The 139,403-nt window shown below is 51.7% G+C and overlaps 5 protein-coding genes across 5 annotated transcripts in view; 4 read left to right on the top strand and 1 right to left on the bottom strand.

Annotated features, from left to right (window-relative positions):
* LOC103198934 (cytochrome P450 2S1) overlaps positions 1 to 13,225 on the top strand; it is a 14,632-nt gene extending 1,407 nt beyond the window's left edge. The window contains exons 2-8 of the mRNA XM_007943141.1: positions 2,329 to 2,478; positions 4,317 to 4,477; positions 4,627 to 4,806; positions 5,910 to 6,051; positions 7,527 to 7,714; positions 12,732 to 12,873; positions 13,044 to 13,225. Coding sequence (XP_007941332.1) covers positions 2,329 to 2,478; positions 4,317 to 4,477; positions 4,627 to 4,806; positions 5,910 to 6,051; positions 7,527 to 7,714; positions 12,732 to 12,873; positions 13,044 to 13,225 — 1,145 coding nt within the window. The remainder of the gene's footprint in view (positions 1 to 2,328; positions 2,479 to 4,316; positions 4,478 to 4,626; positions 4,807 to 5,909; positions 6,052 to 7,526; positions 7,715 to 12,731; positions 12,874 to 13,043) is intronic.
* A 12,954-nt stretch (positions 13,226 to 26,179) lies between these two features.
* AXL (AXL receptor tyrosine kinase) lies at positions 26,180 to 61,457 on the top strand. The gene is made up of 20 exons (XM_007942966.2): positions 26,180 to 26,261; positions 27,318 to 27,540; positions 27,829 to 27,929; positions 28,555 to 28,731; positions 34,447 to 34,527; positions 34,647 to 34,762; positions 41,235 to 41,445; positions 41,766 to 41,905; positions 43,942 to 44,092; positions 44,309 to 44,335; positions 46,056 to 46,188; positions 46,476 to 46,567; positions 48,565 to 48,660; positions 48,746 to 48,823; positions 50,967 to 51,059; positions 51,438 to 51,559; positions 52,324 to 52,433; positions 57,959 to 58,118; positions 58,696 to 58,832; positions 61,106 to 61,457. Exons 1-20 carry the CDS (start codon positions 26,198 to 26,200, stop codon positions 61,455 to 61,457), a joined length of 2,664 nt encoding a protein of 887 aa, XP_007941157.1. The 5' UTR covers positions 26,180 to 26,197.
* A 4,509-nt stretch (positions 61,458 to 65,966) lies between these two features.
* HNRNPUL1 (heterogeneous nuclear ribonucleoprotein U like 1) lies at positions 65,967 to 99,804 on the top strand. Its single transcript, XM_042781225.1, has 15 exons — positions 65,967 to 66,264; positions 69,914 to 70,039; positions 73,090 to 73,246; positions 75,478 to 75,551; positions 76,893 to 77,032; positions 78,584 to 78,683; positions 80,443 to 80,555; positions 85,859 to 86,125; positions 87,279 to 87,401; positions 87,498 to 87,626; positions 94,171 to 94,339; positions 94,836 to 95,120; positions 96,148 to 96,437; positions 98,943 to 99,134; positions 99,688 to 99,804. The coding sequence occupies exons 1-15, from the start codon at positions 65,967 to 65,969 to the stop codon at positions 99,802 to 99,804; spliced, it is 2,580 nt and encodes an 859-aa protein (XP_042637159.1).
* A 5,102-nt stretch (positions 99,805 to 104,906) lies between these two features.
* CCDC97 (coiled-coil domain containing 97) lies at positions 104,907 to 113,990 on the top strand. The gene is made up of 5 exons (XM_007943140.1): positions 104,907 to 104,952; positions 108,196 to 108,639; positions 110,430 to 110,708; positions 111,847 to 111,976; positions 113,822 to 113,990. The coding sequence occupies exons 1-5, from the start codon at positions 104,907 to 104,909 to the stop codon at positions 113,988 to 113,990; spliced, it is 1,068 nt and encodes a 355-aa protein (XP_007941331.1).
* Positions 113,991 to 121,996: 8,006 nt separating this feature from the next.
* TGFB1 (transforming growth factor beta 1) lies at positions 121,997 to 138,579 on the bottom strand. Its single transcript, XM_007942960.2, has 7 exons — positions 138,225 to 138,579; positions 134,975 to 135,135; positions 133,033 to 133,150; positions 131,277 to 131,354; positions 130,522 to 130,672; positions 123,000 to 123,153; positions 121,997 to 122,155 (listed from the first exon to the last, which is right to left on the bottom strand). Exons 1-7 carry the CDS (start codon positions 138,577 to 138,579, stop codon positions 121,997 to 121,999), a joined length of 1,176 nt encoding a protein of 391 aa, XP_007941151.1.
* Positions 138,580 to 139,403: the final 824 nt, after the last annotated feature.

The raw sequence follows: 139,403 nt of genomic DNA, 5'->3' as shown, positions 1-139,403 counted from the left end.
TGGCACCTTTGAGGAAGTGAGAGAAGGTCACCAGCTCGCAGCAGGATGAGTAATAAGGCTGGAGAAGTCAAAGGATCCTGCAGGGTCCGTGAGTCACGCCAGATGGGGGAGGCCAGGCAGAGTGTTTAGGCTTTTTGTTTTCCTGGGAGCCATAGATTTTAAGCTGGAAAGGCTGTGATCAGATTAGAAAGATCCTCTGGCAGTTTTGTGAAGGCCAGGAGCCCAGGGGGAGGACAGGGCTGGGGCAGTCGGAGAGGAGAAGATGGTGAGAAAAGGGCTGCCAGGAGAGGTGACCAGGGTGAGACCAGGGCTCCGGCCAGGGACAGAGGTGTTTTGGATACTTCGTGCCACTCTAACAGAAATACCACAGGTGGATGGCTTTAACACACACGAGTTTATTCTCTTACAGTTTGGGAGGCTAGAAGTCTGAGTTCAAAGTTCCAGACTCTCGGGGCTGGGTGAAGCCTCCTCGACCTTGGGCTTCAGCTCTGCCTCTTGCTCCCGGCCCCCTGAAGCTGGAGGCTTTTCTTAACTCAGGCAGCTGCTGAGGCTGACAAACTCAAGGTCAACAAGTAAAATGGTACAGTCCCAATATTACCAAACAACATGGCAGGCCACTAGTTCAAGTTCAGAGACAGTCCCAAGATTGGCTAGAAACATGGCAGGCTGCTGAATGAAGATTCGGCTACATGCAGGGTCCAAGTGTGCCAAAAAGCTGCTGACCCTCCTCAACCAAAAAACCAAACTCATTGTCATCAAGTCAGATCCAACTCATAGCAACCCCTCCTTCGGTTTCTGAGGCAGTATCACTGTGGAAGTGGATTGCCCAACCTTCCTTCCGAGGAGTGGTTGGTGGGTTTGAACCGCCAGCCTTCTGTTTAGCAGTGAAATGCCTTTGGCACTACGCCACCAGAGCTCCCACCTTCCTCAAAGCTGCTGCTTGATACTAGAAGCAGATCACATCCCTAAGGCAGCTACTCAGCTCCTCCAATAGATTCCCCCACAGAGATGATTACCAGTCTCATCATGGGGAGTAACTATATCCAGCTGCCCAGCCACCCAACACCAGGCCCAGCCGAGTTGACACACAACCACTGCAGGAAGGTGGGCTCGAACAGGGACAATGAGGAGGAGCTGGCTTGGGAGAACCACTGAGGTCAATCTGGAACACAGAGAGGCAAAGGCAGGCGACACCAGGAGGCCGCTACAGGTGGGCATTCTACGGATGGGAACTCAGAGGCAACCAGGTCTGTCCAGAGCAAGTCTTTGGATAAAGGAACACAGTGCAGTTCCTTTTCTCTTCCTCTGTTGAAACTCCACTGTGACTCTAGCTGCCTGCAAGGGGCCTGGGGCATGGTAGATGCTCCATAAACGTCGGGATGGGTGGGTAAAAGGGAAGGAGGGAGGGTGGTGGCCGTTACTTGCCATGAAGTCAGTTCCAACTCATGGAGACCCTGTGCATTCAGAGTAGAGCTGCCCCAAAGGGTTTTCAAGGTCGTGACCTTTCTAGAAGCAGATTGCCAGGGCTGTCTTCCAAGGCACCTCTGGTTGGGTTTGAACCACCAACTTCTCAGTTACTAGTCTAGCACTATTTGCACTACCTAGAGACTCATGGGAAGATGGTGGTCGTGTGTGTGGATTGTAATGCAAAGCCAAGCAACACTATAGGACAGAGTAGAACTGTCTCATAGGGTTTCCTAGGCTGAAATCTATGGGAGCAGGTCACCAAGTGTTTTCACCCACGGAGTGGCTGGTGGGTTCAAACCAGTGGCCTTTCTGTCGGCAGCCATGCACGTAACCATTGCGCTACCAGGATTCCTTGGGAGATGATTTAAAAAAAAAAAAATTCACTGATGTCAAGTTGATGCCAACTCATAGCAACCCCTCCTTGGGTTTCTGAGGTGGTGTCTCTACAGAAGTAGAATCCCCAGGTTTCCTTCCAAGGAGTGGCTAGTGGGTTTGAACCACCAGCCTTCTGGTTAGCAGTCAGATGCCTTAGGTACTATGCCACCATAAGAAAGTAAAATGGATGGAAGGAAGAGATCTCCCTGGTTAATCACAAAGCAGGAGCTTGGACCATCCCCAGTTACTGACTTTTCAGGAGAATGTCACCCTCCAACCCATAGAGGAGGAAGATACCAGGTTTGGGTTCTGCATTTATTGGACACCTACTGCATGTTTGTCCCTGTGCTGGACTTGGTATGCACCCTGAGCACCAGGCATGAAGAGTCCCTCACGGGGTGCTCCTCACTGGGAGGCAGAAGAGGGATGTATGGAAATGGGAGTTGGGGGACACCAGACCTTCCTTGAGCCTAGTTTTCTGCACAGGGGTTTTCTTCTCCAACGGGGAGCGGTGGAAGCAGCTAAGGAAACTCACCGTGCTTGCTCTGCGTGATCTGGGCATGGGGAAGCGAGAAGGCGAGAAACTGATCCAGGCCGAGGCCCAGTGTCTGGTGGAGGCATTCCAGGAAATGGAAGGTCAGCCCAGGCCCTGGCATGAGCGGGAGGGGGTGCCTTGGACTCTAGCACCAGGCTGGGAGTTCTGTTCACCTCCAACTCTTCCTCCACCCTCCATCTCTCTCCTGCTGGGTCTCTGAGGGTCTCTACCTGGGTATCTTCTTCTGTGTCCCTGGTACTATCAGAGGAGCTCCGGTGGTACAGTGGTTAAAGCACCTGACTGCTAACCCACCCATTTGAACACACCAGCCATTCCATGAGAGAAAGATGTGACAGTCCTCTTCCGTAAAGATTTACAGTCTTGGAAACCCCATGGGGCAGTTCAATTATGTCCTATAGGGACGGTATGAGTCAGAACAACGTGGCAGCCTGGTTTCGGATACTGTCAACCCACTCTTCCTGTCTGTCTGTCTGTCTCTTTGCTCTCTCTGCCTATCTTTGTCTCTTTCTGCCTGTCTGTTGGAAATAAAGAGCTTAACTTCAGCTCTTTGCCTTTGTTCCCTGAGAGATAACTCTAAACCCTTGGAATTTTCTAAGTAATCGAGGTACCTCTGTTATTTAAACAACACTTGAGGATTTGTGCTAATGAGAAGGGGCGTTTGAGGCCACAAAGACCCTGTGTAGCCTGATAGCACTTGCTGGCCTCAGAGAGACTGGGGAGCTTGATTCAATCAGTGAAGCCAATGAAGGCTCTGGACATGGAAGCAACTTGAGCTTCCTGGTTGGTGAAAGACATCCATGCACATGAGAGGATAGTACATCCTTTGGGACATGGAAAATCTCCACTGGGCATCCTCCCAGACCTTGTCCTATACGTATCTCTGTTCATTTCCATTTTGCTATAATAAAGTGGTCCTCATAAGTACTGGAGGACTTTTTGTGAGTTGTTCAGCTGAATATCAAATCCAGAGGAGTGGTAGGAGCTAGCAGGTCAGAGGTTAGGGAGCTCAAGGGAAACTTCCAGGTTCACAGGTGGCCTCCTGAAGGGGTAGAAGGAAACCCTGAATCTGTGGCCAAAAATGAAAAACCAAACTCACTGCCATTGAATCAATGCCAACTCATAGTGACCCCCACTGGTTTCCGAGGTGGTAAATCTTTACAGAAGTAGATTGCCCCATCTTCCTTCCTTGGAGCGGCTGGTGGGTTTGAACTACCAACCTTCTGGTTAGCAGTCAAATGCCGTAGGCACTACATTACCAGGGCTCCTTGAATCTGTGGCCAGGGGACTCCCAAACTTGCACTTGGGAGGTCTGACCTAGCTCCAGGTGGTTCTAATCAGACCAAGAAGGGCTGTCTGGGTGGCTGATGCCAGAACTAAGCCAAGAAGAACCAAACCCACTGCCATCAAGTCGATTCCGTCTCGTGGCGACCCCCACTGGGTTTCCGAGGCAAATCTTTACAGAAGTAGATTGCCCCGTCTGCCTTCTGCGGAGTGGTGGGTGGGTTTGAACCTCCAACCTACCAATAAGCAGTCAAATGCTTTAGGCACTGTGCCACCAGAGCTCCTTTCAGAACTGAACAGAGAAGTAAAAAGTGAGGATATGCCCTGTCCTCAAAGTTGGTGTCAGGAAAAGGGATGTTTGATTTCATTCTGAGATTTCCACAGAACACACTCTGTCTTCTTGACTCTCTGCCTGTTTCTCCCTGTCTGTCTGTCTCTCTGCCCTCCCCCTTTTATTCTCCCCTCTCCCTTTCTGTTTCTGTCCTTGCCTGTCTTTCTCCCTGTCTGTCTCTGTCTCTCTCCAATGCCTATCTCTGGTCTTGCTCATCCCCACTTGGTATCTGTGGGTTCACTCTCACTTCCCAGTCAGCTCCCCTCTACCAGACTCTGTCACGGCCCCTCTTTGCCGCCCCCCCAGGACGGCCATTTGACCCCTCTCTGCTGCTGGCCCAGGCTACCTCCAACGTCATCTGCTCCTTCACCTTTGGCCTCCGCTTCCCCTATACGGACAAGGAGTTCCAGGCCGTGGTCCGAGCAGCTAGTGGCACTCTGCTGGGGATAAGCTCCCCATGGGGTCAGGTAAGTGGGTGGGACCCCCTGTCTGGCCCCCTTCCCCAAAGTTCCTGCCCCACCTCTTCCAGGTAGCCCTCAAAGTGCCCCTGCTGCCTGCCCCTCAGGCCCATGCAGGGCCAGGTCCCCATGAGAACCAACCGCCCTTCTCTCCACAGTCCTACGAGATGTTCTCCTGGTTCCTGCAGCCCCTGCCAGGCCCCCAGACACAGCTCCTCAGCCACGTGGGCACCCTGGCTGCCTTCGCCGTCCAGCAGGTGCAGCGGCACCGGGGGAGCCTGGACACCTCGGGCCCAGCCCGTGATGTCGTGGATGCCTTCCTGCTGAAGATCGCACAGGTTGGGGGTTCCTCCTGAATGGGGCTGGTGGCCTGGCTGGCCAGGTGTAGCTGGGGCTCTCTGTCGGGTCTCTGATTCTGCGTGTCTGCCTCCATCTGCCTGTTGGTATGCCTCCCTGTGTATGTCTGTCTGTGCATGCATGTCTCTTTGTGTGTGTGTGTGTGTGTGTGTTTATTTCTGTCTGCACTCTGGCTCTCTCTGCCTCTGCATGACTTTGTGTGTGTCTACGTGTGTGTGTGTGTGTGTCTCCTATATGTATGTGTGTATTTATATCTGGCTCGCTCTGCATACCTCCCTATGTATGTGTGTCTGCATATATGTGTGTGTCTCTTCTGTGTGTTTATCTGGTTCTCTCTGCATGCCTCTGTATGTCTGTGTCTACATGTGTGTGCGTGTTTCTTTTATGTGCATGTATGTTTATGTCTAGATGGCTTTCTAGCTCTCTCTGTCTGCTTCTTGGTGTGCCTGTCTCTTCTGTGTGTCTTTCTGTCTGTCTCTATCAGTGTGTTCTTGCTGCCTCTCCTCACCCCTCACCTCATGTGTGTTTGAGGGTCAGGGTCTCTGTCTCTCCCTGTTCTCCTCCCTCCATCCTTAGGCTCCTTGTCCCAGCACTAGAAATCCCCAGACCACCTCACCCCACCCCCTGCTCCTCCCACGCACCCCAGACATTCATATGAATTGCAATCATGTAATTACAAAACCATACAATATTGAATTACACGAATGAAATCCACTTGGTTAATTATATGAGAAAAAATAGAATTAAGGTGACTCCAACAGGAGGAAAAAGAAAATAACTTTAGAATTGTATAGATTTTGGAATTACGGGATTTAGGGCCACGTCCTTCAAATAAATATGGCCATAAACCCTGTTCATAGAGAAAGAGATTTTCCTTAACGCTATGGACTCATATCTTTCATTTTTAAAAAACATTTCAACCAGAGAGAACTAGTACCAGAAGCCCACTTCCCAACCTCCCAAACATTTATTTCGACATCCCAACGAAGCTTTAACTGGCTGTGCCATCCCCTAAGCCTGGCTGCTCCAGTCCTCTGCTCCCCACAGTCCAGCCTCCCTGAGCCCCTCTGCCTGGTTTCTCCAGGAGGAACAAGACCCAAACACAGAATTCACCGAGAAGAACCTGCTGATGACGGTCATTTATCTGCTGTTTGCTGGGACGGTGACAGTCAGTGCCACGGTCAGCTATGCCCTCCTGCTGCTTCTGAAGTATCCTCAGGTCCAAGGTAGGCGCCTTTTCCACCCACCAGAGCCTGGGAACAGAAATTAGGAGGCTGAGGGAAAGAATGTGAGGGACAGAACGTTCACACAGCAGGGCGGCCTGGGCCAGAGCTCAGAAGTGAGAATGAGCATGGTATTTGGGGTGTCTGAGGAACGAGAAGAACTTGGGGCTGCCCATTGTAGAGGCTAGGTCAGTCAGGGTCTTGTGTCTTGGTACTAAGTTTTCTGTCTTATCTGGAGGCATGGGGAACCATGGAAGGACTTTGAGTAGAGGAGGGCAGGATCAGAATTGCATTTCAGAAAAAAACCCTTGGGCTTCCCAGTGGAGGTGACTGCAAGGGAGGAGGAGAGAGCAGAGCTGGGCCAGGCTGTGGGAAGGGACGAGACCAGGTGGGGAGAGATGCTCAGGTGGCCGAGGGGGGTCAGATCGTGGAGAACGACCCGGGAGGGAGGCATGCCCGGGATGGGGACAGGAAGGAGGAGAAGTATATATAGGTTTTGTCAGAGACAGAGGCCAGTTTGGGACAATATGACTATGCGGGGTTTGGGGGACATCTGAAAGGAGACACTAGCTGGCCAGGAGACACTCAGGTTAGGACTGGAGGTTAAAGAGGTTGGGATACAAGTGTGGGAACTGATGCCACAATGGTGAGGGCAGGTGTGAGAGTGAGCAGGGGCGAGACCCAGGCCTGAAGAACTGGTTAGTCATTTAAACACCGTCCGAGCAGCAGCAGGATGGGCTGACGTGGAAGATGGGGCTCTGGTGCTGGTACCTGGTGGCCTTGGTGGCGTGGATGAAGTCAGCTATGACTTCAGCTCTCAGTTTCCTCATCTGGGCAATAAACCCAAACCAAACTCACTGCCGTGGAGTTGATCTGACTCATAGTGACCCCTCCTTGGGTTTCCGAGGCGGTATCACTGCAGAAGTAGATTGCCTAGTCTTCCTTCCTCGGAGTGGCTGGTAGGTTTGAACTACCAACCTTCTGGTTAGCAGTCAGATGCCTTGGCACTGCACCACCAGAGCTCTCTAGGGATGAATAATGACACCTAGTCACAGGTTTGGGAGCTCTGGTAGCATAGTGGATAAGGCACTTGACTGCTAGCCAGAAGGCTGGAGGTTCAAACCCACCAGCCACTTCTCAGAAGGAAGGTTAGGCAATCCTACTTCCGTAGTGATACTGCCTTGGAAACCCAAGGAGGGGACGCTATGAGTCAGGGCTGACTCGACGGCACATAACAACAACAACAACAACAAGTCACAGGTTTGCTGAGGGAATGAAGAGGTGATGGAAGTGAATGCCTGCACACAAGATGCTTGGGACCCTGGGCTCCTTAGGGCTGGGGGACTCCTCCTCCCAGCCTGCCAGGCTCGCCCCAACAACAGCTGTCCAGAAACCCAATTAGAACAGGGTCTTCCAAGGAGAGGACCATGGACCCCAGCTGACCACTGACCTCAAATCCTCTTCCTTTTGGTTTGTAGAGCGGGTGCATGAGGAGCTGACACGGGAGCTGGGGGCAGGCCGGACACCAGGCCTGGGGGACCGTGCCCGCCTCCCGTACACAGATGCAGTTCTGCATGAGGTGCAGCGGCTGCTGGCACTGGTGCCCATGGGTGTGCCCCGTGCTCTCACGCAGACCACCTGCTTCCGAGGATACACCCTGCCCCAGGTGGGTGTACGGGGTGGCCGCCAAGCCCCAGCCAGGTTGTCCGTCTCTGCCTCAGTCCACCACACTCTTTCTGAATCTTTGTTTTCTGTCATGTGCATGTGTGTGTGTCTGTCTCTGTCTGTCTCTCTCTCTCTTCTCCTCCGTGTTCAGACTCCACTGTGACATGCAAACTGGGTGTTACTCTCTGTTACTTTTTGCGTGCATTTCTCTTGCCTTTTGACTGTCTCTGGGCCGCAGTTTTGCCCAACCAGGATCCTAATCCTACCTCCTTCCAAGATAGTCGGGACAATCTGATGAGGTGACAGACAAGGAAGCAATTTGAGAACTGAGGACAGAGTCCGGGGCTAGCAGAGGCTCTCTCTGCAGCCCCTGATGCAGGCGCATGCACTCAATCACACTCGCCCACTCACAGTTACACACACACATTGCCATGTGCAAACGGCACTCACAACCATATTACACGCTCACCATCACACTCAGTCCCTGCCCCTTCATTTGGGGAGCAACTCAGATATATGACCACCAGGGGGCGATGTCTTTCTAGAAACTGAAGGCAGCTCCCTGGGAGCCAGCGCTCTCCTTGAACTTCATTGTGAAATCAAACCCATGGTTAGAATTCAGCTCTGCTGTTTTCTAACTGGGAGCTTTGGTGGCGTGGTGCCTAAGGCATTTGACTGATAATCAGAAGGCTGGTGGTTCAAACCCACCAGCCACTCCTTGAAAGGAAGGTTGGGCAATCTACTTCCTTGGAAACCCAAGGAAGGGTCACTATGAGTCAAATCCGACTCGATGGCCGTGAGTTTTGTTTTCTAACTGGGACCTTGGTAAATCACTTTACTCTCTAAGCTTCTATTTCTTCTTTCTAAATTGGGGGCAGTAATAGTGCAAAAAATGGTGTGACGGAGGTGTCTGACCTCCTCTAACTTCACAAGGAGGAGAGAGAATCAAAATGAACTGGCCCAGGGGTGATTCCTAGGAGGTGGAGGTCAGACACACCACCACGCATTAACCTTTTTACCAATTCTGACAGCAACCCTCCCTCCCACGGCACTCACTACTTCTCTGCTGGGTTCAATAATTCATTGCAGTGGCCACACAGAACTTACAGACAATACTCGTGATTATTGGGGTTTATTAGGGAAGTAACAGGTTATAATTCAGGTTCAAGAACACTCAGGATACAGTCCTTCGTTCAAGACAGCCTCAGTCATGCAGCAGGCAGACCTCTATCTGGTCCTCGGTCACTCCAAAGGACCTCTTGGGCCATTTCAGCCTCTGCCCAATTACTACTACAAATGAGTACTATCTACAGTGTAGTGAATGACTTTATATGGCCCTGCTAGCCATAGTCTTTGTAACGCCCACAAAATGACTGGGCGGAGCTATGCAAATGAGGTGCTTGTGGCCCACCAATGGGACTGATAGCTCTTAGCTCTTCCAACAAGTGCCTGGAGGCACCGCATCCTCCAGGAAATCTCTTGGCCAGAGGCACTCAGCTTTCAGTGGGCAGAAGCACCATCCCCTGGCAGCCTCCTGGTTCTGCTGCCAGTTTCCCTGCTGCCACTTCTCACTGTCTCTCCAGTTATAGTTCTCTCTGTCTCCTGGGTCCCAGCACAGGGACCACAGGTCCAATGGACTCACTCCACTCCTGGCTCTTCTTTCTTCGTGGTCATAAGGTACCCCTTTCCACCTCTGGCATGGCTCATTTTAAGCCTAACGGGATAACAAAACAAACCAATCCCCTCACTAGCATTCCATACACTTTATTTGCATGGCCATACCCCCATAAGGTTGCCATGCACTTTATTTACATTATTAGCAAAGCTATCAATCCCATTGGTGAGCCACAAGCACCTCATTTGCATAGCCCCACCCAGTCACTTGGTGAGAGTCACAAAGACTATGGCTAGCAGGGCCACATTAAGTCATTCACTACACCACAAATAGTATCCATTTGGAGTAGTAATTGTTTATACAACACCAATTCAGCTGTTAGGGAAGAGGGATCTGGGGAGGTCCTGTATTCAAGGCCGCATTGATGCTGGTGACAGTAACAATTGCAGACATGCCTGTGTTGAGTACCATTTTTAAATACTTCACGTAAGTGTTACTGTACAAATGTCAGTAGGGGCAGCAGCAGACCTCCTCTGACTTCATAAGGGAGGAGTTAGGACCAAGATCAACATCAACAGCCCAAGGCTGATTCCCATGGAGGCACCGCCCTCCGATCTCTTTACCAAGTCTGATACCAACCATTCCTCCCATGGCCATCACTGCTTCTGTGCTGTGTTCAACAGTCCATTGCAATGGCCATACAGAACTCAAGCAATACTGACAATTATGAGGTTTAGTGGGGTACAATCCAGGATCAGAAATTACTCGAGTTAGGGTACTTCAATCAGGACAGCCTCTTCTTAGCCGTGCCCATAGGCACCCCTCTCTCTGGTCCATGACCCCACAGCCTCTGCCTTGCTTGGGCAGTGTTACAACGCTTTCTTAGCTCTGCTGGTAAGTGCTTGGAGGCACCCCACTTCACCAGCAAGCCTCCTGTCTGAAGGCACTCAGCTTTCTCACTCCGTGGGCCAAGAAGACCCCTTCCCTGCATCCCGCCAGGTCTCCTGCCGCCATTTCTCTGCCACTGTGTCTCAGCAAAGTGTTAGCTCTCTGTCTCCTGGGTGGAGGAGGTTCAGTGCAGGGCTCTCAGGTCCAAAGGATGTGCTCAACTCCTGGCTCTTCTTTCTTGGTGGTTGTGAGACTCGCCCCTTTCCACCTCTGGAATGAGTCATTTTAAGCCTAGCGGTATGGCAACACTGACCAATTCCCACATTAGGGTTTGTATACTTACTTGCATGGTTGGGCAATTTACTGCCGGAGTGATACTGCCTCGGAAACCCAAGGAGGGGTCGACTTAATGGCACATAACAACAACAACCCTCACAGGAGTGTCATGCAACCCCTCTAATCCCCTTGGTGGGCACCTCACATTTGCACAGCCCCACCCAGTCATCTGGTGGGAGTCATAAACACCACAACTAGAAGAGCCACACCAACAATTCACTGCACTGCAATTCCCTTATTTAATCTTGAAAGCAATCCTGAACCATCATCATGCCCATTTTACAGATGACGAGACTGAGGCTTGGGGTGTGTAGAAAACTTGCCAAACTCACCCTGCATGCAATCAGGGGAGGGGGGGGCAAGATTTGAACCCTGAGCCTATCCTTTAACCACTGCACTATCTGCCCCTCTTTAACACCATTAGCATGGCCCTGTCTTATTCTGAATCCTCTTCCACTCCTCAACGTGGACCCCTGTTGGCAAGAGTCCCTAGCAGAGTGGCGTCTCCCCCTCTTCTCACGCACCCCCCTCCATTTCCCACCACAGTCCTGGGGACATGATCTTGGTTCATCCTTCCCAAATGCAGACAGGGACAGCCCTCACTCCCCTACTCTTGCCACCCCCAAAAGACCATAGTGGTAAAAAGCTAGACTCTGAGCCAGGTGGCTTAGGACAGCACTGCTGAGGCACACATACTCCAGAGTTTAAAGTCAAACCATAAAAATACCAAAATCTGCCCTATCCAAACTATTACTTTGGGCAAGTTGCTTAAATTCTCTGACCTCGGTTTTCCCATCTTTACAATGGGGATAATATTAACACCTACCTCTTAAGCTTGTTTCAATCAGGTGCGTGGCTGTAAAGTATGTAGCTGTTATATGTAAGGTAACATATGTAAAGTGGCTGGGCCGTTATGATATTAGATGCCATCAAGTCGATCCCAACTCGTAGCACCCCTGTGTACAACAGAATGAAACCCTGCCCAGTCCTGTGCCAGCCTCACAATTGTTGGCTATGCCATGGTTGCGGCCACTGTGTCAGTCCATCTCGTTGAGGACCTTCCCCTTTCTTTGCTGATCCTCCACCTTACCAAGCATGACATCCTTCTCCAGGGAATGGTCCCTTCTGACAACATGACCAAAGTAGGTGAAATGGAGTCTGGCCATTCTCACTTCCAAGGAGCATTCCAGCTGCACTTCTTCCAGGACAGATTTCATTCTTCTGGCAGTCCATGGGACTTTCAGTATTCTTCACCAAAACAACAACTCAAAAGCATCAACTCTTCTTCAGTCTTCTTTATTCATTGTCCAGCTCTCACATGCATATGAGGGTACTGAAAATACCACGGCTTGGGTCAGGTGCACCTTAGTCTTCAAAGTGACGTCTTTGCTCTTTAACATTTTAAAGAGGTCTTTTGCAGCAGATTTGCCCAATGCAATATCATGTCTGATTTCTTGACTGTTGCTTCTATGGGTGTTGATTATGGATCCAAGTAAAATGAAATCCTGACAACTTCAGTCTTTTCTCCATTTATCATGAGGTTGCTTATTGGTCCAGTTGTGAGGATTTTTGTTTTATGTTGAGGTATAATCCAAGGTGCAGACTGTAGTCTTTGATTTTTATCAGTAAGTGCCTCAAGTCGTCTTCACTTACAGCAAATAAGATAGTTAACAAGCCTTCCTCCTATCCTGATGCCACAGTCTTCATATAGTCTAGCTTGTCGGATTATTTGCTTAGCATGCACATCAAATAAATACGGTGAAAAGATACAACCCTGACACATACCTTTCCTGATGTTAAGTCATGCAATATCCCCTTGTTCTGTTTAAATAACTGCCCCTTGGTCTATGTACAGGTTCCTCATGGGCACAATTAAGTGTTCTGGAATTCCCATTCTTCTCAATGTTATCCATAATTTGTTATGATCCACACAGTCAAATGCCTTTGCATGGTCAATGAAACTCAGATAAACATCCTTCTGGTATTCTTTGCTTTCAGCCAGAATCCATCTGACACAGCCATGATATCCCTCGTTCCACACTCAATCGCTCTAAAATGGTGTGGCTGTTGATTTTGTGAAGTGGTATCCCTTACACTGCAGACTCTTCTGCTCCATACTCAGGAACCAGGTTCCCGGGGGTCTTAGGGACATTCATAGTTTTCCCTTCTTTCCTCTCAGGGCACTGAGGTCTTCCCTCTTCTTGGTTCCGTCCTGCATGACCCTGAGGTCTTCGAGCAGCCAGAAGAGTTCAACCCTGGCCGTTTCCTGGACGAGAACGGGCGGTTCAAAAAGCACGAGGCGTTCCTGCCCTTCTCCTTAGGTATCTGCTGGGCCCCATCCCTACTGTTGCCCACTGGCCGGTCCAGGCAGACTGGATGTCTGTTCCAGCGGGGGGTCCCCCTCCCCTCACCCCGGCTCACCCTTCATTCCTTCCCCCTGGGCTCGGGTGTGGGAAGGGCTGGCTCAATCCACTCTCCATCTTTTCACCAGGCAAGCGCGTCTGCCTCGGGGAGGGCCTGGCACGGGCAGAACTCTTCCTCCTCTTCACTACCATCCTGCAGACCTTCTCCCTGGAGAGCCCATGCCCACCGGGCAGCCTGAGCCTACAGCCGGCTGTCAGTGGATTTGCCAACATCCCCCCAGCCTTCCAGCTGCAGGTCCGGTCCCGCTGACCCCTCTCCACTAGAGAGGACCAGAGGAAGAAGAGAGCCTTGGGAGTTGGTGGCCCCCAGCTTCAATGGTAGACTTGGACACAGTTGTGTCTCCAGAACCACCGGTCCATACAGCAGGGAGCCCTACTCCCACACCTAGAGCTGTTTTTGCACACATACACAGCCTGCCTGTTCACAGGGCAGGCAGGGCCACATTACTCGGCTCACACAGCCATGCACTTGGCCTACACTCGACAGACACAAAGTTAGTCCATCTGGAATCACAACCATGTGCCCAGGTGACCCACCAACTCATATGCACATAACTAACTGCCCTGGACACACACCCTCATCATCCATCAAACCTGCAGAGTGCCCAGCGCCTGTGGGAGCCTGGCACAGGGAAGGACAATAAGCCCCCTCCGGGATCATGTCACTGCATAGACACTCCTGTCCATCATCCACCACTCTGCAGGCACGTGGGCGCGCTCACCCACCACCACCTCTGTCCATACTCCCCAACCTGGGAACCACACAGCAGGCACGTGCGTGCACGCACACCAGACTTACACGTGACACCCCCACAGCTCCCCTGACAATAACTCATCACTGCTCACAGGCAGCACTGTACCCAGCCATCAGCACATTTCACCTAGGGACACACTTTTTCAGGTAGCTTGACCCCTTGAATCTCCCAAGGACATCCCCAATGTGCTGGTTGTGCACACATACCTGGGCACCAAGTAACCTTGGGCACAGGAGGACGCCCAGACCAAAGGTACACACACACCCCATCCCCGCCCCTCCTTAGGCGACCTTGTTGAAAGCTTCCCTCCTAATCCACTCCCCCCAACCCAAGCTATGGGAGCTCTGAGGTTCTGCTGCGCTCCAGAATCCCATCAGACCCAGGGAAGGACTGCACGGACCCAGGAGGAGCCAGGTCCCAACCCACAGTCTGGTATTGTCAGGAGGAGGCCAGGTCTGGCATCCTTTGTGACTTAAAGGCCCTGTTTTGCAATAAAAGGTTTTTTTCTGGCCCGTGGCAGGGCCTGGAGTAAGTTTGTGACTGTCGTCACAGAGAGCTCTGGGTGTGGTAGGAGTCCACGCCTCCCAGCCCCCTCCCCCGAGGCTGGGCGGGAGCTAAAAAACATGGCCCCCGCCCACCCTGGCTGTTGACATCAGCACCAGATGTGGAGCTGAGTACCGGGCCAGGAGGGAGGGAAGGGGCTGGGCGGGGCTTTCAGTCTGTGGCAGGGTGGGGGGCAGGGCCCTGGGAGAGGCTCTCCTCCACGGAGGGTCATGGTCGGGCTGCCTGTGCAGCCAGGGATAGACAGCCCAAGGCCAGGAAGCCCTGGGAATTGTCCAGATCTGGAACTGAATACTTAACGCAGGCCCCACCTCACTGGCCTGTTTCATTCAGCCTTTTCCTCCCCACCTTCTCTGCAATAGGAAGGCAGAAGCATCGTTTTATTGGTCAGTTATTAAAAATGGAAGTTTGTAAATCCCCAAAAGAGGACGAAACAGTATAAAGAACCCATGCCCAGCCCAGGTACTCACCATCCAGCGTCAGTATCACCAACTTCCTTTTTTTTTTTTTTATTCTGGGTTTTTATTATTTTAAAACAAACCGCAGAAAATAATTGAATGTGTGTCTCCAATACTTCTGGGCATTTGTCCTCTGACACTGTATTGTGAATGTTTTCAAGCGTGCAGGGATATTGGAGGCACTGTGCAGGGGACCATCCCGGTGCCTGTCACCTGGATCATGACCACCCTACCCCCGACAGTTTGCTGCACTGTTAGCATGCTTCTGTTGACCTGTCCATCCATCTCGGTGTTTTCTGCACTTAAAAACTTGCAGCCATCAGTCTGTCTTCCCCCTCAATCCTTCAGCAGTGTGCATGTCATAAGCTAATATTTATTTTTAAAATAGACCATTTTCACACCCTTCATAGTGGACGGTGCTAGAAAGTCAAAGGCCGGTCGGTGTTCACATTTCCCTGATGCTCTCATCAGTGTGTTTTACACTTGGTTTGTTTATATCAGGTCCCTGGGTGGTGCAAGCTGTTTGCACCCAACTACTAACTGAAAGGCTGGCAGTTCGAACCCACCAGCGGTTCTTCCGGAAGGAAGGCTTGGCAATCTACTTCCACAAAGATCAAAAGCAAACCTGTTGCCATGGAGCTGATTGCAGCTCACGGTGACCCCACATGTTTCTGAGTACAACTGTGCGCTCCATGGGGTTTTTAGCAGCTGTGATCTTAAGGAAGTTGCCAGCTTTTTCTTCCGTGGTGCTGTTGGTAGAGTCAAACCACCAATCTGTCTGTTAGTTGAATGCAAACCCTTCATACCACCCAGGGGCCATCCACTTTTCCACCAAGATTACACCCAAGAAAACCATATGGAGCAATTCTCTGTAACACATCAGGTCTCCATGAGTCAGAACTGAATCCATGGCAGGGGGTTTGGTTTGCTGTCATTCAGGTTCCCAAGAAGGTCCCCCACACTCTGCCTTTGTCTGAAATGTCTGTCAATCTTTTAAAAATCTGCACCAGTGACCTTTTATATGCCATTTTTTTCCTTGAGACCAGGTCACTGCCCTGTACAATTTCATATTCCAGGTTCACTGGCAGCAACTTTATGATGGTGTTTAAGAGGGACTTAAGTTCCCAGAATCACCTGTAAACAGAATTAGATTGGATTTGGGCTCATTCAAGGCCTCACATGAGGGGCTGGTGCCTTTGTGTCCCATCACACTGCAGTAACTGTTCAGTGATGTTTACGATTGGGGTGTCCAAGCTGTGGCCCCTCCATTAGAAAGTTTCCCATCAACCTTTCACCTTCTGACTTTAACAGAGGAATCCTTTAAAAGCATAAAGTGGGTCTCCCCCCTGCTCAAGAACCCCCAGAAGCTCCCATCACATTTAGAATAAAGGCCAAAATCCTCCCCAGGCCAAGACTGTCTTGAGACCTCACCTCACCACCTCCACCTCGCCTCCAGCCACAAGGCCCTTTTTGAAATTCTTTGCCATATCCAGTACATGTCTCTGTCTGCCTCAGGGCCTTTGCACTGGCTGTTCCCCTGTGCCCAGAATGCCCTTCCTAACATGGCTCACCTGCTAATTCATTTCAGATTTCAGTCCTAACGCCTGAGAGGCCTTCCCCCAACCACGCTGGCTAAAGTGGCATTCCCACCTTGGGTGTCCCCTCCCCTGCCTTTTCCTTCACTCCCTGTCTTGCAGGCTGATGAACGTTTGATTTGGGAGTGGACTCTTCCCCTCAGAGTGTGTGTTTCCCAGAGGCAAGAATTTGTCCTACTCATTGTGGAATCCCAGACCCTACTGCAGGCAACATTTCTATCCCTGTCTATTTCTTTATGTTCCAAATAATTGTTTCAAATTCTCTCTATTTTGTTGAGAATTTACACAGCAAAACGTACACCAGCTCCACCGTTTCTACATGTATAATTCAGTGACGTTGATGACAGTCTTTGAGTGTACAACGTTCTCACCCTCCTTTTCTGAGTTGTCCCTCCCCCGTTAACATAAACTCACTGCCCCCTGAGGTTCCTATCGAATTTTTTGAGTTGCTGTTGTCACTTTGATCCCAATGTATTCAAACCAAACTCACTGAGATTCATAACAACTGCCATTGGGTATGCAAGGCTGTAAATCATTATAGAAGCAGACTGCCTCATCCTTCTTCCACAGAGTGGCTGGCGGGTTCGAACCCCAATTTTGACTAGCTTCCAGATGCCTTAACCACCACACCACCAGAGCTCCTTTGATCCAAATATAGATAATCCTTAAAAGAGTGCAGGACTCAAGGCCAATGTTGTTTACCAGCAAAGCTAAACGGCTGTTTGTTTTTAAGAAGACTTCAGGGGATATTTTTGGTTTAAGGCTTACAGAGTCTCGCAGGACAGTAGTTTCAGAGGTTCATCCAACGCCCCATTTCATCTCTTAAGACATTTCAGAGTATACCCCTGGCGCATGGTAGGTACTCAGCAAATATTTCTCAAGGGGATGTATGTAGAGATTCAAGCCAGCCCCGGGGACCCCCAGCACATTCATGCAAGTGGACAGACATTGTGTATGACTGCACCCCCAAAATGCCACAATTATTAATTATTCCCTTTGTGGAGGGCATGTTATGTTACAGGGTGGCAGTCACAGCAGTGATGAGATAATATCCCATCCCTGCCCTCCCAGAATCCACAGACCAGTGGGAGGAGAGCTAATCACACCAATAAACGCAATGACAAGCCAGGCAGAATGTTGCCAAAGGAAAGAAAACAAGATGGAGACCTAGATCAGAGTGAGAGACGGTCAGGCAGCATCTCACTGGGAGGTGGCAATTGAGAAGGGACTGAGGGGTGTGCAGTCGTCTGGGGTCTTAGGTCATCCTCTGGGTCATCTTCCGTTTTCAGGAAGAAGGTAACCTAAATTTGTAGCTGACAGTGGAGGAGTCAAGGAGCTTTGGTGGTGTAATGGTTAAAGCTATTGGCTGCTAACCGAAAGGTCAGTGGTTCAAACCCAACAGCTGCTCCACAGAAGAAAGATGAGGCACTGGGAGTCGCTGTGAGTTGGACTCGACTTGGTGGCAGTGAGTTTTTGTTGATGGAGAAGGCAGGGGTGACTTAGTGGTAGAATTGTGCCTTCCATGTGAGAGACCGGGGTTCACTTCCAGCCAGTGCAGCCACCAAGTGTATGTTGCTATGACGCTGACGAGATTTCAGCAGAGCTTCAAGGCTGAGAGTCCGGAGATAGGCCTGACAATCTAATGAGAATGAGCCAATGAAACCCTTTGGACCCCAACAGCTTGCGATTTGCCCCATGGTGCATGAGGTTGTCGGGAGTCAGCCAACCCCATGACAGCTTATCTCAACCTGCTTTCTGCCTGTGGATATGGGAAGGGAAGAGACTTCTTTTTCTTTTGTAGGATTTCCATGTCCTTCAGTCCAAGCTGATACAATTCTCTTAGAAACCTAGTGGCTTTCCTATGTGTGGGACCAAGAGTGGCAGGGAGGACACTCCAAGGGCTTGCAGGAAGTGAAAGAAGACTGGGGAGGCAAGGAGGGGAGTGTTACAAGGAGGTGGAGGGGGGAGCTTATCGGTCTTGGTGAAGAGTGTGGGTTTTTGGGAGGTTTGGGGCAAGGAGGGAAAACATTTGATTTGTGACGGAAATCCCCTGTGGCTGCTGAGTAGGTGACAGTTTAAAAGGAGTGAGACAAGGAAGCCTGGAGCCTGGGGCGGGGGCAGTTCAGGGACCCAGAGCAGAGACCCCAGGGGCAGAAGGCCAGGCTGGACCAGGGCACGGTTGTGAGGAGGAGAGGAAGGGTGGGTGGGAGAGAGGTTTGTCCATGGGAGTTGGTAACTGACTGCAGGGTGGGGGTGTCCAGGAAGACTCCAAGGGTCAGGCATGGGTGGCATTGCCATGGACCAAGAACTATATGCTTTGCTGTGTTATCTTCCCACTTCCCTGCTAAGTGTGTGCTATTCTTGTGTGTGTGTGTGTGTGTGTGTGTGTGATTTGGGTGAAAGTTTACAGAGCAAATTCATTTTCCATACAGCAGTTCATACACATTTTGTTTCATGACATTGACTGCAATTCCCCACAATGTAACAGCTCCCTCTGCACTTCTTCCCTGTGGTTACCTCTTCCCTGTGTCCTTTTCCATGCATTCCTGCCCCCTGAGCGATCTCCATGTACAAACACTGCCCTTCTGATCTCCCATGATTGATCCCTCTAAGGAGTGTATCTACCGGGTGTAAATGTTCACCCCATATGCCTGTCTATTGTTTGGCTGGAAGCCATAGGAATGAGTTCAATTCTAGGCCCAAAAGATGACTAGGGGCCATAGTCTTGGGAGTTTCACCAGTCTCTATCAGACCAGTAAGCCTAATCTTTTTTTTTTTTAATGCTTTTGAGTTTTGTTCCACATTGTTCTTCACTCTATCCAGGATCTCCTGCACGGTTCCCTTTCTGAATGGTTTGACAGTGGTAGCTGGGCACCATCTAGTTCTTGTGGTCTCAGGGTTATGTAGACTGAGGTTTGCATGGTCCACTAATCCCTTGGACTAATTGTTTCCATGCATCTTTGGGTGGGTTCTATTCTTGTTCCCATTTCACAGCCTCCCATTCAAGGCTCAGGGAGGCCAGTCACTTGCCCAAGATTACACAGTTAGTGGTAGAGCTGGGATCTACCCCAGTAGAATCAGCTAGCCTTCCCCATGTGTTACACTAACCTTTCGGTTAGCAGCCAATAGCTTTAACCATTACACCACCAAAGCTCCTTGACTTCTCCACTGTCAGCTACAAATTTAGGTGGCAGGATGGCTGCTGGGGCCATCCCTGAAACAGCACCATAATCTGACAGCTCAGCAAGCAGGATTATGAAGACCCGATCCATGCCTGGCTGAGGGCTGGGCTGACCCGGGGACAGTGGGGAGCCATGGGGAAGCAGGGAAGGGATGGGGTCTTTGAGTTCCAGAAACATCCCACTGCTGCTGAAAGGGAGATGGCATGGAGGTAGCACAGTAGAGGCCAGAATCCCAGGGAGGGGCCCCAGCAGGAGAGAGCAGAACTGGACTACATGGGGTGGTGAGAGGGGTGCAGGTGGCTGTAGGGATGCCTGTGTCCAAAAGAAGTGGCCAAGAGCAGAGAGATGGATGACCCCCGAGGCATCAGCTGCCTTCAGTGGACTCCCAGTGATCTTGTGCACAAGGACCGTTGGGACCAGATTTTCATGGGCTTATTTCTGCAAGTAGATCTCCAGGCCTTTCCTCCTCATCTTTCTTAGTCTGGAAGCTCTGCTGAAACCTGGTCGACATCACAGCCCCACACAAGCCTCCACTGACAAACGGGTTGTAGCTACACTTGACAAGACCAAAGAGGGGAAGGAGCTAGCCTGAAGCCAGACAGCAAATCTGGGACTTGGGGACCCTGCCCACAGCCCCGTTGGTCTAGGGTTCTCTGCTCATCACACTCCCTCGAGGACCAGGGAGGTCCCAGCACAAGGGGACAGAGGAAGGGATAGATGGAGCCCAGGAACCACCAGCCCCAGCAGGGTGGTGAAAACAAGGACTTTAAACTCGTCATTCCACTTCCCTGGCCTCTGCCTACTGGGACAGAGTGTAGGGGAAGGGGCAGATCAGGGGTGGGTGTAGGGCCTGTTTAGGGACTTAGGGGAAAAAGTGTAGGACCTAAGGCTGGGAGGTGGGGTCTCAGCAAGAGTTGAATAGCTTTTTGCCAATGTGTGTGTGTGTGTGTGTGTGTATGGATCTACATGGCTGATTCCCACATCTGACTCCAGGCACACCTGTGTGTGCTCTCCCCTGGATTCCCATGCTTGTGGTCCAGTATTTCTGTGTGTGAATCCCTGTGAGGGGATGACAGAGCAGAGCAGCAGCCAGGGATCCAGGTGAGGGGAGAGCGCAGGCCCCACCCTCACCAGCCAGGAAAGTAGGGTAAAAGCAAAGCCAGAGGGGACAACAGAGCAAAGCAGCAGCCACCCAGATAAGGGGAGGGACCCAGGCCCCACCCTCACCAGCCAGGAAAGTAGGGTAAAAGCAAAGCCAGAGGGGACAACAGAGCAAAGCAGCAGCCAGGGACCCAGATAAGGGGAGGGACCCAGGCCCCACCCTCACCAGCCAGGAAAGTAGGGTAAAAGCAAAGCCAAAAGGGATGACAGAGCCGAGCAGCAGCCAGGGATCCAGGTGAGGGGAGGGACCCAAGCCCTATCCCCACCAACCAGGAACCAAAACCAAACCAAACCCACTGCCATGGAGTTGGATACCTCCTTGGGTTTCCAAGGTGGTATCACTATGGAAGTAGATTGCCCAATCTTCCTTCCAAGGAGTGGGGTGGATTTGAACCTCTAGACTTCTGGTCAGCAATCAAATGCCTTAGGCACAATGCTACCAGAGCACCAGCCAAGAAAGCAGGAGAAAAGTGAAGCCAGAGGGGATGACAGAGCAGAGCAGCAGCCAGGGATCCAGGTGAGAGGAGGGACCCAGGCCCCACCCTCACCAGCCAGGAAACCAAGGGAAAAGAGAAGCCAGAGGGGACAACAGAGCAGAGCAGCACTAGGGATCCAGGTAATGGGAGTGTGTAGAGATTTCGAACAGCTAAGTGAGACAAACTTGTCTGTCAGTTTGTCGTACTATTGTGACTTGTGTGTTGCTGTGAGGTTTGAGGCTGTGCCACCGGTGTTTCAAGCGCAAGCATGGTTGCACGTGGCGCACAGGTTTCAATGCAGCTCACAGACTGAGACAGACTAGGAAGAAGGAAGAGGCCATTCACTTCTCAAAGAATCGGCCAAGGAAAATCTTATGAATAGTAGAGAAACACTGTCTGATACATTACCACACAACTTTATGAATAGCCCAGAAACGTTATCTGATCAGAGCAGAAGGATGTGCCCCTTTGGTCAGAAGCCTTTCAAAATATGACTAGGAAAGAGCTGCCTCATCAGAGTAGGACCAACCTTACTGATATGGATAAAGTAAAGCTTTTGAGACCTCCATTTGCTGACGTGGCATGACTCAAATTGAGGAGAAACAGCTGCAAATATCCATTAATAATAGGAACATGGACTGTACAAAGTATGATTCTAGGAAAATTGGAAGTTGTCAAAAATGAAATAGAACACATAAAGATTGTTGTCCTAGGCATTAGTGAGCTGAAATGGACCGGTTTTGGCCTTTTGAATCAGACAACCATATGAGCTACTATGCTAGGAATGACAATTTGAAGAGGAATGGCATAGCATTCATCATCACAAAGGATGTTTCAAGTTCTGTCCTGAAGTACAATGCTGTCAGTGATAGGATAATATCCATACACCTACAAGGAAGACCAGTTAATATGACTATTATTCAAATTTATGCACCAACAACCAAAGCCAAAGGTCAGGAAATTGAAGATTTTTATCAACTTCTGCAGTCTGAAATTGACCAAATGTGCAATCAAGATGTTTTAATTTTCACTGGCGACTGGAATGCAAAAATTGGAAACAAAGAAGAATCACTGGTAGTTGGAAACTTTGGCCTTGGTGACAGAAATAATGCTGCAATTTGCATGGTAGAATTTTGCAAGACCAACAACTTATTCACTACAAATACTTTTTTTAACAACACAGTCGATGGCTACGCACATGGATTTCGCCAGACAGAGTACACAGGATTCAGATGGACTACATCTGTGGCAAGAGGCAATGGAAAAGCTTAATATCTTCAGCCAAAGCAAGGCCAGGAGCTGATTGTGGAACAGACCATCAACTGCTCATATGCAAGTTCAACTTGAAGTTGAAAACAGTTAAAACAAGTCCACGAGAGCCAAAATATGATCTTGATTATGTCCATCCTGAATTTAGAGACCATCTAAAGAATAGATTTGATGCATTGAACACCAGTGAGTGAAAACTAGAAATATTGTGGGATATCATCAAGAACATCATCCATGAAGAAAGCAAGAGGTCATTAAAAAGACAAGAAAAGACCAAAATGGATGTCAGAAGAGACTCTGAAACTTGTCCTTGACTGGAAAGTAGCTAAAGCAAATGGAAGGGATGACAAGATAAAAGAGCTGAACAGATTTCAAAGAGCAGCTCAAGCAGACAAAGCCAATTACTATAATGAAATGTGCAAAACTTGGAGTTAGAAAACCAAAAGGGAAGCATTTCTCAAGCTGAAAGAAGTGAGGAAAAAATTTAAGCCTTGAGTTGCAATATTGAAAGATTCTATGGACAAAATATTGTATGATGCAGGAAGCATCAAAAGAAAAATAGAAGGAATACACAGAGTCACTGTACCAAAAATTGGTCATTGTTCAACCATTTCAGGAGGTGGCATATGATCAAGAATCAATGGTACTGAAGGAAGAAGTCAAAGCTGCATGGAAGGAATTGATGAAAAACAAGGCTCCAGGAATTGACAGAATACCCATTGAGATGTTTCAACAAACGGATGCCCTGCTGGAGGCACTCACTCGGTTATGCCGAGATTTGGAAGACAGCTACCTGGCCAACTGGCTACAAGAGATCTGTATTTGCACACAATGGAATACTATGCAACCCTAAAGAATAATGTAGAATCTGCAAAACACCGCATAACATGGATGAACTTGGAGATATTATGCTGAGTGAAATAAGTCAATCACAAAAGGACAAATATTGTATTAGTCCATTATTGTAAAAGTCAAAGAAACGTTTATCTATGGAAGGACATTTTCTTTGTCAGTTACCAGGGGTAGGAGGGGAGGGGAGGGAAAAAAAAAAAAGTGATCCGTATTTGTACCCATTCCAAAGAAAGATGATCCCACAGAATGTGGAAATTACCAAACAATATCATTAATATCACATGCAAGTAAAATCTTACCGAAGATAATTCAAAAATGGTTGTAACAGTATATTGACAGGGAACTTCCAGAGGTGCAGCCTGGATTCGGAAGAAGATGTGGAAAAAGGGATATCATCGCTGATGTCACATGGATCTTGGCTGAAAGCAAAGAATACCAGAAAGATGTTTACTTGTGTTTTATTGACTATGCAAAAGCATTTGATTGTGTGGACCTTAACAAATTGTGGGTAACATTGAGAAGAATGGGAATTCCAGAACACTTAATTGCATTCATGAGGAACCTGTACATAGACCAGGAGGCTGTCATTCAAACAAAACAAGGGGACATACTGCATGTTTTAAATCAAGAAGGTAGTGTGTCAGGGTTTGATCCTTTCACCGCACTTATTCAATCTAATCGCTGAGCAAATAATCAGGGACCTGGACTATAACGAAGAAGAACATGGCATCAGAATTAGAGGAAGGCTCATTAACAACCTGCAATACACTGATGACACAACTTTGCTTGCTGAAAGTGAGGATGACTTGAAGCACTTACTGATGAAGATTGAAGAATACAGTCTGCAGTATGTTTGCATCTCAATATAAAGAAAACAAAAATCCTCATAACTGGACCTATAAGAAGCATCACAATAAATGGAGAAAAGACTGAAGTTGTCAAAGACTTCACATTGCTTGGTTCTACAATTGACACCAATAGAAGCAGCAGTGAGGACCTCAGACGTATAGCAAGTCGGCTACAAAGGACCTCTTCAAGTGCTGAGGAGCAAGGATATCTCCTTGAGGACTAAGGTGTGCCTGACACAAGCCATGGTATTTTCAAATCACCTCATATGCATGTGAGAGCTGGACAATGAATAAAACCAAAGAAGAATTGATGCTTTTGAGTTGTGGTGCTGGTGAAGAATGCTGAAAGTACCATGGGCTGCTAAAAGAACTAACGAATCTGTCCTGGAGGAAGTGCAGCCAGCCAGGATGCTCCTTGGAAGCGAGGATGGCCAGACTTCGTCTCACCTACTTAGGTCATGTTGTCAGAAGGGACCATTCCCTGGAGAAGGATGTCATGCTTGGTAAGGTGGAGGGTTGATAAAAGAGGGGAAGGCCCTCAATGAGATGGACTGACACAGTGCCTACGACGATGGGCTCAAGTATAGCAAGGATGGATCGTGGAGCTGGCGCAGGACCAGGCTGTGTGTTGTTCTGCGGTGCATAGGGTCGCTGTGAGTCAGAGATGACTCGACGGCACCTAACAACAACACCCCTGTGCATCCACGACTCTGTTTCCATGTGTATGGGCCTATCTGTGCCTGGATTTCCATGCCCTCTGCATACATGTGTGCCTGCACGTTCCCGCGTCTGTTTGTAACTCCTGAGTTTCTGTGTTCGTCTGCCTGGGAGTATATCTGTTTCCTTGTGTGTCTGACTGTGTGTGTGTATGTGTGTGTATGTCTGAGGCTTTGTGTCTCCCCGTGCCCCCATGGGTGCCCACACACTGCTATCTCCACACCCTGCTATCCCCTCTCTGTGTCTGGGGGGGGTGGGTGTTTTGTATGTCTGAGGCTCTGTGTCTCCCTGCGTCCCCGTGGGCACCCACACACTGCTGTCCCCTATGTGTGTGTGTGGAGGGGGGTGTTTTGTGTGTCTGCGGCTTTGTGTCTCCCTACTTCCCTGTGGATGCCCACACACTGCTTGTCCCTCTCTGTGTCTGTGGGGGGTGTTTTGTGTGTCTGCGGCTTTGTGTCTCCCTACTTCCCTGTGGATGCCCACACACTGCTTGTCCCTCTCTGTGTCTGTGGGGGGTGTTTTGTGTGTCTGAGGCTCCATGTGTCCCCCATCCCCGTGGGTGCCCACACAGGCAGGCCCTCCTGTTTGAGGCTTCTTCAGAGAAAATTCCTGACCCGGCTTGTCTGAGTGTGTCTGTGGGCCAGCAGCATGCCACTGCTTGTCTCTGCCTGTCCCAACCCCTGAGTGTCAACGTCTGAGTACGTGTCTGCATGTGTGTGTGTGTGTGTGTGTGTCTATCCCAGGAGCTGTGAGTGTGAGGGGGAGTGAAGGGCCGAGGGAGGCCTGGTGGTGGCCAGGCAAGGGGTGGAAGCGCGGGAGGGGGGTCCTGGGCTGTAAGGGGAGTGGAGTTCTGGAGGGATGTTTACCAGACACAGAGAGAGCCCAGAGGGACAGCGCCCAGAGCCCTGACAAAGACTCCCGCCTCCTGGCCCAGAATTAGGGGCGCAGCCACCAGGGCCCCCTTCCCCTTCCCGTTCCCCAGTCTACCTCCAAGGCTCCTTTAAGGCCGAGTAGGTCCACTCCTCTCTGCGTTAACCCCTCACTGCCCAGGTGGCCCCTTGGGCTCCGGGGCTGGTGGGCGGAGGCAGTGGGGGACAGGGGCGGGGAAAGGGCTGCCTGAAGTCTGGGAGGGAGAGGAGGAGGCCGGGAAGCAGGCGAGGCGCCGCTGCGGAGCAGAACCGGCCAGGGGCCCCCTCCGCCTTGCCAGGCGGGCAGTGCCAAATCCGGGGAGCCCAGAGCTGGGGGGAGGGCTGGGGACAGCCCAGCCCTGCCCCCTCCCTCCCCCGCAAGGCGCCTGGGAACTTGTGAAGAAAGTTTGGCATCGCTGCCTGTGCGGTGTCTCCCGAGGATGGCCAGGGTCCCGCTGGCCTGCAGCTTGGTGCTGTGCTGCTGGGGCTGCGTGGCCCCCAAGGGTAAGTGACAGGGGCTTGCTGGGTCAAGGCCACCCACGGGGTGGGGGGCGCGGGGCCAGGGGGACCACAGGGAGGCGGGTGGCAGGTGTTGGGGTGGGTGGGGGGTAGTCCTGAGGCAGCTCAGGGAGTTTCCTTGAGATAACAGAGGGAGACGGGGAGATCCAGAGAGTCAGACGCCAACCCAAGAGGCAACGGGGAGAGAAACGGACTGGGAGAGAGGAACAGAGGACAAGAAATAGAAACTGAGAGGGCCGGAGAGGGGAAGGGATGGACACGCAGAGACAGACAGACAGACAAGATGAGAAGTGGGGACAGAGCCCGGGAGAGGTGGTTGGCTGGGGAGAGGGGCTGAGCTGGGGACAGGCAGAATCTTCCCTAAAGAAAAGAGCACTCAGCCGGGAGAGGAATGAAGGAATGAGGATTTGGGGGCCCTAGAGTAAACCCTTGGTCACCATTACCACCCCTCCACCCCCATTTGTGTCCCTGCCCCGCTGCAGTCTGTCTTTACTTTGTTTTTGTCTGTCTTTAGATTTCCATCTCTGGAGGTGGGAGCTCTCTCTCTCTCTGTCTGTCTCTCTCCAGTCTCCCTCTGGGGGAGTTTCTCTCTCTGTCTCTCTTTCTGTCTCCCTCTGTGTCTCTGGGCCTCTCTGTCTCCTCTTGCCTGCCTTTCTCTGGCTTCCCCTTCGTCTCTCTCCCTTATTCCTCCCCAGCCTGGCTTCCCCCTCATCCACCCAGCCCAAACCTTTTAAGTCTCCAGAGACCCTAAGGCAGGGCAGTGGGGACAGGGGTTGGCCCTGCCGGGCAGTCCAGGGCGTGGGAGGCTGCCAGATCCCGGGCTGGCCTTCCCAACGGACAGATAATGGACCCCAGTCCCCTGGGGAGGCCCCCATCCTCCCTCAAAGCCTCCACCCTCCACCCCTTCTGAGGTCACTCTAGAACTATGTGGGTCTGAGGGCCTGGCAGCCGTTGGGCAGGCGGGAAGTGGGGGCGAGAAATGGAGTGGCCAGAGGGAAGTGGGGGCCCCTAAGCCAACCCTTCCCTTTACCCCCTTTGCAGGAGCACAGGCTGAGGTGGACCCCTTTGTGGGGAGCCCAGGGAATATCACTGGTGCCCGGGGACTCACGGGGACCCTGCGGTGTGAGCTCCAGGTGCAAGGGGAGCCTCCTGAGGTGACCTGGCTCCGGGACGGGCAGGTCCTGGAGCTGGTGGACAGCACCCAGATCCAGGTACCCCTGGGAGAAGACGGACAGGACGACTGGAAGGTGGTCAGCCAGCTCAGGTGGTCAACCTCTCCCCACGTCCCTCCTGACGCCCGGCCTTCCCCAGACCCCCACCTCCATCACATGGTGATATGAACCAGACTACCTGGGTGGGAATCCCAGCCTTACCACTTCTGGCTGCACGGCTTTCAGCCCGTGATGTCACCCTCTGGGTTTCTCTTCTGTAAAATGGGATATGATAGTACCCACTTCGTGGGCTGATGGTTTTCTAGCCCAGACCCCTGTCTCAGTTCTGACCACCCCCTACCAGTGTCTGGCTCTGACTCCAAACCTCTGTGTTCTGTCAGAATCTCATCCCTGCAGCTCTCGGACGCGGGGCAGTACCAGTGTGCGGTGGTCCTGAAAGGAGAGACCGTCCTTTCTCATCCTGGCTATGTGGGGCTGGAGGGTGAGCCCTGGGAATCCGAGGCCCTGAGGGGTCTGAGGACATGGGGAGCTCATAGGTTGGGAGAGATCAAGAATCCCGAGGGGTCAGAGAGAGGGCCGGAGGATCCAGAGTGTTCTGGGGGTACCTACAGCCTGGGGATGTCAGAGATCTTTGGGGGGTCAAGATGCTGGGATTCCATAAATGATGGGGGCAGGCCTGGGAGTGTTATGTGGTGTGGAGGAGAGGACAGCCTAGGGTGGTCAGATGTCTTGGGAGTCATACCTAAAGATCAGATAAAGGGATCAGAGGCACACACGCACACACATTGTTGTTGTTATGTGCCGTCGAGTTGGACCAACTCATAGCAACCCTTCCTTGGGTTTCCGAGGCAGTATCACTACGGAAGTAGGTTGCCCCATCTTCCTTCCAAGGAGTGGCTGGTGGGTTTGAACCACCAGCCTTCTGGTTAGCAGTCAAGTGCCTGGGGGTCAGATATTAGGACCAGGTGTCCTCAGGGGCAGAGGCCTTGAGAGGTTGGAACGTGCAGGTGTCCTGGGGAGATATGGGGGGGTCGAAGCCCCTGAGGGTGAAACACAGGGTGGGCCAGAGGTGATCTGAAGCCTCCAGCCTCTGCCACTACCCCCAGGCCTGCCCTACTTCTTGGAGGAGCCTGAAGACAGGACTGTGGCTGCCAACATCCCCTTCAACCTGAGCTGTCGGGCCCAGGGGCCCCCAGAGCCGGTGAACCTACTCTGGCTCCAGGATGCTGCCCCCATGGCTCTGGCCACAGGCCACGGCCCCCAGCACACTCTGCAAGTTCAAGGTGAGAAAGGGTCAGCTCTGCCTGAGGACAGGGCACAGGGGAGTGAGGAGCTGAGAGCCTTCATTGCGTTGGTGTTGACCATCTACCAGTTCCTCTGTTTTTATCTCTGTCTCTGCTCAGTGTCTTTGTCTCTGTGTATCTCCGTGTTTCTGTCTGTATGCCTTTCTGTCTCTGTTCTCCATCTCTTTCCCTATCTCTCCATCTCTGTCTCACTGTCTCTCTGTGTCCTTCTCTCTCTCTCTCTCTCTCTCTCTCTTTCCATCTTTTCCTGTCTCTGTCTCTTTCTCTCTCCATCCCCCCGGCCCCACTCTGAATAGAATTCTTTGTTCTGGGTTTCCTCTGAGCTGTTCCATGGCCCAAGTATGTGTGGGCCTGGTGGCCCTTTGTCAGCCCCTGACCCCCAGCTGGGCACCGGAATCAACTGTGTCCTCCTCTTCTCCAGCCCCCACCTGCCTACCTCTGGCCCTAAAGGGTCCTTCTGGCCTCAGTCAAGGGAAGGACATCCAGCCCAGGCCTCACTAGGGAAACAGAGTCCAAAGCAGAAAGAAGGCAAGAAACAGGAAACAGAGTCATAAAGGGGGAAAGAGACAGAGGGAGGGACAGAGAGGGCAGTGAGGACAGGGAAGCCTGAGAGGTGGGAGAAGAGCGGCCATTCCTTCCACACCACACGGAGGGGGCAGGACCAAGCCTGGGGTCCCACCGTGGTCAGAGTCCGAGCTGGGGGACTCTGGACACAGGGGTTCCTCCTGACCAAGGAAAGAGAGATGGGGAGCTCATTCAGAGGGGAGCAGCTGGGCCCGGAGGGGTATCAGTTTCCTGCATCCCACCTGTGGCCCAGAATGGGAGGGGTCTGGGGCTGGGTGGAGAGAAGTGCCCACATTCCCAGCATTCCGGGGACCCTGAGTGTGCAAGGAAGCGGTGAGCATGTCAGCCCCCAGAGGGTGACTCAGGCCCATGGCTTGAGTGACCGGGTGGGGACGGGAATGAGGCCTGAGTCAGCCTGGCAGAAACCCCCTCAGAGGGGGCAGGGGGAGGGAAGCTTCCATCCCAGGAAGTAGAAATGGAGAGTGAAGGTGTGAGGGTCAGTGTGTGGGGGGGGCATCTGGCTGGGTGTCCATGTCCCTGTGTGTCTGCATCCACCATCCTCTTTGTATGAGCGTGTGCCTTAAAGAGGGTCAGCTCCATGGAAGTCTTAACGTGTGTGTGTCTTACTAAATGTGTCTCTGTCAGCTTGTGTGCCTGTCCCACTCCGTGTGTGGGTCTGTATAGGACTTCTCTGTATGTTTCCCAGGGGCTATCAGTAAGCCTGTGTGTGTGTATATATATGTGTATATGTGCGTGCACACACATCATTGAGTATACCTGTGTCAGCCAGCCTGTGTCTGTCCCACAAAGGTGTGTGTGTATGTTCATAGCTGTGGTTCATGATATGAGGATGGTGTGTGTGTGTAGTGGGAGTGGCAGTTCCCTTGGTGGCTGTTTTGCACACCTGCCTGTACAGAAGTAACAGGATCAGCTCACAGGTGTGTCCTGTTTCCTTGTGGCAAGTCAGGAGGTGTCCATGGATTACATGCTATGTTTCTCAGTGGTGTGGTGTGTATCTCCTAATGTGTGGCTTACCTGCACCCCTATGTGTGTTTTATGTCTGCGTGTGGCCCTGGTAGCCTGTTTCTCAGGCAGTCGGCAGGTGCATGTCTATTACTTGGGGTGTTTCTCATTGGCTGGCTATGCATCCGTGTGTGTCCATGGGTGTCCCTGTGGTGTCTGTGTATGTGTCCAGGATGAGCATGTTGGCCTGTGAAGCTGCCACCATGATCCCTGTATCTGTGTGGGTGTCCTTCATACCAGGGCAGCAACCACCTCTTGTGTGTCTGTCGGTCTCCCTGTGTGTGAGCTGGCCTCTGCTGCTTCCCACTGGAGGAGCCTACAGTGCTCACCTACCAGGGTGCATATGTGTCTCCATGCCAACCTCCGTGTACATGGCAGTGTCTCTGCATGCTTGTGTGTCTGCACGTGTGTGTGTAGCAATTGCTGATACAATCTCCACAAATGTGTCTGCAGCAACCTGAGTGTGGCTGGCTGTGTTCTGGCTGTGTGTGTGAGTGCCAACACGTTTGTGTGCAAGCAAGGCAATATGAACCTTCCGTGTGTGCTGGTGTGTACCTGTCTCTGTCCACTCCAGCCTCTACATATATTCTTCCTTGGGGTATGTATTTCACTATGCAGGTGTGCATTTGTTTGTCAGGATCAGTCAAACTAGATGAAGGTTGGGTAGGTAGGTGTTTGTGATCCACGTGCGTGTGATTGTGTGTCTGTATGTTTATGTGTTTATCCCAGCATCATTTGTGTATAGGTATGTGTGCGTCTCTTTGTGAATGCGTATATCAGACACTGTGTATACGTGTAAGTCACTGGACGTGTGTTTGTGTTACTGTGTTTTTATCTGTGGATAGTTTCATGAGTACCGTATTTTCTGCGTATTGGCGCCAATAACGGATCCTGTGTGTTTAAGTGTGATTCATTGTATGTGCGCTTGGAGGGGGGAGGTGTTGTGTCAGGAATCTTGTCAATTTGCATGCATCTGCTCCTCTCTGATTCCGGGCGTGGCCCCCCTCACCGTCCATCCTCCTCATTTCTTTGGAAAAGTGTGGGGGGCCCCCGCGAGGCGGCGGTGGGCAGTACATCTGGAAAACACATCTGGAGCTGGCCTGCTCCCGGCTTGGAGGGAGAGCGCAAGGAGGAGGGGGAGGCGGATCCCTGCCTCCTGCCCCTCCTCACCCCTCCGTCTAGATGCTGGGTGCCGAAGGGAGGTGGGACCAGGCTCCTTCTTTCCATCGCACCGCCCTCTCGTGGTGCCCAGCGGGCCCGGGAAGGGGGGATCCTGGGCCACGCGCCCCATTGGCCGGCCGGAAGTGCCCGGGGAGGGGGCGTCCCGGTGACTCACGCGGCAGCAGGAATGTTGCGGTCGGAACTGGACCGGGTTCCAGAACCCCCTCCCGCCCCTCGGGCTCCTCTGGCGGGCGGGGCCGGCTCTGGCGCGGTGACCCTGACGGGCCCCCACGTGCCAGGTGGCTGGACGCGACCCAGGCTCCCTGCCCCCTCTCCGTCCGGCCGCTGGGGCTGTCCCGTCCCTCCCCTGGGCAGCGGGGGCTGCGGGCCGGGCACCTGACCTTGGCTGGGAACGCGCTGCCTGCGCAGCCAGAGCGGAGGCGCTTCCCTGCCCACCCCCTTCCGGCCGCTGCCGCCGACGTCCCCCCCCTCCAGTTTCCACCCGCGGCTGACGGAGAAGGGAAACTTTGTGTCTGCGTAAAGGGCGCTCAGTGGTGGTGGGAACCCGGGCTGAGAGGCACGGAGCACAAGAACAACTCACAAGAGACACACCCAGATACCCACACATACAACACACACATACAACACCCGACGTACACACGGGGCCGCAAACACACCCACACGGAAATACCTATAAACAACCCATTGCCATGGAGTGGATTCTGTCTCAGTGACCCTATAGGACCGAGTAGAACTCCCCTTTACGGTTTCCAAGGAGATAAATCAATCGTTATGGAAGCAGTGCGCGCCATCTTTGCCCTGTGGAGCTGCTGGTAGGTTCCAACGGCTGACCTTCCAGTTAGCAGTTGAGCGCTTAACCACTGTGCCACCAGGCTCCTCCACAGAAACACAGGCAGACGCAAATGCATACACAGGTACAGAAACACGCACGAGAGAATTGCATTTACATACGCAGTCTTCTTAAAATCAATTATTTCTTTAGTTTTAAATTTTTATTGGGATTTGGGTGAAAGTTTACAGAGCAAACTCAATTTTCCATAGAGTTCTTACACATCTTGTTTCATGACATTGCCCACAATACCCCACAGTGTGACAGCTCTCTTCCCTACACATACAGTCTTGAAACTTGGTCCCCTTTCATCTTGTCACACAGATTGTGTGTGTGTGTGTGTCTGTGTGTGTCTGTGTATGTCACATAGCTGTGTGTGTTGTGTATCTGTGTACTCGGGTCTCGTGTTGCTCTCTGTGCTTGTATGTACTTGTGTGTGTGAGTGTGAATGTGTGTGCATGTCTGCCTGTGTTCTCATCATCACCAACACCACAGGGCAGGGAGGCAGTCTACCCACAGACACGCACCAACAGTTACATATATTAAGTCATGGAATTACATGGGCCCACATTGCTACATACACACCCACTCACTGCCATCAAGTTGATTCCGACTCCTAGTGACCCCCATTGAGTTTCCGAAGTGGTAAATCTTTATAGAAGTAGAATACCCAGTCTTCCTTCCGCAGAGTGGCTGGTGGGTTTGAACCGCCAACCTTCTAGTTAGCAGTCAAATGCCTTAGGCACTATGCCACCAGAGCTCAAAAACACAAAGCGCTGGACTAGTAACCAGAAGGCTAGCAGCTCAAACCCACCCAGAGGGACCTCGGAAGACAGGCCTGGAGATCAGCTTCCCAAAGGTCCCAGCCATAAGATCCCTATGCAGCAGTTCTACTCTGTACACATGGGGTCAGAACCGACTGATGGCAACTAACAACAGCACATATAAATGTGCTCATTCATTCAAAAACACTTATAGAGTGCCTACTGTGTGCCAGGCCCTGAGAGACAGTAGGGAACATAAGAGGAGGGGAAAAAAAAAAAGAAAAAAAATCCAGACTCTTGGAGCCAGCATTTTAGTGGAGGAAACAGACATGAACAAGTTACATAGGCAACGTGTTAAGTGTGTTGAGTGTTTTAAAGAGCTGATGAGAAAAAGCAAAATAAGGAGGGAAGGTTCCACTTTGAAACAGGGGGGTTGGGGCCAGGGTGACCAAGAAGGTAGCCTTTGAGTAACAAACCTGGAGGAGTTGAGGGAGGGAGCCCTGTAGACACCTGTGGGAAGAGGGCTCTGAGCCCAAGGAACGGAGTGCAAAGGGCCCCAGGTGGGAATGTGCTTGACTCTAGCTTCCAGAAGCTTCCAGGCGGAGGCCAGGGTGGCTGGAGCAGAGTGAGAGGACAGGGCTTGATGAGAGCTGAGGTCACAACCCAGCAAAGGCTTGTCCGCATGCACGGGACAGCCTGCCTCCTCAAGTGTGTGTCTCTTAAGTGTATATGCCTCGACATCTGTCTGGGTGGGTCAGTGCGTCTTTGTAAGTGTGTGTTTGTGTTTCTCTCTGTGTGTATATATGTACGTATGTATGTCTCTCTGTGTGTCCAAGTGTGCATGTATGTGTGTCTTTGTGTACATATGTGTGTCTATCTATGGGGAAATATGTATGAGTATGTGTGTATGCGAGTGTCTATTGATTCTATGTGTATATGTACAGCTGGGTGTGTGTGTGTGTGTCCTGTGTGTTTCTGTGTGTTTTATGATTATGTATGTCTCTGTATCTATATGTGTATGGGTGTGTCTCTGTCCACGTGTGTGTGTGCATGTGTGTCTGTGGCTACATGTATGTATGGCTGTGTGCCTGCATGGCTGTATGTCTGCATGGTGTGGGGTCAAGGCTGAGGCCATGGGCCTAGCTGTCTTTGCGGATGGAGGCTTATGTTCCTACTGTACTTTCTTTCCCTTCCCCCACTCCCCCTTCAAGCAAGAGCCCATGGGTATTGGACTGATCCCAATCAGGCTGGCATGGCAGGGGTGGGCCGGGTGGTCTTGGAGCCCCTGCCTTCCCCTCTCTTGACACTGGTTCCCCCCATATGACTCCCTAGGACTGAACAAGACGTCTTCCTTCTCCTGTGAAGCCCATAATGCCAAAGGAGTTACCACATCCCGCACAGCCACCATCACAGGTGACAGAAGAGGGAGTTGGGGGTTGGGAGGTCGCAGGTTAGAGGTCAGGGCTGGCAGCAGGGTAGAAGGCTTTGGGGAAAGAGCCCCAGGGTCAGTCCCTTTCTTCCTTTGCTCACAGTGCTGCCCCAGCGGCCCCGTGATCTCCACCTTGTCTCCAGCTGGCCCACAGAGCTAGAGGTGGCTTGGACCCCAGGGCTGAGTGGCATCTACCCCCTCACCCACTGCACCCTCCAGGTGAGACCCCAGTCTCAGCCCCCCTTCCAGCCTCACCCACATCCTCTCCCTGGGAAACCAGCCCTTCTTGCCCATTCGTTTGTTGAGGGGCAGTAGAGCCTGGGCTTAAGCCAAATGTCTTGGGTTCAATCCTGCTTCCACCAGTGATTGGCTGTGTGAGCTTGGACAGGTGACTAAGCCTCTCTGGGCCTCAGGTCCCTCATCTATGAAATGGAAGGAACAGTGGTACCTACCTGATAAGCCTGTTGTGAGAATTCAATGTGTGAACGCAGGTAATGAACTCAAATCACATATGGCACATAATATTTTCATTATTTTTAGTATTCTCACTGCCATCGAGTAGAATCTGACTCACAGCGGCCCTTCCTTGGGTTTCCAAGGCGGTGTCTCTACGGAAGTAGATTGCCCAATCTTCCTTCCAAGGAGTGGCTAGTGGGTTGAACCACCAGCCTTCTGGTTAGCAGCCAAATGCCGTAGGCACTGTGCCTCCAGAGCTCCTATTTTTGGTATTAGTAATATATAATTTTTAAATAATATTTCATTGTGTTTTTTGTGAAAATTTACACAGAAAATTACGTTTCCTTTTGACAATTTCTATGCAAATTCTCCCGTGACAGGAGTCACATTTTTCACAATGTGTCAGCGTTCTTTTTATTGTGTTCTGTCTTATTGTGTTCTGTCTGTTCCCTATTCAGTACCCAGCTTTTCCTGCTTCCTGATCCCATCTCTGCTTCGAATCAAATGTTGACCTTTTGGTCTTATATAGGTGGTTTTTTAATGGAGCACTCAACTTTCAGACGATGTTCTTTATTTTGTGTGCTAATCTGTTATTTCACTAAAAGGTGACCTCGGGGTAGTTTTGGTTCAAGGTTTAGGGAGTACTTCAGGTGACGTCTCAGGGAGTCCTCTGGTCTCGAGTGGTCCAGTCAGTCTGGGTTTTTTAAGAATTTGAATTTTGTTCTGCATACGCCTCCCATTCTGTCAGGGTCCAGCTATTGTGGCCCTGGGCAGAACCATCAGCAGTGGTGGCCGGGCACCATCTAGTTCTTCTGGTCTCAGGATGGACGAGGCCACGGCTTCATGTCTTGGTTTAGTGATATTACCTCTAGAATGGGAGCCTTGAGAAAGCAGGAGGCTGGGTTATCTCCGTCCTCACTGGGTCGTCTAGGTCCCCACTGGGTCCCCATGCCAACCTGACTCTTCTGCCCAAGCTTCCCTCTGCAAACCCCAGCCCTTCTGCCCATGCCTCTCCCATCCAGGCCCTGGCCCCTGGGTTGTCATTCTCTGGGGATGCGTCTGTCTCTCCCACTGGACAGTGAGCTCTGTGAGGACAGGCTGGGCTTGTTTCAGTCACCACTTGGTCCTCTGTATCACCGAGCATCGGGCTGGATATGAAATAGGCAATATTTACCAGAAGAATTTCTGACCACTAGGATGGTCATGTTATCAGAAGGGACCATTCCCTGGAGAAGGATGTCATGCTTGGTAAGGTGGAGGGTCGAAGAAAGAGGGGAAGGCCGTCAATGAGATGGATTGACACAGTAGCTGCGACGATGGGCAGGGAGCATGGAGCTGGCGCAGGACTGGGCGGTGTTTCGTTCTGCTGTGCATGGGGTCACTATGAGTTGGAGACAACTCAGTGGCACCTAACAACAACAATAACAGCATGAGCTAGACTCAGCTTTTTGCCCTGAAGTTGCTCCTGCTCCTATTGGGAAAACAAAGTGAAAGTGACAGATCTGTAAATACAAGGACTAGTTCTGTTCTGAAGTTCTCTGAGATTCGGAAGTTGGAGGTGAGGTTGGGACACAGCCTGCGATGGGAAATGATGGTAATTAATACTGACCAGCTTTACTTGAGGGTTAATTGCATGTACCGGGAGCTCTGGTGGCATAGTGCCTAAGGCATGTGACTGTTAACCAGAAGGCTGGCAGTTCAAATCCACTAGCCACTCCTCAGAAGGAAGCTTGGGCAATCTGGGCCCTGTACTATATAGCTTTGTGCACACTACCGTATGTGTTTTTTTGGGGTCGGATCTGTTGATATGCCCCTTTTCCAGATGTAGAAACTGAGGCTCGGAGCAGTTAAACAACTTGCCCAAGCTCATGGCCAGGAAGTGGCAGAGGTCAGATTTGAACCCTTATCTCAACACACCCGAACGGTGTTCCTAACCTCATTAGAAGACTTAGAAGCCAATTAAAGTCCATGCTTGATTAAACAGGAGCTGTCTTTATAATTCCCTGCTGTAGGCATAGCCTCATTCACCCTAAAAGGTATCAGCTATTGGTCTCTTGATTTTCAAGGCAAGGAACTGAGGCCCAGACAGGAAAAGGGGCTAGGAAGGAGGGAAGCTGAGATTCAATCCCAGAGGTCAGACCTGATGTGGGAAACCTCAGATGCCAGGGTCAGGCATCAGCTGTGCCCCACCCATATCCAGTGTCCCCAGGAAAGCAGAAGTGTGTCTTCTTCCTTTTCCAGGTCTCACTTCCTGCTGTGCATAGGCTGGGCCTAAAGAGTCCGGTCGGGAGGGTCACAGCCGTCCCAAGGAAAAGAGAAGTGGGAAAGAGCAGGAGGAGGCCAACTGTCTGTACCCATCTCCCCTCTGTCCCAGCACAGGTTCCCCTTTTCATCTGTCACTCTGGGTCAGAGAGCAGGGACAGGGACAGCCTCAGCCCACTCCTGCTGCCCACCGTCTTGCCTGCTTCCTCCAGAGGTCTCGTGCTGTGACGGCTTCCCTCATGGGGGCTGTGTGACTTTGGGCAAGGTGCTGAACCTCTCTGGGCCTTGGTTTCCTCCATGTAAAATGGGGATGAAAAAAGAAGTTGACTTCATAGAGTGGTGGTGAGAAGTGAATGAGTTAATCCAGAAATGTGCTTGATGTCATGCTTGACACATACATAGTTGGCACTCAAGAAATGCTAGCTGATAATATGACGTGCAAACCAGTTTACCTGCATTATGCCGTTAAACTTCAAGCCCTGCCAAGTAGAGAATCTTTGATCCCCATTTTCTAGAGACAGAAACTGAGACTCAGAGAAGTTAAGACACTCACACTAAGTCACACAGCAAATAAGTAGCCAAGCCAGGGCTCAGACCCAAGGGATCTGGTTTTAAAGCCCACATTCTTAGGCAGTAAACTCCTTCCCAACACACTGTGTGGCAGTGCAGTTGGGGTCTCCCAGGCGTGTGATGGTGCAGTTGGGGTCAGGCCCTGGGCAGCAGCACTCCTGAGCTGTGCACCTATAAGTTGTGTGGCCATGGTCATTTATGGTTCCATGTGGCAGGGTTGTATACCCTTGCACAACAGCGTACACATGTGAGATGTGTCCCCAGCCATGGCCCCCTCTGTCCTGGTAGTGCCACTTCTGGGGACTGAGAAAGGGTGCAAGCCTGTGCCCCTCTGCAGGGTTGCGCAGAGTTTGACAGTTGTTACCAGGCAACCTCACACACACACACAATAATACTGACAAACACTCAGTATGCACCCGCACTCTTAACACATGTGTCAATTCAGTCAACCCCGTGAAGTAGGGAGCTACTGCTATCATCTCATTTTATAGATGAGGAAACTGGGGCACAGGACTAGGGGGTAGCAGAGCCTGGATTTGAACCTGGGTCCCAGCATCCATGCTCTTCAGCGCCAAGCTAGTTCTGCATCTGCCTCTCTGGACAGGTGAGCATTACTGTTACCACTGTTGGCGTCTCATGTGAATGTTCATACCAGTCCAGCAGAGGCTTTGGAGATAGGACAGGGCTCAGGTCACAGCTTCGTCAGTGGCAAGCTGGGGACCTTGGGCACGTAATTCCATCTCACCAGGCCTCAGTGTCCTTCTCTGTAGAGTGGGGTAACCACAGTACCTACGTCACAGGGCTAACATGAGGGTCAAACATGTTCAGACTTAGAAAGGCTTAGAACTTCATCAGTGTTGCAGAGGTTTTATTTATTTATTTATTTATTTTGTGTGTGTAAACATTTTATTTTTTAATTTTATTTTAAAAGCTGTTTTACATTCAATGTTATACATACATTTAGTTTCACTCCCCATTTACCGTGTCCAACCCTAATTACAGTCTCCTTCCCTCCTTACCCTGTAACCCTCCGCCTGTGCCCCTCATATTTATGCAATCCTATTTGTCCTGCATTTCCTCAACCTGAATGTTGGTCCTCCGGTGCCCCATGGTCCATTGCTCTAAGGGGTATATTACCATGGAGTATGTGGGTGTATCATCCTGGGTTGAGTGGTCTGCGTGTACATCTTGTTAACTATTGGGCTGAAAGCCAGCCCCTGGGGGTGCGTTTTTTCCAGGCACAGAATGTATCCCAGGGCCACAGTATTGGGGGTCTCACCAGACTTCCTCTGACCAGTAATTCTGGTCATTATTGAGTTTTTGGCTTTTGTTCCACGTTTTTCCTCCCTCTCTATCCAGGATCTCCAGATTTGATCCTCCCCTGAGTGGTTGGCATTGGTAGCCAGGCACCATCTAGTTCTTCTGGTCTTGAGGGCCATCGTGTCCTATGGCTGATTGCTTCCAAGTGCCTCCCCCTTTTTTTTTTTTGCATTCTTCTTCACTTTTGATGCCAGGAGACCATTAGCTGCATCTTAGATGGCCGCTTGAAAGCTTTTAAGACCCCAGTCACTACTCACCAATGTAGGATGTGGAACAAGGCTTTTATGTATTTTGTTGTGCCAACTGAGTCTGGTGTCCCCCAGCACTAGTCCTGAGCTAGTAGATCTATTGGATCTCTCTCCCATAGTGTCTGGGTGTCTGTGACGAATTACTCTGTGTCTGTCTTCTATTGCTTCTGTAATGATTGCAGGTATTTTGTATCACTGGTGTCTGTGCAAGATTAGCCTCAGCTGAATCTATCCTTGGTCTAGAGTATACTCCTGTTCACTGACCTCCATCTGATCTTCTCAGGTGTTTATGTGTTTATCTGTAGCCTGGTGCTTGGTGTTAATGGTATTGCAGTATTGTGAACATAGTGGTTGGTATTAGCATCTGTCGTCTATCTCTTATGTGCACAATTCTATGTCCTCCCATTTCCTAATGTTATCCTGGTGGTCAAATTCCTTTCCGTATATCTCTCCCCTTACCCACGTCAGCGTGTGGGCCCCAACTAGCCCATTAAATGGGGAAGAGTCAGCCTCTTTAACAAATGGTGCTGGAGAAACTGGATATCCACCTGCAGAAAAATGAAACAGGACCCACACCTCACCCCATACACAAAAACCAACTCAAGCTGGATCAAAGACTTAAATGTGAAACCCAAAACCATAAAATTCATCAAAGATAAAACTGAGGCAAATCTGGAAGCCCTAATTTACAGCATAATAGACTATCAAGTATAACCCAGAATGCGCAGGAGATAGAAGAGAAGCTAGATGACTGGGACCTTTTAAAAATTAAATTCTTATGCGCATCGAAAGACTTTATCAAAAGGTTTTTATTTTTTTAATTGAGATAAAACATACATAACCAAAAAAACAAACTCACTGCTGTTGAGTCAGATCCAACACATAGCGACTCCTCCTTGGGTTTCTGAGGAGGTACCTCTACAGAAGTAGATTGCCCAATCATCCTTCCAAAGAGTAGCTAGTGGGTTTGAACACCCAGCCTTCTGGTTAGCAGTCAGATGCGTTGGGCACTATGCCACCAGAGCTCTTACATGTGTGTTCACTCAGTTGGGAGCCGTAGCGGTTCACTCGGCTGCTAGCTGAAAGGTCAGTGGTTTGAACCCACCAGCCGCTCTGTGGGAGAAAGATGCATAGTTGCGTCAGTAAAGAGACAGCCTTAGAAACCCTGTGGGGAAGTTCTACTTCATCCTATAGATAAGAGTTGCTGTGAGTTAGAATTCAACTCTGAGGGCAATGGTAGGTTTTTTGTTGTTGTTCTTGTTGTTATTTTAATTCACCCAGGCAATGAACCACCCTCCAAAGCAAGACACAGAACCACCAGGCTCCCAGAGATGACCAGTCTTCTGGTTTCTGTTGTTAGACACGGCTTTTGCCTGGGGTTGGATGTCATATATATGGGATCTCACCGTGTGTGCTTTTACTTCTGGTCATCACTGTGATTGTCATCACTGTTACTGTTATTATTGGTGCTGGCCACCTGCCCCGTACTCAGCCAGACTCCTGGCATAACTACGTACCTGTAATGTGTAAGCCACCCAGTGAGGCATTTGTTCCTCTAAATCCCCATTTTCCAGATGAGGAAACTGATGCTCGGGGATGGAAAGAGTCTTGACAGAGGTGGCTTTTGTAAGTGGTGATGGGGCCACGCTTGTGCAGCTGTGAGTCAGTCCTCTCTCTTTGCAAACTGTGCGCCCGTGTCGCTCTTGAGAGGAGCTAGGACACACACACAGCCTTGCAGAGTCGTGGAGTCACAGTGGATGCCACGGTCGAGCGTGTGTGGCCACCATACGTGACTATGTGGCCGTCCTGCCCTCACGCCCCTCCCCTCTCCCTAGGCTGTGCTTTCGGACGATGGGGTAGGCGTCTGGCTGGGAGGCCCAGACCCTCCGGAGGAGCCCCTGACCTTGCAAGCCTCCGTGCCCCCCCACCGACTTCGCCTGGGCGGCCTCCATCCTCACACCTCCTATCATATCCGGGTGGCGTGTGCCAGCAGCCAGGGCTCCTCTCCCTGGACCCACTGGGTCCCCGTGGAGACCCCAGAAGGAGGTAAGAAGGGGCTGCAGGGACTGGCGCTCACTGCTCTGCTGGACCCTGCTCTCTCGGTGACCACCTGCTCCCCATGCCTGCAGCGTCTTCTCTAATCCGTTTCCCCATGTGAGCTCAGTCTCCTTCCCCTCTAGGCCCCAACCCCCAGCACTGCCCCCTGGCATCTCTCCCAGGCCTTTCTCCCGTGCTTCCGCCCCTGGGAGGCCTGCATGAGTTTGCCCACGCGCATGTCCTTTGCACCCTGCCCTCCACTTCCTGGGAACTTGGAAGGGGGTCAGAAGGAGGTGGGGTACCAGCTTCCCCTCTCCCCTGTCCTCCAGTGCCCCTGGGCCCTCCCGAGAACGTTAGCGCCGTGCGGAACGGGAGCCAGGCCCTCGTCCGTTGGCAGGAGCCAAGGGCGCCCCTGCAGGGCACCCTGTTAGGGTACCGGCTGGCGTATCGAGGCCAGGACACCCCCGAGGTGGGTGCTGCTGGCTGGGTTGGGGCGGAGTGACTGGGGGAGGTGGGAGACAGGGAAGAGAAATTGTCAGGGAAGCCATGGATCGTGGTGCAGGTTGGGTAGTCTGCAATCACCCTAATGTCAAAGAAGCTTATTTTGGGGGAGGTTCCCATTCAAACGCTGGAGAAGCTAAGGGGGCCCAGAGGAGGGGCTAGGGAGAGGCCACTTGGGAACCATTATGAAAGCATTTTTTCAGTATACTTATATATCTCGAAAGGAGTCCTGCTGGTGTGGTGGTTAAGTGCTCAGCCACTAAATAAAAGACCCACAGTTCTAACCCACCACTGGTAGCTCTGCTGGGGAAGACGTGGAGATCTGCTTCCATAAAGATTTCAGCCTTGGAAACCCTCTGAGCCTCTTCTAGTCTGTCCTATAGGGTCTCTGCAAGTTGGAATCGGCTCAATGGCATACAACAACAACACACAGTTGGAGTCTCTGAGTGGCACCAACAATTAAAGCACTTGGCTGCTAACTGAAAGGTCAGTGGTTGAAGTCCACCCAGACACACCTCAGAAGACAAACTTGGCGATCTACTTGTGAATAGTCAAGTCATTGGACACCCTATGGGGCACAGTTCTACTCTGACACACATGGGGTCACCATGAGTCAGAAGTGACTTAAAACCCACTGCCATTCATAACATACTACACAAAATATTATTCCACCTCCTACTTTGGCGAGTAGCAACTGGGATCTTAAAAGCTTGCATGCATCCATCTAGATGCAACAATGGGTCTCTCCTCATCCAAAGCAAAGAAAAATGAAGAAAACCAAAGATTCACAGAAACAATTAGTCCTAGCGACTGATAAACCATGTGATCCTCGGCCTATACACCTATGACACCAGAAGTAGATGGTGCTCACTGTCAACCACTCAGAGGGGGATCTATGTAGGAGATCCTGGATAGAGAGAGAGAACAATGTGGAACAAAACTCAAAATTATTTTTGGGGAAAAAAAAATGGGACCAGGTTTGCTGCTCTGATAGAGCCTGGTGGAACCACTAAGACTGTGGCCCCTAGCTGCCCTTCAGGTCTGGAACTGAACCCACACCTGTGGCTTCCAGACAAACAAAAGACAGGCATATGAGTTAAACATGTACCTGAGGTAGATATACTCCTTGGAGAGAATAATCATGGGAGAAAGAAGGGCTGTTTATGCACAGGGAGACAGCTCAGGGGGCAGGAGTGCATGGAGGGATGGACACGGGGAAGAGGTAACTATCAGGAGGAAGTGGGAGGGGAGCTGTTGCATTGAGGTAAATTGTAGTCAATGTCATGAGACAAAGTGTATATGAACTGCTGTATGGAAAGTGAATTTGCTTTGTAAACTTTCACCCAAATCACAATTTAAAAAAAAAAACAAACCCACTGCCATTGGTTGAGTCGATTCCAAGTCATAGCAACCCCCACTGGGCTTCCAAGGAACTAAATCTTTACGGAAGTAGATTGTCCCATCTTCCTTGCATGGAACAGCTGGTGAGTTTGAACTGCCAACCTTTTGGTTAGGAGTCAAATGCCTTAGGCACTGCATCACCAGAGCGCCTTCAAATTGAGTTAGATATTGACTGTTTTATAGCAGTTTAATAGCTTCAAGAAAGGGTGCCTTTTAATTTAAACAAAGATATTGTCTGGGCTACCCACAATCCTGAGGGTGGAGTTTAGGAAGTTGAAAGGGGTCGGAGGGATGAAGGGGAAATGTTACTCCACAAACATTGCCAGAGCAGTACTGTGTGCCAAGCACTGTCTGGGACCTGGAGACCCAGCAATGAAGGAAACAGATAAAGTCCTGCCTTTAGCTGATATTTGAGTGGGCGTAGTGATGGAGAAAGAGATAAAAGGATATGAGAGGAGAGATGAAGGGTAGGAAGAGTAGGGGATGAGAACTGGGGGTTGAGGAGAGGGCCTGAAGAAAGAGATGGCTCACTAAGGCAGAAGATGAAGGCTCAAGGGTTAAGGGTCTGGGGTTCTACCCTGATGCCACTTCTGGACCTCCTAGGTGCTCATGGACATAGGGCTAAAGCAGGAGGTGATCCTGGAGCTGCGGGGGGAAGGGACGGTGCCCAACCTGATGGTGTCGGTGGCAGCCTACACCGCTGCTGGGGATGGGCCCTGGAGCCTCCCCGTACCCCTGGAGCCCTGGCGCCCAGGTAACTCCAAAGCCATTGTCAGCCCCCTTCGATTTACCCGCAGGGACCTGGTCTCTCCTAGCTACCCGACTTGCTCCCTGTACCTTGTAGTGTTACTCCAGCCTAGGCTCTATCCCCACCCTGAACCTGACTGAGAGCATCCTTCACTCCCTCAGCTGGGTCCCACCAGTCTCTTCCTCTCTGAGCATGTCTCCTGTCTGTCCTTTCTCCTCACAGGGCAAGGACAGCCAATACACCAGCTGGGTAAGGGTTTTTGTACCTCTTTTCCTTCCTCCTTCCCCTTAGCACCTAGTGAGGGCCTCATAAGCACACATATACTCTTTGCATATCCTTTACAGTTCTCAAAGTCATCACTCTAAACCTTTACGTCTTGGATGTCTGTGGTCCTTGATGGATGTGCCCAGAAGATCCAGCATATTGTAGACAGTCAGTGAATAGTAGATGGATGGGTGGATGAATGGATGGATAAATGGGTGGGTAAGTGGATGAATGGATGGTTGGATGGGTACAAGGATGGATGGATGGGTAGATAGATGGACAGATGGACAGACAGATGGGTGGATGAGTAGATGATGGATGGATGGGTGGGTGGGTGGATGGATGGATGGATCAATCGATAGGATATCCTCACCCACACATCCATCCCTCTCAAATATTTCTCCAATTCTCAAACATTCCTCCTACATCCATCCAACCTTCCTAGCACTGTCATGGCCCATTCCTTGTAAATCCATCCACTGTTCTTAACAATTCCTCACGTTTTCCCACATTTCTTTGCACACCTTTCCACACTCATCCCACCCTTCCATATTCATCCCATTATAATAATCCCTCATTCCTCACACATGCCTCCCAACACCATCACACATCCACAATTCTCTCTCCCATATTCACAAACTCTGCACTTATTACATACTCACCATACATTCCACACTGCAAATACATTGCCCAATTTTCAGTCCACACTATCCATACCCTAAACTTTCCTTGCACACTCATCTCACACTCCTTAAACACTGATCATCTGCCCCTCCTCAATTCTCATCCAGTCTTTTTACACACTCATGACAACTCATACACTCAGTGCATACCCATTATTTATTCCTTACACATCTTTTTTTGCATGCCCCTCCATTCATCCCATACCCCTCCCCTGCCCTTCCCACATATCTTTCCCAGGCCCACTGCATGTTCCTCTCACACCAGTTCCATCCTCACAATCTCACTCCTAATCTGTAAAGCCCTTTGAATACTCCTCACTCACCTATCCCAAACTCCTCCAACACCTGTCCCACATTCTGTGCATACTCACTACATCCTTTCACATGCTTATTTTACACGCAACCCATGGTATAGGAGAATCCTTCCATAGTCACTGCACACTCCTTAAAGATATTCCTTCCCCATTTGTTCCACGAGTCTCACACCTTGCACACTCATTGCACATGCCTAATGCTTCCATCTTCTGCTGCACGCATTTCTCTCCACTACTCACCTCAATTTTTCTGCACCCAAGACCACCCTCTTTGCACAATCATGATACATATCACACCCACCTGTACATATGTGCTTACACACATACTGTGTTAAATTAACTCACACCCATTCCATGCTCATCCAGCCCTCCTTGCAAAGGCATAACCCATTCCACGCATGTCTCTCATCCCATTCCATACTGTTTCCACACTCACTGCACACTCCTCAAATGTCCACTCCACTCTTAACTCATCCACCCTGGAAGTTTCACATTCCTTCACTTTCACGCACACTTACATCAGATCCGTTGCCTACACTGCCTAGCCAATCACAGTTCCCTCAAATACACAAACGCACCCATCCTGTAACCCATTAAATATGTCCACTCCCTTTCCATGCCTCCCGTCCCTCCAACACCACCCCTTTGGGTCTCAGGGACCTGGATCCAGGACCTCAGCCATGACCTGTCCCCCATGCCCCCTGACAGTGAGTGAACCCCCAGCCCCTGCCTTCTCATGGCCCTGGTGGTATGTACTACTGGGAGCAGTTGTGGCCGCTGCCTGTGTCCTCATCTTGGCTCTGTTCCTCATCCACCACCGGAAGAAGGAGACCCGCTATGGGTGAGTTGGAACCACATGGGATGACTTACATGCACTGAGATGGAGAGGCTGAGAAACCAGTGAGGAGGGTGGTGTAGGAGAGATGACCAAGAGCCCAGTCAGGGAAAGGGCCTGGAAGATGAATGGAAGGTAGAAAATAGCAGCCTAAGACCTATTCAGCAGATGCCAGAAGAGAGACCAGGCAGGGCTGAGGGTTGGAATGGCGCTCAGTTTCACTGCTGGTGGAAAGTGAAGGAGTCCACATGGCTCTTCTCTACCCTCACCTTCTCTCCATCCCCCCCCCCCAGGGAGGTGTTTGAGCCAACAGTGGAGAGGGGTGAACTGGTTGTCAGGTACCACGTCCGCAAGTCCTACAGTCGCCGGACTACTGAAGCCACCTGTAAGTGCACCCATGACTCCCTGCCTAGGTCTGCAGCTAAAGAGTGTAGAGACCTGGGCCTTGTGGGCCTCCGCAGAAGCAGGGCCAAAAGACCCTGAAAGCCTTGGAACACTAGAATCTTAGAACCACAGATCCTCAGAATACTGGAATTGCAGACCACATAGAACCTTCGAATAATAGAATCTTAAACATAGTAAGTCTTAGAAACACTAAACCACAGAGTCGTAGAATCTTAGAACAATGTAATGATGATGATGAATTAATGATAATGATGTTGATGATGATAATGAGATGATGATGTCATTGATGGTAACACTGAGATTACGATGATGAGGTGATGATGATGATGCCAAGATGATGATGATGATGATAATGGAATCTTCAGAAAATTACAGAATCTTAGAGAATTGTAGGATGAGGGAGCCTCTCAGCTAATGAGAACCTCAGAGCCTACTGAGTCAAATTGCATCTTTCCTGAGAAGGGAACTGAAATCTAGAAAGAAGAGCCAGAGTCAGGTCTCTCTGTAGCACACAGGGAGAAGGTTGCCAGGGCCCCAGGGGGATGTTTGGAAGGGGCTGGAAAAGACATTTATTCAGGACAAGGAAGAGGTCACAGTGATCTAATGGACTGATACACAACAGTAGTTCTCAAAGTGTGATCTGGGTTCCCTGGGGACCCTGCGTCCTCTGCAGTGCATCCACAAGGTCACAAGTATTTTCACAATACTACTAAGATGTGATTTGCCCTTTTCACATGAGTGTTCAGTGGAGTTCTCCCAAGGCTCCCTGATGTAAGATGATGTCACCACTCTGACAGTCAGTGGAATGTGTGCTTGTCTATTCTTGTAATTAAAACAGTTGTCTGTTTTAATTTTGAAGATAATCAATAACCATCTCTCTAGCTCACACACACAAAAGCTCTCTGTGGTCCTCAACAATCTGATGGATGTAAAGGTGTCCCGAGAACAGTCAGTTTCAGAACTGTAGCTGTACGGCAGTGAGAGTGGATGCATTACCACTACACACAAACACTGCACTCGTAGACATGATGCTAAGAATCTAGAAATGAAAAGGACGTACGACGTGATTCCATTCTTACAACATTCCAAAACAGAGGAAGCAGTGGAAAGGGAAGCCAGGAGAGTTGATGAGGCCTGAGAGAGCACAGTCTGTTCATGGCCTGGGTGCTGGCTAGACAGCTGTGTATGTTTGTGAAAACCCACTGAGCTGCTCACTTACGATGAGGCAAATTAGTCCTATCTGTGTTTCCAGGCAGGAAGCAGAGCCCATGCCAGGTACTTCAGTAGAAGGAATTTAATGTAGGAGCTTGACCAGTGCGTATTATCTGCGAGACAAAGTTAACTCACTGCCATCGAGTTGGATCCAACTCAAAGTGACCCCTCCTTGGGTTTCCGAGGCAGTATCACTACAGAGGGAACTCTGGTGGCATAGTGCCTAAGGCATTTGACTGCTAACCAGAAGGCTGGTGGTTCAAACTCACCAGCCACTCCTCGGAAGGAAGGTTAGGCAATCTACTTCTGCAGTGATACTGCCTTGGAAACCCAAGGAGGAGTCGCTATGAGTCGGATCCGACTCGATGGCAGTGAGATCACTATCACAATATTCCTTCCAACAAGTGGCTGGTGGGTTTGAACCACCAGCCTTCTGGTTAGCAGTCAAGTGCCTTAGGCACTATGCTACCAGAGCTCCTTAGTTACCTCAAAAAGTTAAGAAGTATTTTTAACAACTGGTACAGCAGGTGCTGACCAAACATGGTATCCACTGAAGCAAGAGCTTATGTGTGATTCTAGCTGCTGCTTCAGGGGGACATTTCAGAGGACCCAGAGAAGGAGCCAGGGTGCTTAGGACAGTAGCAATTTTTTGAACCAATGCATAAGTACTTAAGTATTTTAACAATGGGTGTATTCCCTACTGGTGAGTGTCACCTGAATGTCAACCGTGCTCCATGGCTCTGTTCACTGCCACCTTCCCTGCAGTGAACAGCCTGGGCATCAGTGAAGAGCTAAAGGAGAAGTTGCGGGACGTGATGGTGGACCGGCATAAGGTGGCCCTGGGGAAGACCCTGGGAGAAGGTCAGTACCCCCAGCACTCTTCCCCCCAAGACACACGCAACAGTCAGGACCCCTGAGATCATTGTCTCTCTCCTACCCTCCACAGGCGAGTTTGGAGCTGTTATGGAGGGCCAGCTCAACCAGGACGACTCCATCCTCAAGGTGGCCGTGAAGACAATGAAGAGTGAGTCTGTGTGCACATGTACTCACATGTGGAAGCCCCACCCCATAACCCTAGTCCTCTTCCCTATGCCCCTAAGGAGGCAGGAGAACGGAAGTGTTAATGCAAATTAGTCCCATCAGTGTTTTCAGATAGGAAGCAGAGACCATGCCAGGTACTTCAAATAGAAGGAATTTAATATAGGAAGCTTACAGAAAGGCGTAGGGAGTAGAAAGGGCAGAGGGAAGAGGGAGTGTTACCAGAGCACATGAGCCAGGGATGCCTGGTGGAACTGGAGACCACAGAGGTCAGAGTACCCTGTGGGAGTGAAAACACAGAGACACAGCCACTGCCAAGGAAATACCAAAGTGGAAAGACAAAAGGTGAAATACCCTGGTTTCTCCTTTCACCCATTTGCCAGTTTCCCTTCAGTGCCTATCATTGGCAAACTCCAGTAAGAACAGTAGGAAGGGAGTCTGGGAAATGTAGTTTTCATGGGTAGGCCCCCTGTGAGACACAGCTGTTGTTGTTATGTGCCCTCCAGTCGACCCCGACTCATAGTGACCCCTCCTTGGGTTTCTGAGGCAGTATCACTACGGAAGTAGGATTGCCCAACCTTCCTTCCGAGGAGTGGCTGGTGGGTTGAACCGCCAGCCTTCTGGTTAGCAGTCAAGTGCTTTAGCCACTATGCTACCAGAGCTCCAGAGCAGGCAAAGGCCCGGAATGAGGTACACTTGGCTTCATCACTTACTGGCTGTGTGATCTTAGGCAAGTGACTTTCTCTCTCTGAGCCTCCGTTTCCTCTTCCAGAAAAAGGGTTCCTAATGTTCCAACCTTCTAGGGCTATTGTGAGGCAAAGTACTTAATGCTGGAGATGGCATATGCTGTTAAAGTGGACTACAACTATATTACTTACATCATCAGAGAGGGCAGGAGGCAGTCCAGGGCCACACAGCACAGGAAGCTCAGAGCTAAGTCCTGTCCACAGGAAGAAGAAACAGGTAGGGTCAGGGTGGGATTAGAGGTGAGAGAGGAATGATCCCTTCTGAATTACAGGGGTTAAAAGCATGGGCTATGGAATCATCACCCCCTCATTCATTCATTCATTCATTCTTGACCACCTCCTATTACCAGGCAATGTTTTCCACCTGGGTTTGAATCCAGCCGTGTGACCCTAGGCAAGTCACTTTGCCTTTATGAGCCACAGTGTCCTGATACGTCAGAAAATAAATCAAAACCCACTGCCATCAAGCCCATTCTGACTCACAGCAACCCCCATTGGGTTTCAAAGGCTGTAAATAAATCTTCGCAGAAATAGATTGCCTCATCTTCCTCCTGCAAAGCAGCTGGTGGGTTTGAACCTCTGACCTTCTGGTTATCAACCAAATGTCTTACTGACTATGCCACCAGATCTGTTAAAGGGGATGATAATTATCCTATGGAACCCCAGAAAGGAGTTCTAGTGGTGTAGCGGGTAAGGCATTTGGCTGCTAACCGGAAGATCGGCTGTTCAAACCCACCAACTGCTCCACGGGAGGAAGATGAGGCAATCCATAAAGAATGACAGCCTTGGAAACCCAATGGGAGTTGCTACAAGTTGGAATCCACTTGAGGGCAGTGGGATGGACCTCCAGGGTGGCTGGGAATGTGCTGAGGAGCAGCCTAGCCTGGTGGTTAGCAAGACCTGAGAGCCAGAGGGACTGGGTTTGAATCCCACCTCTTTCAAGCTGTGTGGGCCCTTAGGCAGTTTCCTTAACCTTTCTGTGCTTTGGTTTCCCAGTCTTTAAATGGGGACAATAACAGTAGCAGCTCGGAGAATGAAATAATACATATAAAGCCCTGCCCACAGCACCTGGTAGGAGCTCTGGTAGCATAGTGCCTAAGGCACTTGACTGCTTAACCTGAAGTCTGGCAGTTCAAACCCACCAGCCACTCCTCCTTGGAGGGAAGATGGGGCAATCTACTTCCGTAGTGATACTGCCTTGGAAACCCAAGGAGGGGTTACTATGAGTCCCTCGACTCAACCAGCAGATAACAACAGCAGCACCTGGTACTTAGTAAGTCCTCCATGGTATTTGATGAAGATGATGATAATGAAGGTGAGGAGGAGGGCGGATTCTTTGCCCCCTCAGCTCCCTCCTCTCACCTGCCCTCCTCCCCCCTCCAGTTGCCATCTGCACGAGGTCGGAGCTGGAGGATTTCCTGAGTGAAGCCGTCTGCATGAAGGAATTTGACCACCCCAACGTCATGAGGCTCATCGGTGAGGGAGGGGCTCCTGGCCCCACGCAGGCAAGACCCGAGCACCCATCCCTCAGGCACTAGGAGCCCCAAACCTCCAGGTTCCCTGCCCCTCTCCCCAGCATCACCAAGCTTCCCCCTCCTCCCACTCTCTCCCAGCCTGGAATGTGACCTCTGAACTTTCCCAGAAATAGCTGAGGTCCCCAGGAGGGCTCCGGAAACATCCCTGGGAACCGCGCTGGAAACGGTTTCTCTGAAGCTCCGTCCTTACCAACTCCCCCACCCCAATTTGGAGGCCAGATTTTAGAGGCAGGGGCAGAGGGAGCTGGAGTCTGGCTGGGGGAGGGGGCCGGGCTGCTCCTTCTGCCTAATGGAGTGACAGCGCCACTGGGGGGCTCAGGCGTTTGTTTCCAGGGCTCTGAACGCGAGGGCTTCCCGGCACCTGTGGTCATCCTGCCTTTCATGAAACACGGAGACCTCCACAGTTTCCTGCTCTACTCGCGACTCGGGGACCAGCCAGTGGTGAGGGGCCCCTCTCACAGCATTCCGCCCCCAAGCACCTACTCAGACACTTGGCAGGCCACTGTCACAAGGAGCTGGGTCTCATGCAGCTTACCTTCCAGCAGGGCCCAGGCAATTAACAAATACATAAACGAGATGATTTAAGTGCTAGGAAGGACACACAAAGTAGTAGGGATGACAGAGGCTGATTTGGGTGGACAGGGACGACCTCACCGAGGAGGAGGTGACCTTGAAGACAGAGCAGTTGGGGAGGAGGGGAGATCTGGGCGAGAAGCAGTCCTGGCAGAGGGGACCTCGAGAACAAAGGCTCTGAGGTTTAGACAAGTGTGGCTTGTTTGAACAGCAGAAAGAAGCCTGCTGGCTGGTATGACTGGGGTGTATGCCAAGGGCAAGAACGGTAGGAGATCAAGTCAGAGAAGGAAGCAAAGGGTTTGGCTGCTAACCAAAAGGTTGGCGGTTCATGTCCCCCAAGAGGCACCTCAGAAGGAAGGCCTGGTGATCTATTTCTGAAAATCAGCCACTGAGAACCCTGTGGAGCCCAGACCTACTCTGGGTGACACACGGGGTCACCATGAGGCTGAGACTGGGCAGCATCTGGTCGGTTTTTCTTGCTTTTCAAGGACACGGAAGGGGCTGCATTGAATTCTCAGAGCCTTGGGAAACCACTGTATGACAGAGCTAGGCACACAGGAAGAGAAGGTGGGAGAGGCCCGGGATGTATCTCAGGGACTATGGTGACCACCACCCATGTCCTGGCCCCACAGTTCCTGCCCACCCAGATGCTGGTGAAGTTCATGGCAGACATCGCCAGCGGTATGGAGTATCTGAGCACCAAGAGATTCATACACAGGGACCTGGCCGCCAGGAACTGCATGTGAGTGTCTGAGCCTGCCGAGACCCCTCCCTGCGGGACTCCCTCTCTCCTTCCTGGGATGGGAGGGCCAGAGTCTGGACAGGGAAAGCATGTCAACAACGGGAGGGTCAGGGAAGTCTTCCTGGAGGAGGTGGGCTCCAAAGTGAAATCCTAAAGAAACAGTTGGATGTTGTCTTCATTTCCTAGTGCTGCTGTAACAGAAATACCACAAGGGGGCAGCTTTATCAAACAGAAATTGTCTCACACGTTAGGGGGCTACATGTCTGAATTCAGGGCTCAAGGGGAAGCTTTCTCTCTGTTGGCTCTGGGGAAGAGACTTGTTTTTGAAAGAACAAGTTTCTTGGTGCCTTGGCCATCTTCATGTGGCATCTCTCTTCCCCTGTTTGCCTTGGTGGTGCTGTGGTGAAAGCCTGACTGCTAACCTAAGGTTGGTGGTTTGAACCCACCAGCTGCTCCATGGGAAAAAGTTGCGGCAGTCTGCTTCCATAAAATACTACAACTGCCCTACAGGGCAGTTCTACTCTCTCCTTTAGGGTCACTATGAGTAGGAATTGACTCCGCGGCAGTGGGGGGGTTCTGTGTGTCTAGGCTGAAATTCTTTTAAGCTGTTTTGGGTCAAAGTTTACAGAACACATTAGCTTTCCATTCAGCAGTTTATCCACACTTTGTTCTGTAACATTAGTTGCAATTCCTTTAATATAAAGACATTGTTCCTGCTTCTTCCCTGGGTTCCTTCTTTTCTGTCCTTACTGCCCTCTAAGCTTTGTTTTGGGGCAAATGCCACCCTTGGGTCTCGTGTGGTTGATTATTTGGAGAAGCACGTTCCTCATGGATGTTATTGTTCACTTTATAGGCCTGACTGTTGTTTGGCTGCAAGGTGATCTCCCCAGGCAATAGGTTCAGTTCCAGGTTTGAAGGGTGTCTAAGGCCCATAGTCTCAGGGGTCCCACAAGTCTCTATCAGACCAGTAAGTCTGCTCTTGTTCATGCTTTTGAATTTTCTTTTACATTTTTCTTCCATTCCACCCAGAACCTTCTGTGGTCCTGATCAGAGCAGTTTGGAAGTGGTAGCTGGGCACCATCTAAGTTCTTCTGGTCTCAGAATAGTAGAGACTGTAGTTCATGTGGTCCCTGAGTCCTCTGGACTAATTGTGTCCTTGCGTCTTGGATTTTCTTCACTCTGCTCTCCTCCACATGGGGGAGAGACTGATAGTTGCATCGTAAACGGCCCCTCCCTAGCTTGTAAGACCCCAGTCACTCTATTTACCATTGTAGGGTGTAGACCATTGTCTTTGTCAACTCTAGGTTGCTCTGTATGTCACTCAGAAATGATTAGGGTTAGGACACACTTTATAGTGATATGGACTAATGAACATTACAAAAACTCTATTCCCACACAGGCTTACATCCTCAGCTATAGGAGGGGCTTACATCCACAGGTACACTCCGGTTAATCACAGGTTAGGATTCCAATACCTATTTTGGGGGACATAATTGAATCCATAACATCTGTGGAGAGGGTACAGGTGAGAGGGTGCACTCAGAAGCCAGCATGAAGTAAGCAAAGGGGCAAGTGGGGGGTGAAGACTTGTGATATTGAGGGTGGTACCACAGAGCCTCACCTCTGCCCCCTCCCTGCTGAGTATCTTACCTGGGGGAGCTGTTGGGAGCGTACACTTGGTAGGGAGACCAGACCCCCCACTGATGGACAAGCAGGAAACAGGCCAGACCAGGGTGAAGGTTGGGGGAAGGTGCAAAACCACCAGCTTAGAATATTAGTCTCATTCCAACGTGGGGTTCATAGAAGTTGGAGCTAGAGACTCAGAGACTCTTTTTACAAGACATTTTTCACAACTCTCAGGAGATGGAAATGGACATTTGTTTCCCTCTCAACGTTTGATTTTGAAAGATTCCAATCTTACAGAAAAGTTGAAAGAACTATATAGTGAAGACCCATGACCCCTCCTTGTTGACATGTCGCTGTGTGCTTCCTCACTCCTCTTCCTCTCTCTCCCCTCAACCACTTGAAAGTAAGTTGCCTATGGCCCTGCCTCGCTAAAGCTTCTGCAGGCATCACGGAAGAATGAGGACTTTCTCCTTCACAACCACAGTTCTGTCACTGCACCTAAGAGCATTAACAATAATCCCAGAACCTTACCTAATGTCCAATCCATATTCAAGTTCTTCCAGTTATCCCCCAAAATGTCTTTGTTTCCCTCTCAACCCATTGCCCTGGAGTGGATTCTGACTCACAGCGCCCCTAGAGGACAGAGTGGAACTGCCCCACAGGGTTTCCAAGGCCATAATCTTTATGCAAGCCTACCACTTACATCTTTCTCCTGTGGAGCAGCTGGTGGGTTCGAACCACCAAACTTCTGGTTGGCAGCCGAGTGCTTTAACCACTGTGCTGCCAGGGCTCCTTTCCCCACACACACACAAAGCCTTTTTATTTCTTTAATTTTTAAAATTTTTATACTGGCAAAACATATGTAGCAAAACATCTCAACCACTTCTGTGTGTGCAATGAAGTCACGTTACTACATGCACCACGTTGTGCAATAATCACCTTATCCATTTGCACAAGTTTTCATCACTTCATCTGTGCCACTTAAGCAAAACCCTCCCACTCACCCCAGGTCCACTGGTGAACTTCGGTTTCTATGCATCTGCCTGTTCTGGATATCTGGGGAATCCATGCTACAATATGGATGAACCTTGAAAACAAAAGGTTCAAAGGTATTGTATGGTCCCACTTCTAGGGACTCTCCAGATCCTGTCAGCAGGACCTCATTTGGCTGTTACGTCCCTTTCAAAGAAACAAAACCAAACTCACTGCCATCGAGTTAATTCTGACTCACAATGACCTCCACTGGGTTTCTAAGACAGTCAATCTTTACAGAAAAAGACTGCCTCATCTTTCTTCCATGGAGTGGTTGCTGGGTTCGAACCACTAACCTTCTGGTTAGCAGCCAATTGCCTTAATCACTACAACACCAGAGCTCCCTGTTATACCCCCTTTAATTTCTTTTATTCTACAACAGGCCTGACCACCACCTTTTTGTGTTTTTAATGCATTTTCTTTTGAAGCAGCCAGGCCAATTTTCTTGCAGGGTATCACGTATTCAAGATCTATTGGTCTCCTTGTGGTGGCATTTGCTTGTTCCTCTGTTCCCTGTATTCCTGTAAGCTAAAATATAGGTCTAAAAGCTTGAATAGATGCAATCAAAATGGAAATTCCTTTGTTTCTATAACTTGGGCCAATCCCTGCCAAGCCCCCAATGGAACAATGATACTGAGAACCAGAGTGGATGATCAGTCGCTATGCAGCTGTAGAGCTTTTCTTGGTAAAATATTGAAATACTTGCTTACCGCTTGGCAATTGGCCAGTACCCCAAGCCTCCCATGTGCTCTACCCTACATCCCTGGAACCAGTGGACCTCCCCTGGACCCAGCAGTGAAAGAAAGAACAAACCTCCTCCCACCCTGGGCTGGGGTCAGGGCTGGGGAGACAGATCCCCAGCCCCAGTTACCAGAATCAGTTGCTGCAGAGTCAGTTCTGACTCCGGGTGACCCTTGTGTGCCTCCGTGGAACAGCGTCCCACAGGGTTCTCAGTGGCTGATTTTTGGAAGTAACTGTCAGGCCTTTCTTCCCAGTGCCTCTGGGGCACTCCAACCTGTAACCTTTCCGTTAACAGCTGATCACGTTAACCACTGCATCACCAGGGACTCATCAGAGGATGCCTCCTGGCATATCAAGGGTCTCCAGCACTGTTCTGATTGGTCATTGCCCTAGCCTATCACTCAGCTAGAAACCATCAATTCTTTTTGTGTGTGTGTGTGTGATTTGGGTGAAAATTTACAGAGCAAATTCACTTTCCATACAGCAGTTCACATACACTTTGTCTCATGACATTGACTGCAATTTCCCACAATGCAACAGTTCCCCTCCCACTTCCTCCGGATAGTTACCTCTTCCCTGTGTCCATCCCTCCCTGCACTCCTGCCCCCTGAGCTGTCTCCCTGTGAATACACAGCCCTTCTTTCTCCCATAACTGTTCTCTCCAAGGAGTGTATCTACCTCAGGTAAATGTTCAACTCATATGTCTGTCTTTTGTTTGGCTGGAAGCCACAGGTGTAGGTTTAATTCCAGACCTAAAGGGCAGCTATGGGCCATAGTCTAGAAACCATCAATTCTTAGAAAAATAAAATCCTAGGAACCACTCAAAAATAGGGGACTCTTCTGCTTCTACACAGCACAAAAACCAAGCAGAGGTAACTGGAGCTGTTAGAAGTAAAGACAATGGTTATTCTTGGAGGGGTCGTTACTGGAAGACAGCACTGGGGTGCTCCTGGTACATTCTTTTGTTCTGGTACTTTAAAAGATGGAAGTAGATTTAACATACACTGAAGTACACCACCACCACCTACCTGTCAGTCTGCAGTACTGGGGTGGCTTCCGTGATGTTATGATGCCCAAAGCTGTGCCACTGGAATACTAGCAGAGCCACCTGGCCATTCTTCCTCTTGTTGTTGTTGTTGTTAGGTGCCGTCGAGTCAGCTCTGACCCACAGCGACCCTTTGTACAACAGAAGGAAACACTACCCCGTCCAGCACCATCCTTACAGTCTTTGCTCTGTGTGAGCCCATCATCGCAGCTACTGCGTCCATCCATCTCGCTGAGGGCCTTCCCCTTTCTCATTGACCCTCCATCTTACCGAGCATGGTATCCTTCTCCAGGGAATGGTCCCGTCTGACAATAAATATGACCAAAGTAGGTGAGACGGAGTCTGGCCACTCTCGCTTCCAAGGAGCATTCCGGATGCACTTCTTCCAGGACAGGACAAATCTGTTCTTTCTTCCCAGTCTGTCTTAATAGGGAACTTCCGTTGAAACCTGTTCATTATCACAACCAAAAAACAAACCCATTGCTGTCGAGTAGATTCCAACTCATAGCGACCCCCACTGGGTTTCCAAGGCTGTAAATATTTATGAAAGTAGATTGCCCCAACTTGCTTCTGCTTCTGCCTCATCTTCCTTCCACAGAGTGGCTGGTGGGTTTGAACCAGCACCCTTCTGGTTAGCAGTCAAAGGCCTTAGGCATTGTGCCACCAGAGCTCCTGCATCATAGCAACTGGCAATCCGCCACTGGCAGGCAGGGGGTGGTTACACATCACATTGGCTGGGAATCAAACCCAGGTCTTCCACATGGAAGGCGAGAATTCTACCACTGAACAGTCCCCTCCAGTATCACCTACAGGCAATCACACTGTTTGTACTCTGCGGTGCCCTGCTGCCTTTGAAGCCCTTGGTCTCACCCTTGTTTTACACAAAAAGGATCAAGAAAGAAGTAAAGCAGATTCCTTCTCCCACCCTGGACTGGGGTGAGAGTTGGGGAGAGAGATTCCCACCTCTAAGCAGGACAGCCAAGGCTGGAGGTGGAGGAGGTCTGAGAGCCCAGGCGGGCTTCCTGGTGGTGGTGGCCGCCTCTGTGACCTGTGACCCTGTTCTTTCTCTCCATCCGGACAGGCTGAACGAGAACATGTCCGTGTGTGTGGCGGACTTTGGGCTCTCCAAGAAGATCTACAATGGGGACTACTACCGCCAGGGACGCATCGCCAAGATGCCAGTCAAATGGATCGCAATTGAGAGCCTGGCTGACCGCGTCTACACCAGCAAGAGCGACGTGGTGCGTGTTCCTCTACCGGGAGCGCATAATCCATGGGGGTGGGGGCGTGGCTGGCTCGGCTCACAGTGCGCCTGCGCAACTGTGGCTGCCACTCAGCCGTGGCTACCCGCTCAGGTCTCCCGGGTAGGGGTGGGCTCCCAGGGGCGATGGCTTGTCTATGTTAGCTACACATGTCTGGGGACATGGTGGACGTCTGTGAACGGTGATGTGTACGCACTGGAGCTATGTACAGACCCATGTGCGCGTGAAGGCAGATTCCTTGCTGCCCTGCATGTGGGCAGGATAGGAGAAGCAGTGGCGAGCACCGACATGTGTCTGCGCTCATATAGTGTGTACAGTGGGTGTGGAAGGTACCACCTGAGGCCACGTGTCTGTGAGATGTGTCAGTGTGTGCATATGTGAGCAAAACACCTATGTGCACAAAAATTACCTACATGTGTGTACCTGTGCCCAAGTGTTCCCATGAAGAACTGTGATAGCTGTGTACACACGTGCAGGTGCACCTCTGAACGGGTGTGTTGAGGGTGACTTTGTCCAGGAGAGGCCCTCTAATCGCCTATGCTCTGCCCCCCCGCAGTGGTCCTTTGGAGTGACAATGTGGGAGATTGCCACGCGGGGCCAAACCCCATACCCAGGTGTGGAGAACAGTGAGATTTACGACTACCTGCGCCAAGGAAACCGTCTGAAGCAGCCTGTGGACTGTCTGGATGGCCTGTGAGGACTTTTTCCTAAATCCCAGAATTCCCTCCAAACTGGGGTCCTCTCAAACCTGCACCAGTCCCTCAGACTTGAGTAATCACTCACCCCTCACCAGTGCTCTGAGCAGAACTGTGGGGTGTGAGTTAACAAAAGTTTCATCTCCTTTGCCCGCTTGCGTGGGATGCAGGCTGGGGCAGCTGGTCTCAGCCAGGTAACCTTGTGCACAACTCCACAGCCTTCCCTGCCTCTGAGACTTGCTCCCAGAGCCTTTTATCTCGTCCCAGAACCCCCCAGCTCCCCCAGATGCTCCCACACACCCAGAGCCTTCTGGGAACCCTCCAACTCACTCTGTTGACCTTCTCCAGACTCCCAGGCCTCCTCTGAGATGGTCTCAGGATCCTTTAGGGCAATACTTGTCAACCTTTGCCATGTCATGGCATGTGGAGGACAGCGTAACGTCTATCCAGCACTCTGGGGGAAAGAGAGGACATTGCCTGGGTCAGGAGGAACATGCGTGTTTCAGCCTCCCAGGACCCTCGGATACTTCAAAAGCTGAGGAGAGTGAGAATAACAGCAAACACTTCTCTAACACTTACCAGAAGACACTGTTTTAGGCACTTTATATGTATTAACTCATGTGGTCCTCACCACGCCCTCAGGAGGTAGGTAAAACCCAGCAACCAGTTTCTATTGAGTTGATTCCAACTCAGGGTGACCCCATGAATATCAGAGTAGAACTGGGCTCCACAGGGTTTTCAGTGGCTCGTTTCTCAGAAGTTGATTACCAGGTCTTTCTTCTGAGGCACCTCTGGGTGGATGAACCACCAGCTCTTTCAGTTAGCAGCTAGGCAGGGAGGTACCATTATTGTCCCACTTTGCAGATGATGAAAACGCAGCCCACAGTGTTGGCAAGTGAGTCACTTGGTAAAGGTTGCACAGCTGACGTATAAGTTACCCGGACCTCAAATTTAACAGCTTGAAACAACAAGCATTTATCACCTCAAGTTTCTGAAGGTCAGGAGTCTGGGAACAGCTTAGCAGGGTGACTCCAGCTCAGGGTCCTTAAGGAGGTTCAGTCAAGGTGTCACCGGGGCTGCAGTCACCTGAAGCTGGATCTGGAAGATCCATTTTCAAGGTGGCTCACGCCATGGCTGAGGCAAGAGGCCCCCAGTTCCTCACCGTGTGGATCTTTCCATAGCACTGCTTGAGCTTCCTCACAACATGGCAGCTGGCTCCCCCATGAGTGAGCCAAGGAGGAAGCCGCAGTGTTTTTTTTTTATCACCTAGTCTCATTAGTCGCACGCACTGCCACATCGCCTTATTCCATCTGTTAGGAGAGAGTCAGTAAGCCCTGCCCACACTCCAGGTGAAGAGTTAGGCTCCATCTTAGGGAGGAAGGGGTGTCAAAGAATTTGCAAGGCAACGCCATGCCACACACTGCCATCGAGTTAGATCTGACTCATAGCAACCCCTCTGTGGGTTTCTGAGGTGTTGTCACTACAGAAATAGATTGCCCAACCTTCCTTCCTAGGAGTGGCTGGTGGGTTTGAACTGCCAGCCTTCTGGTTAGCAGTCAAATGCCTTAGGCACTGCACCACCAGGGCTCCTTTTGACACCCCCCACACACACACTCCAGGAAATGCCCCCATTGCCCTGCCCTTCCCCTCCTATGACGGCTGTGACACCCCCCACTCCCATAATCCAGGATGTGCCCACTCTGCGGATAGCGCTGTCCCTCCCCATCCTCATAAGATGGCTGTAAGCCCTCCCTACCCCCTGGGCACACCCCCTTCCTCGCTCCTCATGGCCCTGTCACAGCCTTGACATAGCGGGTCCCCCCAGTGCTGTCTAGTCAGGATGCTACCAAGGACCTGGATGGCACTGGGGCCCTGGGGATGCCCAAGACGTGTTGGGCCCTCTAGCCCAGAGCTGGTGCACACATACTTTAAGATAACACAGCTTGCAAGTGACAGAGCCAGGCTTTAATGCCAGAGCATCTTCTGGACAACCATATTGGGAAGCTCTCTTTTGGCAAACCCCCACTAGAACACTGCTCTATACCTGAAAAAGTCCCCCAAGACCCTTCCCAGCAACTCAGTCTCCCAGGACCCCGTCAGAAACTCTCAAGAATTCTCAAATGCCCATAGCTTCCCCCAAACTGCTGAGGGTCTCTCTCAAACCCCCAGAATGCCTCCTAGTCTCCTGAGCGTGCTAAGATGCCCCCAGAGTCCTAGAATGTGCCCCCTCCAAACCCCTGCCGTCTTCCAGCCCTCACTTTGTTGCCCTAGGTATGCCCTGATGTCCCGTTGCTGGGAGCTGAATCCCCAGGATCGGCCAAGTTTTGCAGAACTTCGAGAGAACCTGGAGAACACGCTGAAGGCCTTGCCTCCTGCCCAGGAGCCGGATGAAATCCTCTACGTCAACATGGATGAGGGTGGGGGTCATCCTGAACCCCCCGGAGCTGCTGGAGGCGCTGACCCCCCGACCCAGCCTGACCCTAAGGATTCCTGCAGCTGTCTCACTGCGGTTGAAGTCCATCCCGCTGGACGTTATGTCCTCTGCCCTTCCACGGCCCCCGGCTCCACTCTGCCTGCCGACAGGGGCTCCCCAGCACTCCCAGGGCAGGAGGATGGAGCCTGAGACAACCCTTCACCTGGGACTCCCTCTCAGGACCCAAGCTAGGCACTGCCACTGGGGGACCCGCTCCCCCTGCCACTTTCCCATCCCAGGCCTTTCCTCCAACAGAAGTCCTTTTCCCTCCCACTTCACCTCCATCCCAGACACATCCTCCTCCTTCTCTGGGTTTTGGCATCCCCATCTGTAGAAGGACGTAGTTGGACTGCAGTCCCTAAGGGTCCTCCAAGGTCTGGCATTCCAAGATTCTAGATTCTAAGATCCAGAGTCTAGATTCAAAGGTTCTAGATTTCAAAGATGCTATGACTCTTCAGTTCTAAGGACGTGAAATTCCAGACTCCAATTGTAAAGTTCTAGATGTTGAGATCTGAAAGTCTAATATTCTAAGGCTCTGACATTCTATGGCTCTAGATTTTCTGGTTTTAAGATTCTTGATAAGGCCCCAAGATTCTAGGTTCTAAAGTTCTGAGACTCTAGTTCTAAGATCTAAAGTTGTGGTTTAAATTTTATTTTTCTAGAATTCTGGGTTCTTAGGGTATATAATCCTAAAGATTCTACAATCCTAGACATGGAGGTTCTAAGGCCTAATATTCTAAGACTTGATGTTCTGAGGCTCTTAGAGTCTAGATCTTCTGGGTGCAAGACTCTAGACCAAAGGCTTCAGGATATTCTCCTCTCCATTTCTAATATTCTAATGGTTATCAATTCTAGGTTCTAAGGCTTTATGATCCTGGATTCTCTTGTTATGAGATTCTGGATCCTAAGTGTCTAGGATTCTAGAATCTGCAGTTCAAAAGTTCTAAGAGTCTAAACAAGGAGGTTCTCAGAGCTAATATGCTAAGATGTGATGTTCTTAGATCCTAGATTCTGTGTCTAAGGTTCTAGATCATAAGTTTCAAGATTCTAGATTATTAAATTCTAAGACTCTGTTGTATCCCAAGGTACTCTAGATTCTACTGTTGTAAAATCCTGGATTCTAAGCATCCAAATTTTCTAAGACTGTCACAGTTGTACATTTCTAAGATTCTAGGACCAAAATTCTAATCATTTCTGGTGTTGGACACATCTAGGTTCCATGCTACATTTTATCTTTTAAGGATTTTAGTTCTTAAGGGTGCAAGAAGCTATATTTCTAATTTTTTAATTGGTATTATTCCCTAAGTCAAGGCCAGGGAGCTCTGGTAGCATAGTGCCTAAGGCACTTGGCTGCTAACCAGAAGGCTGGTGCTTCAAACCCACCAGCCACCCCTTGGAAGGAAGGTTGGGCAATCTACTTCTGTGGTGATACCGCCTCGGAAACCCAAGGAGGGGTTGCTATGAGTTGGGTCCCACTCGACGGCACATAACAACAACAACAAGAAGTCAACGCCGAGGAGCTCTGGTGGTACGGGGTCTAAGGCATTTGATGGCTAACGAGAGGGTTATCAGTTCAAACCTACCAGCTGCTCTGCAGAAGGAGATGGAGCAGTCTACTTACATAAAGATTTGCCACCTCAGAAACCCAAAGCGGGTTTCTATGAGTCAGAATCGATTCGATGGCAGTGAGGTTTTTTTTTTTTTTTTTTTTTAAGTCAAGCCCACATTGGATACTATAATAGTTTTACATTATTTCATTTTTAAAATTTTAAGATTCTGAAGAACTCTGGTAGCATAGTGCCTAAGGCATTTGACTGCTAACCAGAAGGTTGGTGGGTTCAAACCCACCAGCCACTCTGCAGAATGAAGACTGGTCAATATATACTTCTGTAAAGATTTACTGCCTCGGAAACCCAAAGGTGGTAGCTATGAGTTGAAATCGACTTGGTGGCAGTGAGTTTGGTTTTTTGCTTTAGGCACATCAGTTCTAAGACACAAATGTTATAAGTTTCTAAGATCCTAAAGGTACACACATCTAGAATATTAGTACAATTCCAAAGTTCTAATCTTTTTCTTCTGGGTGCCCTCCCTTTGTTCACCATTTCTGTTCCCTCCTCCCCTCGTGTGGGGGTGTGCCACCCTCAAGCCTGTGCAATGCATTAGGGATGCCTCTTGTTCCCCAGGGGACGATCTCCCCCCTTTTGGGCCATGCTGCCCCCCTGAGCCAGTCCCTCATCCCCACCGTAGTGTGGACTCGGGTGCCTCCAGAGTTCAGGTCACATAAAACTTTGTAACCACGCTTCCGCCTCCTCGTCTCCATTCAGCTGTGATGTGGACCCTCTCCCTGCCAATTCAGTTTCCTTATCAATAAAAAGAAGGGGCAGGTGGGGTCCCAGAGGTCTCCCCTCACTAAGGAGCTACTAAGGGGGCTGATATGAACATACGCATAGACAAAAAGACACAGAAACACAGACTCTCTGAAATTCCCAGTGAGGTACAGGTGCATAAACTCAGGGTCACACAGACACTGCCAGTGTAACAGACGAATGCATTAATGGACATAGTGAGGCACACTTGGTCACAAATACACTGAAATCCAGAGGCACACAGGATAACAGACACAAAATTAACACAGGTACAAACATATTTACAAGCATATGCTCAGGCAGCTACTCGGCAGGGATAAGGAAAAATTTAACAGATACACATCAGTAGCACAAAGACTCAGACACATTGAGTACAACACGAACTCACAGACCCAAATGTTCAGACTCACAAAGAAAATTAGGCACGGAGCGCCTTCCATAACCATGAGTCCAAATAGGGACTCCTGCCAAGACAAGCCCACTGTGTCTTGCAACACATTCTCCGGCACTTGTTCCTGGGTGTGCCCTACAGTTGATGGAATTGTTGGCAGCGCCCGGATGCCCCCCAGTGGCGGCTCCTGAGAACCGGGAACAGTTCAATCCGGGCCACAAACTTTTAGAACACATCATTGTGGAAAGCTGGGAGGAGAGAGGAAGTCGAACGTGGGCGAGGGGCGGGGTGTCTGGACTGGAACCACCGGGCCCACGTGAGTGTCTGTCCCGCTTCTGAGTGGGTGCTGTGTCTAGGTTGCTGAAAGTTTGTAGTGTAACTGCCATATATGTCTTTACCGTTTGATGCCGCCTGCCTGTGCAGACGTTAACTGGGCACATAGGCACTGCAGTTTGGTGTATTCTTCCCTGAAGTAATGCATACGATACTGTAACTCACTTCTATTTGACGTCTTTGTCCAAATTGAGGTTGTGTGCTGCTTTTGCGTGCTTCAGTGGAGACTGGGCGGTTGCATTGTGTATCTCGATCGTGTATCTTATTGACGTTTTGTGTCAATTTTGAGACAGAGGCGACAGGTGGTGCAGCGGAGTAGACATTGTGAAACTCTGTAGCGTTTGTTTACTAATGTGAGGCTTAATTATGGATCTATGTGTTTGAGCTTGTCAGTATAATCGCCGAACAGCCAGATTTACTGATCAAGAGTTCATAGGCTTTGGGATAAAAGAGACGAGAATTGCTGGAGGTCTTTCCGGAGGGAGAGAGGCTCTATGGTCGCGTGCAGAGCGCCCATTCCACGTAAGGTACCAACCATAGAGAAGAGGGCCTTGACGCTGTGTAGGAAAGAGGCACCCTGTGAGATGTACTATCAAAGGAGAGGGGAGAGCAATTTCTTTTACATCCCGTTAGTCTAGCCTGTCCTTTCAAACCTTCAGGACTCTCTGAAGTCAAAATGTTGTTTTTTTATAGAGGCAACTGAGTTTATTCCAAATTAAGAAATAATTTATCTACTTAATCTTTTTTGTATGTGCCTCCCTCTACAGCGAGACTCTTGCAGGCGTCCTCTGAAGAGCGCAGCCAATCTGGTTAGATGTTCCTGAAGCGCTCCATTTATACATTACAGGTTTTAGTGAAGTAAAACAGTAACTGCTATTGGTGGACAGATTGTTTTGAAACCGCCCTAACGGCAAGGGGCGGGACCTTCATTATTTAATCTCGTTCCGGTTCCTTAAAGGCAATAGAGGAAGGCATCTGCTAAATCCCCCGTTTGATTGGTTCTAGTGGTTTTATCCGCTTCGTCTCCTCAAGGGGCGGGAGATTTACACCAATCAGAATGTATTTTACAGAGACATTCGTTTAATGAAAGGACTACACAGGAAAGGCCGTGGGACGCTCATTCTGACATGTCACCGCTGATTGGTCTAAGTCTTTACTCCCTTTCCATCATTTGACCCTACGGGAGCTGGCGCGCGAGGGCTACCCAATCACCGTGCGCTCCGCCTCCCGCCTTTTCCCGCCCTCTGCTTCAGTCGCGGCCTAGACGTAGGCCAACGCTTCCTCCCCGGCAGCTCCTGGCCCCTTTCCTTGCCGTTCTTTTGAAAGCCAGGCTCTGATTGGCTACATCTCCAGGCCCGCGCCCGTTGTCCCAGTATGGTGGCCAATTAGCACCTGTGTTGCATCGCACGGAGCTACGGGTAAGGAGGAGGTGGCGGCCATTTTGAGCCGCCGCCGCCATTGGAGTGGGCCCCCCCCTTTCCCCCTTTGCCTCCTGACAGGAAAGGTTTAAGGGGGACAGAGCCCCGGGAGGCCGGGCCGGGCTCGGGGGCCGCCCCGGGGGCCCGGGCCATGGATGTGCGCCGTCTGAAGGTGAACGAACTTCGCGAGGAGCTGCAGCGCCGCGGCCTGGACACTCGCGGCCTCAAGGCCGACCTAGCTGAGCGGCTGCAGGCGGCGCTGGAGGCCGAGGAGCCCGACGACGAGCGGGAGCTCGAGGCCGACGACGAACCGGGGCGACCCGGACACAACGAGGAGGTCGAGACCGAGGGGGGCTCCAAGCTGGAGGGGACCGCGCAACCACCGCCGCCCGGGCTGCAGCCGCACCCGAAGCCCGGCGGCTACTCGGGGCCGGACGGACATTGTGAGAGTGCGCGGGGCAGGGGCCGGGAAACCCGGAGTCCGGGCCAAGGAAGGGCTGTGGGACGCGAGACTTCGGCGCCTGAGGCCGGGGAGACGGTCTAGAGATGGGGGGATTCGGCCACCCGTCGCTGAGGAGGATCTAGGGATTAGGGCCTGGGGCTGACGGGAGAGTAGATCTTGGCATTCGGCAGAGGGGAGATACTGGACGTGGGTGACTGGATTTCGGAGAAGGTCGGGGGTGTAGCGGATTCCGGAGCACAGGTCTTGGAGACCGGAAACCGTGGTTTCTGGAGTCGAGAAGAGTCCGAAGAATTTTGTGGGGGGTGGGTAGGGTCGTGGAAACGGTGATCCCAGGGTTTGGAGCCGGGGAGGCTTGGGGACGGTGCTAACCCAGCGTGTGGCACTGGGGATTGGGAGCCATGTTTCTAGGATCGAGGAAGAATTGATGGGTATCAGGTCCTGCAAGAGTTTGAGGATGGAAGCTCCTGGAGTTTGTGACAGGATGGGATCCTGGGGATTCTTTTTGGTGCTGGGGTGGGGTGGTGTCTGATGAACTGAGGACTCTGGTGGTTGGTGGTGGTTGACTGCAAACGTTTAGGGGATATGGGAGGTCAGCATGTTAATAGAAGTATGGGGACACATCTCTCTGATGGTGGCATTGGGGACTCTAAAGACCAGGGTTAGAATGCGAGCCCTGAGCCAGGGCATCTTGGGCGTTTGCTACCCTGACATCAGGGACCTTCAGGTTGCCTGCTAGAGGAGGCGTAGGGAATTTTGGTGCCCAGCCAATGGGGAAGGGGTGGTGCTTGTTGGACAGAGGACCTGAGGATCTGGAGGTGGAAGGCTCTGAGGACAAGAGAACTCTGATTACTGCTGCATGGCGTGGGGTCACCAGGATGGAGTGGGGAACAAGCGTGGCCCAAGGTGGAGCTCTAAGTCAGTGGAGAGTCTTGAGGACAGGGTTCTTGTCTAGCACAAAATGAATGTGTAGCCCGCCAAGCAGATCCATGTAGATGGAGATGGTTGTAGGATGTGAAAGGAAAAGGAAAACTTGTTGACGTGACTCTTGGGGGGGGAGGGAGTTCAGAGTAGAATAGGGGGTGTTTCTCGGGTTGAGCACTTACCTTGGAGAGAGGGCACTTCGGTCCCCTCAAGTAGCATCAGCCAGGAGGTGTGTGACTCTGGGAATGAGAGGAGATAGGACAGTTCTTGGTGCCAGGACTGGGTTTGTCTTAGGAGAGGCAACTCTGTTGTGGGAGAGAATCTGAAGTTAGAAAAGGGCAGCTTTCTAGCAGGACCTGGGGGTGGGAGGGGTGTTGTGGAGCTTAAAGTGTGAGTAGAAAGGACTCTGGTGTCCAGGGTTTGTGGGGTTTTTTTTTTAAAAGAGGGCACCCTGGGTCTAAGGGAGCAAGGAGAGAATAAACTGATCATGGGGAGATGGGATTTGAGGTTAGCCTTGAGTGCTTATTTGTTTGTGAGAGATGGGACCACGTGGAGTGGGGAGACCCTAGTGGAAAGTCTTGGGATTGGGCAGGACTCAGGGTGCTAGGATGAGGACCTGTGAAGGAAAGAGGAGTGGCCTGGTGTACGTGTGTGGAGACTACCTAGAAAGAAGGGGTGAAGGGCAGTCCTGACGTGGGTGTCAGGCCAGAGGTGGCTCTGGGAGGCAAATGAGTTCAGGTGAGTCAAGTCGAATGAGATTTGAGACTCTGACAGACTTAGCCCCAAACGTAGACAAGTCAGTCCACCGCTGTGAGCCCTGATTTCCTTCTGTGTAAGATGGAGGTAATAATAGTGCCCCATCAGTATTATGAATATCATCACATGTATGGGGGCTGGGGAGAAGGATACCAGAGTCGTAAGGGCTTCTTCTGGCAAGGCTGCCTCTGAGCAGGAGAGGTGCTTGGGAAGAGGGACACAGGCTTTGTAGGGAGAAGAGTGCTATGTTTGCAATCTGAAGAGACAGAATGGTTTGAAACCGCCCCGTGTTCCACTTTAAAAAAAAAACTAATTCACCGCTGTTGACTCGATTCTGACTCAGTGACTCCTATTGAGTTTCCAAGGCTGTAAATCTTTACAGAAACAGCTCTCCCATCTTTCTTCCATAGAGTGGCTGGTGTGTTCAAACCACCGACCTTTTGCTTAGCAGCCAAATGCCTTAACCACTACGCCACCAGAGCTCCTTGTATTCTTTCCACTTAAGGAGATTCTATTTCGTCCTCTCTCCCCAACAGCAAAGTCTGCTGAGCCCCTTCATGTTCCCTACAAACCCTTTCTTCAGCCCTGGAAAACAGACCTGTAGCGAACCTCGTGACTTATGACTTTCCTCCCTTTGGGCTGCACCTGTTCTGGGCCCAGATGTATTTGTCCTCTGAGGAAGGATCCAATCAGTTAGCGGGTGCCAGGATAGTCTCTCCCAGCACAGCCACTAGCAGGACCCTGGAGGCACCCAGCAGAGAGCTTGCCCCTGGGGTTCACAGCCTGGTGCTGCCCCTCCTAGGCTTCTGAAATTCTCTCTGGATTTGCCTGTGATGTTCTCCTCCTTGAGAGAGTTTCCTCCTTGGTGCTCTGGATTTAGTTCTGCCCCAGGAGGGCTTTCACCTGGGTGATCCCAACCCCAGGAATATTGTTCTCCATCCTCACCGCTGCACTGTTTTCTATGTACCCTTTAAGTCGGTGCTATTGGCCCCTTTCTTGATCCCTGTCATAACATCAGTGCTTCTCCATCATAGCCCATAACACAATCGTAGTTCATTTTTTATGTGTGATTATTGGTTAGGTCTGTCAAGTGTTTATCTTATTAAACTGAAAGCTTCAGTGGGCCAGGGGTTCAGCTCAGTTTACTCTCAGCTGGACCTCAAGATCTGGTGCATAGTTAATGCACTCCTAGAATAGGTAATATTATTGTTCTTACCACCTTCAGCTGAGTTTCTCCTGGAACTCTCAAGTCTCCTTACCCAAATCCTTCCAATCTAATTCCAAATAATTTAGGACTTATCCTTAATGAGTCTGAAGGAATTGTTATCATAATCCCTGTTTTCATAACAGCTCTTTCCTTCCTCCCCCAGTTACCTTTCATCAACTGAGTATGGTTACCCTTTATCTTTGGCAACTAATGCAGAATGGAAACGATTCTTAAAGCGGGTTGGCTGTCCCAGAGGAATAGTGAATGGGGCTGGACAGAGGGCTGGACTGGACTCCAGTTGTTAAGGTCGTGTTCCGAAGGTAACTCCCTAAGCATTTGGTCATCTTACAGAACAGCTAGGCTGGTGGTTCTTACACTGTGCTCCATGGAGTCCCGAGTGTGTGTAGAGTTACCTTCATCCAGAGTGAGGATTACAGGAGTGGTTAAGCAGAAGCCCTCTCTTGACCCTCCCATCACCGTGCTTCAGCCAGAGTGGTCTGCTCCATCAGTTTTGTATATCAGGGTTCTGTAAAAACCCATTTCAGGTAGCATCTGCACCCTTTTGAGGGACAAGAGGACATGTTCAAGCCCTTGACTGCCCAGATAAAATTTCCATGTGAAGGTGTTGTCAGACCTTGGCCTCTGACAGACTCACTGTCCCTAGAGAGAATGGTGTCGTGTGATATCAGAGCCACCTCTGGTTCTAAAAACACCCTTCTAACTGGCTTTTTTTGTTCTTGTTTTTTAAAAGATGTCATGGACAATATTACCAGGCAGAACCAATTCTACGAGAGCCAGATCATCAAGCAAGAGAACGAGTCAGGCTACGAGAGAAGGCCTCTGGAAATGGAGCCGCTGCAGCAGGCCTACCGCCCAGGTGGGAAGGCACATAAGGGAAACAGAGTCTACGTGTGGCCCTTGCCCTCCACCAGAGCCAGTCTTCCCAGAGAGGCTTTATACCATGTTTTTGGCTAATTCATCCAGGCTTGTTACTGTGGCGAGTTGTTTTTGAGAGAAAGAACTCACTTGCACTCCCAGGTGTTGAGAAAGGGGAGTCTTCATGGTATCCATGTTCAGATGCTTGTACTAACACCCTTGAGAAGTTTGGGCCTGGAGGCTAATATCCGAGTCTTACTTAGAATCTTAGAACGTGGCAGCCAGAGAGGACCGTCTAAATCTAGTCTAGTATTTTCCCACACCATGTTCTGAAGAGTGTTGTTCTAAGAGATATTATCATAGTATTCACAGAGAAGGTTCCTTAGCCAAGTTGTGTTGCAGCCTAGGGACTCACCTATATTCCTCAAGGATAATCAGGATCAACACAAAGCTGGTTCCTCTGAGGTGGAGGTCAGACACAGCTCCACTCTCCAACTTCTTCACCACTTCTGACAGCAGCCCCCCTGCCCACACCTCCCCACCCCCCACCGGGGCTCATCCTACTTCTCTGGTAGATTCAGTCATTTCATTGCAGTGACCACACAGCACTTACAGACCATACTCACAGTTCAGTGGTTTATTAAGGAAGTACCAGGCTACAGTTTAGGCTTGGGATCAACTTGGAAATAACAGGAGCTAGTCAGGATTGGGAAGCACATAGTAAGGTCTGGAAGGCTCTCCCAAGGTGGAGAGCACATCCATCCCTCCCTCCCTCCACTCTGGGCCAGCTCTCCCAGCTCCCCTCAGCCATACGTGCCCCCTCTTGGCTGAGCTCTGCCTTCGCTTCCCTGCCGTCAGCCTCCCCTCTGCCCACTGGCCAGCTCAGAGCCAGTACAGCAGCTTGCTCAGCTCCCTTAGCCACTTTCCTAGCAGCAGCTTTCTTTTGTCACCACTGGCTCTGCCACAAAGCTTTTTCTGGGCATCTTTTTATCTTCAGTGTTAGCAGCCTTTGATCCAAATTACAGAAGTTCTCTACTTCCCCTCTCTCTCTTCTTGTCTTTGAAAACTTCTGTGGGCTTCACTGCTTATATATCAGCACACATCTTATAAATTTCAGTCCTGGCCCTCCCAGCAAGACCATCCCTTCAGTGAATCAGAGTCACTTAATTCGTATAGTAAACAGACCAGTCCCTGCAAGGCATGTAAAATAGACCAATCATAAGACAGACTACAGCTCAGGGCCAAACAAAAGTACCAAACCATCAAGCTATTTACAGCTTACCCAGGAAGTGTCAATCAACCCAGAAGAAAGTGACAAACTCTGGCCTAGGAAACAACCTAGGAGTCCCCTCCCCTCCAAGTTGCTTCTTTAGAGAATTGGGGTAAATGTGAACTCCTCAGGCCTCGGGGTCAATCTCTCTCAAGATGTTTTTCTGAAGAACCAAGGCAAAAGGCCACAGAAAGGAACTGATTTTCCTCCATAAGTGAATCTAGAGAGTGCAGCATATGCTGTGCCACCTCTCACAGAGTCAGGTGCTCATCAGAACATTAAAGACACTGAGAAGTCCCTCATTGGAAAAATATCCTGTATCAGATCGTTTTAACCGAGGGTTTCCCAAACATTTAAATATGTCTTTGCAGAACACTAGTCCCCATAATGCTAATTTAGGAAACAAAGCTGTACTCAGCTTTCCTCCTCATTTCACAGATGGGAAGGTGACTTATCTAATGGACGGGTGGTGTAAGAATCCAGGACCTCGTTTCCCAGACCAGTGCTCCTTGTTAATAGGTAGCACCCCGTACAGTTGTATTTTACTGTTTGGAAAGTCGGGTTACACGGTTGAGTAATGGTGAAGCCAGGACTGTGTCATGGTCCCCGTGCCTTTTCTTGGTAAATGTAGTTGGCGCCATGGAGTTCCATGCTGGTTTAGCTACAGAGAGAAGTTGCTGGGCATTTCTTGTGGCTGGCTCAGGACTTTAATAAATGTAGCTTAACATGCAGGTTTATGTCAGGCTCTGTGAGACGTGTGGAATCTTTTGCCCCAAGGAAGGCATTTTTTGTGCTGTTATCAGACATTTATCAAGTGCTTCCTGTGAGCCCAGCCCTGTGCTGGGACCATGGAAGCTGTATTCAAGCTGGTTGAGCACCATTCCTGCCCTGGAGAACCAGGGGCCTTATCTGGGGGCCAAAACTAGTGAGTGATCCCATACAGTCTTCAATCGAGTAGATAGAAGTGATCCATGGCCTTGTAGATAGACGCTGTGGAAGAAACCAGGTTAGGTGGTAGTGCATGGTTTGCTCTCGGTGAGCTACTGATTCTTGGAGTTGGCCTGAGACCAGGACTTTGCCAGCCATCCACGCATTCCCATTCCACCTTGTCTGTGGTATGACTCGATGAGGTTCTCACACACTAGGGGGTAGCTTAACTGAAGAGACTCCTTCCCAGGGGATTCTGGGCTTTGGGATGGGATTATCTAAGCCATGAGAGTTAGCTGCAGGACCAGAAATCTCTCTACTCTTGAACTGACCCTCGTCCCCTTCTTGCTAGACTGAAGAATCTTTGCAGGAACGGAGATGTGAGAATTTAGGGAAGAGAAATTGGAGAATGTAGGATCGTGTCACCTCAGGGCTTAGCAGGATCTTAGAAATCTTCTAGGGCTCCCTCCCCCTCCGTGCAGGCAAAGGTGATTGCCGACCATCACGGGGCCTTTATGCAGAGTAACCAGAGGCAGCTGTCCCACCTTTGTTGGGCCTTTGAAGAGTGTCCTGGTTGAGTGCTGACATACCCCCCCATCTGACATCTGTCACCCTACCAAATGCCAGCTCTGAATTGCCTGGCTGCCATCCCCGGCCTCCCCTTCATCCCTGCCCTGTTCTCCAGTGCAGCTTTCTTTGCTCAGTCAACAGGCTTGCATTCAACCCGGGTCTGTGCCCAGCCCTTCACCACTGTGGGCAAGACCCTGTCAGCATCTCCTGAGGTCAGGGGGACTGACCAGCCTTGACAGCTGGCAGTTTCTGAGTGTCTTGACCATCTCTACTTGTCCTGACAGTAGAAATGAAGACGGAGATGAAGCAAGAAGCACCCACCAGCTTCCTCCCCCCTGAAGCATCTCAACCCAAGCCAGACAGACAACAATTCCAGAGTCGCAAGAGGCCTTATGAAGAAAACCGGGGACGGGGTTACTTCGAGCACCGAGAGGATAGGAGGTGCGTGTGTGATGCAACAGTTGCCCTGGTTCTGGTAGTTGTCTATGTGCATAGTCCCACACCCCCAGGCACCTCTGTAGTCTTAACGGGGGCTGAGATCCCCCTACACTCAATACCACAGTCTCCTCTCCTAAACTTTTGGCCCCTCACTTCTTCCCATTACCTGCAGGGTAGGGTCCACACCCCTTAGCCCTTCCCATGTAATATGCCAGCCTGCCTTTTCAGACCCCCATCCTGCCACCCCTGCAGACCCACGCAGTGTCTGATCCTTAACAGCTGCTCACTGTCCCTCAAACGAAAGAAAGCCCTGTTTTCCCCCTTCCTCCAGACATACTTAGTGCATCTATCACTCATTCATTCAGATAGTACTCAGTACTTTCAGCAGGGGCTGAGTCCTGGGCTGGACACTGGGGGTACAGAGATGATTGGTCAGTAGGTTTCACCCTTGCTTGTTCCTGATAAAGGGGTGACACAGTCACGAGGAAGCCACAGCCTAGCAGAGCAAGTAGTTAAGGTGCATGTGTCAGAAGTTCATGAGAGAGGAGCCTGTGCTCTGGTCATGTCTTTTTTCCCTTTCCTAACGAGCGCTCCACTTTCCTCCCCCTGAGACCATCCTTCGCCTCGTCCCCTCCTTCAGCTCCTGTGTGAGCCTCTTCTCTCCTATCTTCGAAACTGTTGTTGTTGTTGTTATGTGCCGTCGAGTCAAACACGACTCATAGCAACCCCTCCTTGGATTTCCGAGGCAATATCACTACGGAAGTAGGATTGCCCAACCTTCCTTCCGAGGAGTAGCTGGTGGGTTTGAACCGCCAGCTGTCTGGTTAGCAGGCAAGTGTCTTAGCCACTATGCTACCAGAGCTCCCATCTTCGAAACTAGGAATGCTCATTCTCCCTCCACTCATCTGGGCTGCTCATCTGACATTTTATTCCCTGCCTGGTGGACTTTATTCTCCAAGTAGCTTGTGACTCTCTAAGACGGGGCCTGCTTCTCACAGGCTGGGACATGGTTAGGACCTGGACCCCACCTCATGTGGGTTTCTCCCACTGCCTCCCTCAGAGCAGAGGTCAGGGAGCTACTAGCCCACATGGAGCAAAGGAGGGATGATTGCTGTGAGCTGAGGCTGGCAGGGAAGGCCTCCGGGGATAGATTATCACGGGGTGAGCTCCTCCTGTGTACCAGGCCCTGTCTAGCTGTGGACTGTGGGGCAGAACTCTCCCCCAAAGAGAAGCCTGCTGTTGGGGAGTGCCAGCAGCATGCTGGGGGTGATACACTTGGTCTGTACACGGTGGACTGGAGGCCTCCAGACCGTCCCAGCCATGTTCTTCACTGCCATGCAGGACCCCCTTGCCCTTCTACCCCTCCCCTTTATTCCTGTAGATCAGATACCAGGAGTGTTTTAACACAGGCCCCTTTTTAAAAGGTTTTGGTAGCAAGATGAGTCTCAGTTCATAATTTAGGGACACTTTGAAAAGAGAGACTGAAAAAAATGGGTCATTTCAAATCCTGTGCTATGCGGGGTCTTAAGACCTGGTGTATGGACAGATTTTAATTACTGGGGTTTACTTCAGACACTCTCCTTGGGTTCTTCAGGCTCTTGCACATTCCCCTTCCTGGCCCACCACCGTCCGGGCCACCACAGCCTCCATCAGTGAGAGCGAGCAGTGTGGAGGCGGATCTCAGTACAGAGGGCGTGGCCCAGCTCCGAGAGAGGAGTCATCCTGAAAGAGCTCCCTGGCTGGTTGTGACGGCCCCTCTCTGCCAGAGCATGCCTTCTGGTCCCTGTCCCTACCCCAGTAGCTACTCATCCTCACTCTTGACACAAGGGCACAGGGTTCTGGAGTCTTAGCTAACCTCTGTGGGAAGAAATTGACATCCAGGAACTGTTTCCCCCTTTTTTTTTTTTTTTTTTTTTGACTTTAACAAACAAACTTACTTTCTCACAGTTTAGGAGGCTAGAAGTGCAAATTCAGGGTGTTGGCTCTAGGGGAAGGTCCTTGTCTCCTTTCAGCATCTGTGACCTAGCATTCTTTGGAGACTACCGTGTGTCTTGGTCTCGGTCTTTCCCTGGGTCTGGGAGGTTCTCAGCATAGAAACCCTGGGTCTAACGAACATGCTCCTCTCCCAGCTCTTCTTTCTTGGTAATAGTGACGGCCTGCTCTCCCCTCCATATTCCTTTCCCTGTGCCTGGTGAGTTATCTTCTGTGTGATTTAACCCCTCTTTCCACCACAGGGGCCGCTCTCCTCAGCCTCCAGCTGAAGAAGATGAAGACGACTTTGATGACACCCTTGTCGCCATCGACACATGTGAGTCCTGGGAGTGCCCTTCTGATTCTGCACTGGGAAATGGTGCCCTGAGCTTTACCAGACCCTCTGCCCAGAACCACCCAGGGCCAGCTGTGAGAAGCAGTGTGGTCCTGCACCAAAGGCCCTGGTCTGGAGATAGAAGACCAGAAGCCAGCTTGAGCTGTGGGACCCTGGGCAAATTGTTTTCCTCTAAACCTCTCTTCAGGGAGGAACAGTCCTGCTCAGATACCCCAGGGGGGTTTCAGTGAGATTCAGAATGGACACGAGCAGTTTAGGAAAGCCAGAACGCCCCGTACACACCTGGGCTTGGCATCTAATCAGGAATGGAATCTGAGTGCTTCTGGGAAACTTAACTCTTTGACCACCAGCTCCCCAGTTTCCATCATCTGCTCACGTTCCTCATGAAACCAAGACTGCTTTGTCCTCTGAGTCACTAACTCACCTACCCTTCACCCTCCAGTTCAGTTTTCTCTCCACTGGATTAGCGGCTTTCACTCTGACTGTGTGCCTAAATGCTCAGGGGAGTGATCGTAAAGGGCCTGTCCCTCAGACCTCGTGAATCCAAATCTAAGCAATGAGGCCTGTGGAGCTGAGTGTTAACATATCCAGCTATGCAGCCAGGTCTGAGAACGCTGCACTGCTTGGCAGAGCAGAGCTTAGCCGAACTCGGCCAGCTGTTTCTTTATGTAGCTCATGTTTATAGAGCCCTGCTTTGGAAGAGATAAAGACATGAAAGTGTCAGGTGGCAGTGGTCCCTGAGGCAGCATCTCAGCAGATGCTGTGTGTGCAGGCCGTGGCACTCGACCTAGAGAGAAAAGAGAGTCTAGCAGGCTGGTTAGTGGTGGGAGCTTCCTTGGAGAAGTGGCCATGTTCCAAGTAGGAGAGGCTTGGGCCCACAAGACAGGCCTGGGACCTGTGTGACTGGGGGGTCAGGTGCTTGTACAGTGCTGCAGGAGTGCAGCCCTGGGAAGTGGTTGGGGTGTAGGGCAATGTATTTTAAAATCCCCTGAAACTGGTGCCAGTGTGGCTTTTCTCCCTACAAACAAACACACTCATGAAAGGCGTTTGTGTCCAGTTTCCAGGTTCCCCCTTGAAGCCCACTCTTGGGCCCCAGCCAGGTAAAGAACCTCTACTCCTGTGTAGGGTAATGGCTTTGATCCTGTGCAGGCCAGTTTGCACTACTACAGACCTGTGTGCACAAAGGAGAGACTCCTCGTGAAGCTGTCCCTGTGATGGGGCAGCTTATGTACTCCCAGTCAGCACTCTTGGGGACCTTCTCCTTTCCTGTTCCTCTTTTGGGACCTTTAAAGCATCAGCCAACCTAGCCTTTGTCTTCCACAGATAACTGCGATCTCCACTTCAAAGTCGCCCGAGACCGGAGTAGTGGGTACCCACTCACAATTGAGGGTTTTGCATATCTGTGGTCAGGAGCCCGGGCTAGCTATGGGGTCAGAAGGGGCCGCGTGTGCTTCGAGATGAAGGTGAGTGGGAGCAGCACCAAGCAGATGAGTGTAGAAGATGGGTCCATCCACTAGAACTAGAATAGCCTTATTGCCAGCTGCAATCAGAGCCACAGCTACAAGTGAGATGTGACTGAGGGTAGACTTTGTGTCCAAGCCAACGAAAGCACAGGAGCTCAGGAGAACTGATCCATTGCTAATATGTCAGAAAAGCGGACCAACCATACATTTCTTGGCAGGATTTGGCCCAGCTATTATGCTGCTAACCAGTCTAGAAGGATGTGTTTGATGAGAACTAGGAAAAAGAGTTGTCTGGAAAAGTGAACTAACAAGAGTGGACTCAGACATCACCAACTGAAGGGAGGCCAGTGGGAGAGCAGGGCAGGGAAAGGTGGTCTCACCAGGTCAGGCCATCCTCCACCATTGTCCTCTTGGCAAGTTCATGCCAAGTCATGTTTATGGAAATAATGCATGTTAATGTTTGTCAAAAGTTCAGACAGCACAGAAGAGTATAAGGTGAAAAAGCAGAAGTTATTTTCATGTTCTGATCCCTGTCTTTCTCCTCTCCCCAGAGGCAACTTGCATGTTAATAATAAATAGCTTGTGTATCGTATCCCTTATATAGCCAGACTTATTTACAGCAGCTAATATTTATGGAGCACTTGGTCAGGTACTAGGTGCTCTGTCCAGCTCTGTGCAAGGGTTGTTTTTAATCCTCACAATGCTACTGTGAAATAAATACCTTTATTCCCAATTTTTGAAGGTGGGAACTGAGAACAGAGGTTATCACATTTTACCCACTAAGACACAATTAGTTTTAAGTTGCATATTATTTTAGGTGCCATCCATGGAGAGACACACTGCCAGTTAAACTGATAGAGTGTGAGAAATGTGCATCTTAAAGTCTACGAACTACGGTACCACGCCAGAAGCTATCAAGCAGTACAGAGAAATACGGATGTTAAGCATCAGAAGATTGAGGCAGAAGTCTTTTTTAAAAACTCTCTATCTCGTGCAGTTTTTTTGTACCAGTGTGTTAGCTCGGACTCATTCTTTCTAACTGCTGCATTGTATTATGCAGGAATCTACCTTGACTTGGCCCAGTGCCTTGTGGTGGTTTCTGATTTTCTTTATATATATAATGTTATCCTGAATAGTTTTGCACACATATACTTGAACACTTCAGAACATATCCATAGGCTAAATAGAACTGCTGGGTTACATGGCATGTGCATTTGCAGTTTTTAGTTTTGATGGAGACTGCTAGATCGCCTTTTAAAAACCCTGCACCAATTTCTCCTTCCATCTGCCTGTTTCCCCTGCAGCAAGTCTAAGACTAAGGAAGTATTTTGAAGTTCCTGTCTCAGTGGGCCTGCACTCTCCTGAGCCCTTTGGAGGCCCTGGTTTCGGAGCAGCAGGCCCTTCAGAGCACCTGGAACGCTTGTAGCCTCTTCCTCAGCTGCAGGGCTGCAGCTCCATTGTAACCCCTGTTGTGCTTTCCTCCTGTATTGCAGCATCTAACCCATCAGCCACCAGACTCAGCCCTGAGCCCTCTTTGTTTTCTGTCCCCAGATCAATGAGGAAATCTCTGTGAAGCACCTTCCGTCCACAGAGCCCGACCCCCACGTTGTCCGCATTGGCTGGTCCCTGGACTCCTGCAGCACCCAGCTAGGTAAGGGAAGTTCTGCTAAGCACTCCAGAGAGCAGAGCGACTGCCCCTACCGTGGATTCTCAGGGCCCCTCAGCTTCCCTTCCCAGTGTGGGAACAGAAGCAGCCTGAGTGCAGCAGGCACACGGATCAGGTGTGTGCTAGTGCACATCTTCATGCAGACAGGATCCAATGGGAGGGCCATGGTCCTTTCACAGCCTTCATGGGAAGAACTGATTGTTATCCAAAATTCTCTTTAGGAAACTGTTTCCTATTTTTAAAAAAAGTCAGTTGTCTCCTGTCCTTCAACCATGCTGAAATAAATTCCTCGCTATTTGCCATTAAGTTCTGTCTGAGTAGCAGAGATTGCTGGTTCCAGGGCTGTGCCCTCAAGGGAAGCCCAGGATCCTTCCTTGGTGGAGGGGGGCTGCCCGTTGAGAGATTTTTATTCATCTTAGGACCCCAGGCCTCAGTGACTTTCTGACCCCAAATGACTGATCTCGATGACCAGTGTTGGAACTTTCTGCCTTGATGATAGAAACATCTTGATTATGAAAGTATGTAGTCTTTGTAAAAACGCAGGCCATACAGAAAGGGAAGAATGAAAATTACCTCTCAACCTGCAGCCCAGAGATAACGTAACCAGCGTTAACGTTCTCCTCCATTGTCTGCTGGACATTCCTTGTTTCGGTTTTTACACCCAAACTGAGTCACGATGCATACTATTGTGTAGCTTTTTTCCCCCTACATAACATATTGTGTGTATGTTTTGGTAAATAAGCATAACTTTTTAACCATTGCATAATTTTCCCTTTTGTAACTGTATCATTTATTTAACAAGTCCCTTTCTGTAAGGAAGTTGATTGCTGTTTTTCACACTAAAACATTTCAGCCACTCTCCTTGTGTGTAATGATCTGTTGACTTATGACTAATTTTTTTTTTTTTTTTCCAATTAACACTAATTCTTTAAAGCAGAATTGCTGGGTCAAAAGGCATGCAGTTTTCATTTTGATATGTACTAACATTTTTTACTTTAAGGCTTAAATGTATCATTCATTTAATCTTGGTCTCACTTTTGAGATGGAGGTGGTGGGCAACAGGCACAGATGGGAATGCAAAGCCCAGAAAAGTAAAGCAGCCGGGCCAGGGTCACACGGGGGGTTCACAGCAGAACCAGGCCTGGGCTCCATGCTGCAGGCTCCTGCTTTTCTGGTAGGATGCTCCTTGGGTTCCTGGCCATGGATTTCTACATAACTTAGGTGTCAGCCAGGTCCCTTGGGCTCTCAGTCAGACTGCTCCAGCCCCTAGTTCTAAAGCCTAGAGAGTCCAGTTCCTTTCCGAGGGGTCAGGCCTCATGGCCTCCAGAAGCCAAATCCAACCCCTTTACTAGTTCATCACACAGTCCACTGGCACCAAAAATCGATGGCTTTAGGAGACCTCCCTAAAGATTGGGTGTCACAGGGTGGGCTTGCGTCTCTCAGCATACAGCCTTCCTCCACCCTACAGCTCTTCTTTCCCCTCCTCCCTTTCTCCAGATTCTCACTTTCTGTACAGAGCAGTTCAGCTGCTCCCAGACCAAATGCAGCCAGCACTCAGGAGTTCTATATAATGAAGGATTTCTTTTCAATAAAGCCTTCCCTAACCCTCTGCCCCTCTCAAAAGCACCTGATTTTTAGAACTAGCCAAGAATCTAGTTGTTTTCTTTAAAATATGTGGCAGCCGAAGAGGCTATTGTGACCATCGCAGGTTTAACCTGCCTTGTGACTATATTTCTTCCGTCAGGCGAAGAGCCTTTCTCCTATGGCTATGGAGGCACTGGGAAGAAATCCACCAATAGCCGCTTTGAAAACTACGGAGACAAGTTTGCTGAGAATGATGTGATTGGCTGCTTTGCGGTGAGTGCTGGCAGCCTGTGGGAGTCGGCAGAACCAAGCACTGGTTCTGCCAAATGTGGCCTGCAGGCCTCTTTTTTTCAGAAACCTACTACCTTTTCCTTTGTCTTCCCCAAGTCCAGCCACTCTAGTTCTTTGTCTCTCTTTGACAGACAGGAATGTTTGCTTAGTCATTTTGTGCAAAATTCCACCAGTCTACTCTCTTTGCTCTTTTGGGCGAAGCTGTCAGATGGCCCCCTTGAAAAGGTGGGGGGCATCGATGTGTACAGCCTACTTCTTCTTAGATACCAGAGTGGGTTTTCTAAACCAACCCAAGCAGTTCTTATCTTTATCTGCCAGGGACTCGCCTATCTGCTCTCGAAGTCGTGCTGTTGACTTTTGCCAACAGTGGCGTCATCTCATCCCAGACCTTCTCTCGTCCTTCACCTGACGTTGGTTGAATGAGGCTTCCTGCGGTGCATGGCCTTCTGGGAGGTCAGGGCCGGATGCAAGAGCAGCAAGAACTGCTGCCTTATTTCCCTTACTTGGAAGCAGTGACTGACAACAGGGCTGAGGCATATGGCTGTTGTTGGCTCTGGAGCTAGAGTCCCCAGATCCAGCCCCTGCTCTTCCACTCACTTCACACACACACACACACAAGACAGTTTCCTTGACAGAGATTCCGTAAATGCGACCCATGTGTTTCAGAGTAGAGCTGTGCTCGGTAAGGGTTCAGTGGCCATGATCGCCAGGCCTTTCCTGGGAGGTGTCTCTGGGTGGATTCAAAGCACCAGCCCTTCAGTTAGTAGCCAAGCACTTCACAGCTTGGACCATCCAGGGACTGCCCTAGGCACGTGCCTCCCTATATTTCATTCTTCTGTAAAACGATATCTTTGTGCACAACTCGGGGTTTTGTGTGACGTCATTAAATTAATCCGTTAAAAACAGTTAGACTAATACCTGACACGTAGTAAGTGCTCAGGAAATACGTTAGTGCTGTTATCATTCTGAGTTATAAGAGAGGTTTGTAAAATGTGCCCTGTGGCCCTACCTAGGCCCCTGCTTCCTCTTGTTCTTATTCTCTCTTCCCCTGCATCTTTATACACCAGAAAACCAAACATGTTGCTATCAAGTCAAGGCTGACAGCAACTCTGTAGGACAGAGTAGAACTGCCCCATAGGGTTTCCAAAGCTATACACTTTACAGAAGCAGACTACCACATCTTTTTCCCATGAGGCAGCTGGTAGGCTTGAACCACTGACCTTCTGGTTACCCGCTGAGGGCTTAACTTTTGTGCCACTGGGGCTCCTTATATTTGTACTCCAAATCCACTGCCATCGAGTTGATTCCAACTCATAGCAACCACCCTATGCTTCCAAGGCTATACATCTTTACAGAAGCAGACTGCCTCATGTTTCTCCCACAGAGTGATTAGTAGGTTCAAATCGCCGACCTTTTGGTTAGCAGCCAAATGCTTTTAACTACTGCCCTATCAGAGCTCCTTACATCTGTATATGCACCCTGTTTTTCTACTTTCATTTTGAAATAATTTCAAACTTAGAGAAATACTGTAAAAGTAATTTAGAGACAAACTAAAAGTAGAAAAGAAGAATTCTCGTAGACATCAGATCTTAGCATTTGCCATTATTATTTTAGATTTTTATCTGACCAGTTGCGAGTAGGTTGTATGCATGTCTCTTACTCCAGTGTATAACATTCCCGTGTGTTTTCAGTTGCTTGTCCCAACAATATCCTTCCGGACAAATTTGGTCTCAGGATCACATACTGTGTTCTCTTGCCACGTCTTTCGTCTCCTTTACTCTGGGATCATTTTTCAGCCTTCCTTGGCCTTTCATGACCTCATTATCTTTTTGATGATATGTTTTTTGTCTTTTAAGAAATTCTATTTGTACTCTACAAACTGTTACGATATGTTTTTTTCCATTTTGACAGTACATCTTGGCCATCTTATCCTGTCTGCACAAATTTAGTTATAAAAATAAGTTTAGTTCAGTTAAATAAATCTTTTAAATAGTTAATAAATTTACACGTAGTTTCAAGAGAAATACAAAGGGACACGGAAAAGTCTACTTCAGACCTGTCCCCTCTATCTATTTTTCACACATTCTCTTCCCCAAACATGAAGCCCAGGTACTGGTTTCTTAGTTCCTACCAGGAGTTCTTCGTTCAAATACAGGAAAAATGGTTGTTTTTCTTCTTTACACAGTAGTGGCATTTACACGTGTCGTCCCAAGCTGCTTCCTTTTTTGATTAACTGTGTGTCTTGGAGATGTTTGGCAGGACTTTGCTCTTTTACATCATCTGTGGTCACTGCATGGGTGTGCCATAACTTACCTAACCAGTTTCTGTCAGCGGACGTTTAATCATTTCTTGCCATTTATTTAGTGGCTTCCTGGTATCCTGATTTGGGAGTCAGCACACCCTGATTTATTCAGTCTTCTGCTGTGGGCCTGAACGTTGAGTACTGCAGTAACAGCCTGTCTTTATTCTTACCACTTATCAGAGTATCTTAGTTCTTCATGTGTCTGTCCCTGGGTAGACACCCTGCAGTTTAGCCCCTCCCGCCCCCGTGCTGGAACACACGTAGTAGTGCTCGAGTGAGCGTTTTGGATGTGCATCTCTGCATTCTTGTGGAAACATAACTGTAGTGTTTGTTCCTAGTGTATGATTTCTGGGTCAGATAGGTATTTTTATTGATCCATTTTTTGTTGTTAGGTGGCACCCATGCAGGTGTGTCAGTAAAACTGTACTCTGTAGGGCTTCTTTCTTTTCCTGTCAGTATTATTTTATTGTGCTTTCAGTGAAGGCTCACACAACAGCTCAGGTTCCCATTAAATAATTTCTGCACGGATTGTCCAATGACATTGACTACGTCCTTCACAGTGCGTGAACGTTCTCATTCCGTTCTGGTTGTCCATTTCCGTTCATCTAGTTTCCCTGCCCCCTTACATTCTCATCTTGGTTTTACATTTTGACAGCTTCTGTCAAGACTGCTCCAAAAAGGCTGCAGCAGTTTAACGTGTCACTGGCGTGGTGGTAATTTCCCCACTGGGCCCTGTCAGTGCCTGAAGGTGTGTGGTACATGGTGGTATAGAATTCCAGGCCTTGACTCCTGCTGTAGCCAGATCATCTCTGTTCTGCTCTTAAGATTTTACAGTTTCCTTTGTTTAAAGGATACCACATCTTACAAAGAGTCAGGAGTGGGATTTGGGGGAGGGGGGTGAAAATCAGTGCCCTGGGGGAACCAGAGGAGTGACATTCCTGTCCATCTTGAACTCTCCCAGGAGGGACACAACAGTCTTACAGGCAGGGCGAACTGTATAATCCACTCAGTATAGTCCTTGGAGCCTAGGGGGCCATGAAGAGGTGTGAGAGGTGCAGCTACGAGAGCGAGTGGGAGCCAGGCTTCAGGAGGTTGGATCTTCTTTGGGCCCCAGCCTAGCACAGGAGTGTGGAGCAGGATGCATGACCACTCTCACCTCTTTGATGGCTCTGTCAGTGGTGGGTTTGTTAGTTTATGGTGTATCTGCAGTGTGCTGAGATCGTGTGGTGAAGCTGGTGGCCACGAGCTCATTGCCCTGTAAGAGCAGTGATTGGACGGGAGGGCATGGCAGGGCTGTGCTGCAGAGTCTGGAACAGGATTTGGTCCAGCAGTGTCTGCATGTCTGCCATGCATGGTCTTGGCCTGTGTGGGTGCTCAGCCATGAGCAGGTGGACATGGAGCAGCATCCAGTGAGCACCAAGAACAGTGAGGCTCCTTGGGGAAGCCGATTTTTAAAGGGCGAATCTCAGAGTGGTCTCTCAGTTCCAGGGGAAAAGGCTGCCACATGTTGCACTTTATAACAGAAGCCGGCCCTGCACATTGCTTCAGTCCACTGTCTGATCTCAAGCATTAAGTCTCTCTCTACCCTGTAGCCAGTGAACTTCCTGAAACATAATTATAGCCAGGCTGCTTCTCTGTTCAGAACAAATCAGGGCTCTGCTCTGCAGCAGCACTTAGCCCTTCACGTGCAAGAGCAGGCACCACGCCTTCCCCATCTTTTCATGTGCAGCCCCTCTTCCCTAGCACAGGGCCTGGCATCAGGGAGTGATGGTTGACATTGAGTGCTTGTTGCTACGTGCATCGAGTCAGTGCCGGCTCATAGTAGCCACATATGACAGAGTGCAACTGCTTCATAGGGTTTCCTAGGCTATAATTTTTAGGGAGCAGTTCACCAGGTCTTTTCTTCAGTGGAGCCACTGGTGGGTTTGAACCTGACCTTTCGGTTAGTAGCTGAATACTTCACTACCAGAGCTTCTTGCTGAGTGCTTACTGTGTACTCAACATACTAGTCCACCTAATCCGTAGAACACCCCTGTGCGGTGCAAAATATTATCATCTCCCCTTTTTTATGAGAACACTGAACATGAAATCGCCCAAGGCCACTCAGCTGATGAATGATATCCAGAACCAGTCACACATACCCAGATTCCACCCCCGAAACAGGATCTTAACTACTAAATGTTAGCAGCCCAATAGGATTTCAGTAATCAGTTGTTGAATGAATGAATAAATCTCCTGCCTGGCTCTCCAGCTGTAACTGAAATTACAGTATGCTCCCCCCAGCCAGGTGCTTCAGCCAGTCAGACCCTGTGTTCCCACCTCCAGGTTTGTATCCACACAACACCCCTCTTGATGTAGGACACTCCCCTCCTGCCTAAACTTGGCTTGTTCCCATTTACTTTGCAGGCCTTAGCTTAGGGGTCCCCTTCTCAGGAAACGTGCTTGTGTGTAGCTGCTCTTATCAGTTAGGGTAAAGAGTGTCCTTGTGTGGTTCCCCACTGGTCCCTGGGCTCTGTTAGGCCTAGATCACCACTGACATGTGTACCGGGAAAATAGGAACCAAGGGAGCATGGGTGGACTGAATGCATTTGTATCCTTGAACTTCTGAAATTCAAGACTTGAGAAGGCCCTGCAGTGGCTGCCCTTATGCTCACAGACAGCCCTTGCCCAATCTGAGGCCAGGGCAGGATTGCCTTTTCCTTCATCTTTGTCTCAGGCTCCACTGTTTGGAGCTTCTTAGATGACTTGTTTCACGTCCACCCTTCCTGAGTCACCAGCATCTAGGCTCTTAAACAAGGAGGGCTTTGGACTGGACATTCTCTGAGCCTGTCCCTGGTGCTGGCCACCCCACTGTACACTGGGGAGCCCTGAACGTAAATCAGTTGGCTGTATTTCTGCCCCCTGCCATCCCTTCTCTCCCCACAGTGGCCCCTGTGCCTTACGTCAGGCGTTGCCAGTGATCTTCCTCTGGCTTTTCTCCTAGGACTTTGAATGTGGGAATGATGTGGAGCTTTCCTTCACCAAGAATGGAAAGTGGATGGGTATCGCCTTCCGGATCCAGAAGGAAGCCTTGGGGGGTCAGGCCCTTTACCCTCATGTCCTGGTGAAGAACTGTGCAGTGGAGTTCAACTTTGGCCAGAGGGCTGAGCCCTACTGTTCTGTCCTCCCGGGCTTCACCTTCATCCAGCACCTTCCCCTTGGTGAGCGGATCCGGGGTACTGTTGGACCAAAGAGCAAGGCAGAGTGTGAGGTGAGTGGGACCAGAAGACTGATTTGGTGGCCGCCTCCCCAGAGGCACCTTGCTGCCGGCGCACAGTGGGGACCCAAGATCGCCAGGTGTGGGGCAAGGAGTGCAGACACAGGCTTACTGCATGGCAGATTACTCCGGGGGCCGCACTCTCAGTGTGAGGGGTTGGTGTGGCTGGAGAGGGAGGGGCTCAGGTGAGATGCCAGAATCTTAGAGAGGTTCCAGGAGGAAGTAGCCACACTGCTGCTTCTGTGGAGGCCAGAATATGGGAGGGGAGGCAAAGGCACATCCTGCTGAGTGTGCTCTGCCAGCCCGTGTGGCTGTGCCTCCCTCCCACCCACACCCCCCCCCCCGGGGTTGTCCAGGAACAAAAAAGAACTGGCCTGAGAGTGACCGGGCTCCAGGATCTGTAGGGGAAGTCCTTTTTCTTTAAGTAATGTGTTTCTAATATAGTAGTGATTGGTGTTTATTCTAGAAAATTAAGAAACATGAAGCTGGTTTAAAATTGTCATAATTCTACCACCTGCACATAAGCTTTCTTCCAGAGTTTTGGTATTTATTCTGTTCTTTTTCTCACAGTTGTGTGTGTGTTTTATACACATGTATTTATAATTGAGATCTTATAATGGAAACGTCCTTAGATCCTGTCCTTGCCACTGAACCTTATATTGGAGCTTCAATCCATGTGTGAAAACTTCTTTTTGAACATCATTTTTAATGGCCTCCCAAAGCCCAGCCATTCCTTTGTTGGGCATGTAGGTTGTCTCTAGCATTTGCCTGTTGTAATGGTACCTATTGGTTATGCTGCATGGACTTGTGTGTACATCTCTGTTCATTTCTCAGGCTCCAGGAAGCTTGTACACGTCTCATTCCCACCCCTGGAGTGGGCAAGTGCCAGTGCATAACCTGCCCTGGGCCTTTCCCTCTCAGAGACCACGTAATCCTGAACTAAGATTTGGTTGAGTGCTCCCTTGTGCCGGGCCCTCTGGTAAGGCTCTGATGAGCTTCATCTCTCTGCAGCAGTGCTGTGAGATAGATGCTGTTACTGCGTCCATTTTCCAGAGGTTACCCTCATGGTCACCAGTGAGCCAGGTGGTACCAGCTAGCCACACTACCTCTGCTGCTTCATAGCACCCCTTCCTGCCTGTTGTTGTAGATTCTGATGATGGTGGGCCTGCCTGCTGCAGGCAAGACCACGTGGGCCATCAAACATGCAGCCTCTAACCCCTCCAAGAAGTACAACATCCTGGGTACCAATGCCATCATGGATAAGATGAGGGTAAGGACAGCCCCTGATCTCCCCATGACCATCCCCGCCCCCTGCATGCTGCCCTGAAGCCAGGATCACCCACCCCTCACCACCTCCTGCCCACAGGTGATGGGCCTACGCCGGCAGCGCAACTACGCCGGCCGCTGGGACGTCCTGATCCAGCAGGCCACCCAGTGCCTCAACCGCCTTATCCAGATTGCCGCCCGCAAGAAACGCAACTATATTCTAGATCAGGTACTTACTAGTGACCACCTGGCCTCATGCTGAGAGAGGGGAGGGAGCCTGTTAGGTACCTGGGGATTCCTTTTCTTTTTTTGCCCATAATGCTCTTGGATTGAATGCTGTGGGCGGCGGGGGGGGGGGTTGGGGCTGGGGTTCCAGTGACCTATCAGCAGCCCCAAAGACCATCATCAGGCAAGAGCGGCTTAGCAAGATGGAAAGACTATGGATTTTGGAGACAGACAGAGTTGAACTTGAACCCCAGATCTCCCACTTCCTAGCTGTGGGCAACTGACTGGGGTCCTCTAATCCTCAGTCTTCTAGTCTGTAAAGTGAGGATCATGATGGCATCCATATACCTAACACAAGGCCTGGCATGGTAGCTGGTAGTCATCATCAATCGCAGAACAGGTGTGATCCCAGCTTCTCTTCATATTTATTTAGGACTACCAACTATGTAGCTACGTTGGGTATTTCCTGCCTGCAGTTCAGTTAAGGACAGAGGTTCTTCACATCAGGGAGTCTGGATCCCTGTCTCAGAGTAATGACTTCCACATGGTTCCCGCCTGTGTGACGCCATACTTGACTTTTGTTCTGAAAAGGGCTTTTCTCAACTAGCAAGGATATCTCCTTACTTCTTGCATTTTAGCATCTGTGGACAAGCCTCTGTGGCCTTCAGCCTTGCCATTTGTGCTTTCTTAAGAACCTGTGAGTGAACAAAGTCCTAAATTGAGTAGCAGCACTCCCCCCTACAGGCTGACTGAAGTGCCTTCCATACATGCAGCCCTGGGTACCTGGGGTTGAAACGGTTCCTGGTCAGGGCAGCCTGGTAGTGGCTTGTCAGGAAGGTGATTATGGTTGGAGGGTCCTAGTTGACAACAGGCACCCTCAGGGGTCTAAGTTGCCTTAGCAGAGGAGCGAGCATCCTACACAGAGCAATTGGGCCCAGGACAGTCAAGTGTTTGAGGTCATCCCCCGGTTCGGCCCATCAGTCATGCCTGCAGCAGCCTGTTCCCTCTCTGAAGACCTTTTTGGGGGTGATGTGGGTTATGGCTGTTGTTTTTTAACTCCTGGCCTCACTTGGCCCTATGCTCCTTGCGGGGTAGTTTTGGAATTTTAGCCTGGCTTGGCCCCAGTGGACTCCTGAAAGCAGTGGTGTTTAGCATCCCAAAGCTACCTCTTGTATACCTCTCAGCACGTCCTCCCTGCCGGCCTTTTTCTGAGTTTGCTGATAAAATCCATTTCAAATAGGTGACCCAGTAGCATAGTCAGAGGTGGGGCTCTCAGCTCAGGACACCTAAGCATGTGGGTTTGCTCTGAGGCCAGGACCCCACACCTCAGCTGAGCATGTTGCAGCAAGGAACTGGAAATGCTCACTGGCAGCCTCCTCCCCTGACACAGGCTGGTCCGGGTTGCGCCAGGTGCCCCTGGGGTCTTCTGTTCGGGCAGAGTGATCCAGGCCAAGAGTGAGGTAAAGAAAAAGAGCCTTAGCCATGAAGGTGGGAGAACAAGGTACTCTGGTTAACCACAGGCTGAAGGATAGACTTGGGGCCTGAAACTGTCAGTTACTCAGGCCTGGGAAGGGAGTCTAGAGCCAGGTTCCTGAAGGTGGATCCCAGAAAACTCTGAATTTGTGAGTTGAAGTGTGTATATGACTAGGTAGAAGGTTCAGTGCAGACCCTGGCCAGTTTCCCACCGTTCACACACCACCAGCTTTGGCAGTGAGGTGTCAGTAGATGAATGGCTGTCTTCTAAGTGAGATGATGCCTCCAGAGCTGTGATCATCAGGCCCCCGGTCTCAACCCAAGGCAATCTTTTCCCTTCACTGGTTTTTTAGAACAGTTAGTTCTCCTCACATTTGGCTCTTGTGTGTCACCTGTTAAGTCGACTGCCCTCAGAAATGCCAAACCTTGAGAAGCAAGGAAGACTGGCTACAAAGCTGTGTGAGGACCCCAGCTCCTCCCGCAAGGACGTGTGTCTTTGGGCACAGGGTCTCAGGTGTATTACGGCTTTGGCCTAAACTCCACCAGGACACAGCAGCCTCGTCAGACCCTGTGGGCAGTTCAGCTGTGGAATGTCAGAGGAGAGGAAGGAAGACAGTGAGGAGATAGGCCAGAGGGGAGGGAACCTGTGAGACTCACTGGTAGAACACGGGGCTGCTGTGGGAGTTTGGGGCAGCTCTCTGGGGATGGGCCGTCTAAGCCAGGACACAAAAGATGATAAAAAGACAAGTTGAGGCTTAGTGCTAAGGGCACTGGGGGCCTGTGTTCACGTCTGAAATCAGGGTAGAGAGATGGCTAACTTTGCCTGGCTAGTGAAGAGCTGGAGAGAGAAGGAAAGGAGTAGAGGATCCTGTTGCTTCAGGTGGCTCTTTGGCATCCTCTAAGTAGACAACCACTAGAATGAGAGGCTGCCTGGCCTGTGCCTCAGCTGCAGGGGGACCTGATACTACCTATAGGACAGGAGCTGGCCAAACAGGTTGCCCAGTTCTGGAGTGGAAGGCTGCTGGCTGGGATTTCCCTTCGAGGCCTCTAACAGCCTAGAACTAGGCCAGACACAGGTCAGAGGCAGGGCTGGGTGTGACCACACCACCAAACTGGTCTCAGCCTTCAGAACACGGGAGTCTAGTCCTCCTTTTTGCCCCTGTTGGCAGTTGCTACACCTAGATCTGAAACAGAAACCCCGGCTTGAGGAGAGGCCCATCGTAAACCATCTGTGGGTAGGCAGTGGAGAACGGGCTGATCCTTCTGCTTCCTCCGTTCCCAGAGTCTCCAGCCACTTCTCTTTGTACTAGTGTGGTTCCACTGGGGTGCACCTCCCTGTGAGTGCAGGATGCCACCTTTCCTCACCAGCCTTAAGTTTGTTCTTCTAGGGCCCAACCAGGCTTCCCGCTGCCGTCCTGACCCTGCTGAGACCTTGACAGTAGGTGGGGAATGTGGGCTGTTACAACCTCAGGGGAGCCCTTCCTCCCACCCAGACCGTCACACCCACAACTACCTCCACAGCTTCTTGCTAAGAAACCAACTCCCATCCCCTGACCCACGTTGCTGGGGGTTTGGAGGCCAGGGAACACAGCACTCAAGCCTTCTGTTAGGGTCAGCGTCTTTAAGCAGGGTGGGGTAAGGAGAAGCAGGAATTAGACAGAGAGAATCCACACAGCTGCAAAAGCTGACCTGCCTGTTGTGCCAGTCTCCTAGCAACAGCCACCAGCAGCCCCCAGTGACCACAGCAGTGTGGGCTGGCCCAGGGCTCTGACCTCACTGTGTTTGCTGTGGCAACAGCCACCGGCAGCTACTCCCTGTCTAAGTCATCCAGTGCTGCTGTAACAGAAATCCTGCAAGTGGGGGCCTTTAGCAAATAAATTCATTTTCTCAAGTTTAGGCTAGAAGTCTGAAGCCAGGGTGCTGGCTCTGGGGGAAGGCCTTTGTCTCTTCAGCTTGTACTTCCTGGTTTTTTAGAGATCTCCACACGGCTTGGCCTCTGTCTTACACCATCTCTGCCGCTCTCCCGTGCTTGTTTAACCTCTTGTGTGTCTCAAAAGAGATTGATTTAAAACACATCTTCATCCCACCTCATTAATACAACAAAGACAGCCCTTCCCAAAAGCAGTTGTAACCAGAAGAGTAGATGTTAGGATTTACAACACATGTGTTTGGAGGGCACAATTGAATTTGTAACACTCCCTTTCCTCCGGGAAGACAAGGGCGTGCATCTCTGGAGGGGTGGATTGGGATACTCTTCCCCAAGCCAAGGAGGAAAGGGGAGGGATGTGTGGTCTTGAGTGCCATTGCCAAGAGCGTTCTCACCGCCTCAGTGCCAGATCCTCTGACAAGCCACCCTGCGTGTAGCCGCTTCCCAGGGCAGGTCTGCCCTGCCCTCATTGTCCCTTCCTGTGGATCTGCAGGACCAGCCCTCTCGGCAGCGTGATTTTGCCCTTTGTCCCCTCGTCAGAACAGTGATAGGGCGGATCTGCTGTGTAAGAACCCCTAAGCCCTTGGGTTCAAAGGCAGGTAGAATCGCTTTTTCTAGGCGAGCAAACCAAGTGCAGTGGGTTGTCAGTGGAGTGCTTAGGGCCACACTCGGCCTGACACTTGCCCATTTTGGGTTTGTGCCAGTAACCCCTGCTTGTTTGGCTAAAAAAAAAAAACTCACTGCCATCAAGAGGAAGCCAAGTTCTGTCTTCCTGTGCCCACATGTCACCTTGTGCTTTGCTTTCAGAAATGAGGTCCAGGAAGAACAGTGAGGGGACAGGGCTTTTTCTTTGTAACCTGATGTGCTTTTTAAAGCTATTTGTGGCCTTAGGAGCGAGCCTTGGGCCTGCACTCAGGGCTCAATAACGGCATGTATGCCCACCACACACTCCCTGTACCCTCCTGGTTCCCCTTTGTGAGGTTTGAGGCCCTTTCCTTGGGGAATAGGAAGGTGTTATCTTTTCCTGCTTTGTGTGTCAGGCTGAGGGGCTGGTTGGTTTCAAGAACAGCTCCACCCACAACCCACATCTCCCATAGGGCTTGCACTGGGGTCCCTGGCCCCAGGAAGCCACCACCCAGCTTCCTGTTCTTGTGTCTTAGAAGAGAATCCTGCCCCTCCTCCTTCACTCCAGTTTCCTTTGCCTTGAGCCTTTCCATTGAGAAGCTGCTCATGAGAATGGCAGTCCTGTTTGCCATCTTTTCACATCTGCTGTGTGTGTTGAGTCCCTTCTTTCCTGCCACACGGCCAAAGCTTTCCCCATCTCTAAGTCCCTGCCAGCCCTGCCTTTCAGCTGAGGAAATACGGGACTCAGACTTAATTAGTGACTTGTTCACGGTCTCACAAATAGCAAGTGACACGGCTAGGCTGTCAAGCAGGGTGGCCTCTAAAGGCCTGTGTCCCTCCCGCCCATCCTCCTCTGCCTGGCTTCCTACTTGGGAGACCAGCAAAGCCTAACCTAGCTCTCAATCTGAGAGTTGCTTCAAGTTGGTGTTACAATAAAAATATTGTACAGCCCCCACCCGGGACGATCCTTTCAGTGGTAGCTACAGTCCAGGCCCTGGGCCAAGCCACAGGCACTTAACTCGTGAACCCATGCAGTCTTTCCTGACTGGCATTCACACTGCTTCCCTTTCTCGGGGCTTGAGCCTCAATAAACAGGCAGTAAGTTGATTTTACAGAAGGCAGGGTGGGCCTGTGAAGGAAGGTCACTTGCCCAGGGCTACACAGGTGTGAATGATCAGGTGAGGTTAGCGCTGAGGTGCCTCCTTCCCTGTGAAGCTGGCCAGGTGGCTCCAGGACAGCTGTTGCCTGTGCATACGTACACACACACACACACACACACACACCCTGTTGTTCTGCAGCTTTGTCAGGTGCTATTGGGGTCATCTTCTCACTCTGTCCTTGACAGCCCCAGAAGGGAGGCTTTTCATCCCCATTTCACACGTGAAGGTCCAAAGACTAGCCCTGAGTGGCCAAACCAGGACTTGCTTCTGGACTCTTTCCATCTTGCCAGACTGCATCTTCAAAACAAGACTTGTTTTTGTCCATTTCTCCGGGCCCCTTTACAAACTATTCTTCTCTTGGGTCCCTGTCAGATCCACTGAAACATTGTTTAAGTAACAGGCCTTCCTCACCCCCTAGTTGCTATGGAGATGCCTGGGTCCCACTCCAGAGGCTCTGGTTTGAGAAGACTCCAATGGAAGTTGATTGCTGTCTTTCTCAGTAGTGGCCAGGTGATTCAGATACACAGGCTCAGTCCATGGAGCCCTGGGCCTGGGCCCAGAGGCCTGGCACGCCTGAGCTGCTGCTCTTAGTGCTTTCCCTTAAGGAGGTCCTGGAACATTGCTGTGTGCCAGCACTGCCCATGATGCACCTGCCTGTCACACAGAGGGACAGAACATTAGTAGCACAACTGTATGGACCTGTCAAGCTCTCTGGTTGGTTAAGACTTTGTGGGTAAGACTGATGTTTCAGACAAGGACTGAAGGAATAAAAGAACCACAGTGTTTGAAAACAATATATACAGCCAGGAAAGGGGGGCCTGGGTGATAGGTGGCACATCCATTCCGTAGATATTAATGCAGCCAAGAGAAAATGCTGGCACAGAAGGATGTCAGAGAAACCTTGTGAAGTGAACAACGCTATAGAAGACATGGTAGTGCAGTTCCATTGGTATTAAAAGTAACGTAGGTAGGGCTGGGAGTGGGCACATGAAACTCAGGACAGAAGGTCTCCAGGGAGCAAGACTGGTGAGACGCAGTGGGAGGACTCTTGCTCTAAACTTTATCTTGTGCCTGGAATATTCTTTACAAACAGCGTGCATTTCTTTTAGTACGGGTGTGGGAAGGGAGGGATGCAATTCCAAGAACAAGTAGAATTGAAAAGTCAGGCCCAACCATTACTAACCAAGTCAGTGCCGTTTCTGAGGGTGGACTTCAGGGAGAAGAGGTCAGTGTCCTGAGTCCCTGTGCTTTGGAGAACCAGCATCTTTTCTCAGTCCTTGGCCTGCCTGCCCCCTTAGAAGGAAAATCCAGCTCACAATGTGCTTCATGGACCACATCTTGCCTCTTGTGTTACCTGCTCTTAGACAAATGTTTATGGCTCAGCCCAGAGACGAAAAATGAGACCATTCGAAGGCTTCCAGCGCAAAGCTATTGTGATTTGTCCCACTGATGAGGACCTAAAAGATCGAACAATAAAGCGAACCGATGAGGAAGGGAAGGACGTCCCAGACCATGCTGTGTTAGAAATGAAAGGTAGGGATGGTGGGCCCAGCAGGATCTTTACGAGAACAGGCTCCCACCCCCGTCCTCCTCGGACCCTGCAGCAGTCCTCTCTGACCTTGCTCGTTACTTGCTTCTGCTTTCTCCCTTGTCTGTCCACCACAGCAGGGGATGGAGACATGACCCGTGTACATCCTGTGACGATTTTCAGATGGAATAGGGGAAGGGTGTGGGAGCAGAAAGAGACATCTAGGGGGCTTCCCTGCCTCTGCTCCACCATGGCTGACTGAGGGCCTGCTGGCTCCTAGTAAAAATAGTGTGTTGATTCCACCTGCAAACCCCCATGGTTTGGGGCTTAGCTCTGTCTTAGGGAAGACAGTTGTCAGAGAGGCCAACGGGTTGGAACCTTATCTTAGTTCTTCTCACCTTCTCCTTTCTGGCTTGCCGGGGTCCTGGGAGTGGAGGCCATGGGCCTCCAGAGATACTTACCTCCTGTCTTTGTTCCCCGCGGGGCCCTCCCCTCCTCTAGCCAACTTCACATTGCCAGACGTGGGAGATTTCCTGGACGAGGTTCTGTTCATCGAGCTGCAGCGGGAGGAGGCAGACAAGCTGGTGAGGCAGTATAACGAGGAAGGCCGCAAGGCCGGGCCACCCCCCGAAAAGCGCTTTGACAACCGAGGCGGCGGCGGGTTCCGGGGCCGAGGAGGTGGTGGCGGGTTCCAGCGCTACGACAACCGAGGTCCTCCCGGGGGCAACCGAGGGGGCTTTCAGAACCGAGGGGGAAGCAGCGGTGGAGGCGGCAACTACCGCGGAGGTGAGACAGCCCCTCGAGGTCTTCGGGCTTTTCATTCCCAGGGCAGAGTCAGGCTTCTGACCGCTGCCTCAGTCCACTGGTGAGCTTCCTCGGCGCCAGTCACGCCGGGAAACTCCCGCTGCCCAACCCGACCTGGCAGCACTGTGCCCACTAAAGCCCATCGTCCATTTGGTTGGCATGTACCCTGTCACATTGCCATCATGGAGAAGGGCCAGATCTGGTTTCCTGCCATCCTGGGTCCCAGCTCAGCACTAGGCAAATGTTAGGAGGGTTTTCTGTTTTTAAAGCACATAGAGAAGCCAGCTAAGAAAGGGTGAATTGCCCAAGATCACCCAGCTAGATCCAGAGCTAGGAGTTAGTGAGCCAAAGCCCAGGCTTTCAGTCACCTCTGTGGTACTGCTGGAGGTAAAGTGTTCATTGACTGAACAAGACTGTTTGAGTCTATTCTGCTTCAGCCTTGTGTTGGACAGTTCTGGGACCATGACACAGACATCACCCTATAGTGACAGCACAGAAAGATTATGGGCTTAAAGGGAAAGCCTAGAGATGCTGTGAGCAGAGGTGACCCCTGGGCCAGCCTACAGGGCCAGCAGCACTAAGAAAAGATCTCGGGGGGGGGGGGGGGGCTGATGTCTAAGCGCGGTAAGCTTTGGATAGAGTGAAGGGATGGGGTTCCAGGGCTGAAAAATTGCTGTGCAAATGGCAGAGCCTGATGAGGCCCCTGGGTCTGCTTTGTTCATGACTGCCCCCAGTGCTTAGCATCCCTCTGCCTTGGCAACCATTGAGACATGAGCCGCACTGAAGAAACCAGGACAGCTTCAGCCCAGTGAGGGAGACGAGCCTGGCAATAGCAGTAATGACCCAGAGCTGCCCCAGGGTCTGGGGATGCCCAGTGGGGCTGTTTCATTTGTTCACAGTAATGTGCCCCTGCCTTGTGCCTGGCTGTGCTTGTGTCTTGTGCACAGCAGTCGCCAGGGCCGCCCAGTGCTGAGCCCGAGGTGAGGATGACGGCATCTCTCCCGTGCAGGTTTCAATCGCGGTGGAGGTGGTGGCTACAACCAAAACCGCTGGGGTAACAACAACCGGGATAACAACAACTCTAACAACCGAGGCAGCTACAACCGGACCCCCCAGCAACAGCCACCACCACAGCAGCCGCCGCCGCCACAACCACCGCCACAGCAGCCGCCGCCACCACCCAGCTACAGCCCTGCTCGGAACCCCCCAGGGGTGAGCAGCTACAGCAAGAACAGCAGCATCCCTGGCTCCGGCGCCAATACCAGCACCCCCACTGTCAGCAGCTACAGCCCTCCACAGGTAAGGGAGTGAGCGTGTGCGTGCGCTCAGGCCCAAGTAGGTGATGGGGTGGGGCCAGGGGAAGAAAGCACGTGCTCCAGCCTTGGGGCCCCACTTTCCGGCTTCAGCCCTGCCTTTCTTTCTCCTGGCAGTGCTTTTGACAGGGCCCTGGGCAGGCCCAGATGCCCTCCAGTTCCTGGAGACTGGGACCTTCCCAGAAAAACTATCCATTCTCCCCCCACTATGGGGGGCGCAAACCAAGGGCACTTGTAACTGTGGCTCAGGGGCTGCTGACCACCTGGAACTTCCCAACGTAAGAGGAGGACCAATATGAACACCCCAAGGCTGATTCCTGGGAGGTGGATTCCCTCCAACCTTTTCACCAGTTCTGACACTGCTCTCCCTCCCACTGCACTCTTGACTTCTCTGCTGGATTTGATAATTTGTTTCAATGGCTACCCAGAAGTCACAATACCCACACAGTGGGATTTGTTAGGGTAGGAACAGGTTACAACTCAGGATCAGAAACAACTCAGGATATAGTTCTTCGGTCAGGACAGCCTCTTAGCCGTGCCTGCAGACACCTCTCCCTGGTCCCTTGGCCTCAACCATGCAACTCCTTAGCCTTTGCCTTACTTGGACAAGTGTTCAGTGCTCAGAGGTACTCCGCTCTTCTGGTAAGCCTCCTGTGTGAAGACACTCAGCTTCTCACTCTGTGGATTGGGAAGCCCACCTGGCTCCTGCCAGGTCTCCTGGTTCTGCTGCTGCCGTTTCTCTGCCGCTGCTTCTTGGCGCCTCAGCAAAGTGGTGACAGCTCCTGCTCTCTCTGTCTCCTGTGTTGTTGAGGCTCAGCACAGGGATCTTGGGTCCAAAGGATGTGCTCACTCCTGGCTCTTCTTTCTTTGTAGTAGTGAGACCCCCACCCTGTGCTCTAGAATTGGCTGTCTTTGAAAGCTAGAACTCAAAACTCACTGTCATCGAGCCGATTCTGACTCATAGTGACCCTCCTCTGGGTGTACAAGGCGGTAAATCTTTACGGAAGTAGATCGCCAGTCTTCCTTCCACAGGGTGGCTGGTGGGTTTGAACTGCCAACCTTCCGGTTGGCAGTCAGATGCATTAGGCACTACACCACCAGAGCTCCTTTGAAGCCTAGTGAGATGGCACAATTGACCAATCCCCTCATTAGGGTTCCAACATCGTATTTGCATAATCCTACCTGAGGGTGCCATGCACCTTGTTTACATTATGAGCAAGCTGTCTAGTCTCCTTGCTGGGCTATGAGCACCTCATTTGCATAGTCCCACCCATTCATTTGGTGGGAGTTAGAAAGACTTTGGCTAAAAGGACTATACCCAGCAATTCCCTGCACCACACATTTCTCCTGGCTTGGGTCACTGGCTTATGGATCCCCCAAGCAAGCACTCATTTGGAGTCACCCCTTGCCCAGGCTGGAAAAGGCAGCCTTTGTCTTCAGGAAGCTCATGGAAAGGGTGGGGCACCTCAGCCCCAAAAGTTGGGTAGCAGCCTGTAGGTGAGACCTTGTGTCCTACGCTGAGGTTGGCACCTGAGCCAAGCAGGCTGTGCAGTGATGGTCCCTGGGACACACAGGCTCTGGGTAAACAGCAGGCCTTCGTTTGTTGAGCATCCGTTTCCGGAGCTTTCCCCACGGGCCAGGCCTGGGTGCAGCTACCAGGATACAGAGATGAATGGTGCCCAGTCCTGTTTGAACTAGACCGTTTCCTGGAACAAGAGTCAAGCCAGCATGTATTTTAAGCCCCAGTACTACCATGTTCCTGGTCTGATGACGTTAAGCAAACAGCTTCACTTCTAAACCTCCTGTTCTCAGCAGAAGGACTAGCATTGTTAAGAGCTTCTGTCTGAGTCTGTTGTGTGGGATGGGCAGCAGTGGAGCTTAGTGGTGAGCATGCAGGCCCCAGGGCTAGGCAGGCCTGAGGGCTGCTCCTGGCTCTGCCACCTTACAGCTGGGTGACCATGGCCAGTGACTTACCTCCCTGAGCTTCAGGTTTCTTCTCTGTAAAACGGGGTTAATAACAGAACCTGCATCACAGAAGCGACAAGAGCTTGTTAGTGACACGTCCTGGGCTCAGGAAGCACTTAGGAAACGGCCACAGAAGACCTTTCTCAGGAGATCTGCCTAAACAGCTGCCATGTTTATTCTGTGCCTCGACACTGTGACTAAGTAGTTTGTACACTCAGCTTGCAGCTTTCTGATTGCACAAGGCACTGTGAAGGGGGACAGTCCGTTGTGATTCTCGTTTTACAGAAGAGAAAACTGGGATTTCAAGAGCCTCTGTGTGCTTGCAGCCCAGGCACTCAAAGCTGAGATTAGAGTCGAGGACATGGCACTTCACCCCTGCCCTGGCCTACACAGAGCAGACCTGCCTCCTGCTCAGCCCAAGAACCCGGAGCCTTCCGTTGTGGGCCAGCTGCTTAGGAAGGCTGTTCTGCCGTCCCAGCTGTCACCTGGCTATTTCATAGCCCTGTTTCTTTTTCCCATTTTCCAGCCCAGTTACACCCAGCCGCCCTACAACCAGGCCGGCTACACCCAGGCCTACACAGCCCCACCACCTCCACCTCCGCCACCACCTGCCTACAACTACGGGAGCTACGGCGCCTACACCCCGGCCCCCTACACCCCACCACCGCCCCCTACCGCACAGACCTACCCTCAGCCCAGCTATAACCAGTATCAGCAGGTAGGTGCCGGACAGAGCCAACTGGGTAGCGAAGCTTTCAGGGCCCTACGTGGGTATGTATTCCTGACTGGGGTCCCTCCTTATCCCTAAAAACTTGGCAGCCTGCTCCTCGGGGCAGCCCCTGGGTGTGGTAACCATTTCTGAAATGTTGCTGAGTAAGTGCTGTCCCAGCCCCTCTGCACAGCACAGTGGGCTGAGGGTCAGTTGGCCACAGGGGGCCTCCGGGAGCCTGCTTCAGCACCGTGGCCAGTGCCTAGCCAGCTGGCTAGTGTTAGGCCATGCGTACCTGTTGTTGAATATTGTAAGTACTCTGTGGCTGGGCCTGAAAGGAGATGGGTTGGCAAGCCAGGAGACAGGGCTGCAGTCCCTGACTGCCTACCCATGTGGTGTCAGGTCAGTCACTCATCCTCCTAGGTTTCGCCATCACTCGGGACCCAGCGCCAGCTGCGGTCCCCACACCCGTCTCTTCCCTAGGAGAGGGAGGGTGGGTCTGGGGAGAAAGGACAACCCAGTGTGGAGCTCTGACCTCGTTTCCTCTGGCTTCTCTCCCCAGTACGCCCAGCAGTGGAACCAGTACTATCAGAACCAGGGCCAGTGGCCGCCGTACTACGGGAACTACGACTACGGCAGCTACTCCGGGAGCACGCAGGGCGGTGCCAGTACACAGTAGCCAGGGCGCCTGGGGGCCACCAGCTTCCTCTACCAGCGCCCACCTCAACCCCTCCACTGCCCCCACTGGGTGCCGTGGTGCTGGGGGACGGGGTCGCCCCAGGGCTGCCTCCCTGCCCAGCCTCCCTCTAGCCCACTGTCTCCCCGCCGAGGGGCTTCTTTCCCCAACACAGGGCCAGGCATTACTTTCTGGATTCAAACAGGCACCAGTGACCTTTTATTTTCTGTTTGCCCCACCTCCTCCCCCTCTTCTTCCTTTTTGACTGAAGAATCCTTCCCCCTCCCTTGGTCGTACAGTGAGGCTCCAGTGTCTGAGGGGAGGACCCCTCCCAGCCACTCGTCCTAGCCCTCCAGCCCCTCAGCTTCCCGGACCCCCATGCAGTTTGTTGTAAATTCTTCCAGGAGCTGTTTTACTGTCTACTTTTCAGGATTAAAAACAAAATCAAAACATTAGAAAACCCACGAGTTTAAAAAAGCAAAATGTAGAGGGAGGAAGCAGCGACAGATGGTTTTTGGGGCGGGTTTTTGTTTTTGTTTTGTTTTTGTAATTATGCTTTTAAACAGAATTTGTCAGTTTTTACTGTGGGTCGTCTACTGATAAGATTTTTCATCAAGACAACTATCTCTTTGCTGAGTTAGATGACCAAGGAAGAGCCACACCCTCAAAAACACACACACAACCACAAAAATCACCTTTAACCTAACTTTTTATACGATGTCCCAGTTCCCCGTAACTTTGCACACAAGCTTCTGTGTTGAGTTGAATTGTAACTGCTTTTTGTATTTGGAGAGAGTGTGACTATTGAACTTGAAACCTTTTATTCCGGGCGTCCTGGTAGTTTCTGGGGGGATGACATGGGTGAGAGGGGATGGGGGTGGGGCTGTTTCCTTTCAGACAGGAAGCTCTGCTGCCTCTCAGAGGTCTCCAGGCCCAAGCATTTCCTACAGTGATCCTCTTCAGTGATTTTTACTTTCCCTTATCCCATATGTTTTCATAGGATTTTAACAAACTGCACTTACTAAGAAACATGTTTGCCCTGTTTTGTTTTCTTTTAATAAATGACATAGCATTTCGTAGCAGGAAGGAAACAGGGATAAAACCCTGAAGTGTTACTGCACTTGGCCTTTAATTGGGGTGGTGGTTTGGTTACCTCTAGTGCTTCTTGAACAGAAAATACCACAAATGGGTGGGTTTAACAAACAGGAGTTTATTCTCTTACAGTTTGGGAGGATAGAAGTCCAAGTTCTAAGTGCTGGGCTCTAGGGGTTGGGTAAAAGCCCCTCAACCTTGGGCTTCAGCTCGCCTCTTGCTCCTGATCCACTGAAACTAGAGGCATCTCTTCACTCAGGCAGCTACTGCGCCCGACAAACCCAAGGTCAACAAGAAGATGTTACCAAACTCCACAGCAGGCCACTAATTCAAGTCCAGAAAAAGTCTCAAGATCAGCAGGGCATGGCAGGCTGCCGAATGAAGACTTGGCCACAGGCAGGGTCCAGGTGTGCCAAAAAGCTGCAGACCTTTCTCAATATTTCTTATATACAGGAAGCAGACCGCATCCCTAAGGCAGCTACTGCTGCAGTAGAGTCCACTGTGGAGTTGATGACCAGTTTCATCATGGGGAATAACTACCTCCAGCTGCCCAGCCACTCAACCAGGCAGGGCCAGCCAGGTTGACACAGAACTAGCACAATTCCACCCCTTGTCAACTTGGTACCTGTACAGATCTCTGGGTGGCTCCAGTCCCCTAGTTCATCTTAATGGGGACCTCACCCCTTTGGTCTTGCAGGCCTGCCCCCTCACTCTTGGGCAACAGCTGTAGGCCCATCCCACTGGCCCACAGGAACAAGCAGCTCCACACTCCAGAATCAAGTTGATGAAGGTCCATCTAAAACTTAGAAGGCTGTGGTAGTTCTACCCCCAGAGGTCAAGGTCCTACCCTTGAGGCTGAGGCAGCTCCACTTCCAGTTTAATTGGTCTCTCAACTTAATCTGATTAATGCCAAAGGCAACCCACTACCAGAAATCTTCTGCCCCAAGAGCACTTTATCTGTGGGCAGGCCAACCTGCTACTCCATCTCATGCTGATCTTTTCTACCAATTAATGCCCGGAGGAAACCCACTAAGCCAGAAAACTGCCCACCCAGAGGCATCCGGCTTTCTCCTCCATGGGCTGATAAGCCTGTTGCTGCCTAATGGCAGTTTGTTGGCTCTGCTGCTGCTATCTCTGCCGAGGTCTCGGGTCGGGGACTCACTCCACTCCTGTTGGCACGTTTTAGGTATCTGTCAGAGCAGCACCCCACTCTCAGTACCATATTCTGTTTCGGTTCCCTCTGGTGCTGCTCTAACAGAAAGTACCAGAAATGGATGGCTTTAACAAATGGGAATGTATTCCCTTACAGTTTTGGAGACTAAAAGTCAATTCAAGGTACCAGGCTTTAGGGGCTGGGTGAAAGCCCCTCGACCTTGGGCTTCAGCTCTGCCTCTTGCTCCCAGTCTGAAGCTGGAGGCTTTTTACATTCGGGGGTAGCTGCTGGCAGCTGAGGCTGACAAACCCAAGGTCGAGGAGAAGGCCCACTCACAATATTGCCAAACGACACAGCAGGCCACTGATTCAAGTCCAGAGAAAGGCCCAAGATAGCAGGGCATGGCAGGCTGCTGGCTAAATGCAGCATCCAGGTGTGCCAAAAAGCTGCAGACCTTTCTCAACGCTTCTTATCTACTGAAAGCAGACCACATCCCTAAGGCAGCTACTCAGGTGCTCCAGTAGATCCCACCATGGAATGACTACCTCAGCTGTCCAGCCACCCAAAAACAGGCCCAGCCAGATGGGGATTTCTTCATGGGGAGGAATTATTTATGCATTAGACCAACATGGAATGATGGAAGGCTTTGTGTCTCTGGCTGCATTTTTGGTGCTGCAATGTGATGCCCCCTTTAGTCTCCTGGGGCTTCCGTTGAAAGTCCATTAGTTGCTTTTTAAAGTGGTTCTCTGGTCCCTTGCCCCTCAAAGTTGATTCACACTTCAAATCTGTGGGGCCATTTTTTAATAAAAGGTGTGAAGTGGGTCCCTGGGCCACAGGAGAGGTGGGGTGGATGGGTGGAGACGAGGACTGGTATGTTCAGGGCCATCCACCCCAGTCCTCTTCTGTGTGCTGGACACAGGATACCTCCTGGCTGCCCTCCTGTGGGCCAGACCAGTGGGCCTTCATTTATTAAGCCAATATGTGTTGGGCATCTGCTCTACTTCATCCATTCTGGGTAGTGCTGGGGACATAGTAGGACCAAAGCAGTCCTAGAGTTTGCCCTCATGGGGCCCCTAGTCCAGAGGCAAAGTGGACCTGGCACCAAACAGTGACAGCACCAAGTGGTCAGAGGCTGGGGAATCTGGAGGTGGGTAGTGAAAGAAGCACTTTCATAGGAGTTGGTCATGAAACAAGTGACCCAGGGTAAAAGATGGCCTCTGACTGCAGCCTCACAGGCCACCGTCGCCATTTGTCAGCCCCTCATTCATTTATTAACTGAGCCTGTGCTGCCTTCCAGGGCCTGTGATGGGATGGTGCCTGTCAAAGGTCTGAGCCCTACAAAGGGTCACGGGCTAAAAATGGGGGGAAGCCAATTAGTCTGGAGGGTAGGAGGCAGGGCATCTGAACATCAGAAGGTCAAGACTAGCGTTGCTGAGGAACTTTCGCCTGCTCTCCTACTTACGGAGAGCCTTCCCAGGCGCTCAATCCGGGAGCCCCTAGTCTGGGAAAGTCCCTTCCCTGCTTATCTGAGTGAGCCAACAGCGCTCTCTTCTGGCCTCTCCTGGTAACACGCCTGTGGCAAATGAAGACCTCAGTTGCCACCCTCCAGCTCCCCACATCACAGGACAGCAAATGAGAAACGCTTCCTCTGCTGTCAGCTACAGATGGGTTATTGCATCCGCCTCTTCACAGGTCTTCCTTAACTGGACCCATAGCTCCTCCTCATCCACTGCCCCTCAGGATAAAAGCAAGCAAACTTCTTAGTGTGGTTTATGAATCCAACACGCTGCAGCCCCTGGTGACCTCACTGGCTACACTTCTTGTTGCTCCCAGCTTGAAGTTCAAATCAGTGGTTCTTTCATTCTGGGGCGTGGGGGGCAGGTATCACGTATCCCTTTAGGAATCCACAAAAGCTATAAACCTCGACCTTGGAAAATAGACGCGAAGATTTTAGATCCTCTCCATCCCAATCATAGCCTTCAAGTTAGAACCCCTTTTCTACTCCTTGTCCCTAGTGAAGTCCGTGTAGCTTCTAGATGGTCCATGCCAACCATCTCCTCTAGATCCTTGCCTTGCCCATCCACCTGCCTGAGACCCTTATCTTTTGCCCTTTTTCTCAACTTCCATTCATCCTTCAACTCTCAACTCCAAGTTTCCTTCAAGAAGTAAGTGTTTCCTGACACTGCTCTTCCCCAGGCTGGGAGAACTCCTACCCATCCATCCTATAGAGTAGATCACGAGTACAGTTAGCTTCCTCCATTTCTGAAGCTTGACCTCCTCTATGTCCTAGGAACAGAAAGCAGGAAGTTCTTCTGATCTCACTACTCATCTGCCAGCCAGGAACTGGTGTGATGACAGAGGTAAGAGTGGAGGCTGAGTAAATACTCCCTGAGGAGGTGAAGAAATGAAGAGGACATATTGGTGTCCAAGACCTTCAGAGTATGGCAGCCCCTGATCCTGGAGGGTTCTCATTTAACCATCTCCCCCCCGCCCCCCAAAATGAGGTGCGCTGGGCTATTTTGCCTCAGGCCTCTGCTGGGCGCTGGAGTCACAGCACTGAGCAACATGAACAACGATCCAGATTCCCCTCTGACGTTTCGATTTTGTAGCACTTCCGATACCAGAAGCTGAGAGGGACATCTTGGACCTCAGCGCCCTTTGTCCTGCCTGGTTAACTAAAGCGAAGGAAGGCACGCATGCGCATAGGAAAAGCCTACCTTCGGCCGGAACCCTGGTGCCTGGGCTCAGCGGAGCACCCGGCCAAGGGAACACGTTCGGCCGGAAGTAGCAGCTGAGGGCGTGGCGTTTGGGTCGGCGTGCGGAACCTGCTTCGGCGGTTGGCACAACGTAGAGAATCGGGATGGAGACCGTGGCGACCGCCGCGGCAGCGAAGGAACCCGGTGAGGGTGAGGCCTCGGCCGCGCGGAGGCGGAGGGAGGGCGTGGCTGCTGTGTCACTGGGAAATTATTCCCCAGGAATGTGAAGGGAGACTGTTACAGGGGGACACCTGCCCCTCTGACTTAACCATTTTAGTGTTTGTCCCTTTACCATTTGTCCAGGTTAACCTTTCTCTAGTCTCAGGCTGAGCTCCTAACCACCCAGCTTCTGAAATTAACTTCTTCTTAGTTCCAGGCCAACCCTTTTCATGTCCCACAGTAACCAGTTTCCTTACCGGGGTAATTCACACCTCTTCCCTGTCTTGGGCTAACACTCCCACTATCCCAGGCTCTTGTTGTTAGGTGCCCTTCAGTCGGCTCTGACTAATAACGACCCTGCGTGGACAGAGCGAAACATGACCCGATCCTGCGCCGTCCTCGCAATCCTTGTTGCTGTACTTGAGCCCGTGGTCGCAGCCACTGTGTCAATCCAGCTTGTTGAGGGGCGTTCCCTTTCTCACTGCCCCTCCCCTTTACCAAGCATGATATCCTTCTCCAGAGAATGGTCCCTTCTGACAACGTGAGCGAAGTAGGTGAGACGAGGTCTGGCCATTCTTGCTTCCAAGAAGCATTCTGGCTGCACGTCTTCCAAGACAGATTAGTTCATTCTTCTGGCAGTCCACTGTATCTTTATTATTCATCACTAGCACCACAGTTCAAAGGCATCAGCTCTTCCTTGGTCTTCTTTATCCATTCTGCAGCTCTCACATGCATATGAGGTGATTGAAAATACCATGGGTTGGGTTAGAGGCACCTTAGTTTTCAAAGAGTCACATCTTTGCTCTTTAACACTTAAAAGAGGTCTTTGGCAGCAGATTTGCCCGATGCAATATGATGTCTGATTTCTTGACTGCTACTTCTATGGGTGTTGATTGTGGACCCAAGTAAAATGAAATCCCTGACAACTTCAGTCTCAAGTTATCTTCAGTCACTTTTGGCAAGCAAGGTTGTGTCATCTGCATATTGCAGGTTGTTAATGAGTCTTCTTCTAATCCTGATGCCATGTCCTTCTTCATACAGTCCAGCTTCTCAGCTCATTTGCTCAGCATACAGATTGAATAAGTATGATGAAAGGATACAACCCTGATGCACTCCCTTCCTGATTTTAAACCATGTAGTATCTCCTTATTCTGTTCAAATGACAGGCTTTTGATTTATGTATAGGTTCCTCATGAGCACAATTAAATGTTCTGGAATTCCCATTCTTTACATAATTTGTTCTGATCCACACAGTCAAATGCCTTTGCATAGTCAAGAAAATGCAAGTAAACATCTTTCTGGTACTCATTGCCTTCAACCAAGATCCATCTAACATCAGCAATGATACCCGTGTTCCACATCCTCTCTGAATCCAGCTTGAGTTTCTGAAAGTTCCCTGTCAGTGTATTGCTGCAACTGTTTTTAAATTATCTTCAGCAAAATGTTACTTGCATGTGATATTAATGATACTGTTTGGTAATTTCCACATTCCAGGCTAACGCTTCTCAAATTACCTTCATATAATCCAGGATAATCTCTCCATAGCAAGACCCTTAATTTAATCATATCTGCAGAGACCCTTTTTGGCCATATAAAGTAATAGTTACAGGTTCGATGAATTGGAATGTTCATTTCTTCTGAGGGGTTTTGTTTGAGCTCATCACAGGGTCCTTCACTGCTATGACTTCTCCCCATCTGTTCGTTGGCCCTATTCTCTTACCTTAGCCCCAACACACACCCCTACCTTTCATTTCCCAAGAAGTCTCTTGGACTTCCCTGGGGCCAACATACCCTCCGTGTCCCACACTGGCCTCAGCATCTTCCCCTAGACCTGTTCTTCCTCCATGTCCCAGCCTCAGAGACAATCTGACTGTGCCCCAGGCCAGAGCCTTAGAGCTCATCCTCGATGCCTCCCTCCCTGGCCAGCCTTTCAGCCTCATGGCTTGCCGCCTCAGCCTCCGGAGTGGCTATTTTCCACCACCCACTGTTCTCCACCACCCTTGCCCTGGTCCAGCTCAATCTTTTCTTGCTTCAGTGATTAAAGCCTCCCCGTCAGACCTATAACCTTGACCCCTCTCTCCTGTCTCTCCCACCAAGCTCCCTAAAGGATCTGTCTGTACTTTTCCATTGTATCTCCTGCTTGCTGCAGTCTTGCTCCAAATGCTACCACTTTAAGGAAACAACTGTCCCCAAGATTTTCACAGTACTCGGCTTTCCAGTTATCTCTGTCTTGTCTTTGACCTTGACTGCCTCCCCTGTCAGACTGGATGCTCACTGAGGGCAGGAGATGAATGGGCTTCATCCCATGGGTTCTCAGCTGAGACTTGCATGGAGTCTGAGTCACAGAAGAGTGGTTGGGTCCGTGTGTGAACGTGGAAGAGCTAGTGAATGAGTGAACGAACTCATGAGTGTATTCATGGTTTTGTGAACAAGTGAAAAGGCAAACAGTGGAGTGAATCAGCGAGGGAGGGCGTAAGGGACCAAGCAGATACACCAGGCACCAGCCAGCTCACTTTGCACTTGCTGTTCCCTTGGCCTAGAAATCCCATGGCTCGGTCCCTCACCACCTACAGGTCTCTACTCAGACATCCGTTTTGGTTGGAAAGGCCTTCGCGCACCATCCCATTTCAAATTGCACACTCCTCTCTGCTCCCTTTCTGTTCACTCTTTATTTCGCTACACAGTTTTTGAAACCACCTAACACACTATAAAGGAGCTCTGGTGCCATAGCGGGTAAGGCATTTGGGTGATAGCCATAAGGTCAGAGGTCAGACCACCAGCTGCTCTGTGAAGGAAGATGAAGTGATCTGCTTCCATAAAGATTTACTGCCTCAGAAACCCAAAGGGAATCAGCTGCTCCTTGGGAGGAAAATGAGGCACTCTACTTCTGTAAAGATTTACAGGCTCAGAAACCCAACAGGGGTTGCTGTGAGTCAGAATCAACTTGATGGCAGTGGGTTTGATTTTTTTTTTTTTTTTTTTAAGCACACTATAAGTTTCTAGTAATTAAAATCACTTATTAATTGTCCATATGCCCCACTAAAGGTCAGTTTCCTGAGGGTAGGAGGTTTTACCTGTCTTGTTCACTCAGTGGTATCAAGGGCCTAAAACTGTGGCCAGAATAAAGAAAAAACTAAACCAAAGGCACTGCCGGAAGAAGGAGGGAGGGACTGAGCCCTGGTCCTTCCTCTTTCCCTTTGACCACGCCCACCCTGACCAATCTTCTCCTGACAGGCTGCACAGAGCCCAGTCCTGGCCACTGGGGGGAGCTGAGCTGGACGTCAGTGCCACCCAGGCCCCAGGACAAGGTGGATGCCTCAGAGGGAGCGCCAGAGGCCCCGGACACCACCCTGCCCAGGGCTGAGAGCGCAGCGGTGGGCGCCATGCTGCGAGCCGTGGCTGCCAGCCGCCTGCCTGTGTGCAGCCAGCAGCAGGGCGAGCCTGACCTGACCGAGCAGGAGAAGGTGGCTATCCTGGGCCAGCTGTACCGTGAGAAGCCGCTGGTGTTCCTGGAGCGCTTCCGCACGGGCCTCCGTGAGGAGCACCTGGGCTGCTTCGGCCACTTACGTGGTGACCACCGCGCAGACTTCTACTGCGCCGAGGTGGCCCGGCAGGGCACCGCCCGGCCCCGTGCCCTGCGCAATCGGCGCTATGCTGCCCTGCGGGAGCTCATCCAAGGTGGGGAGCACATGGGCAGGGGGGCGGGCAGAGATGTGGAGGGAGGGGAGACTGAGGCCAGGACGAGGAGGGAAAGGGCGGCTGAAGCCGAGGTGCGAAGGAAGGGCAGATGGAAGCAGAGACAGGTGAGTGGGAAACAGGCACCGGTCAGGAGCAACAGGAAGACTGAGGCAGAGGTAGTGAGAAGCACAGATGTAAGAGCAGAAACACTGAGACAGTGGTCCTGGGAGATGCTTGTTCAGAGAGATGGGAGAGAGTGAGATAGGGAGATGTGAAGTGAGAGGGAGCGATAGTAGAGACAGGTGGGCCCAGGGAAGAGAAAGGCACAGTGAGGAAGTTCAGAACTTAGTGGCTGGCAGAAGTGGCATTTCAAATGAGTGAGTAAAGGAGGGCTTATCCAGTACACAGCACTGAGATAAGTGATTGTCCGTAAAGACAAGTAGATCCCTACCTCACATCATACACAAAGGTAGTGAAGGAAACCAATGGAATGTGTTTATAACTCTGGGGACATGAGACCCTTCTTGCACAGACATAGCACATGAAAGTGGTGAAGGAGAGCACTGCTGTCTTTTTGACCTTGACATGAGTAAAAGTACCTCTGACCAAAGACATTGAACCAGAGCTGAAGGACAAGAGCAACTGAACTCTCTAGTGAGGTATAATTCCAGTGAGGGAGGAGGAGGCGCAAGCCATAGAGGGACAGGAAGAATGAGACACAGGGCCAGGCAGGGGGACAGAGGCAAAAAGGGGAAGGATGAATGGGTGAGTGAATGAATGAATGAGGTGGGATTAAGTGACAGGAAGTGAGAAAGCAGGAACGGTGTGGAGGCAGAGACGGGGATAAAGGGGGAAAGGGAGAGAAACAGATCCAGAGAGAAGGTGACAGAGCTGGGAAGAGGGAGGCTGGAAGGTGCCACAGAGATGGGGAGTGAGAGGTGGTGGGCCAGAGTCACCAAGCAGGGTGGGACCCAAGACACAGAGTACAGTGCTGCAGGGGCCAGACCCTCCGGGCAGAAACTCCCAGTCTCCTCCTGCCCTGGGCTCTGAAGACAGGGCTAGGGCCAGTGGGTGGGAGGGATCAGGGGACCCTCTCATCTGAGGGATGGAAATGCTCCTGTGGGATCAGGCTTCCAAGGGAAAGGTGAAGAACCTGAATTTTGAGGTGACGGGAAAGCCAAGGGGATGGCTGCAGAGAGGAGAGGTGAGAGCTGGGTGCCTGCCACCCCCAGGCAGACAGCTCCCACCAGAGATACGCACAGTTGGGCACACACCCACCCTCCCTGATCCTGTGTACACATGCGGACATGCACACGTGCCCAACAGCACATGTGTTCAGATGTGTAACCTGCAAAAGACGGGCCCAGGCACTTGGCCATGTGTGCAGTACATCTCCCATGTCATCTGCACATCGACTCCCGATCACACAGGTACCCGTGTGTCACAGATATGACCACAGGCAGTGTGCCGAGACACCCCAGAGTGGGTGTGAACTGCACACACCAACTCAAATGTGCACACGTTCCGGGGGAGGCACTCATGAATGGTGCCCCAGATCAGCAGTGCTGCTGGGGCCGGCAGGCTGCCTGACCGTGCACATGGTTTGGACAGGTGAGGACGCATGTAGATATGTCTGCTCTGCATACATGCTCAGCCCCATGTGAGCACACATTCCCACATGACCTTAGGCCCTGACACATGATGGCATGCACACATCTGCTCCTATGTGTACCACACAGCCGGCCCCTCGTCCACATGCCTGACCCCTGGTGACACTCTCCCCTGCGCAGGGGGCGAGTACTTCAGTGACGAGCAGATGCGGTTCCGGGCGCCACTGCTATATGAGCAGTACATCGGGCAGTACCTGACCCAGGAGGAGCTGAGAGCCCGCGCCCCAGCCCCCCAGGCCCCCAAGCCCGGCTCCCCCGGCAACCCTGCCTGCCCCCTCTCCGACTTGCTGCTCCAGTCCTACCAGGAGTGGGAGCTGCAGCAGCGGCTGCTCCAACAGCAGGAAGAGGAGGAGGCCTGCCTGGAGGAGGAGGAAGAGGAGGAGGACAGCAACGAGGAAGGTGAGAGGGGCTAGGAGCATGGAGACCCCAGTGTCTGGACAGCCCAGGCCTGTCTCCATTTTCTGGCAACAGAGGACACTTCTGGTCTGCCCAGCCCCACGCGGCCCCCAGCCCCACGCAGCCCTCAGCCCCACGCGGCCTGGCCCTGCCCAGACTCTCTGGCATCTTTGTCCCTCAAACAGGGCTGCTCGTGCCACCTCAGAGGCACCGAGGGATCTTGTACCTACAGGCCTTTGACTGTGTTATTTATTTATTTTTTTTAACTTTTATTGTGGTAAAAACATACACAGAGGTATTTGACAACATAACAACTTCTCCATTTACAGCTCAGGGATGTTGATGACATTTCTCATGTTGTTCCCCCATTGTTGCCTTTTCCAAAATACCACCATCAGCATAAACTCAGTGCCCTGCAAACAAAAGCTTCACGTTTACCCCTCTTTCCTACCGCTGGTAAACACTAATGATCTTTAGTTCCTATATATGTGTATTTTAGTTTTTTTTAATCTAGGAATTTTCCCTCCCCATCCCATCCCTGGTAACCAACAAAGAAAGTTTCCTTCCATGCTTAAACCTTTCAGTGACTTTTTATAATAGTGAGTTAATACAGTATTTGTCCTTCTGTGATGGACTTACTTCACTCAGTATAATGTCCTCCTAGTCCATCCATGTTATGCGGTGTTTTGCAGACTCTACACTGTTCTTTAGGGTTGCATAGTAGTCCATTGTGTGTATGTGGCATAGTTTGGTTATCCATTCCTCTGTTGATGGGCACTTAGGCTGTCTCCATCTCTCTGCTATCGTGCGTAGTGCTGTGATGAACATGGGTGTGCATATATCTGTTCGTGTCCTGCCTCTCACTTCTTTAGGATAGATACCTAGTAATGCTTTATCCGTGCTCCTCCCCATGCCAGGAATGCCTTCCCTTTGCTCCCCTTTCCCTTATCCTCAGGTCCTCACCCCGTTAGTTACTCCCTGGTTCACACAGCACTGCTCTGTCAGTATGTGTTGGGTGTGCATCGGGGAAGGCAGGGACCAGGCCTGTTAGTCACTGCTGTGACCCTGTGCACCCGGCACTGGGCTGGGCACCGAGGCATTCGGTGCCTGCACGCCCTCCCGGTGTATGTCTCCCATGCAGACAGGAGCTCCAGCAAAGACTCAGAGGCCTGGATCCCCGACTCGGAGGAGAGGCTCATCCTGCGGGAGGAGTTCACCAGCCGCATGCACCAGCGTTTCCTGGACGGCAAGGACGGGGACTTTGACTACAGGTGCTCCGGGCCCCGCCCCCGCCAGGTCCCGCACATGCTCCGAGGGCTGGGAGCACTGCTGGCCATGGCCCTGGGGTGAGACAGCGCTCCAAAGGCAGCTGGGCGACCTTGGTCCCCTCAGCCTCTAAGGAGGGAAGGGCCAGGGCATTCTGCTCCGTGTTGACAGTATATTGGAGCAGGCCCGTTCTGCCTGATAAGACTCCACTACCTCCAGCCCCTAAGCTCCCAGGACCCTGGGCCCCTCGTGCGGCAGGAAGTGACACCTGGCAGGGTCAGTGCCTAGTGGGGGGGCCTGTGGTGCTGCCCCTGCAGTTCCGGTGCATGAATTTCTCCAATGGGCCCCCAAGGGTGAGAGCCCCGGGTGGCCTGCTTTGGAAAAGGATTTTGCCGTCAGGGAACAGGACACAGGAGAGTGAAGTTTCAGGGTCAGAGACAGATGGTTTTGTAAATGGTGGCATGTGGCCTGGTGGTCCAGAACCCAGGGTCTGGCAGCCAGAGGTCCTGGTTTCAAATCCAGCTCCAGCTATTTAGGAATATTGTGATGTGAACAAGCGGCCTCTCCACTTGAACCCTCGGGGTCTCATCCATGAACTAGGGATGGTGGCCTCACTCCACAGCAGGCCTGCCTGGGCACAGGCCACAGGGTTGAATCCAGCCGCTCCGGCTCCTGCTCCGATGGGGCCGCTTGGAACCGCAGTCCCCACGGACAGTGGTCGGCCCCGAGGCTGGGGCATGGGGAACCTCCCCACGGACAGTGGTCGGCCCCGAGGCTGGGGCATGGGGAACCTCCCCACGGACAGTGGTCGGCCCCGAGGCTGGGGCATGGGGAACCCCTGGAAGCAGGCTGCGTCCGCTCAGCCCCCATACACCCCGCTGTCTGTGGGGACACTGGGCCTGGCATGAGCAGTGGGGAGGGGGAGCCTGAAGCTGTGCCCTCTCGGGAGGCCGTCCCAGCAGTGTTAGCGAGCGTCTGCCTCGTCCGGGCTCCGGGGGTAAAGTGGGGAGCAGAACTGACTAGAGCAAAACTCTGAGGAAGACAGAATTACCCAGCGTCCCGGGGTAGGGAGGCCATAGGGGAACTGGGCAGGGAATGGGGCGGCCTCTCTGAGGAGGTGACTCGCATGCAAAGATCTCAGCCCCAGAATTCCCAGGGGTGGGGTGCTGCTGCGGCAGAGGCTCCGAGGCGCCCATGCTTGGCGAGTGGTGGAACAGCTGGGGGTCGAGTGGCTGGCTGGAGGAGTCTGTGAGGGCGAGGGCTGGAGCGCCTCCTGGGGGCCGGGCCGAGACCCGCGCAGAGTGATGGAGAGGAGATCGGTGGAGCGGGAGGGCCAGGGGCAGAGCCGCTTTCCTCCTCAGGCTCAGAAGGGTGTTGCTGCCTCAGGGCAGGTTGTCAGCCTTGGCCCTCTTGACCTTCTGGGCAGGACCTGTGCACTGAACCCCTGATTCTACACACTCGGGGCCAGAAGCACCCCCGAGTTGGGACAATCTCAGTGTCTCCAGACAGTCCCCAGACGTCCCTGGGGGACAAAGTGGCCCTGTTTGAGATCCACTGCCTTAGAGAACGCGAGCCCAAGCATCACCACATCAGCCAGCTTTCCAACACAAGCTGGAAATCCCGCTGTTTGTGTAAAATCTCTGATAAAAATCACCTCTTTTCCCGAGGAGCCAAACTATCCCTTCTGAGGGTCAGTTTCATCTGGCAACTGCCGGCACATTGCCCCTGACCCTGGGTTCCCCAGGCCCTTGACCCGGGCCTGCCACCGCCCCAGTTAGGGCCCCAGGTCCCCTAACGTGCGGGGAGCAGAGGAGGGGTGGCCTGGGGCCCTGACGGCCTCCCCCCTGCAGCACGGTGGACAACAACCCTGACCTGGACAACCTGGACATCGTGGCGCGGGATGAGGAGGAGCGGTACTTCGACGAGGAGGAACCGGAGGACGCGCCCAGCCCCGAGCCAGACGGGGACTTCGGCCTGCCAGCCTCCCCAGCCCGTCCCCAGCCCCAACAAGACAGTTGATGACAGGCCGGCTCAGTGACTCTTTCTCTGAGGGGGCACCAGGGCCGTCCCACCACCGTCAGCAGCTCTGCTGGCCTCGTCTCACCCGTTTCTGGAGTTCCCTCTCTCCCCTGAGCACCCGCCTGTCTTTTATCGTCTCTTGCCATCTCTCTCTCTCTGTGTCTTTGTGTCTCTGGGTTTCTTCCTCTGTCTTCTGCCCTCCTACCCCTGCTTTTCTGTCTCCCTCCTGCTGTGTGTCACTGCCCCCCTCTTTTTCTTCTCTGCCTGTCTCCCTCTTTCCGTGTCTCTGGACTTCTGTGTCTCCCACTTTCTCCCTCTCATGCCTTGGGCTCTCTCCACAGCAGGAATATCCATCCGCCCTTGACCGCAGCCCCGGGGGCTCTTGGTAGCTGGAGCGGCCAGGCTGGCTCCAGTGCCCGATTCGGCGTGGGGCTGCCGCCTGGGCCCCGGGCCTCTGTCTCGGTCCCTCTCCACTGTGTGTCTGTGTGTCTGTCTCACGCTCGGCCCCTCCTTCTGCCTCTTCCTGCCTGTACATTTCCACCGCACCACCTCTGCCCTGCCCCTTGCCTCTTCGTCTCTCAGACTTTATCTCTGCGTTTCAGTCTCCCCACCTAGGCTGGCTGCTGTGAGCTAAAAACCTCAGCTGGCTGCTGAGTAAGGCACCTTACTGTGGGCAGGGGGCACCCAGGCTGGGGAGGGCTGGGCAGGGGCAGAACCGGGGATCGTGGGTGCCAGCTTCAGGGGAGGGGGGCCGTGGGAGGGTGCCCCCCTCCCAGCCCCGCCAGCCCCCCTCTGCCCAGCCACAGTCTTCCCTTCCTTCACTTCCTCCGCCTCTCTCGCCTGTTTACACCCCAAATACGCACAGGCTGTTATCATGGGCCCTGAGTCATCCCGCACACACATGGCAGGCCACAGGGCCCGCCCCACAGAGCCCCCTGCCGCCCCGGGCTAATGGGAGCCAGATGGCCGCCGGGTGACTCAGCCAGCCAGCCGCTGGCCTGTGGGAACCCAGGCGGCCTGCCTTCCCATGCCCCCACACCCACTCGGGCTCCCCCAGTACACACACACAAGGCCATGGGGGCAGGCCAGGCCCAGGTCAAGAAAGTGGAGCCGGGGAACCCTCACCCCTGATGGAACAGTGAGCCCTCAGAGCTGCCCCAGGCACGCAGCCCAGCGGGGGAGACCCCAGGCCTCCGGGGAGGGCAGCTGCTCAGTCCTAGCTTCGGCGCTGCCTTCTGGGTCAGCCAGGATTAGAGTGGACACAGGACTTGCGAGCTGGGCGGGTCGGGGCTGCTCACATGGGGGCATCATCAAGGAAGTGCAGCCGGGGCCCCTCGCTGGATGCTTCAGAGAGCCTGGGAACCAGGGCTCTCAACTCCTGGTCACCAGTGGCCCGCTGCAAGCCCAGAAAAGAGACGCTACTTAAGATGGCCCCACCATCAGAGGCAAAGCTGAGACGTGGACGGGGTCTGGAACCATGCAGGTCCTAGAGACCCCCCTGCTAGCCCACCTGCAGACACAGGGGGCCGCCCAGGGCCAGGAAGAGGGACAGCACACAGTTCCTCAGGTGGAAAGATTCACAAAGCCCTGGAGGTTGAGGATAACAGCTAGTGGCTTCGGCCCGCCCTCCCGCTGTGCCAGGTACCTTCCCAAACCGTGGGTGGCCATGTCGCTGAATTGTCCCAACACCTTATCCACGAGAACATGAGTATGGCTATCCCATCTCCTAGCGAAGTAAGCAGCGAGGCCCAAGACACTCCAGCCCCACACTCCAAGATCCTTGGGGTCCCACCATTTGGAAAGACAGAGTGACAGAGAAGAGGGACATCTGTCTTAGGCACCTGTGTTTGTGCCATCAGTTTGTAGACCGCACGTTACAAGGTGTCAGCCCTTAGTGAAGGCACATTTTTGACCAGTTGTTAAATGTGTTTATGATATGTTTTGCCATAAACAATTTTTCTTATGTTGAAAAAACAAATTAGTTGGCTTTGATTTGATTCCGGCTCCTGGCGACCCCACGTGTTACGTAGTAAAAAGGGAAAAAAAAAGGGATGTGAGGGAGACAGGAGTTGAGTCAGAAGCAGCGGGGTTAGTCAGATGGTTGAAAAGTGAGCGTCTGTGGCCGAGAAACAGAGGTGGAGCTGGTCACAGGGGCAGGGATTAGCCCGGGAGACAGGAAGAGGGACGGAGTCGGGCAAATCTCTGAGAACCGGCTGGATGACGGGAGACACACCTCCGCTCACAGCCTCTGAGCAACGGGGAGCTGGAGGTGCCACAGGCACCCTCCCTTCACCCCCAGCTCTGCCGGCCTGAGGTGGGCGGAGGACTGAGTCAGGGCGGGAGGGCCCAGCGGGGGCGAGCCCCTTCCCCTCCCCGGGTCTCCGTCTGGCCTGGCCCGGGCCCAGTTTTGCTGGCCGCCTCTCAGCTCCTGGCCCTCCCTCCCCTGACGCCTGACACCTCTGCCCCTTGCCAAAGCTAAAGCCTTCCCTCATCTGTGTCCCTGTCGCTGCCCCTGCTGTCCTGTTTGCCTACAGCTCATGCCTTTCTTGTTCCTCCTCCTCTCCTTTTCATTCCGCCCCGCACTTCTCTGGCCGGCTGTGACCCACCGCTTCTCACTGGTCTCCCCCCTCATTTTCCTGTGCCTCTCTGTCTCTCTTGTCATTCCCTCCGGCTTGGGCTCTGTCACGGTCCCTGTGACCCTGTTTCCCTGTTCCCCTCCTTCCTGCCCCGACTTCTTTGTGGACCCTCATTTTTTCCTATCTTTCTCTGCTCTGTGTCTGGGTCTCTGCTCCCTCCTGCCTGTCTCCCAGGCCCTGGGAGGCCCAGCTCAGACGTCCAGACCAGAGCTTCCCAAGTGGGTGGCCCCTGGGAGCCCAAACGAGGGGTCCCCGCCTCACCGCCACTCAGAAAGGAGGTGGGAGGGGGACAGCGAGGCTGTGGGCCTGTCTAGTCAGAAGGAAATGTCTGCACTGTGGCCTGGTCACCCCCGCCCCCAGGACCCGCTGGGCCGCGGCCGCCCCCGGGGCTGGGACCGAGTAAACACAGCCGCCAGCAGCCGGGATATTTATACCGAGGGCCGGGCACAGGTCCAGTGCCCACTGCAGCCCCTGCCCTGCCCTGCCCGCCGCAGCCAGCCCCGAGCCAGCGTGGCACCAGCCGGCAAGGGGACGTGCCGCAGAGGCAGCCTCCACTCCGCATGGAGGCCAGCAGGCCCTGGTCCCCGAGGATGTCGGCGGCTGCGCTGGGCCACACAACCCCCCTCATTTAAAAACGCCAGCACAGAAAGCAGACTGGCACCCAGGGCAGCGACCGAAGAACACACCGTCCCTCCCCTCCACTGAGAACTAGGAATGCCCTCTGGGTGACACAGCCCAGAGACCACACATTCCTCACGAGGCTGAAGTCACCAGCCCACATATGAGACAGACTGCTCACAGACGCACAGACCCCCACGCACAGAGAGTACTAGCCCATGAGGGGCCACAGACATACCACACCTCCCTCTCACAGACACAAACACACCGTGAGAACGTCAGCAAACATGCTGCAGACACGCCACACAGCCCCACAAACATGCTCAGAACAGCAGCTCGGCACACACTGGTCACACAACCACCCGGAAACAACATGCCCACAGACACAAACACTGGGATCAATTACACACACTCACACTGGAAATAAAGCTCCCGGGTAAGACACGCAGAAGACCCAACACCTCCTGGAAACACGTCTTGCTCACAGGCCATAAACTCACACAGCAAACACCCACCCCTTCAGTCAAACTTTCACTCTGCGTGCACAAGCTTACACCCGGAAAGAACGGCAAAGCTGTTGAGAAAAAACATTCAGACACCTAACAACGCCTCAAAGATAATCTCCACTCACACACACAGAGTTGCCAAGTCATCAGACGGTGCCAGGAAAAAAAGGCACAGAGAAACACAAGACGCAGATGCACACACCGGAAATGCAGCGTACTCACAAACACACAGAGCTGAACGTGTGCGGGGGCCACACACACTGAACACGCTACTGTGACAGGTACACCCACAGTAACGAAGCACCCAGGCCCGTGTGCTGCGAGCTCCTGTGCCGGAAACACAAAACCCCCACCACAAAGCCTGCTCACGTGTGTGTGCGTGCATACACGTACACAGGTTCTGAATACACTCAAACTCACACTGAAAACACACAGAACACACTAATACTGTGTGCTCAGAGAAGGGGTAGGGGTCTCTGTGTCTCTCCCTCTCTCCCTGTGAGTGTGTGTTGTGTCTTTCTCACACACACAGGTCCTAACACACCCAAATTCAGATTAGAAACACCACATGCTGTGTGCCCGGAGATTTTGGGGAAGGGGTCTCTCTCACTCTGTGTCTTTGTCTTGCGTGCAGTGTGTGTGTGTGTGTGTGTGTGTCACACACACACACACACACACACACACACGCTGACCTCAGTCCAGCCTGCCTGGGGGAGGGGGCAGGAAGGCCTGAGCTGGCCTCCCTGGGCTGCTTCCTGCACCATGGGGGCCGGACAGGAAGCTGGGGCTCCAGCCGGAACCCAGGCTCCCCCCACGACTTCCCTCCCTGCCTGCCCTGCCCGCAGAGGTGGCCTGGGAGGAGAGAGGCACCCCTCCCCCCATCCCTGGAACCCCTGCCCTGCCCCTGTGGTTGGTTGGCTGTGGGCAGGGCCAGGCTTGTCCTACCCAGGCCTGGCCACCAGCAGGCCCTGGGTGCCAGGGGCCGGGCTGGGGCAGCCGCCCGGGTGCACAACGGGTGAAGAAGGTGCTGAGCCCACAAGTTTCCCTTCCCCAGCCCCGCCTGCCAGCTCAGCGGGTAGCCCTGGGGCAGGTGGGCGGGCGTGTCACGAGGAGAGCGAGGTAGCTGGGGAGGCCGGCAGTGGCGTGTGCGGCCATGCGGAGTGTGGGCCTATTATTGCTAGTCCTCAGGCGAGGCATGAGCTGGGCGTGTGAGGGCCTTGTCTGTGACCCAGGGTGGGGGCGTGTCTGGGAGTGTGGGAGCTGCTCCGTCTGAGCCCCTGGGTGTGACAGTGTGTCTGGGTATGACGAGACAGCTGTAGTCTTTAGGGCCACGAGGATTCCTCAGGCTCAAGAGTGCGTGGGGGTGTGCGGTGTCAGAGTGAGGGGACACGACCACCTGTGTGACCGCGACCCGCCCAGTCTCCATGTGGGGTATGCCAGGCCTCCTGGTGCCTAGCACTGTCTGCTCATGACCTTGGCCCCATGAGGATGTTTGTGCAACTGTTAGTGGGTCCCTACCGGAGTCTGTGTTTCACTTCCAGACGGGCTCTAGTGCTGGGATGTGTGTCTGCGTACGACACTGGCCGAATCCGGTGTGCACTGGTGATAACTGGGGCGCTACCGAATCTGTGAGATGGTGTCTTGCTGTGTCCCTACTGAAGTCTCTGCTTGTGGCATGCCCCAAGGCCAGGCCGTGTGTGTATGTGATGGGATAACTTGTTCTCTATTTATATCTGTGTATGTGTGGGGCTGTGACTGCTACCAGGTGCAGGTCATGGCTCCTGCAGGAGTCTCCACTGATACTGTGTCCAGTGTAGCTCTGAGGTGGGTGGGGTTTGGGGGCAGCATCCGTACTGAGCTGTGAGCACGGGTGTGCTGCATCCTCGTGGGGCTGCAGCGACCGAGTCCACATCACTGTATCCCTGTAGATGTTTCTGCTTCTTAGGGCCAGGCCTCTGTGGCAGTGTTTCCACAGATGAGGCCGCTAACAATGGTGGTATGTCCTGGCCTAGTGACCTCCCAAACCCCAGCGTCTAGCCCCCCCACCCAGCTCCCAGACCTGAGGCAAGAGGAGTGACCCCATTTCTCTTGCTGGACTGAGCTGGGAAGCCCCCCTCCAGGGCCCCAGGCCACCCTTACTCAGACCCAGTGCTGCCAAATGCCTCTTATGCCCACAGGCAAGGGGACATCCAATGTCCTACTTTCCAGGACAGTCCTGGAAGGAGGAGCAAGTCAAGGGACCCCTGGCCCTGAGAAAGGCAGGGAAGACCGAGAGGGAGGAAGTGAAACTTGGAAGCAAAACGGGGAAACCGAGAGTGAGAAAAGGAAGCAGGAGAGAATTCACAAACAGATGGGAGCAAACAGCGGCAGGAGAGAACCCACCCTGGCTGAGGCACCGTCCTCTCTGACCTGGACCACAGCCGCTCTCTGCCTCCCTGGTGTCCCTGCAGCCACCCTTGGTCTTATCCAGCCTCCCTTCAATCATCAGCCGAGGGACCTTCTGAGCACACTCCTCTTTTGCTCAGAGCCCTGCCATGGCTCTCACCTCCTCAGAGGGTTCTCCTAAGGTCCCATAGGCCTGTGGGACCTGGGAGACAGTACTAGTTCAGGAGTTACGTGTACGAGCCCTGAACTCAGGCTGCCTGGACTTGAATTCCAGTTCCCCACTTACTAGCTGTGTGAGGGTAAACAAGTAACTTAACCTCTCTGTGCCTCAGTATCCCCATCTGTAAAATGAGGCTCAAATGGACTCTATAGCAGGGGCTGGCAAACTTTTCCTAGCAAGGTCCAGATAGTAAATACTTTGGATTTTGCAGGCCATTGGGTCTCTGTCCCAGCTACTCAACTCCTCTGTTAACTGGAAAGCAGCCACAGGCAACCTGGAAACCAATGAACATGGCTGTGTTCTAATAAAACTTTATTTACAAAAGCAAGCAGCATTAGAGGGCAGCTTGCAGTTTGCCAACCCCTGCTGTGTTGAGTTGTGGGGCAAATGAAATGAGCTTGTGGAAACGGCACACCTGACTGAAGAAGTGTTGTTACTCTCTGGCCGGTGGGTGTCATGATCTGACGTCTGACCCAACTCCCACCAACCACACAGGCCTTTTTCTTCCCTATGCAGCACATCCTGTTTGTCCCCACTTCCACACCTTTGCTTTTAGCCTCCCCCAGGACACTCTCCCGCTACCCTCCCATAGCCTGGCTTCTTGGCAGCCTTCACTTCTGGGCTCAAGTGCCACCTCCTCAGAGAAGCCATCTCTTTCATGCCACTTACCCCTGAACATTGCTGTTGTTATGTGCCGACAAGGCCCTAACTCCTTGGGTTGCCGAGGCAGTATCACTACCAACCTTCCGGGAACCGCCAACCTTCTGGTTAGCAGTTAAGGGCCTTAGGCACTATGCTACCATACCAGAGCTCCTTATCCCTGAATGGCTATTTTTATTGCCTGTCTCTTCCCAGCAAGAGGGCTCCTGCTGGGCCGGAAATGTTTGTCCTGTTCCCTGAACCTCTCTGGGCTTCAGTTTCCTCACCTTTCAGATGGATGTTATCAGATTTCCTCTACTCAGGTCTGGTGATTCGATGAGTTAATAATGTCAAGCACTGAGACCAGGGCTCGAGGTACAATTGCTGCTAATATAAAGGCTGGTGTTTGAACCCACCCAGGAGCACCCAACAGAAAAAGCCCGGCAATCTGCTTCCCCCTGTGGGGCAGCTCTCCTCTTGACACATACGGGGTCACTGGACAGTTGGAATCCACGGGGCAGCAATGGGTGTGGTTCCTTCCGTTTATTAGCGCTCACGGTGCCTAGAGTAGATTTTGACTGAGGAACCCTGTGTGTATACACAGTAGAACTTAGCTAACGACCTTTTGGAAGGAGGTTAGCAGGCCTCTGGGTGGGTCTGAACCACCAACCTTTGGGTTAGCAGTCCGTCTCTTAACCGTTTGCACCATACAGGGACTCTCTCGGGGAGGAGGGTACATGGAGCTGGGTCTGTGCGCAGCTAGGCTTGATGCGATGGCCGAGAGAGAGACACCAGAAGAGGCGACAGTAACGTGAAAGTCGGGGAGAGAATGCGCAGTCAGGCCCCCCCAATGACACACAGACACCCAGTCCTGTCTCCACCTTTAATGGGCACCCAGGTGGGCTTGGGGCGCAGGTGTCCTTAAATACAGCCCCCGGCAGCGGAGGGCGAGGGCGGGGGCGGGGCCGGGCCTGCCGGGCAGGGGCGGGGCGGGGCGGGGCCTCAGCTGCATTTGCAGGAACGCACGATCATGTTGGACAGCTGCTCGACCTTGGGCTTGCGGCCCACGTAGTACACGATGGGCAGGGGCTCCAGCGCCTGCGGCACGCAGCACGGTGCCGCCGACGCGCCCGGGTTGTGCTGGTTGTACAGCGCCAGGACCTGCGGCGGGGCGAGGGCGAGGGCGCCGGCCGGGTCAGGGCTCGCGGACAGTAGGGCTGGGAGGGGGCTCTCCATCGGCCTCCTTCCCCATCCCCCATCTCTTGTTTTCCTTGTCTCCCCATCTCCGTCTCCCCATCTCCTTGCTGCTTCTAATTTTGTTTTTCCTCACCTTTCTGGTTTTCTCACTCTCTTAGAAAAAAATCAATAAATAAAATACTGCCGATACCTACTCACAGCGCCCCTAGAGGACAGGCTAGAACTGCCCCATAGGGTTTCCTAGGCTGTCAATCTTCGGGAAGCAAAGCCCAAACCAAACCCCTTGCCCTGGAGTCGACTGGACTCACAGCGCCCCTAGAGGACAGAGTAGAACTGCCCCTAGGGTTTCCAAGGCTGTCAATCTTTATGGAAGCAGACTGCCCCCCATCTTCTGCGGATGCAGAACAGCTGCTGAGTTCTGGTGGGTTCCAACCACCGACCTTTTGGTTAGCAGCTGAGCTCTTTAACCACTGCGCCACCAGGGCGCCTTTGTTCTGTTTTCAACCCCTGGCTTCTCGGCTGCGTCTCTCTCTCTCTTTCTGTCTTGTTCTCTCTCTGTCTCTCCCCTCCCCTCCCCTCCCTGTCATTCTCCCCATATCGGTATCTTCCTCTGCCTGTTTCCCTCACCCTACTCACACACTGTCTCTAGCCTCCGCCTCTCCCTCCATCTCTTCACCTACTCCCATGTCTGTCTCTCTGCCCCCACCTCCCACCAATTCATCCCTCTAAATCGACCTCTCCTCTCCCACCCACCCCGCTCCTGCTCTTCCAACCCCCTCCCCATCCCCGCCCCATGGGGCAGGCGCACCTTGCTGTACTGGGTGTCCAGGCTCCAGATGTAGGGACAGGGCCCCAGGCAGAAGTTGGCGTGGTAGCCCTTGGGCTCATGGATCCACTTCCAGCCCAGGTCCTTGCGGAAGTCAATGTATAGCTGCCGCACGCAGCAGTTCTTCTCGGTGGAGCTGCAGGGGGAGGAGCGCAGGTTGGGAGGGGGCGGGGCAGGCTGTGGCCCTGACTCTCCGCGTGTCCCCAGACCCTAGGCTGGCCCCCAAGCCCATCTCCATCCTGGTCTCCCCTGCACCCCTGCGATGGATGATAACATCACAGTACAGCAATAACAGTCACTAACACTAAGCACTTCCTGTCATAAATACAGTGTCATGCGATGCTCACAACACGTATGTAGGAAGCAGCTGACCTTCCCAGAGGAGGGCTTGCTCAGACTGGGCAGAGCACCCACCGCGACATTCAGAGGGCGTAACCTTAACACTGACCATGCAGCTTCATACTCCACCTATTTGTGCAACAGAAATTGAGCACCTACTGTTTGCCGGGCTGTTCTACTGGGGGCACAGTACTGAAAACAGAAATCCCTGCAGGCCCCGTGCACACGCTGGGGACCATCACGGGACGCTCCTCTCTGAACATGGCTCCTCTGAGCTGGAAAGGCCCGTGTCCTCACCCTGAGGCACAAGGTGCTCCAAGCCCTCTCCCTCTCCCACTCTTCTCCAGCCACACAAGGTTCCAGCGGCTCCTCAAACAACCCTCCCTAAGGCCTTTGCACTTGCTGTTCCCTCAGAGAGCCAGCCTGGCCTGTTCCTTCCCTGCATTTAAACCTCAGCTCAGAGGCCTTCGCCTGCGGTGTCTTTCCTTCGACAGTGCCTAGTGCTCAATAAATACCAGTTACATGAGTGAGTGGCACCTCCTCCAAGGAGCCTTCCTGGACCAACCTACCTCAAAACAGCAATCCAAATGGTCATTAATTCTGTTCAGTGTTATAATGGCATTGCAGTTATGGAAGAAAATATGAACACGTCCATCCTATATGTGAAGTGTGGCAAAATCTTGGTAAAACAGCAGCTGGATAAGAGCTCATAGGAACTCATAACACTATCTTGGTTGCTTTTGTATGCTTCTGGAATTTTCCGTGACCAAAAAAATTTTAAATTAGAATAGGAAAACTGGAAGTGGGAGGTGAGATGTTACACTGTGGGGAATGTAATCAGTATCACAGAACAAATTATGTGTGAACTCCTGGTATGTAAAACGAATCTGCTTTGTACAATCTCACCCAAGTCACAATACAAAGTTTTAAAATATAGGAAAAATAAATCAGTCCCCAGCATCTATTTCTTTCTCTCCCTTCTCTCTCATTTGTTTTCCTTCTGAGGACATATTGCCACTTGATAATTTATTAGCGATCCATTCGTTTATTCGTTCATGGTCTGTCTTCCTCCTAGGGCAGGGATTTCCTCTGTTCTGTCTTTTCATGTATCCCCAGGACCCACGACAGTGCCTGGCACACAGCAGGTGTCCAGCAAATTTAAAGCGAATGGATTACTGTAGCAGGTTTTATTACTACAGCAGTGTATAAGACTCAACCATTGGAAGAAGATTTAAAAAAAAAAAAAACAGTATTTGGGTATGTGTAAGGTGTGTCGTGTGAGACCATCTCTGAAAGGAGATATAAAAATATGATAGAAGTGCCTGCCTCTTCAGAGGAGGCCTGGAGGTCAGAGCTGGGGGCATCTCTTAGCACCCCTTTTTCAAAGTTTGGGTCCATAAGCATGTATTTGCCTATTCAAAAAATTATCACTAATGGTGCTCCTTTAAAAAATCACCTACATGAGACCAAACAGTCAACAGTTACTTGAAAACAAAGATGAGAATGTAAGGAAGCAGGGAGACTAGATGAATGGAAATGGAACAACCGGAATAGAATTCATGAGAAAGTTCACATACTATGAGGAATGGAACCAAAGTCACTGAACATCCTGTGTAGGAATTGTTGAATGGGAACCTAAACTGTTGGTAGACCGTCACCAAAAACACAATAAACTGGCATTAAAAAAAAAAAACTAATCAATGGATAAGAGCTCTGGTGGTGTAGTGGATACAGCATCTGGCTGCTAACCAGAAGGTCAGTGGTTCAAACCCACCAGCTGCTCCATGGAATGAAGATGGGGCAATCTACTTCCTTAAAGACTTACAGCCTCAGAAACCCAATGGGGGTTGCTATGAGTCAGAATCGACTCAGTGGCAGTGAGTTGTTGTTGTTGATGTTGATCGATAGATAATTAATCAATTAATTTCAAAACATTGTGAAGCAAAGTTATTATTATCCCCATTTAAGAGATGAAGAAATTGGGCCTCTTTGTGGGTGCTGTGTGTCTGTTTCGGGTGGTGCAAAAGTCTTGGACATAGATACCGGTGATGGCTGCACAACTTGGTGAATGTAATTAATGTCATGGAACACTTCAAAATGGTTAAAATGGCAAATTGGGTTACTTATATTACACCACAGTTAAAGGAAAAGAAAGAAAGAAGTTGACCCTCAGAGGAACAGGACACTCCTCTTGCTCACACTTAACACGTGACTGGCTGAGCTCAGACTCCAGCTCCCCACCGGCTCTATGACACCCCAGAGCCTGTGTGGCCCCTTGTGCCCAGGAGGCCATGTCAGCTGAGGCGGAAGGGGAAGAGGTGAGGACACAAGACCCCTGGGGCCCTTTCCAAAAGCTGCAGAGCCCCAGAAGGGAGTCACGCAAACTGAGAATCCCGTGAGCTCAGCCTGGTCCCTCCCTAGTCTGCCTGAGCCTCAGTTTCCCCATCTCACCAAAAGGGGGGAGTTGCTGGATTAAATTAAGTCCTGTTAACCCGAGGACCAAGGAAGCGTCAGGAAGTCCATGGGCAGACTCAGGGAGGGTCCTGAACTCCTGAAGCCATATGCACGGATGTGTGCATACGTGCCCACAATTCTCAGGGAAAGGTTTTGGGCAACTCACGTGGCTCCCGGAGTCACCAAAGGGGAAGAGCCACAGTCCAGGAGAATCCGGAATTTCTGGCCCAGCTCTGGCTGGGGTTCTGAGCTCCTAAGATGTGAATGGTCTTTGATTCTATTTTCTAACTCAGTTCTCCACGTGGGGTCCCTGGACCAGCAGTACCTGTGTCACCTGGGAACTTGTGAGAAATACAAATTCTTGGGTCCCACCCCAGACCTGCTGAGTCTGAAACTACAGGACAGGTGAAGGGAGTCCAGTGCTGCACGTTCAGCAAGTCCTGGTGACCCCGCTGTGCTCTCTAACACACGTGGTCAGTATACATCTGGGATCTACTGCCTTTGAAGTTGAGACATGTGGTCCTTGACCTTGAAAAGCTCCTCTGCCGCCTCCCTATCAAGACTAACAGGGTCTTTTATGGATTGAATTGTGCCCCAAAAAATACGTATGTTGAAATCGTAACCCCTGTATCCATAACTAGGAGCTCTGGTGGCACAGTGTTTAAGGTATCTGACTGCTAACCTAAAGGTCAGTAGTTTGAACCCACCAGCCGCTCCACGGGAGGAAGATGAGGTGGTCTGCTTCTGTAAAGATTTACAGCCCTGGAAACCCCATGAGGCAGTTCTACTCTATCTTATAGGGTCACTATGAGGTGCAATTGACTCTATGGCAGTGGGTTAGGTTGAGTTGGTACCTGTAACTATGACCCAGTCTGAAAATAGGGGTTTTCTTTTTTTTATGTTGTTGGTGTTTTTTATGTTGAGGCCATGACAGTAGGGTGGGTCCCAAACCTAATCACCTCTGAGTTATAAAAAGAACAGAACAGACACAGAGACACACACAGGGGAGGACTCCATATGAAGACAAAGACACACGCGTATACAAAGCCAGGACACCAAGGACAGCCAGCCACTAGAAGATGAAAAGGACAAAGAAGGACCTTCCCTAGAGCCATGCCCTGAATTCAGATTTCTAGCTCCAGTCTCCTGACCTCTGAGAAAATAAACTTCTGTCCTTTAAAGCCACCAACGTGTGGCATTCCTGTCATAGCAGCACTAGGTCGCTAAGATAGGGCCTGATAAGTATAAGAGTAGAAATCTACTCAAAGTCCCAAGGGAGGTTCAGAGGCCCCAGGTCTACCTTGGATTTTGGGAAAGGCTTCCCAGCAGATGTGAAGTTTGAGCTGAATAAGAAAACCTTCTTGCTATGGAAAGTTTCAAAACAAAAAGACCCCACTGCCATTGAGTCATTCTGACTCATAGTGACTCTCATAATGTTTCTGAGGCTGTAAATCTTTTATGGAAGCAGACTGCCTCATCTTTCTTCCAACAAGCAGACGGTGGGTTTGAACCACCACCCTTTTGGTTAGCAGCCGAATGCCTTAACCACTATACCACCATGGAAAATCTCGCACATACATAAAAATAGAGAACTTTATATTGAGCTCTCACGTCCCCACCACCAGCTTCAACTATCAATTCATGGCCAACTTTCATTGTAGTTCTACCCCCTACCCATTTTCTCTACCCCCGCCATTGGATTATTTATTTTATTTTTGCCAATTTAACCAATTTTTTTTTCAGCATACAATCAGTGACATTAATTATGTTTATCATGTTGTGCAACTCTCACCACTATCCATTTTCAAATGTCTTCCATCCCCCTAAACAGAAACTACACCAGGAGCTCTTGTGGGGCAGATCCTAAGGCATTCGACTGGTACCAGAAGGTTGGCAGTTCAAACCCAGCAGCAGCGACTCCATGGAAGGAAGATGGGGCAATCTACTTCTGTAAAGATTTACCACCTTGGAAACCCAAAGGGGGTGGCTATGAGTTGGCATCAACTCGATGGCAGTGAGTTTGAGTTTTTAAACAGAAACTCAGTGCCCTTTCCGCCATAATTCCCCATTTATTGCTTCCCCCAGTCCCTGGTAACCACTAACACACTTTTGTCTCTGTGCATTCGTCTGTTCTAGACATTTCACACATCCAGGATCATACAGTATTCGTCCTCTGGTGTCGGACTTGTTTCACATAGCACAGTATGTTTTCAAGGTTCACCCGTTCGTAGCATATATTGGGGTTCATTTATCTCTGTGGTTGAATAATACACCACTGTATGGATCCCACTGGATTAATCTGAAGCACATGCCATCCACTGTGTCATGTCTTCCATAAATTTTTCCATATCTGTCTCTAAGAAAATTAGAACTACTTAAACCATAACCACAGTAACACATTAAAAAACCAACAAACACTCCCTGATTCTCATCAAACATGCAGTCATTGTTCCTGATTTCCAACTATCTTTTTTTTTCTAATGGACTGTGCAAATCAAGACTCAAAATAAGTCGCCAAAACCAAACCAAACTCACCGCCATGAGTCGATTCTGACTCACAGTGACTCCACTTGGGTTACCAAGGCTGTAAACCTTTACAGAAGCAGACTGTCTCATCTTTCTTCCACAGACTGGCTGGTGGGCTTGAACCACCAACCTTTTGGTTAGCAGCCAAATGCCTTAACCATTACACCACCAGAGCTCCCTCAAAATAATCTTACATATATATACATATATATACGCCTCTTAAGATTCTTCTAAAAAAATAATAAAATCTAGACAACCATCTCTCTCTCGTTTCCCCTACTGTGTTGTATTTGTTGAAGAAACTGGGACAAATTTCCCGGAAAGTGCTTTCTGCTGACTGCATGCCTGTGGTGTTGCTTCACATGTCCCTCTGTCCCTGTATTTCTGGATAATTGGTAGTTAGATCCAGAGTCTTGATCAGATAGATTCAAGTTTGAGTTTCTGGCGAGACTTTCTAGGTGATGCTGCGTCCCTGCCTATGGGGATGTGTCTTCTTGTCTCTCTTTGTAACACTGGTGCTGATGGAGCTCAAGGCCACAATCCATTCATTCACAGGGGATGCTGGGGTCTGGGGCTGAAGAAGCCTCAAGTCAGGGGGAGCTTTCGGACAGGGGGAGCAGCAAGGAACAAAGCCCAGGGGGAAAACAAAAAACAAAAACCCAATTGCTGCAGAATCGATTCAAACTCCTGGGGAACCTCTGGTACAGAGAACTGCTCTACAGGGTTTTCTTGGCTGTGATATTTATGAAAGTGGATTCCATGGAGCTGCTGGATGGGCTCGAACCACCAGCCTTTAGGTTAAGTGCAAACCATCTGCACTACTCAGGGATCTCTACAAAGCCCAGAGGTAACTCCAAACGTTTTACATAGGGGGAGGACAAGGTCAGATTATCATTCTCAATTTCCAACATTCTAACCCTGAATTTCAACTTTCTAGGAATCCAGCATTTCAACCTTAGACTGCAATAGTCAGCATCCAAGATTCCAACACTCCAACAATGACTCCCAACTTTCTAGGATTCCCACGTTACAGCTCTTGAAGATCTCAGCATTTCTGAATTCCAGCATTCAGGACTGCATTCCACTCTTCCACGTTGCTAAGCCCATCACTCAAGGGGGCCAACTTGCCACTCCCTAAAATCCTGGCATTCCAAGATTCTATCATTCCAACGCTGAGCCCCAACATTTCCAGAACACCGATATTCTGCCTTTCTCCACATCCAACATGTGTTGATCCTAGTATTTTAACACACAGATCCACCATTTTGAGCCCAACATTCAGACGCCAACGTGCCAACATTTGGGGAATCCAATTCACCGACACTGTAGAACACCAACACAGGCAACCTTCCGATTCTGAATTCCTAGATTCTAGGATCCCAACATTCTAGCTTCCCTAGAGTCCAACATTTTCAGACTTAACACTGAAGACTAACATTCTAGAACCCAAACATTTTAGAACCCCAACCTGCCGACCACACCAGCATTCAACATAGCCACCTTCCAACTTTGAATTCCAACATTCTTGGTTGGAAATTCAGTCTCTGATTCCAACACTCTGCAAAGAAAGTAACCTGCTTCCAACATTCTAAGACTCTCAGTTCCAACACTCCAGCATTCTAGGACTCACATCTAGTTATGGATGGAACTGTATCCCCAGAAATGCATGTTGTAAATTCTCACCTCTATGCTTGTGGTTATAATCCCACTTGGGAATGAGTTGCCTTTGTTATGTTAATGAGGCAGGATGAGTGTAGGGTGTGTCTTGAGTTAATGTCTTATGAGATATAAAAGAGATTAAACGAGCAGAGGAGAGATGGCATAAGACAGATGCTAAAACACATAGAGATCTCCAGAGAACCAGGAAGTAGAAGCTCAAGAGGCAAGGACCTTCCTCCAGAGCCAGTAGAGAGCAAGAGCTTTCCCCTACAGCTGGCACCCTGAATTCAGGTGTCTAGCCTCCTAGGCTGTGACAGAATAAATTTGTTTGCTAAAGCCTCCTACCTGTGGTGCTTCTTTATAGCAGCACTAGGTGACTGAGACAGACTCATCCCGAGTCCCCCAGGCTGAAGGAGATGTTCAGCCAGGACACAGCACAAGCAGTTGCCCAACCCAGAGTGACTGGTTAGTAGACACTGGCTGGGTCCCAGCCTGGAAGGGCTCTGTCGAAGGCTGCAAGGCTCACCTGAAGCAGTAGTTGGTGTCCAGGGCCCGGCGGTGCCGGGTGCTTTGCAGGTGCTGGGCCCTCTCCAGCGGGGTGGCCATGAGGAGCAGGAAGGGCCGGTGTATGCCCTGAATGGCAGCCAGGTCACCCCTGCGGTGGTTGCTACTGAGCCCTGCTTTGGTGGGGAGGTGGGGTAGAGACACACACTCAGGGACGGATGCATGTGATGGGGAGGGGACCCACACACTCAGCGGGGTGGTTGCATGGGAGGTGGAGAGGGAGGGTAGAAACACACACTCAGAGGGGTGGATCCATGTGGGGTGGGGAGGGGCCCCACACACTCAGAGGGGTGGATCCATGGGGGGTGGGGAGGGGCCCCACACACTCAGAGGGGTGGATCCATGGGGGGTGGGAGGGGACCCACACACTCAGAGGGGTGGAACCATGGGGGGTGGGGAGGGGACCCACACACTCAGAGGGGTGGATCCACGGGGGGTGGGGAGGGGTCCCACACACTCAGGGGTGGATCCACGGGGGATGGGGAGGACACATTGTCAGAGGGGTGGATTGGGAGGGGGTGGAGAAAGAGGATGCAGGGAGACGTACACATTCAAAAGGATGGATAGGGAGATGGGCCAGGGATCAACATATACATACAGTGTCTCAGAGGGATGGGTTAGCATCACGCACACACACAAAAACACTCTCTCTCAGTGAGATGGATCAAAGCCAAGGGGAAGCGGCAGGAAGGGGCCACCCAGGGAAGGGGGCCTCACCTTTGATTTCCACTTGGAGGGTGTTGTCTTTGTCATCACAGGAGCAGTGGGTGCTGAGGCGAAAGCCCTCTACTTCCCCTGTGAGAGCAGACACAGGGAGCCAGTCAAAGGGCGGCTCACCCAAGCCCTGGAGAAGAGGAAGGGAGGAGGCAAACCACAGGGCCCTTCCTGCCCCTTCACTGGCCGTGCTGTGCTGTCTGCCCCTCTTTTGCTCCAGTGCTGTCCCTTCCTTCAGCTCAGCTCAAATGTCACCTCCTCAGGGAGCCCAGGGGCCATAGGCCCCTGCCCCCTCTCATTCACTGTCATTATCTCCTTTCTGGTATCTGTACCTCGCTGTCTAACTCCCTGGTTTCATGAGCAGAAAGCAGGAGGCACAAGGCATGGAGACTTGGTTGTCTCGTTCCCACTGAGTCTGGCCCATAATCATAAGGCGAACATTTTCTGAGCGTGTACTGGGCACCAGCTCCTGTTCTAGACACTCCTTTAATCCTCACCAAAGCTCAAGGAAGCTGAGGCATACAGACAGGAAGTGACTTGCTGAGACACACAAGTGGAAAAGGTAGGGTGGGATACAGATCCAAGCCTGAGCTCTTTCCCAGCGTCCGGCGGGGGACTGATGTTTCCGGAATGAATACGTGAACCGTGGTTCCTAAGCTCCCACTTTGTGCTGCACCATGGGCTGGGCACTCAGGGCTGAGCACCGACCAACACGGGCGAGGTCCTTCCGGGCCTCTGTCCAGCTGCCCAGGCCACTCCTCCCAGCCCCCACCTGCTCTCCAGTCCCCACCTTTGCATTTGGCCAACCTACTGCCTACCCTCCAAGTCTCAACACATCACTCCCATCTGGGAAGCCATGGGGACCACCCCCAGGGGTTCTGGGGCCTCCTCGGGGCTCCCACAGCACTGAAGACTTCTCCCAGCCCGACCCCTCTGCCTGTGCCTCCCCAATCCAACGCCAAGCTCTGCGTCTCCCCAGTGCTGGCCTTGATCACTTCTGTTCTGGAAAGATTCTGGCAAGACTTCCTAGGTGTCTGGAAGTTAACTATTGGCCCTGTGAAGGCAGGAACTGGGGTGGTCCTGGTTATCACTGTGTCTCCCACACCACCGGGCACAGAGCCAGTCCCAGACGGGAACTTGTTGGCATTTATTGAATGAACGCATGAATGAGAAGTCGGTAAGCAAAGGAGATGTGGGCCCTGTGGACTGAGCCATCGTGAACAGGACAGACACAGTCCTCTTCTAGACAGTTTGAATGTATCAGGCTTTCTCGGGACTCACAGCCCCTGCACAAGCTGCTTCCTCTACCCAGAACATTCTTGTTCCTTTGTTTTCTAATTGTTCTACTCATCCTTCAGAGATTCGCTCAGATGCCCCCTCCTCCAGGCAGCCCTCCCTGACCCCCAGGCTGGGCCAGGAATCTCCTCCAGGCTCCCCAGTCCCAGCCCTGTCCACTCCAGGTCATCAATAACTGGTTATACATCTGCTTCCTCCTTTAGGCAAGAACAGGTCTGTATCAGTCACCACGGTGTCCCTAACATCAATTAGCACAGGGCAGGTGCTCAGGAAACAAATCATTAACCATTAATGGATTAATCAGTCAGTCACTCAGGTTTGAGTGTCTAGGAGGAGGGCCATGTCTCAGCTCTCTGACACCTACATACTCATGGGAGGTGGTGTGCTAGGCAGGTTGGCCCCAGGACAAACAGTGCAGTCGACCAGTTGGGCAAGAGGGCTCGGGCAGGTGGGCAGACCTCACCTCCATGGCTCAGCCACTGCCGCACGACTCCTGTGACATCGAAGGACAGCCACTCCGGCAAGTCGCTGGGGGCCAGCAGCCGGTTGCTGAGGTAGCGCCAGGAATTGTTGCTGTATTTCTGGGAGATGATGAACAGGGAAGAGAGACAGTGGGTAGATGCTGCCATGCCCCCTACATACGCTGACTGAGGCCCCATATCCTCTGTTCCCCCAAGTGGCCTACCAGCCAGCCACACAGTGGGGCCTGCAGGAACCACTGGCCCCCACAGCCCTCTAAGAGGTGAAGTACAGACAGAGCCCCTGGCTAGGGGACAAGGCACTCCAGCAGGCCAGCCTCAGCCTCACTGGGGGCCACAGACGTTTACCTTCCCCCTCAAGGCCTCAGTTTCCTCATTGGTAAAATGCTGCGACCTAACAGCTCGGGCAGACCATGATGCCACGATTCCACTGTGAGCATTCTGGAATCTGCAGGAGGTCGGTTCAGCAAATCGACACTCGAATTCTGAGTCTCTAACTTTCTAAAGGCTTGTGTTAGAAGTCATGCCATAACTCCCATGTTCAATATTGTTCCAAGAATAACACAGTGACTAAGCCTGAGAAGTTCTAGGAGACAAAGGTTCTACAAACCCAAGAGCCTGACATGCCACAAACCTAGCTGTTTCCTGACTCCAAGGCTATATATAGTGTTGAATGACTCCAAAAAACCAAACCCACTGCCGTGGAGTCAATTCCAATTCCTAGCGACCCCCATCGGGTTTCCAAGGTGGTCAATCTTTTATGGAAGTAGATAGCCCCATCTTCCTTTCTCAGAGCAGCTGGTGGGTTTGAACCACCAACCCTCTGGTTAGTAGTCAAATGCCTGGGACACTATGCCACCAGAGCTCCTTTGGGTGAACGACTCCAGGGGCTAAGATTATAAAGCTGAATTCTCCAGCCTGTAACCAGTTAAAGTTACACAAGTTTCTCCCATCAGAAAACAACACTTTCCCTGCTGCAAGTCTAACGCTCAATACCGGCATGGATTCTACATCATAGAAACTTTTTAAGATTCCAATCTTTCAAGATCTCCAGCCCCCCCAGCAATCCTTGTGGAGACGCTTAAATCCACAGCACTGCTGTCCAATGGAATTTTCTGTGACAATGGCAACATTCTTTATTTAAGATGTCCAAAGTAACAGCCACTAACCATGTGTGACCACAGAGCCCTAGACATGTGGCCAAGGAGACTGAGAAATGGAGTTTTTAATTCGATTTCATTTAAATTAATTTAAATAGCCATATGTGGTCACTCATCTGTCAGTTTGTCGTACTGTGGTGGCCTGCATGCTGCTGTGAGGCTAAAGGCTATGCAACCAGTGTTTCAAATACCAGCAGGGTTACTCATGGTGGACAGGTTTCAGGGAGCTTCTAGACTAAGACAGACTGGGCAGAAGGATGGAGCCATCTACTTTTCAAAGAATTTCCCAATGAAAACCTTACAAATAGCAGTGAAACACTGTCTGATATATTACTGGAAAATACAGCAAGGATTGTGAGGCTGATGCGGGACCAAGCAGTGTTTCGTTCTGTTGTACACAGGGTCGCTATGAGCCGGAGCCAACTCAAGGGCACCTAATAACAACAACAACATGTGGCCAACGGCTACCATATTGGACAGAGCAGTTCTACAGACATCCACCTATGAATAATAAATAGACTTTAACTTCCAAGAGTCCTGCATTCTGAAAGAGTAACTTCTAAGATTGGGATGTCTGAGCACTTAACATTCTGGAGCGCTAAGAGTCTCAAAGTTCAAAGAGCCCTATGAGACTAAGGTCTGACCTCTTCTGTCCTGCACAATTAGAAGACTGCAGAGACCACAGACACAGACCCAGTGGTCACCAGCCTGCCTGTGGCCCCACCTGGCCGCCAGCCCCGCCCACCTGTCTGGCCCGTGCTCCCACCTGGTACAGCTCTACGTGCTGTTCCACTTTTAATTTGAGCCTCAGCAGGCGCAGTTCTGCCCTGGAAAGCAACACGGGTTCGGGCACTGCTTCTCGAAGCTCCGACGTGTTGAACAGCATATAGATGCTGTGTGAGCTGTGCCTGAATTTCTCATAGGCGTCTAGACGGGAGGAGCAGGGAGAAGGATGTCAGGGGTTTGGTATGGACAGGGGAGCTGGTATACCCCGGGTCTAAGAGGTGGGCTCCAGAGGAGGCAGCCCTGGGTTCGAACCCAGCGCTGACACTTTTTAAGTGTGATCTTTGGGCAGTGTGGCACTAGGACTGCCTTCTCCTCTCTGTCTGTGTCCTCCTTTGTCCAATGGATCCTAACTACCCTCCTCTCCCATGCAACACCATCTGTAAAGGCCCACCCAGTCAAAGGCTGGCACCAAGGGGGACTGATCTGCTTCCTTAGGCCTCCGCAGTGCTCAGAGCCTTACATGCAAGTTAACCACAGAAAGGCCTGAAGATCAACTTCAGAAAAATCAGCCGCCAAAAACCCAATGGAGCACAGTTCCACTCTGATCAGATAATGCCTCTGCTGCCTTCCAGCTGTGTGGCTGTGGATAGGCCACAGCCCCTCTCTGAGCTTCGTTTCCTGTTAGTCTTTGAGCAACAGCAGGAACATCAGGCTCCCTTGTCTTCTGATTCATGCTGTGTGACCTCGGACAAGAGGATGCCTCTCTCTGATCTCCAGATCCTTATCTGTCAAATGAGGACCCATTTCCAGGATCCCAGTGCAAAATAAGCTGCAGGTAAGGCATGTAGCAGTCTGATGGAGCAGTCGCTGGATAACGTGTGCGTTAAAGAGGGCTCGCTACACAAAGGACATCACAAAGAGTAAAACGGTTAAACCTCACAACAACCCTATGAGAAAAGACCATCCTATCTATTTCACAGACGGAAATCGAGGCTCAAAAAAATTAAGCAATGTGCCCCAAGGTCACAGAGCTGGGAAGCTGCAGGGTGGGGATTCAACCTCTTAACCCCTAAGCTATGTTGTCTCCCCACTAATGACTATTATTATTATTATTAATTGCTTCCTCCCTTAACTTTCTCCTCAGCCGGACAGAGAAGGTGAAGTTCAAGACACGTATCCAGTTAAGAAGGGCTACAGGGGGAGAAAGGAATGGGCGAGACCATTTTCTAATGTAGGAAGAGTTCTGGGGTGGGAGTCAGAGGGCAGATTATAAAACCCTGGATCAACCTGGAAGCCACTATTTCGGGCCTCCTATAATGGGGGTGAGGGATGATGGAAAGAGGAAACCCTTTCCTGTGGTCACCTCCCCCTATTCCTCACCACCCTAGTCTTATCAGTCCTTGTCCCCTCCAAAATAAAACACAAACCCTATTCCTGGCCCAGTGGTTACTCAGTGTATGCCCAGGGAAGGGAAGAACCTAGGCTGGGCAAGACAGATAGGGAAGAAGGGACAGGCAGGGACTGGGAGATGCACCCACCGGGTAAGGGATGGGGAAACCGGGTAAGGGATGGGGAAACCGCAGGACATGGGGAGGGGAAGAGACAGAGATACGGAGAGACGTTAACTTGGAGACCCACATGCCCAGAGAACAGGACGGTAACCAGATGAGGGAGATTCTAAATGACAGAGAGAGGGGCGCAGACAGGAAGCGGTGGACCGGGATGGGACGAGGCCCAGTGCGTGGAGGGAGAGAGACAATGTAGGGAGAAAGCAGGGCAGTGGTAACCATGGAACCTCCACAACCAAGGTGACCGACGGAAGAGAGAATGACCCGGGAGGTGCGTTATGTGGCTAAGCCCGCACTAGGAGCCCGGGACCCGCAAGCCCAGGTGAAACCCGGGGAGCCGCCCCCAAGGGTCTGGGCCACGCGGGACATCAGGGTCCCCGCGTGGGCGCCGAGCCGGCGGGCCCAGCGATCGCTCCACCCCCAACTGGGGTGAGCAGGGCGGGCGGGAGGCGACGCAGCGGCGAGGGCGGGGACCGGACCTGTCTCGTCTCGCCCCTAGGCTCCGCGCGCGATCCCCGCCCCCCCAGCCCCGGGGCACAGGAAGGGAAGGGAAGGGAGGGCTGGCGAGGCGACCGGACGCTGGGGTTTCCCCAGCCTCCCCAAAAGGAACTGAGACTTCGGGGTCCTGACTCCCAGCTTTCAACTCTGCGGGGTGCTCCTGCCCCCTTGCGGAAGCGCGGCTCCTCCCCCCGCGCGTGGCGCCCACGTGGGCCCTTCTCACTCCACCAGCTCCATCTTCTCACTCCCTGCTTGCAGAGTTACCCCACCACTCCTACGTCTCCTTTCCGAAGGCTCGACTCCTCACTTAGCCGACTCCCTTCCACCCCGCGGCATGTGAGGGGGCTCGTCGTTGCACCTCCCCTCCCCCCGCTCCCCGTCCACTTTTCCCACATTGTCTCCCGTCTCTGCAAACCCCTTCCCACGGCCCTGCAGTCCAGGTTTCTCGGGTGGTCGCTTCCTCCGCTGGGCTCCACCCTCTATCTCTCATCTCCTAATGCGAAACCACCACACCTTCCACCTTCCCGCGCATCCCCGTCACACACACCCCCAGGGTATCCGCTTCTCTACCGCGATCCTCGTCCTCCTCACGACCCCGCGTCCCTTCCTCCTGGCATTTATCACACTTCCCCGGTTTCTCTTGAGGTGACGCCTCCCCCAACCCCAACCCCAGGTGTGCCTCGCCCCTCTGGAAGTGGTCCGTTCGCCCACTTTCCCAGCTTTCCTGAAGCTTCCCGCCTCACGACGCCGAGGTCCGGGTCAGCTTTCCCCATGCGTCTCTTTTCCCAAAAGCTGAGGTCTTCGCCTTCTCCCAAACCGACCTCTCCTCTCTGCATCCCCCACTGCACAACCCTGCATTCTAGTCTCGTCTCCCCTCCGCCTTCCACTTGCTTCTCTCCTCACAAGCGATTCCCACGGTCCCGCATGCTCCTGTTGCCCCCTGGAAGCGTCTCACTTGGCTCACTATCTCCCAGGATTTCCAACTGGTTCCTTCCGTTTAGAAGCCCGCACCTGAGAGTTTGCATTTCCACCCCAGTACACTGAATCAAAATCTGTACACATCTTCTCCTCAAGACTCGGTACTTGCGAGGGTCTCCTTTGAGCCGGGCGCCCTAGGGGGCTCCTTCTGCCCGTTTCTTTGCCAGTCATTTCCTCCCCGCGGCCCCTGCACTCCGGCGCCCCCTGGGGGCTCCCCTCCCCGCTCCCCTGCCCTTCCAAGCTCACTTTCTGAGGGTTTCAGCATTTCCACGCGGGTGACTTCCTTGGCGTAGTAGTCCGCCTCGGGCTCGGGCTCGGGCTCCGGGCTCTCCCCCGCCACTCGGTCGCGGGTGCTATTGTAGAGAGCAAGCACGGCCTCGGGCAGCGGGCCGGGCGGCACCTCCCCCTGGCTCGGGGGGCTGGCGAGCCGCAGCTTGGAGAGGATCTGGCCGCGGATGGCCTCGATGCGCTTCCTCTTCACTAGCTCCATGTCGATGGTCTTGCAGGTGGACAGCCCCGCGGCCGGCCGGCCTGGCGTCAGCACTAACAGCCGTAGCAGTGGCAGCAGTAGCGGCAGCAGCCGCAGCCCGGAGGGCGGCATGGGGGAGGCGGCGCCCCCTGGCACTGCCGAGCGCGCGAGCAGGGATGGGATTGGGGGAGGCCCCGCCCCTAGAGGGGCTGGGGGTCTCCCAGGGGAAGGTAGGAGGGTCTGGGGGGAAATTGAGGCCCTCAGGGAGAAGGGAGCAAGGGTGGGAGGCTCTGACAAGGGGGTGTCTCAGTATCCTGCGGGAAAAACCGAGATGGGCAAGATGTGAAAACCAGAGGGTGGGTGGCCTTGAATTGGGAAGCTGAGGCAGTTCTGAGAGAGATTCCGTCTCCGCGGAGAGAAGAGTTCGCGGGTGCCCGGGGGCTTAGGAGAGAGGCTGGGGATAGAAGGCAGCGTGCAGGGGGGTGCGCCCGAGGTCTCGGGGAAATAAAGTCTTCGCGGGAGTCTGGGTTTGCGGTTTCGAAGGGCTGGTCCGGAATGGGGCGCCTGAGGGAACGCCGCGGGGGGGTCAGAGAGCGAGCAAGCGTCCCAGGCGGGGGAAGGGTCCAGAGTCCCCAAGTCCTGCCTCCTCCGGGGGCAGCGCCGCGCCAAGCGGTCCCCTCGCCTCCGGCTCCCAGCGGCAGCGGAAAAGTCTCAAAACTTTTTTTTCCTCTTCTCCCAACCAGCTCGTCCCTCCTCCCGCTCCTCCTCCCCCTCCTCCCCGCAGTGGCGGCGGCGGCGGCGGGGGCGGCGGCAGAGGCGGCTCGTCTCAGACTCTAGGGCCTCGGGGCTGCTCCTCCGTGGCTCCTTCCTCCGCTCCGGGCCCAGGCGGCCCCGCGGGCGGCTCCGAGCCGGGGGTGTGCCCGGGAGGGGGCGTCCCCCCTCCCCCCGGCCGGGGG

The sequence above is a fragment of the Orycteropus afer genome, unplaced genomic scaffold (assembly GCF_000298275.1).
Source record: "Orycteropus afer afer isolate SDZICR_OR568_19922 unplaced genomic scaffold, OryAfe1.0 scaffold00099, whole genome shotgun sequence".
In the NCBI taxonomy this organism is placed as follows: domain Eukaryota; kingdom Metazoa; phylum Chordata; class Mammalia; order Tubulidentata; family Orycteropodidae; genus Orycteropus; species Orycteropus afer.
The sequence above is the reverse complement of the archived record's forward strand: the minus strand, read 5'-3'. Positions and strand labels throughout refer to the sequence as shown.

Excerpts from the sequence above, each read along its gene's own strand:
- AXL (XM_007942966.2), top strand. The coding sequence starts at position 26,198 with ATGGCCAGGGTCCCGCTGGCCTGCAGCTTGGTGCTGTGCTGCTGGGGC. Across the intron at positions 46,189-46,475 it reads AAGAAGGAGACCCGCTATGG|GGAGGTGTTTGAGCCAACAG; the intron begins GTGAGTTGGAAC and ends CCCCCCCCCCAG. Across the intron at positions 48,824-50,966 it reads GGCCGTGAAGACAATGAAGA|TTGCCATCTGCACGAGGTCG; the intron begins GTGAGTCTGTGT and ends TCCCCCCTCCAG.
- HNRNPUL1 (XM_042781225.1), top strand. The coding sequence starts at position 65,967 with ATGGATGTGCGCCGTCTGAAGGTGAACGAACTTCGCGAGGAGCTGCAG. Across the intron at positions 87,402-87,497 it reads CCATCATGGATAAGATGAGG|GTGATGGGCCTACGCCGGCA; the intron begins GTAAGGACAGCC and ends TCCTGCCCACAG. Across the intron at positions 99,135-99,687 it reads GCTATAACCAGTATCAGCAG|TACGCCCAGCAGTGGAACCA; the intron begins GTAGGTGCCGGA and ends TTCTCTCCCCAG.
- CCDC97 (XM_007943140.1), top strand. The coding sequence starts at position 104,907 with ATGGAGACCGTGGCGACCGCCGCGGCAGCGAAGGAACCCGGTGAGG. Across the intron at positions 108,640-110,429 it reads CCTGCGGGAGCTCATCCAAG|GGGGCGAGTACTTCAGTGAC; the intron begins GTGGGGAGCACA and ends TCCCCTGCGCAG. Across the intron at positions 110,709-111,846 it reads GGAGGACAGCAACGAGGAAG|ACAGGAGCTCCAGCAAAGAC; the intron begins GTGAGAGGGGCT and ends TCTCCCATGCAG.
- TGFB1 (XM_007942960.2), bottom strand. The coding sequence starts at position 138,579 with ATGCCGCCCTCCGGGCTGCGGCTGCTGCCGCTACTGCTGCCACTGCTA. Across the intron at positions 135,136-138,224 it reads AATGCTGAAACCCTCAGAAA|ACGCCTATGAGAAATTCAGG; the intron begins GTGAGCTTGGAA and ends CCTCCCGTCTAG. Across the intron at positions 123,154-130,521 it reads GACACCAACTACTGCTTCAG|CTCCACCGAGAAGAACTGCT; the intron begins GTGAGCCTTGCA and ends CTCCCCCTGCAG.